Here is a 121346-nt window from a genome sequence, read left to right as displayed (position 1 = left end):
AATTAACAGCTCCGTACTGCGTAGTACTCAGTATATTCAAAAACTATTTTTCATGATGATAAAATTATACTCCGTACTCTGTAGTACTCAGTAGATTCAAAAACTAAAAGGGATTAAATTATCTATTTTTCATGATGATAAAAAAAAATTATTTATTCAAAAACTAAAAGGGATTAAATTATTTATTTTTCATTAGGACAAAATAAAATAAAATAAAATTACCCACAAACCGCGTTTCACTTTTTTAAGCAAATCACATTTAACTTTGTTGAAAAATACATAGTATGTTAAGAGTTAATTAATTTAGTCAAGGTGTGAATGTCCACACTCCAATTTCTTCATTGCATTTAATGTAGTAGCCAACTCTAATTGTCACCCTCTAAGGTTATAGCCCACAATGTAATAGTGGTTCTTACTACTATAAATAGCCATGTAATTTCACTTGTATGATGCACAAAATATTACCAAGAGTAATACATAAAAGTAGTAATACTTCTCTTATTACCTTCTTCTCTTAATCCTCTAATTTCTATATATTTCATAACACGTTATCAGCACCATCTTCAATCAGGTATACTTATACCGATTATCCAATTTTTACAAAGATTCAATTTCCTTCACACAATATATTTTGAGGAGTATGCTCTATAGTTGCCCATATGGGATCCTCTATACCAGAAACTCACAATATATTTCTCCACAAAATTACTCTACATAATTAGCCATGTTGATTAAAAATGAGGATATCAATACATACCTTGTTTATGATACTTAGTTTGGTAACTCTCATGCATGGTTATAGAAAGTAATATATAATTACTTTTGCATGTGGAAATATTTGTTGTATGCATGTTAATAGAGTAAATTTCATGGTCACACAAATCATGTTTATACTTACTTACTTGTGCATAATTACTAAAATGAAAAAAAAAATGATGCAGCCTTTATATTTATTTAATTTTTAGATTACACATTTTTATGTTTCTTTCAGTTTTCGAACCCTTGACCTCATGAATAGATTAGGGTTCTCGGACCACTACGGCTTGCATCCCAGTGTGATACTTATTTACGTTTGTAAATATTAATAGTTTGATTACGATTATTTTACCAGTCTACTAGAACATTGTATGATATTTTTACAGTAGTGTAAAGCTGAAACGGATAATTTACCCCCCTATAAAAGGCGGATTACACCACCTTATTTCACCATACAAACCTTATCCCCTCCTTAAACTTTACCCAAATTATCTCCTCTTCTTCTTCCTCCATTTACACCGGTCACACACCATATTCCCCGTCGACAACCGACAACCACCACACCCCTTTACCTTTGAAGAAGATTTAAGGAAATTAAAACTATATTTAGTTTTAATTATGGCCCTAGTAGTTTTATTAATGGCAATGATGATTTTCATCATTTTACATAAGTAACGCTCGGTTTTTCGACAAAGGGAATTCATGCATGTAATCTCCGTAGTACTTCAAGTTTTTTTTGTCTTCTAGGTAGAATATAAGTGCATTTTGTTATAATAAATGTTCCTTTTGTCTTATCATTAATGTATGTCATTAATATTATTATTATTATTATTGTTGTTGTTGTTGTCGGTGATGTAGTGATAGTAGTAGTATTTATTGTTATTGTTATTTTTATCATTGTTATTGTTATTATTGTTGTTGTCGTTGTTTAATTAACGTAATTATCATGTTTAATTTTAGCTTAACTTTATGTACATCATAATAATAACCCAAGGGGGAGAAGCAAATATGTTTTAAATGGATTATTATTATGATTACAATTTGATTACTTTAATTATCACTTGCTTAATTGGCTTAATAATAATTACCTATTTGATTGTAGTTAAAATGGGAGACTTGATGAAAAGACAATTTGACATATTAGACTTGTCCGGACATAATTATCTTGAATGGACAGTTGATGCCCAAATGAATTTGAAGGCTCAGGGATTGGAACATACAATCAAAGAAATTACCATCCCAGGAAACGAAAAAGATGCCCCTGCTCAAGTTAAAGTTCCAACTGATCAAGAGAAAGCAAAAGCTATAGTTCTCTTAAGGCATCATTTACATAACAGTTTGAAAACTGAGTATTGAATGGTGGAAAATCCCAGAGAACTATGGGATAGCCTGAAAGGAAGATATGACCACCATAAAAGGGTACTCCTTCCTTCAGCACAATTTGAGTGGACAAACCTGAGATTTCAGGACTTTAAATCTGTCAGTGATTATAATTCATCACTATATAAAATCGTATCAATATTGAGATATTGTGATCAACCAGTCACTGAAGTGCAAATGATAGAGAAAACACTCTCTACATTCCATGCTAACAACATTGTATTGCAACAGCAATACCGTGAAAGAGGCTTTGCAAAATATTCTGAGCTTATTTCTACATTATTGGTTGCTGAAAAGAATAATGATCTTCTGTTGAAGAATCACAACCTAAGACCAACTGGGTCTCAAGCATTCAATGAAACAAATGCTGTAGAAAGCTCAAATCCACCCGAGACAAATGTTGCTCATAGAGGTGGACGTGGAAAATATAATAACCGTGGCAGAGGTCGTGGAAATTTCCGCGGACGTGGCCGTGGACGTGGTTATGGTCGTGGTAGAGGCCAATTTTCCCCTAGAAACAACACTCAAAGGGGGCATCAACAAGGAAACAAAAATCAAGCCACCACAAAAGGAAAAGACACATGTTATAGATGTGGCATGACTGGACATTGGGGACGTACTTGTCGTACGGCCAAACATCTGGTAGAACTATACCAGGCTTCCATTAAAGGGAAAGAAAAACATGCCGAAACAAATTATGTTAATGAAGAAAATGTCCCTGGAATTAGCCTTGATGTGTCTGATTTCCACATAGACAATGGTGAAGCTGGTGGTGAATTTATCTTTGGAGAGAATAATCATGTTTAGATAACTCATCAATTACTATGATATGTATTATGTTTTCATTATGTACTTTTCTTGTATGTTTTTTTTTCATGTTCAAGTTATGTACTCTTAATTTTTCATCATTAATAAAGTAAGTCCAGTTTAATTATCTTAAACTAATCTTATACTTATTATTTTATGAAGATATGGATCTGCCTGAAGTTGGTTCCAAATTTCAATGCCTTTTGGACAGTGGAACAACACACACTATTCTGAAGGATAGAAAATATTTTTTAAAGTTAAAATTATTTCAAGCAAATGTTAATACCATTTCTGGGTCAGCCAAGCTAATAGAAGGTTCTGGAAAAGCTTGCATAATACTCCCAAATGGAACAAAATTAATCATTAATGACGCTTTATATTCGAGTAAATCTCGAAGAAATCTTATAAGTTTTAAAGATGTGCGTCAAAATGGTTTTCATTTAGAAACAATGATAGTGGATCAAAAGGAATATTTATGCCTCACGGCAGAAAAACATGGCAAGAAACATGTGTATGAGAAATTGCCAGCATATTCTTCAGGGTTATATCATATAGATATACGACCAGTTGAAATAAATTCGATATCTAACCAGAAGTTAGATAATAAGAATCTGCTAAATTTATGGCATGATCGTTTGGGTCATCCTGGTACAGGAATGATGCACAAGATTATAGCAAATTCAGTAGGACATTTAATTAGGAATGTTAAAATCCCTCGATCAGATGAATTAACATGCTCTGCATGTTCACTTGGCAAATTAATAATAAGGCCATCTATGAACAAAATTGCTACTGAATCTCCAACATTTTTAGAGAGGATTCAAGGAGACATTTGTGGACCAATTAATCCTGCATGTGGACCATTCCGATATTTTATGGTATTAATTGATGCCTCAACTCGATGGTCACATGTAAGTCTCTTATCCAGTAGAAATGTTGCTTTTGCAAAACTCCTTGCTCAAATTATTAAACTGAGAGCACAATTTCCGGACCATACAATAAAAAGAATAAGGCTTGACAATGCTGGGGAATTTACATCCCAAACATTTAATGATTATTGTATGTCGATTGGAATTGTTGTAGAACATCCAGTAGCTCATGTTCATACACAAAATGGACTTGCTGAGTCATTAATTAAGAGACTACAATTGATTGCAAGGCCATTATTGATGAGATCAAAATTGCCTTCATCTGCTTGGGGTCATGCCATAATACATGCGGCAACTCTAATTAGGTTGAGACCAACTGCTTATCATAAGTTCTCACCACTACAATTAGTTTTTGGTCGAGAACCTAATATCTCACATCTAAAAATTTTTGGTTGTGCGGTGTATGTTCCTATTGCTCCACCCCAACGAACAAAGATGGGTCCACAAAGAAGGCTGGGAATTTATGTTGGGTTTGAATCACCCTCCATAATTAAATATCTTGAACCAATGACCGGTGATTTATTTACGGCCAGATTTGCCGACTGTCATTTCAATGAGACAGTATTCCCAGCCTTAGGGGGAGAGAAAGTGGACCCACGAAAGAAAGAAATAGAAATCATTTGGAATGCAACACAATTGCCAATGTTTGATCCACGAACAAATATGTGTGAACAAGAAGTTCAGAAAATTATTCATTTACAAAGCATTGCAAATCAGCTGCCTGATGCATTTATAGATGCAAAGAAAGTGACAAAATCACATATACCAGTTGAAAATGCCCCTGCACGAATTGAAATTCCATCTGGTGATAAGATCATTGAAAATGAATCTCTAGCACGCCGAAAGCATGGAAGACCACTTGGTTCAAAAGACTCTAAACCAAGAAAATTAAAAAGACCTGATGAGATCAACAATATTCCCTTTACAGAAGGTCAAGAAAGACAAAGTACAGATGAGAATAGAGAAAAAGATGATAATCCGAAAGGGGATGAACAAGATGACCATGACATCGATAACAATGAAACTTCAATAAATTTTGTTTCTACCAGGAATTATTGGAATAGAAATGATGTTATCGTAAATGAAATATTTGCATATTCCATTGCAATTGAAATGGCATCTGACGAAAATGATAGTGAACCAAGAACAGTGGAAGAATGTCGTTGCAGGCATGATTGGCCAAAATGGAAAGAGGCAATGCAGACAGAGTTAAAGTCACTCGAAAAACGAGAAGTGTTTGGAAAAATAACCCTTACACCAGAAGGTGTAAAGCCGGTTGGATATAAGTGGGTATTTGTGAGAAAACGAAATGAGAAAAATGAAATTGTTAGATACAAGGCAAGACTTGTAGCCCAAGGTTTTTCTCAAATTCCAGGGATTGATTATGAGGAGACATATTCTCCCGTAGTTGATGCAACTACGTTAAGATTTCTGGTAAGCTTGACAGTCTCAGAAGGACTAAAGATGCGATTAATGGATGTAGTAACCGCATATTTATATGGGTCACTCGATACAGATATTTATATGAAAGTCCCAGATGGACTAAAATTACCAGAAAACCACAAGCCTAGACATTTACTTTCCATAAAATTAAAAAGGTCACTTTATGGATTGAAACAGTCTGGGAGGATGTGGTATAATCGTCTTAGTGAATACCTTATGAAAGAAGGGTTCAAGAATAATCAAATCAGTCCTTGTGTTTTCATTAAGAGATCACAATCAGGGTTTGCAATTGTTGCAGTTTATGTTGATGACTTGAATATCATTGGAACCCCAAATGAACTTGAAAGAACTGCAAAATACTTGATGAAAGAATTTGAGATGAAAGACCTTGGACAAACTAAATTTTGCCTTGGATTGCAAATTGAGCACTTAAATAATGGTATATTCGTCCATCAGTCTAACTACACCGAAAGAGTGTTAAAACGTTTTTTCATGGACAAAGCGACCCCAACAAACACCCCGATGATTGTTCGGTCTTTGACTATGAAATATGATCCATTTAGACCTCGAGAGGAAAACGAGGATGTCCTTGGTCCTGAAGTACCATATCTAAGTGCAATTGGGGCTCTAATGTATCTAGCTAACAATATTAGACCAGACATAGCTTTTTCTGTGAATTTGTTAGCCAGGTTTAGCAACGCACCAACGAAGAGACACTGGAAAGGAGTAAGACACTTACTACGATATCTACGAGGAACAAAAGATCTTGGTTTGTTTTATCAATCAAGGCAAGATGCCACCCTCATCAGATATGCAGATGCTGGATATCTATCAGACCCACAAAACGCCAAGTCACAAACTGGATATCTGTTCACCTATGGTGGAACTGCAATTTCTTGGAAATCAACAAAGCAAACCTTAACTGCGACATCATCAAATCATGCTGAGTTGATTGCCCTTTATGAAGCAGGACGTGAGTGTGTATGGCTAAGGTCAATGATCGGCAATATCCAAGAAGAATGTGGGATGAAAGAAGTAACTGAAAGTCCAACCATCATTTACGAAGATAATACTGCATGTATCGCACAAGTAACTGAAGGATATATTAAAGGTGATAGGACTAAACATATATCCCCAAAACTGTTCTTTACACATGATTTGCAGAAGGAAGGGAAGATAAATGTCCAACAGATCCAATCATCTGATAATCTTGCAGACTTGTTTACAAAGTCCCTACCTTCGAAGAGTGTTGAGCGGTTGGTCCACAAGATTGGGATGCGTTGTCTTCATAAACTATGTTAAAATCAGGGGGAGCATTATATGCACTGCACTCTTTTTCCCTTCGATCAGGTTTTTATCCCAATGGGTTTTTCCTGACAAGGTTTTAAATGAGGCAGTACACTAAAGCATATGGTAATATATTGTTGTACTCTTTTCCCTTAGCTATGGCTTTTATCCTAAAGGGTTTTACCTAGCAAGGTTTTAACGAGGCAACATATACCCTATTCTGTATGGACATTCAAGGGGGAGTGTTAAGAGTTAATTAATTTAGTCAAGGTGTGAATGTCCACACTCCAATTTCTTCATTGCATTTAATGTAGTAGCCAACTCTAATTGTCACCCTCTAAGGTTATAGCCCACAATGTAATAGTGGTTCTTACTACTATAAATAGCCATGTAATTTCACTTGTATGATGCACAAAATATTACCAAGAGTAATACATAAAAGTAGTAATACTTCTCTTATTACCTTCTTCTCTTAATCCTCTAATTTCTATATATTTCATAACATAGTATTTGTTCTCACTCCCATAAAAATTGAAATTGCGCTTGATTTTTTTTTAAGCTCCTCCTAATTTTACTCATTTATGGTTTTTTTTTCTTTCTTTCTCATGCTTTTAGTTAATAATTTTGTCTGAGTTTCACATCTTCTAATACACATGTTTGATGATTCTAGGTTGATAGCGGGCATCAATATATATATATTTTATTTTATTCTAATTTCTAATATTGTACCATTAGAGTATCTATAGATAGAAACGCTAATACTACCTCTTTTATATTAGCTTTCACTTATACGTATGTTGGCAGGTTCTAATGTAATATTCCATATTTTTATGTATTTTTATAAAGTATTTACGTATTTATAAAATATATTTTTAAAGGGTTAAATTATTTTAAGTATAAGGTTTTATAAAAGTAAAATATACTTTGGGTCAAACATTTACTAATTATTGGGCCTTGTTTAAAATATCATATGTAAACTAGTCCTACATACTGTTATTGGAATAAACCATTTCATTTAAATAAACCCAACCCTTTATTTGAACTCTTGTGGGTCAAATATTTTATAATTCAAGCTCATTTATTTATTAAGCCCGAACTTAAACCCTATTCTCTACTTTATAAATACCTCTTAAAACCCCAAAAATTTTCCATACAAAGAGGCTCAAGAATTATATTAGGGTAAGTATTATTTTCTTTTCTTTTTTCTTTTCTTTTATTTTTCTTTTCTTATTTTTCTTTCTTTTTTCTTATTCTTTTCTTTTTCTTTGTATTTTGATGGTGGGTGGTACGTGAGGGCTTGACCCCACCACCTTGCTGCCACATGTCCAACCGGCTGCCGCTACCACCTGCCGTCCATTGGAGCGCCGTCGACCAGCCACCACGTCCACCCCCGTGAGCCACTATCGTCTCTCTCCTCCTTGTTTTAATTATTATTCCTACAATTATATATTTTTGGGTATTGGTTTTGGTGTTTAAATTATTACTAGTATGTTTTATAATTGTGTTTTAATGATTAAAGAGCATAAATTTTAGATTATAAGGAGTTTTAATTTCATATTTTATAAAGTATTAAAAGTTAAGGTTTTAATTATTAAAGTGTTGATTTTTAGGGTTCTAACTAGCAATTGATTTGAGGGTTTTATATACTCATTGATTGGAAGTGTTAATAAACCTTAAAGATTGTATCTTTATAGAGTTTTAATGAGTTTTTATTTAAAATAAATTGCTGGAATTTTATTATAAGTACTACTTTTGGTGTTTTAATTAAAAGGGGTTGATTACCCATAAGTAGAGAAGGTTTTATTAGGTTTTAATATATTTTTCAGACTTATTTGAGGGGTTTAAACCTTAAAAAGTGTGCTGGAATTTTAATATAAGCACTATAATTATGTTTTTATTTTGGGGGTTTAATTGCCCACTTAAAGAAAGAGTTTTAAAGGTTTAAAACCAAAATTTTAGCTTGTTAGAGAGGTTTTAAAGTGTTTAAAAGTTAATGGAAATTTGTGTAATCAATGGATTAATTGAGTTTATATACATGGTATTGTAGAAGACTTTAAGTTGAGTAATTTCTAGCATTTTGGCTAGTTGGAAAGACGAATTGAAGTACGTACGCGTACTCGGAAATTTATTAAGCGTGTAGAAATATACTAAGATTTATTTAAGTGATTCCAAGTTGGTGTCATGCTAGGAATTGGTTGGAATGGTTGAATTGAAATGAGATTGGTAATATGAATTGGATTGATTGAATTGAGAATGGTTTTGGTAAATTATTTGTGAAGCATGATTGGTTGAAATAAATTATTTATTGAATTGGTGATTGGAAATAGTTAATTTGGCATGTTGTATATGAACCACACTTTTATTATTGGCATCATAATGAGCATGTTTAATTTGGTTTGGAATATTAAAAAGAAATTTTATTATGGTTCATATAATTTTTATTGATGCTATAAGCATGAGGAAGGAGCTATTTAAGTGTCTTTGTACACGATGAATAAATTATATTTTGGTGTCTTAGTGCACTTAAGGTGTTTCTAACACCGAGGGATATGAATTTTGACACATTATGCGTTTAAGGTGTCTTTAACACCGAGGTAGATTAAAAAGGGTTCAACATTAAATAGTATATGGTCATTAATTATTCAAGAATTAAATTGGTATGTTTAATTGTTTGAATAATTATAATGATTGATTGTGTTATGTTTTGAGAGTCATCACCAAGTCTAATAATATGTAAATCGACGTAAAGTGAAAGAGATTACGCACCAAAACTCTTGGAACGTATATACCTTGAGTATGAACATATGGGGGGAGTTATGCGACTTTATATTTGACCATAACTTCTACTGGGAGTACAGGACGCTGTATATTCCTTCTTATTATGCGCAGGAATTCCGCCACTCACGAGTGGTTCTTTTATACTGGCACGGTTAGCTCCCATGTTAGTACCCCTTTATTGGGGCAGGTTAGGGGGAAACCCATTTGATGCGTAATCAAGTTAAATAAATAAATTAGTTACTTGTTTGAGGGTCATGTTGTTTGTTGTATGCTTGTAAACAGTTGCAACAAGGTAAGTTGTGTGATGATAGGGTGAAAGCAAGTTAGTATGTTTTTATTTACGCATATGTACTCCACTTTTGTTGATTCGTACTTTTGTGTTTGTGTTTGGCTTTTCTTTGTATTGACCCTACTATGACCCATTTTATATGGCGAGTAGTGAGGTTGAAATAAAGAGAAGTACAGGTAGAAGGAGCATATCGAGCATGATGGGATTGAGCGAAGAGGGTTACATGTTTCTTTGTTTATTATTTAATGTGTTGTATTATTTATGTAATTGTGACACTAACATTAATTATTGTTTGATATTTTAGTTTGGTTTTTAAGGGCCTTTAAAGGTTCCAAGATAATGATTTAAAGTAAGTTGGTTTTAAAGTTGAGTTTGGTTTTATTAAATTTTATTTTATTTGAGTTTTTTTTTTTTTTTTTTTTTTTTTTTTTTTTTTTTTTTTTAAAAAAAAAGTTAGTCTCCGTTGTGTGACTTTGAAAATAGCCTTAGCCGTTATCAAGGTGGCGGTAACACTTTGGATATTTCCTAAAAATGAGTTTTACTTAGAATTAAAAGGTATTTTAAAGAAAGGGAATTTCTAGGGTGTTACATCTAAGTTGAACCTACCTCTTTTAATTTATATTTTCTTTTAGTTTTGCCAAATTATATATAGAAACCCTGATGGTATTAAAGGCTATATAGAAAAAAATTATTTCATTAAAAATTAGTAATTTTAAAGAAAAAATGTACTCCTTTTGTTTCATAATAATCGCAACAATAGATGTTATACAAAGTTTTAGAAGAATTATATGGTGGGGACCAAAAAAAAATTTATAATGTAAAGTATAGTTTGTGGAGAAATATTTGATCGTTAGTGGGAGATATAAATAACAAATAAAAAAATAAGTATAAGTGGGGTTGGTAGGAGAGAGAAATAATAAAATAACTAGTATAGCACCCGTGCGATGCACGGCTTACAAATCTTGATACTCATATTCATTTCACAAAATTTTAAAATAAAATGATTTAATGAGTAATAATGAATTTACTTGTAAATATGTCTTAATCATATTTTTTAACCCTCAAAATAATGATATACATAGTACAACTTGAAAACAACCTTTTTTTATTCTTAATTGTATGGAAAGATTTGAAAATAATTCAACTCAATGAACTAACAATCAAAACCCACATTAAGTCATATTTTTTCCCTCATTTCTACTTGCGCTACTGGCCACCTCATTTTATAATGAGGGCAGTCGTGACTGGTCACATCGTGTGGCCGGGTTACTCGAGTTACTCGGTCAGGGGTTACTTGATTTACTTCTGACCAAGTAACCCCTGACCGAGTAACTCGTAACCCCAATCCGAACCCCTCATGTAAACCCTTGACTGAGTAAAACCTGATCGAGTAATCCTTGATCGAGTAACCCCTGACCGAGTAACCTATCTACGAGTTAGGTTGGCAATCCCTGACGTGACCCGATAACCCGACCCCAAGTTACTGAGAGAAATCCAAACCCGAACAACCCGAATTCGATCCGATTTGACCAAAATTTCATATATCGTAATAATATTAAGTTTTAAACTATTTTTTATAGTTTCTAAACACAACCCGAGACTATGGTAACCAGAATTGCCACCTTTATCTCCGAGTAACCCCTAACCGAACACCTCAAGTAACCCATGACCGAGTAACCCCTAACCGAACCCCTCAAGTAACCCCTAAATTAAATCCTGACAGAGTAAATCGAGTAACCCATGAGTCCATAACCAAGTAACCCCTGACCGAATAACCCCTCGAGTAAAACCTGATTGAGTAACCCCTTAAGCAACCCATGAACGAGTAACTAACCCTTGACTGTACCCCTCTAGTATCCCCTAACCGAACCCCTCAAGTAAACCCTGACCAAGTAACTCGAATAACTCATGACCGAGTAACCCCTCGAGTAACCTCTGACCGAGTAACCCGGCCTCTTAATTAACCTATGATCGAGTATTTAACTAACCCTTGACCGAACCCCTCAAGTGACTTCTAACTGAACCCCTTAAGTAACTCTTGACCAAGTGATATGTCTATATTGTATAGTGATTTATCCCCATCCCTTGGTCATAATTAGTAGTGCTTTTGGCTCTTTAGAGCCACTTTTATTACTAATTTGTGTTTTCTAGTGTCTTCGTAGTTTTGGTTGAGTTTTGTAGGAAATTGCACACTTGGAGCATTTTCCCGAATTTATTGGAACAATTACGAGCATTGTAAGACCACGACCATCTTTTGTAGCCCAAGGTCGGTTAGAGTTATCAAACCGGTGATTAAGGGCTCGACATATAAGAAGCCGAGGCATTGGACCGAGTGATTAAAGCCCCAAGGTGGGAATTAGCGTTTAGGCCAAGTTGTTAGCCCAAAACAAGAGTCCAAGATGCCCAAGTAGCCTCGCCCGTCCGGATAGGAGCTCGCCCAAAGGCGCGCTCGGCCGGGCAGGGCGGAAAAAGGAATGGGCAGCTCTTCGCCCGAGCTCGCGCCCGACCGGGCGCGAGAGAAGCTTCGTGGAACAAAAAGCGGGCCCGACCGGGCGCGTGTCTTGGAGGAGTGTTTCTGAGGATTTTTTACTTAGTTTCTAATTACGATTTTTAGGAGTTTTGTATAAATATGTTTTAGTAGCTTTTAATACATTTACCTCTCTTTCATTAGTTTAATCTTCTCTTAAGCTTAAACTACTCTCTTGTTTTCTCTCTCTACAACTTTGTTCCTTAATTCAACTCTTTATTTCCGTTAACTTTGGTAACGATTTCTTCTCTATTATTTTCAGTAATTTAATTTCTTTAATTCATCATGTCTTGTTTATTTGTTTTGACTAGCTTAGATTTAATTATGTGTGAGTAGTTTTCTTTCTAGGGTTTGTGGGGTTCCATAAATAATATGAAGGGGTAATTTATTATTGTCGACTGTCAATGCTGGATTAATTTCCTATAGATTGATTTAATGCTATGCAATTAGATTAGGCCTGGTTTAATTGTATGAGTTATGCAATATTGATTCGAGATTTAAGAGATGAGAATTGATGTTTAGGCTTAGTTTCAATAGGCAGGTTAATTTATAAATGGTTAAGTCAAGATTCGAGAGATGCGATTTAATACCGGTAGATTAATTCTGTGATTGTAATACGTAGCGAAAATGTAATACCTCGTATTTTTATATGTATTTTATTTAAAATAAATATTTTGAGAAGTATTTAATTGAATTTAAATGTTTTATTTAAAGTATTTTATTTATTTATTTTAATAAATTAGAAATATTTTATAAAAGAAAAGTTTATTTAATTAATTATTTTAATTAAGTTGGGGTTTAATTTAGCAAAGTTTAATTTAGTAAAGTTTTATTAGGGATGGGATTAGGAAAATTAAAAAGGGAAAGTTTAGGGAGAAGGGTTGTAGAGAAGGGGTATAAATATCCCACATATGAGGCAAATCAAACTTTGCCCAGAGTGGAGAAAACCCAAGGTAAACTTCTTTCTCCTTTTCCTTTTTTTTTCTTTTTTTTTTTTCTTTTTCCTTTCTCCCCTTCCCCTTCTCTTTTTTCAGCCACCCCCACCACCACTTCCAGCCACCGGCAGCAGGTGGCTGCCGCCGCCAACAGCACCAGCCGCCGGTAGTAGGCGGCCACCGGCGCCGGCAGCCGGCGTGGTGGCTGCCACCTCCTTTCTCTCTTTTTTTTTTCGAATATAAAAAAAAATTATTAACTTTTGTTTTAAAAATCAATTTAATCCTAGATCTAAATATTAATTATGGGTTTTGTGATTTGATTTTTGATGTTTGATTAAAAGTATTATGTTAATTAATTTTCAGATTATGTTTTTAATTAAAAAAGCCCCAATTTTTGAAACCCTAGGTTCTTGATTTATAAATTATTGAAGGATTATGATATATAATGGTGTAAACCTTTGATTAAAGTGTTTTAAGACTAAATTACAGCAAGATTTTATTAAAATAAAGTGCTGGAAATTTTGGTAAAGCATTAGAAATCAAGTTTTTTAAGGAATTTTAATTACCCATTAATTGAGATTTAATTATGATGTTTTAAATATAATTTCAGCTTATTTTAAATAAATTATGAGGGGGTTTGTAATAGAATATATTGCTGGAAATTTGTGTAGAGTGGGTTTTAATATTCTTTTATGATTTTAAATTGTAGGAGACTTTGAAGTGAGTGATTTCTATTAATTGTGGCGATATTAAGATCATATTCAAGGTACGTTTGCATACTTAGCATAATTACATTGATGTAGTAGTATGCTAAAGGTGTTTAATTGATTTCAAGTAGTATCATGCTAGGTTTGGATTGGAAATTATGATTTGGATGTTATTGGTGATTGGATTGTGAAGCATGATTTATTTGTGATGGATTATTGAATGGAAAATAATAGCTTGGAATATTATTTATAAACCACATATTTATTTATGGCATGATAGAGAGCATGTTTAATTAAACTAAATGTTTAATTTGGTTTGAAATATTAAAAAGGAATTTTATTATGGTTCATATAATTTTTATTGATGCTTTATGCATGAGGAAAGGAGCTATATAAGTGTCTATGTACACGAGGAATAAATTGTATGTTGGTGCCTTAGTGCACTTAAGGTGTTTTTAACACCGAGGGATAGGATTTGTGGCGCTTTATGCGTTTAAGGTGTCATTGGCACCGAGGTAGAATTAAAAAGGGTTCACCATTAAATATTATATGATCACTAATTATTCAAGAATTAAATTGATGTATTTGATTGTTTGAATAATTATTGTTGATTGAATGATTAAGGTTCGAGAGTCATCACCAAGTTTAATAATCGGTAAATAACATAAAGTGAAAGAGATTACGCACCAAAACTCTTGGAACGTATACACCTTGAGTATGAACATATGAGGGGAGTTATGGGGTTTTATATTTAACCATAACTTCTAATGGAGTACAGGACGCTATATATTCCTTTTTATTATTATTACGCGCAGGAATTCCGCCACCTATGTGTGGTTTTTGATGCTGGCACGGTTAGCTCCCGTGTCAGTAACCTCAATTTATTGGGGGAGGCTAGGGGGAAACCCGTTCGATGCGTAATCAATGCTAAATAAATTAGTTAGTGTCTAGAAAGAATTTTTTTTATTGAGTGTTGTATGCTTGGAAAACATGTGCAACAAGGTAAGTCGTGTGTTGATAGGAATTTGTGTGCTAGTGTGTTAATTACGCTTATGTACTCAGCTTTGCTGATTGTGTGTTTGTGTGTTTGTTGGCCTTGTCTTTATCTTGGCCCTATGATGACCCATTTATAATGGAGAGTAGTGGAAATAGGCAGAGATAAGCTTTTCAGGTGTTGAAGCATATTCATGAATGGGCATGAGTGAAGAGCGTATCATGCTAGTTTCCATAAGTTTATGATGTGTTTATCGCTTTAATTATTTATGATAATATTATTGTGCGTGACTAACGAAAAGGTTTTGAATTTGGTTTGGTTTTAATAAGGGCCTATAATGGTTCCAAGTTGTAGGTTGATTTTATTTTACTTCGTTTGACTTTACTTTCGTTGATTTACTTTTTAAGTTGACTTGTTTTGAAAGGGTTTGAAATTTGTCTTCCGCTGTGTGTCTTTGATAGTTGCCTTAGCCGTTATCACGGTGGCGGTAATATCTTAGATATTCCTAATTAAAGTTTTAAACAGAGAAAAACGGGTATTTTAAAAGAAAGGAATTTCTAGGGTGTTACAGAAAAGCCCTTTATGATCTGGTTAATTGATGCATTGATGATTGATTATTATGTTTTACCCTAAAATATTATTTATTGGTGAACCTATACCCTAGGTCTTTATTAATTGATTTCTCCTTACTTTAATCTCCTTAGTTTAATTCTTTTTACAACAACAATTTGGTTACTTAATAATTTAGATTATTTTAATTAATTAGGAATAAATTGACTTGTTTCCCTGTGGTTCGACCCTACTTCCCTATCTACTTAGTTAGAGGACTTAGGTAATTCTCTTGATTAGGAGATACGACTTTATCCTGTCACCAAGTAACTCGAGTAACCCCTGCTACACGATGTGGCCAGCCACATATAAAAATTTGCCTTTTATAATAATTGGCTATCTTTGTCCTCTAACTTAATATGAAGTATATTTTTGGAAAAGTTTACCATTATAATAAAAATATGATCATTATATATTGTATTTCATATATCACAAATAATTTCGTATTCTTTTTCTCCTCAATGGCCTCTCCAAACACTTAAAGTTTGAAGTTTTTTTTTCTAAAATTTTAACCTTAGAATGATGTTTAGGCTTGTCAATTGTTTGATTATCTATTTTTTTTTTTAATTATATGTAATCAGTTAATATTTTATTTCATATATATAATAGTAAAGAAAAAAATAAAATACACAAGCATATAAGAGAAGAAAAAAAAATGAATATCATTCTTACATATCACCAATGACGATGTATACAAAATCTACAACATATTTTCTGTGCGACTAGTCACACTGTTTGACCGCTTGTAAAAAAAGGGGAGTATTTAACCCCTATGACACTCACAAACTAACCCCTATCATATTGATATAGTAACTTTTAAGCCCTGATCACTTCACCTTATATTTGCTGAACTAATATTAATTTTACGGAATTGAAATTATTTTTAATCCCGGTTAACTTCACCTTTTAAGCCCGGTTCACTTCACCTCAAAAACCTGAATGAGTAACCCCTTAAGTAACCCATGACTGAGTAACTAACCCCTGACCGTACCCCTCTAGTAAACTCTGACCAAGTAACTCGAATAACTCATGACCGAGTAACCCCTCGAGTAACCCCTGATTGAGTAACCTCTTAATTAACCCATGATCGAGTATTTAACTAACCCCTGACCGAACCCCTCAAGTAACTTCTAACCGAACCCCTTAAGTAACTCTTGACCAAGTAAGTCGAGTAACCCCTGCCACACGATGTGGCCAGACACATATAAAAATTGCCTTTTAATTGGCTATCTTTGAAGTATATTTTTGAAAAAGTTTACCATTATAATAAAAATATGATCATTATATATTGTACTTCGTATATCACAAATAATTTCGTATTCTTTTTCTCCTTAATAGCCTCTAAAAACACTTAAAGTTTGAAGTTTTTTTTTTCCCTAAAATTTTAACCTCGGAATGATGTTTAGGCTTGTTAATTGTTTGATTATCTGTTTTTTTTTTAATAATATGTAATCATTTAATATTTTTATTGCATATATATTAATAGTAAATAAAAAAATAAAATACACAAGCATATAAGAGAAGAAAAAAAAATTGAATATCATTCTTACATATCACCAGTGACGACGTATACAAAATCTACAACATATTTTCTGTGCGACTGCTGGTCACACTGTTTGACCTCTTGTAAAAAAGGGGAGTATTTAACCCTTATGACACTCACAAACTAACCCCTATCATATTGATATAGTAACTTTTAAGCCCTGTTCACTTCACCTTATGTTTGCTGAACTAAAATTATTTTACTGAATTGAAATTATTTTTGTTGATAATTTTTTTTTATTGTTTCTGTATTATATTTCTTCTTTAAAGTAATTGTTTTTGTTGAACTGAAATTAAATATACCAAATTGAACTTATTTATACTAAACTGAAATTATTTTTATCAAATATTATATCTTTAAGGTGTAGTGAACAGAGTCTTATTATATCTATTTAGTAACCCTTAAATAACAAAGTACAACACTGACAAAGTAACAACTATAACACTAAATGGGTAACCCCTATAACATTAACTGAGTAACCCTATGATGGTTGGCTACACACATATAAAACTAATACCAAAATCTATATTAAAAATGAAAATTATATTTTTTTTCTTATAGGGTGGTACATATACACTTACATGCCTCATAAATATTTTGTTTATATGCATTTATTTATTTCTATTATGTAAATACATGTATAATAGATAAATAAAACCATTCTTATGCACATTTGGTACTAATATAATTTATTAAATTTTCTAGCTTCATAAAATGATCAAGAATTCTTATAATTTGTGGCTATTCATAATCTATTACTTCGTATTAACTATCATTGTAGGAAAAAATATCACTTGTCAATCTTTTACCAAAACGTAAGAGATTTTTAATACATAAATTTAATATATAGAGTGGTAAAATATAGGATAAGTATATCTTTTCTATAAATTATATGTATCACTCTATATCTTTTATGAGAGACATCTTGATATTGGCTTGAATTTTGTCACCCTATAATATGAAATCAATACAGGTAACTGGTAAGTATATAGAAGTTACAAAAAGGAAGTTGTTGATGCTAATAAGATAAAATCAATATAAAACTTCACTACATGAATTTACATATTCATCAACCAAAACTAACTCAATTGATTTAGTTATGTTTGGTTTGTAGTAATCGGGTTTACGCCATAGTCTTACAATCCTAACCCTAATTTTCCAACTCTCTTTTAGTGGGGTAATATCTTTTATCATAGTGAATGCCATTGTTAATATAGATATTAAACACAAATACTACATATTGTAAATTATGTGCATATATATAATGGTATTTGAACATTAATTATGTTAAACATCATATATGGTAATTTTTTTAATTATATCTTCAGAAAATATATACTATACTTACAATATATTTTTTTACGTATTCTTAGCTTATTAGCATATTTTAAATACAATTATCTTATAATTAGCCTAAACTTAAGGAAACTGATTATAGCTAATATTATGCACAAAAATATTTACTTAGCTTATTAGCATATTACGTATTTATACTCGTAGTTTGTTATAGAGGAAGTCTTTATCAAGTGGGCCAATTGGCCTTCCTCAAAATATTAATTAATCACGCATGAAGCACACTCATTTTTTTTATGTAAATTTTTTTTCAAACATTAATCGAATAAAGAAAGAATATTTCAAAAATGTTACTTTCTTCCAACAATATATTTAACGCTTGGTTTATATTCTAAAGAATGAAAAGTTCATTTTAGATTGGCAAACATTTGAATAAGAAAATTATTTTTGAATACCATAATATATTCATGTGATTATAAGATAATTATATGATGTATTTATTTATATCGCGTAGTTTGTTTAGGAAACTGATTATAGCTAATATTATGCACAAAAATATTTACTTAACAAAACTAAGCAAGATACATAAATATGGAATATAATTATCTTATATTTTAATAGAGAAAATATATTTTCAAATATTTATATATTGAGTTTATAAAAATATATATATATAAATAAATTAATTAAAAAAAACTAAAACAGGGATACGTGGAAGTCATGGAGCTAGTGTACCCTGTTTTATTATAGTATACTAGTATAGTACTCGTGCGTTGCACGATGGTGATAAGTAATTTTTCCATATTTCTTTTATATATTTTGTTGTTGATATCATTTTAAAATAACTTGGCTTGCTTTAAAAAAAATGGTATATAAATATTTAAAAAAAGCATGTACATAGTCCTTTTTTTAAAATGTTTATTATTTATTGTTGCATTATAATATTTACTACAATGTTATATAAAATTTTCTAAAATGATGGTTAGACAAAATATATTTAATGTTTCATCATCTATTGAGCTTATATGTTAGAGTGGAAGCTTAAAAAATTGTATATTATTAGCTATCAATATCTAATATTGTTGTATATTGAAAAGATTCAAAAGTAGTATTAAGTATACAACAATATTGATGCCAAAGTCAACTTTGGTATTTTTAGTTTTAAACCTACTTAATCCTTAAATCTAGCAAGTAAAAGCAAAGGGCAAAAAAAATTTAAAAAATAAATAAATTGATGACATCATAAGTAAATTTGGAGGGAAAATTTTTAATGAGAGCTTGACACGTAGGACACTTTAAGGAATTGATGACATCAGCACGTTTTGTTTTAGTTATAGTTAATAGATATAGATAATGGACTTTTACCAAATAAAGAAGTATTGCAATTATTATCAAACGATGTAAAAATAAAGTGTTGCGATTATCATGAAACGAAGAGAGTAATAGAAAATCGGTAACAATAATTTCAGTTCAACAAAATAATTTCAGTTCAATAAAAAAAAATCTAAATTCAAAAAAAAAAATAATTTCAATTTAATAAAAAAAATTTCACTTCAGGAAAAGTAAGGTGAAGTGAATAGGGTCTTAAGTTAACTTTAATTATTTAGTACTCCATCGAATTTTTCACTAACATAAAAATGTTATTATAAGAAAGTTGATATAAATTATGCTATTAATATAAAGCCTTGTGGGTTTATTAACCTCATTGGTATAAAAGTTAGCATTATAGTGACACATTGATACAGAAATTATCACTAGCGACAAAATTGGTAAAGAACTTAACATGGTAAATTAGTATGAAAGTTAACAAATTACGACATTTAACCCTTTTTTGTGAATTTTAAATTTTATGTCAAAGTATAAAAATTGTGAGTGGGTCAGTGTTAGGAAATATAGGTGGTGTTATGTTTATTTAAGGCAAAATAAGTCAATGAAAAATATGAACGGGAAAAGCAATAAAGAAGATAAACAAAAAACACAAAGATTTACACGATTTTGTCAAATAAGACCTACACCCACAGGTGAGGGATTCGAGAGCTTCTTCGTTATAATAGAGATGGAACAAGAAAATAATACAAGGAGTCATAAATCTTAGTAGCTCAAAATGTGTGATCTAATAAATCAACTAAACGATTCTTTAAAAAACAACAAAACCATAATAAAGCCCCATAATACTCTCAGAGTATAGCTCAAATAATCGTCATAGAAGAAATATTATTTTTGAAAACTCTTAAACTCGACCAGGCATGGACGTGCCCCTTTTAGCACAAATGTGTCAAGTCGAGCACTTCATCTACGACGTTCTGGTTTCACCAACTCTTCATAAAATGGCTATAATTTTCTTGTTTCGTATCGGAATTGGGCATATAATCTATCGTGGGAAAGCTCTTGAAACAACCTATCACCTCCAACTTGAATTACTTCAAGATCACTTTCATTTTGAGATCATAGATATCTACACTCAGCTCAAAGTCAGCCCTACTAGATTCAATTATTTTAAGTCACAAAATAACAATCACAAATAATAAGTACATGGAAAAATATTGGTGTACATACACATGAGTTGGACATAAATATTTCGAGGAAATGTGAGTGTATTTTAGGTATTTGAGTGAATTAAAAAAAAAAAAAAGGATAATCTGGTCTTTTCATAGCGTCCAAAAATGGGAAAATATAATTAGGAACAACATTTTGGGACGCCGAAAAAGGAAAGAGGGAAGATCATCAACGATGGAGCGAGTACGAAACATGACACTTATATTCTCAAAATAATCAAACACGTCATTTTCAACTTTGTGAATTTTTCACTATAATATTAAGAAAATAGGAAGTTCAAGAATGTTATTAACCACACAATTACATATGTGATGCACAACACAAACACATTACTCATGTTTTAGATCAGGGGATACTAAACAAACTCTTGTACCACTTCATAGGAATACTGAATTCATTTCTTACCTTTATCATGGAAACTTGCTAACTCTGTCATTACTTAAAAAGCACAATGTTCTTCATCCATGCTTGATAAAAAACTCAACACAGAAGAAAAATGGTTCGATGCAATCAATCATCTAAGTGAGATATACATTGTTCCCATAAAGATAAGAAAATCATAAACCTTTACTCACAAATTAGTCTTGAAGACTTCCAAAAAAACTTTATAAATTGACATCGAAAAATCCTTGAGGTAAAAATATCTAGAAACACAATCCTTAAGAAAAGGTTGTAAGACTCTAATCTAATAAGCAATTAGAAATGAACTAAGGACTTGTTTGACATCGTTTTTATTTTCAGTTTCCAATCAAACAAAAACAGGAAACAAGAAAAAAGTGTTTCCAAAGTTTGACTAATTTTTTATTCATTATATGACATATATCATATGATTTTGAAAAACAAAAAACCACAGTGATGCAAAGTAAATGATCAGGATGACGTACTAAGTTAAGGCAATACTCTATAACATATATATAGACACTAAAAACGTAAATTGAGGCAAACGCATAACCATCGTTACATATTTAGTCATTTTCATGTTTTGCATCAAATAAAAAATAAAGAAATCTAAAATTGATGCCTCGATCTTATATATTCTGCTTACAATTAAAAAAAAAAGTTACATAGGCGAGAATAAAGCTATCAAGAGACATAAGTAATCCAATCTGCATAGTCAATAAATTGTCATTTAAACATTCATGTTGGGGAGAATGCACAAACATATACTAAAAACAATTTATTTTAGTAAAGGATAAGGTTTATAGTGGGTATGGAATTAATCTAATACGGAGTACTCACATAAAAAGTCACGGAACATGAAATCTTCTGCTAAAAAGCAAAAACCAAAGAATACATAAGCCAAGACTTTGAGTCCAAGACTAAGCTAATTCATTTTACATGTATTATCTTCCACATTGGACAACAAAGGTCTCCTACTAAGTATTGAAATTAAACTTGGAAAAACTCTTTAAAGTTCACATGGGGAAAATATTAACAAATATCCCTATCAGGAAACTATATCCCTCACATGACAATGTTAAATCCAAGTTCAAAACAAAGTCAAGCATGAAAAAACAGGAATATGCAAACATACATTCATGTTACCTTAGACAAAAAGCAATCCAATGATCATCACTTGCATTGCACGGGCATTAACTAAGTACTTTGAACTCTTGAGATGCACTGAGAATATAATCTTGTTCTTCCCAAGAATAAGATTCATGTTGCATCATGTGGAAATAAATTTCTATAGAATTTTTCCATATATATATATGGAAAAATTCTAAAGAAAAGTCGTCTTTAGTTTCTTTAAACAAATGTCAAGAATAAATTAAATGGAACCAAGTAAGAGCATGCATGGAAACAAGTAAGAGCACCTAGATACTAGGATTTAAAATAATATAATTTTAAAACTTGAAAACTCTCTCTTAGGTGGACATGAAAAGAGTAATCAAACCTTGACTTTATTTAAATTAATAATTCAAAATATTACACCACTAACGTAACATATCAAAACATTAATATGCTTGCCACCAAAAGAAATCCAAGAGTAATTAAAAATTAGTCATGCTTTAGTCCGCGAGAGTTATAGTGCCACTAAGAGCTTTTAGGATTCTCAAGCCTTAATGAGTATTGAGCTCGAGAAGAGCCTTAAGAAGTCTCGAGCTTGAGCCGAGCCTAATTTTTCGATCTCGACTCAGCTCGTTAATTAACGCCCCTAATTACCACCTCAAAAATTCATATTTTGAAGGAGGACCCCCAACAAATCAAGTTAGGGAAAGCAAGTTGCTCCATGAGATTTCGATAGTTCCCCAAAAAGCGTTTGTTTGAAATCCTTGAATTGGAGCCACAAGAAGAAATGAGAACCATCAAATCCTAAGAGGTTGCTACTTATTAAAGTCATTGGGATTTTCAATGTTCAGTGTGGCTATCCAAGTTTGAAGACCATTTAAGTACCCTCCACCCCTTATTAAAGTCTCAATAGGTTCTCTCCGTGATGACTCATATGTCATATATGAGGGAGAACGAAGAACAACTAATAATCAAGTCCAACAGTTCCAGATCTTCCAACTCTCTAAGCTAGTATAGAATATCCTTAGTTATTATATGTTTTAATGTGTGTTATTGTCTGTAATACCCCATGATTTTGTAAGTTATTTAGTCATTACTAGCTATTGTCAATAGCAATTTTACCCACACAAATTAAGAGCCTAGTCCAAATCACCTCAAAGCCCAACTTTACATCTTATTTCTAAACTTTGACATATATTTGGGCCATTACCATTATCTTAACTCTACTAAAACTAAGAAACAACAAACCCTTAAGCCCAAATCCTTATTTTAATCAAAGCTAATATTACTCCTTATTTTTCCACCATAAAACCTACGTATAAACCCTCTTTTTCACACATAACTAGTGTGTGTCCCGGGCGATGCCCCGCATTGCTAGTTTGTACTTCTTTAATTTGATAATTATGTTCAATTGTTGTATAGCTAGTGTGTGATTTGGGCGTTGTCTCGCATGTTACGGTTTTTTTTTTTACTTCATATGTATTTATTTTCTAATCTTGTGAAAAATAAATAAATTAAATAACCTATAATTTAAAAGGAATATATAATGTTAAATATGTGAAATTTAAAAAACTAATAAAAGTTAGTTGAGATGGTAAGTGTGTAGCATTTATTTGTTTAAGGTTGAGAGTTCGAATCTAGATAAAACCGTATTTTATTAATTTTGTTAAATGAAGTCGCAAGCTTACGTGTCGCTGACGTGGCATTATGACATGTTGTCATATACGTTGAAGAGTGCCACGTGGCACCGTTCCTTTAAATGAAACACCTTTTAATATATATATATATATATATATATATATATATATATATATATATATATATATATATATATATATATATATATATATATATAGATTGTTGCTGCGTGCCTTCTCATACTGCTTCACACAAAAACAAAAAAAATCGCTGCTGCTACCCCAGCCACCAAGCACCACCACCACCACCACCGGCGTCAGCCTGCTGCCGTGCCGCCCAGCACACCACCGGCGACCCTAGTTCGCCTCTTCTCTCCTCCTTTTTTTTCTTCTTCTTCTATTTATTTAAAGTTTAAATTTTTTTTTATAATCATGAATTTGACTATTGTTATTATTATGAGTTGATTGTGTTTATTTTATATAAAAGATTACAAATTTATGATCTTTATAATGTTTAAATTAGTGAAGTAATTTTCAGATTTATTTAATTGAGAAAATAACAGTTTAAACCTTGGTTTTCATGATTTTAGGTCTTAAAACGTGTTAGTCAAGTTTCTTAAGTATATAGTGTTTATATTATGTTAAAATTATATTTTTAATGATTAAAACTAATTTCAGATTATTAAATGTAGATTTGGGAATTTAAAGCATTCTAAATCATGTTTCTTAGAGTTTTCTATACACTACATGACCGTTATGATTAATTTATGTTAATGGCTTATTAAAGTATCAAGTTTAAAGTTTAAATCAATTTCCAGATTTTTGTGATCTGAATTTTATTGTTTTGGTATCAAAAATAATAGATTTTGATGTTTTTACATATATATTTAAGCTATTATTCCATTATTACAAGTATGGGTTGTTAAATTTGCAAAGGATGCGTGTAGACACCCAAATGTGTCTCCCCAAAACCAAACCCAGTGATGAGTACCTTTCATGTCATTTGATTATCGAACGAGGCGAAAGTGTGAAAAGTCTAGTGATGAGGATGTTTTTATTAAAATATCTCTTCTTTCTGTTTTTGAAAATATTTCTTTTCTTACCCTATTTGTGAAAAACGTGCAGTCCAGTTTAGTTTGATCCATGATATGGGTCCAATAATAGTGTAGTTGGATTGGATTTGAAAAGACCTTTTCAACGATATATTATAAGGCCAATTCCGATGAATAATGAGGAAGTTATGGCCAAAATACTAAACTGGGCTCAAACCGGATTTTACCTACGACCCAATGATCATGTGGAGGGTCCAAAGGTTTAATCTTATTCCTAAACTAATTAGGATTTATTAGAAGCTTCCATAAGTTTCTAAAAGATCTTAATTATCCTTTTTGAAAAGATAAGATCATAGAATTTGAAATTGAATAAAAACTTTCCTTTTTTAAAACTTTTCTTTTTTAAGTCCTAATTCTACTCGAATTTAAAGATGTTCAAAGACAGTCAGATATTATTTTTGTGACTCATAATTTTTATCCAAATCTTATATGGTTGGATAGATCTTGAAATTATCTTTACAATGATATATTATATTATTAATTCCGAGCTATAACGAAAAAGATATGAAAGGAATACGAAACTCCATCCAAAACTGACACCGTCCCACTATTTCAGCCATATATTTTTATCTACAAAATATTTTAATCTGATTTTAATTGGGTTGCAAAGTAGACTTCAAGAGCTTTCCAACGACATATTATATGTCTTATTTGGACTTCTAGATCAAAAGATATGATAAAAACAAAATCCACAAAAACTGTCTTGCAGCGCCGGACGACAGGCTTGTCGCGCGGCGACAGAGGCTATTGCAGCGACAGCGTCGTGTTTTATTCCTTTTCGAACTCCGATTCCTTTTTTATCATATTCCGGACTGTTTTCATTATAAATAGCGTCCTTAAACCCCCGTTTTTAATCAACAATCATCATCTTTTTCTTTCTCTCTAGAAGCTTTCTTCTCTCTCTATTCTTTTTCTAAACCTTCCCTCAAACACAATTCCTCATACATTAGATCTAGACACACCTAGCCAAGTTCGAAGTTGCTTTCGCCTTAGACGGGAAATGTTATAATTTCTGAGGGTTTGGTCCCAAATCTCTATTTCAATTATTTAATTTAATTCTTTAATTTTATTATTTTCCTTGAAGTTACTAACGTGTGTATTTTGTTATTAGAAAGAGATACGAGGCATCCAAGTAAGTACTTTAATTGTTTAATTGATCTTATGATATAGAAATCATGTTAAGATTGTTATTTTGGTTCCTAGTATCATGTTAGGATGCTTTCCTTAGTATGATATTTAGGGTGATTTGCTTATATCGATTATGATTTCTAGGATGCTTCCTATTTTCTTTCCTAATATCATGTTAGTATCATGTTAGGGCTAAAGTTTTGATTTTTATTGTTTAGTGACATGTTAGGGTTTGTTATTAATCTTGTTAGTATCATGCCTAGGATCTTGCTATTAATATTATGCTTTAACATGATTATTTTAATTATGATTGTTATTATGATTATGATTATAATTATGATGATTGTTATTATGTTGCTTGATGCTTATTATTGTTATTGCTTGATCACGACTTTTATGCATGTTTAAAGGGAATTTGTACTTGTAATCACGCTTAATAAGATAATTAATAATCTTGTTTAGGGCTAATATGATTATAATTCAAGTGATCGCCAATAATAGTTTTATTTGTGCATTAAATTCAACCAACATAGATAAACAGGTTTAGGGTTAACTTATTGATTGCATGTTAGTCAGAAAGCGCACATGAATACGAGCAGAATGAAGTAGAGGCCTATTTAGGGTAGGTTCAATCTCTTTTAGGTTGGATTTGTACCTTCATCCCCGAACACCGGTCTTGGTTACAGACCTAGTGGAGTTGACGATCTCATGGATCGTTAAGGGGTGTAACCTTCACCCTGTGAACGGTTTACAAGTTCCTAAAATTTGTTGGCGACTCTTTTACTCTAACTTCCTTCCCTTTGGACGCCACCATGCTTAAGTGTATGATCATAGCGGGGCTCAAGTGTAGGATGGCTTGAAATATTCCCTACAATGCGTATAAACTAAATTTTCAAATTTGGTTAGTAGATTAAACATGCTGTAATTTCATATATAAAGATGTATTTTAAGGTTTTTATGAAGGAAACTTAAAGAACTATATATAAGCTTTTGATTTTAATTAGAGGGAAGGTTTTAAAGTGTTGTTTAATTAGATTTTGAAGGTTTTAAAGTAAGTTAGTATTGCTGTAAATTTGATTGCTTGGGTATATATATTGATTGAGATCTTATTGTTTGGTTTAGGAGAGGACTTTATAGAAGGTGATTTGTAGGTAGTAAAGTGGCATACCAATTCGATTACTCAAGGAGTCAAGGTACGTATAGGATTACGAAAACCTTGACTTTAGAAGAATGTTTAAGGACTTGGAAGGACTTAGAATCATGCTAGGGAACTTGTGATGGAATGAAATTGTATGGTAGCAAGTTTCATTGATGATTAATGTGATTAAGTAATTTAGATTGATGTGTGACATGTAATCTTATGGAAGCTTGTAAGTATGTTGATTTATCTTGTAAGTATTATGTACTAACTTGCAAGATGAGCTTGGAAGCAAAGGTAAGTGAATATGTAAATTTCACAATATGGAAATTTTATTACTTGTTCATGATTTTCGAAATGGAATGAGTAAAAGGAGAATTAAAGTCTTATAAGACGAGGTTGAGGATTTGAGGTGTCTTATGCACTTAAGGTGTTTATACACTGAGGTAGTTAAAGGATTCAATACTAAATATTATTTGTCACTAATAAATCAAGAATTGAATTGGAAATTTGAATTGCTTGAATGATTAATGTTTGATTGGTTGTATTGTTTTGCATTTGAGTCATCACCAAGTTTAAACTTGTAAATCACGTAAAGTGCAAGATGGATGAGCAATAAAACTCTAGATTTGTGCACATCTAGAGTATTGACAATCAAGGGTTGGGGTTCCAGGGTATTAGCCGTGTACTTTCTAGAGGCCGTCTGATCTACGAGTCTCTTGTTTACAAATACTTTTTAAAACTATAAGGAGTTAGATGAGTTCTCATACTAGCTATGGCCAAGGAGTTGCGCCCGTTGCCATTGGATGTTTATTGATTTTTCCGAAAGGAGGCATGGGGTTTTTCTTTTTATTGATGTTCCAAATTGGAGCATGGGAGGACAACCTTGTCTATTGCTTAATCCAATGAATGAAATGAAATGAATTAATTACTACTAATTGGCGGAGTCTTAGTATTGTTAACAGTTGAGTCGTGTGTATGAGTTAATAATTAAATTGTGTGTGATGAATGATTATTAGTAGCATGTTAGGAATTCTTTATTATATTTCGTAGCTTGTATGTAGTCAGCGTTGCTGGTTGTGTGCCTTTGTGTGTCTTTTCTTGGTCATGGCCTTTGCCTTTCAATGACCCTGTGATGATTCAATTTTTACACTTGTAATATTGGGGGGCAGATTAACCGCAGGTATTTGCATAGTGGGACTTGCATCAAGTGATAGGGTTTTGAGTGGAGTGTTGGTTATCGTTCACAGTTTATTTCATTTCTTAAGTTTACATTTATTCAAACTCTGGTTTGATTCATTTACCACTTTTACTGGGTTTTGAATAAGGGTCTTGATGGTTCCAACTTGTAAGACTTAATTTGATTTTGTTTATTGGTTTTGAAACTTATTTATAACTGAGTTAGTTTTTCCGCTACTAAATTCTGAATTAGCCTTAACGTCTAAACACGTGACGGTAGCACGTCAGTAATTCTCTTGGATTTTAATAAAGATATTTACAGGTTTAAAGTGAGAATCATTGGGGTGTTACATTGTCGGATTATTTCTAATTGTTTTACTTATGAATTGACTAGTAGCCATTGTAATTGGAAACAATTTTGTAAGTTGTAGTGTAAAGACCTACTAAAATCTAACACTTTTTGTTAGAAAAAGGTAGCCCAGTTCATTATTACACCCTTCGTGTTTTAATATTAAATGTTGCACTCTTTTTTTGGCGAAAAACTACATTAAATATTATATCTTTCTCTTCTTATGGTCTCCACTCAACTCACTACTACAATACTTTTTTTATTTTTTATTTTTATTATTGTTTTCCTCTCTCACATTCGTTATTTTTATATAAACTATTAACCCCGCTATATTTCTTTTACAATTTCAGGGTATCTTGTGTGTGGCTGGGCGCACCATTTGGTCGCTTGTAAAAGAACAAAGTAACCCCTAAAATACTGATCAAGTAACCTTTAACACTGATTGAGTAGCCCATATAACACTGACGAAGTAATCTAGGGCTGAGCAAAACTACAAGAAAAATTGAAAACTCGATCTGTAATCCTTTCGAAAATTAGGATACCTGATCCGATAACCATAACAGTTCGGGTACCCGTTCCAATAATTTGTTATCGGGTATGTTTATTGGGTATCATTTTAAAATTAACGGTTATCCAATCCGATTCGACAAGCAATTTTTTGTTTTTTTTTCCTACTTAAATATACTTTTCCAAAATCTAAACTCTTACTTTACTATATAATCACTTTATAATAACAATGATTAGTAATATTATTAATAATTTGGTCAAGATCATGTGGTATTGTTGTTAATTAGTGTTAAATGATATCATAATAACTACATTATTAAGTAATTATTATTATTGGATATTTTATTAGGTACTCGATAACCAATATGAAAATCCGGGTACTCGAAATTCAGGTACCCAAACTTATTGATTCGGTTTGTGGATATCACTTTTAGTGATATTGGTTATCAGTTACCCGAACTATTAGTACTAACAGTACGGGTACCCGTCCCATGCTCACCCCTAAAGTAACCCCTATAACTCTAACAAAGTACTCCCTCTGTTTTCTTTTATGTGCCCCATTAGGGATTATAGTATTCATTAAACATACTTAGACCAATGTTTGTGAATTATACCTAAAAAAAAAATATAGTCTTGTTGGTACTTGTTGGAATCGTCTCAATGAGTAGATTATTAATATTCAATTGTTATAATTTATCGTTGATGATAATTAAAAATATTATTGGTTAAAATTTTGTATCGGCATGTGTGAAGATGTGAAATGTCATTATGGGGCACTTGAAAAAAAAACGGAGGGAGTAACCCTTGAACACTGACCGGGTAACCCCTATAATACTCACGAAGTAATCTTTTTAATGGTTGGGCATACGATGTGGGCCATGTGGCTAGTCACAAATAAGAATTTAGTGTTACAATTTCTTTAATACTCTATTAATTCGTATTTTATTTAAGTCAATCTATGAACCGATCAGAGTGTAACACTTAAAAAAATAAAAAAAATTAAAAAAAAAAGGAAAAAAAATATCTAACGTGCGGCTGCTCTTTAAACCCTCAGGGTTTAACTCCAACCCCTCTTTCTCAGTTCTCCCAAATTCCCCATTTTCCCTAAAACCCTAATTCCTCCATTTAGGGTTTCTCTACTTTCGCTCTCTTCGACCAAAAATGGCGACTTCTATGCTTCTCAGAAGGCAATTCTCGCCTTCTTCTGCATCATCTCGCCGTGCTATTGCCGCCTTCTCCACCCTCTTCCACTCGAGCCACCCACTGACGGCATCTCCAGCTTCAACGGTCAACAATGGTGGTTTTCTGGGCAGTATCATCGATTCAACCCCAGTTTCTAAACCTAGCTTTGAAGGTTCTAGGATTATGTACTCGCGATCCGGTCATCTGGAGTTTCGAGCGCCTTTTGCGTCGCAGGCGGCGGGTTTCGCAGTCGCTGATTACTCGGATGATGATAAGGTGAGAGCCGGTGGTTCGGCTGATGAAGGTCTAGAGATTTCTAAGCTTGGAATTCATCCTGAGGTTATTTCTTGTTTGGCTAAGAGAGGAATCACTAAGCTCTTTCCGATTCAGGTATTGTTTTTTTAGTTGCAATCTTTGTCATTTATTTGATTGATGTATGATCATTATGTTTGCCTGATTTATTGGTGTTTTAAATACTGGACATAAAATTTATGTTTATATTTTATGTTGAGAATCGATCAAGGATTCTATTGGGTGTATCTCATTGATCAGGGTTAGTTAGATTTAATAACATGCTGTACCCCTAGTTTGATAATCTAGCTAATAGTGTCCATACTGTCCAATTTGGCATACACACACGATTAGCGGAGACGAAGTGTGTTATAAAGGTCCGGCCTTTATCATTACTTGGGATACAATATATGCAGGTGTTTTATGAGAAGAATCTTAATAGGGTATTAGAATTTTAACTCTTATGTTTATGGACTCCCAGTTCAACATTTGTAGTTGTTAGGGTGCCTTGAATTTTTACTATTTTTAATTAAGCTAGGGTAGTAGGGTAGCTATTGCATCCCTTGAAACTTGGACAATTGGACTTAATATTTGCAATTTGTTTGTCCTAATTTGTCACGGTATAAACAAAATGTGAAATGAAGGACTTTTTCTTTGAGGTTACCTTATTTCCGGTTAATTTCTATATTTATTAGGTGGTGAATTCACGGGAGAGATTCTTGTTTGTTCTTATATTGTTATTTGTCAATGTTATTGTCAAGTTGTACTTTTCATGAGAAACAATGTTGTTTTATAAGTCTATTTCTCTATGGGACTAAGGGTGCTAATGGATGTTACCATGTTAAGTAATTATAAACTTCTTATTTTGAAGTCTAAGTGGGTTTAAAGCAAGGAGAGGCTGATTTTTAAAATTTTTGTTTCTATTGGTGCAGAAAGCTGTTCTTGAACCTGCAATGCAGGGTCGTGACATGATTGGCCGTGCCAGAACAGGGACAGGGAAGACCCTTGCTTTTGGGATTCCAATCTTGGATAAAATTACACGCCATAATGCGAAACATGGGTATGCTTACTTCTTTAGCGCCAGGAATATGAACTCTTTTTATCTAGTTCTACAGTGGACCATTTTTATGATATATTTATTGATGTATGTCTTATTTTGGTACTGATTAGTCCATTCCCATCGCTGCAAAATCTGATTATATGTTTTGCTTTTGTAGGGCCGGGAGAGAACCTTTGGCCTTGGTTTTGGCTCCCACTAGAGAACTTGCACGGCAGGTGGAGAAGGAGTTCCATGAGTCTTCAAGGCTAGAAACTCTGTGTGTATATGGGGGTACACCAATTGGTCGTCAAATGAGTGATCTTAGCCGTGGTGTTGATGTAGTTGCTGGTACACCTGGCCGGATTATTGATTTGTTAAAGAGAGGAGCATTAGATCTGTCTCGCGTTCAGTTTGTTGTATTGGATGAAGCTGATCAAATGCTTAACGTTGGATTTGAGGAAGATGTGGAGGTTATATTAGAGAAGCTGCCACAAAATCGCCAAACTTTGATGTTCTCTGCCACCATGCCAAATTGGATCCTGAAGTTGACTAGGAAGTATTTGAAGAATCCATTGACAGTTGATCTTGTAAGACTGAAATCAGTGATTTCACTATTTGCTTATGCTTTGATATAGAATTAGGTTATTTGTCTCAGATTGATGAAGAATCGATTTTGGAATGTGCAAGCTATTATAGTTTCTGTAGTATCCTACCACCCCAACAAGGTAAAAAAAAAGAGGGAGGGGGGTTGGGGGGAAGGGTTTTCTATTATAATAATGTATGGGAAGCAAAGAAGGCAAAACTAGCCTTTCTTCTGTGTTATCTACCACCCAGGGTTCAGTGTTGTCTGTTGTTTGGTTAGATGTCAGTAAACCTCTTTTTCTTAATCACTTTTGAGCCTTTTTCTGTTGCTTTTCTTTTGTAGGTCGGTGATTCAGATCAGAAGCTGGCAGATGGAATCTCTTTGCATTCTGTAGTAGTGGAACATCGCACGAAAGCAGGTGTCATTGGACCTCTTGTAACGGTAAATTTATGAAACTTCTTATCTCCTCTGTTCATGGTCACATAGTATTTCTATACACAGATTTTCCTGTTAATGTATTTACTGAGCTCTGCATTACTTGCAGGAACATGCAAATGGAGGGAAATGCATTGTTTTCACTCAAACAAAACGTGATGCCGACAATTTGTCTAATGCATTGGGAAGAAAAAATTACAAAGCTGAACCTTTACACGGGGATATTTCTCAAAATATGAGGGAAAGAACGCTTAAACGGTTTAGAGATGGGGACATCAACATTTTGGTTGCCACTGATGTGGCTGCTCGTGGGCTTGACATACCAAATGTTGACCTGGTAATTACATTTTAAATCCCTTACCTTTTATTGAAAATTTTGGTACTGCTGTTTTTGTACCTTTGAGTTTGTTATTGTGTATAGTTCATAATATTGTAGTTCTGTATTTGGAGAATTGTTTTTTCCTGGTTGCATTTACTTCGATATCTGTGAGAAATTGTTCTTGTGCTTTTGTTTGCTAATTTATTTTTCTCCATAAAATTGTTCTGTAATTCATAATTTTTTTTCACTTGTCTGCTTCCTCTGATTATCCTGTCTGCTGTTTTTATATACAGTACACTATTTTTTCTATGTTTTTGTACAAGGTTTTTAGGTACAAATTTATAGCTGTTTATTTCATAGTCTAATGATCTTAAACTTGCATGTTAGTTGTAATTTTTGTGATATGTACTTGGCCAAATTGTAATCAGATCTGACCATTTTTAGTTCTTAGAACCCTTTCTCGTTTCCCCAAATTCCTAATTGTTTTAGTGTACATATATATATATATATATATATATATATATATATATATATGGCTTGTTGCTTGTTCCTAGACTGGTTCTTCCTAAAAGTAATATTAACAAAAAAAAATTCACAGCATGCTTTTCATAATATAAACTCTTGGTTTTGACGCGTTTATCAAATAACAGTGCTGAGGCTATTATTACAAAGAATCTTTGTCTTGTGCTTAACTGCTTATTCAATGCCTTCCTTGATTCATCTGAATTTTTAGTTAACAAGGGAGAAGGCTGAAGAGTGATGAAGAACTTGTCTCGATTTGTTTTGGGAAATTAAATAGATTAATTGCTGGTTAGGCTTTGTTGTGTCAACCTTTCATACGTGATTAGCTGTGTTCTAATTTCTGTATTATGGGAAATCAGCAAGTGGTGCTGTGAGTGGAAAATAGCACAAATACACCGAGGGACAAGTGAGGAGTTTTTGTTTGTATGGAATCTTTTTCCCCCTTGTCATCCACTGAACTTAATCTCTGTGTGCGACTGTGTGCTACCTCTTTTTTATATAAAGTATTGTGCCAATATTTGCATTTTGCTGTAACCAATCATGTTAATCCAAAAGTATGTGAATCTGTTCAGTCTTGTGAAGTAAATATTGATGGTTAGCTTGATTGTGTTTTCTATGTTGCTTGCAAGTTCAGTTCTTGAAAAAAGTTATGTTCTTGGCCGTCAGTTTCATTCAATGTTGGAAGTATATGTATTATATACCAATTATTTGGTTGAAATATATCCGGAACATTTTCCTAATCTCTCATATGTATTTTTTTGTTACAGATTATACATTATGAACTCCCTAACAATTCCGAGAGTTTCGTTCATCGGTCCGGTCGAACAGGTCGTGCTGGCAAAAAAGGAATTGCTATTCTCATGTATACAATGGATCAATCAAGGGCTGTTAAGGGTATCGAGCGTGATGTTGGATGCAAATTTAAAGAGGTTAATTTCTTTCTAGTGTTATTTGCTATGTCTTCTAGTATATATTTCATGATTTTTTGCTTAGTATATAAATAAATGGCTTATCGAATTCTCTGCTGTTTAAGTAATTATTTTTTGGGGTTGTTGTATAGTCATTGCATATTTGTAAATTTTGCAGTAATTACACGTTAAGGCTGTGTACAATTCCATCCTACTCTTGCTAGTGTGGGATCTTTTTAGAGGAGTTGGTGTAATGTTGACATTATTATTGTTGGTTGTTGACTTGGGGTTCCATGTCTGTTTATTTCCCCTCACCTCTGTTTCAATTACCTTTTTTTGGAGGTGCCTGATTGGCTCATGAGTTGATAACTTGATATATATAGGTTTTTTTTTTCTTTTCCATCTGCTCCTACCTTGGGTAGTTTTGTGTTAATTATGGGCTGGAAAACACGCTAAGAACATGCTTACAAGCTATGGCCGCAGTAGTTTACGTCAAACTTGCAAGGATATTGCTTCCTGCTTCCATGAAAATGAGATAAACTCTTAAAAGTTTTGTACAGATGCAAATTGTATGCAGTCAAGATGATTTTCCTTGTAGGCATGCTAGTTGATTGAGTGATCTTTCTGTTAGTTTTTGCCCGCAATATACTGTTGCATCCAGGCTAAATTACTGACTTGTTTTCTTTATCAGCTTTCTACAGTTGCGACTGATGGTGCAGAGTTGGATATGAACATGGGTGGTGGAGGTCGTTATGGATCCGGGGATCGATTTGGGAACTCTGGCTTCAGTCGTTCTGGAGGATATGGAAGTAGTTCTCGTTCTGGTGGTTATGGCGGAGATTCCTATTCTGGACGTTCTGGTGGTTATGGACGTTCTGGCGGATCCAGGGAATCTGGATCAGGTGGTTTTGGTTCTTATGGAAGTTCTAGGTCAGGTGGTGGTGGATATGGTGGTTCAGGCAGCTCTGATAGTTTTGGTAGGTCTGGTTTTAGTAAACCCAGTGGCGGTGGATTCGGTGACATGGGGAGAAGAGATAAATCCGGAGGTTTTGGCAGTTTCGGTTCAGGACGTTCTAATCAGAGCAGTGGAGGGTTTGGTAACGCTAATTCTAGTCGATTTGGCAGCTTTGGTGATGATAAATTTTAAGACGGCAGCCTGTTTTGGCGGGGCGAACAATTTTTGAGCAGGTAATTGTTCTCAGGTTGGTGTTTTACCTCTATGCATAATGTTAGTATTTTTGCTGCTTGTTTTATTTTAAATCTTTTAAGAGCTGGCTATTCATCTATCATCACTATGTGAAAAGACTGCATTTCTCCTTCCATTTCCTCTCTCATCCCTTAGTAAGGGAAAAAGACTGCATTTCTCCTTCCATTTCCTCTCTCATCCTTTAGTAAGGGAAAAAGAGGAATTCAAGTCTCTCATAATCTATAACTATTACTAAGACAAGTTCAATCATTGATGGATTTCCGCCTAAACTACTTGTGACTTGCAAGTATCTTTTTCCCCCTATTTTGTCCTTGGTTTCAAGACTTGCAACTTTACCTTAAAAAAATGAAATTGATACAACACTTTTCGCAAATAAAGAGCCGTGACCACCTCTTTCTATAATTGAAAAAAAACCTAATAAATTTGTACAATGCTCGGGACTAACCTTATTCATTACAGAGGAAGGGAAAAAGGTTGACTTGTACCCTGTTAGATTTTGTACTTGTTACACAGCTGTTCATATTTTTCGACATGTTATTGCATTCACCGTTATCCTTCTTTCTAGATGTTTTCCTACTGCTACATCCTGTGGCATCTGCGAGTCCAAGTCTAATAATAATTTGTACCTCTGCCAGGGATCCCAAACCTCTATGGTTGCTGGAGTGGATTTGGGTTTACCTGGATTAGACTTGGAGCTCATTTTTCTACAGGCGTGCAGGTGGGTGAGCAAATCTGCTGCCTACCTGAAGCCAGTAGGATGGCTCTCACCTCCAGTTTTAGCCTTTCAAATCCCTGTTTGTGGTTCAACCGGGTCACATTCCATATATGTTCCCACTTCCCAGTTGTTCTTCATGCTACTTTATGTTTTTAAAAGGTCAATGCATCATTCAGGTAATGCCGGGTGATGTTTTTGCTTATTTCCACGTTAGAAGCTAATAAGTATGCTTGTAGTATTTTGATAAATTTTGTTGATTTAATTAAAATCTTAAATTGCTGTTGTATGTTGGAGTTGTGTTGAATCATGCATATTTTCATAAGATCAATTAGACCAACTTCAGGTTCTTAGTTTAATTCTTTTGCAGCTGCAGGCAAGGATATTTGATTGCTATATGGAAACGAACATGAGTAGCAATTTCTGGAACAATTATGGAGTGTGCATCAGTTAAATTAATTCAGATCATTGTTTCTTCTGAAATCAAAGTCATGATGATAATCATACAAGTGTTCTTGGTTAAAAATATAGTTTTTTCTTTATGAACGTAATACCTTGTTTGTAGACTTGTAGTATATAACCAGTTAGAGTAGGCACTACCTAATTATTTATGCTTAAGACTATTCTGGGATCTCGGCTCTGTCCTTATATAAGTAAATAAGGTATTTTGAAGAGCTTGTATGTCATTCAAATATGCGTTTCTTTGTTTTTTGTTTTGAAGTTTTGGTGATGTACAGTACGTTGTCCTCCGAGGAACCTTATAAACGATCTTACCTCGCTTAGGCGCTTACCCACAAATAAAGAGTTGAACTCTAGATTTTTTGTGGACTTTTTTTTTCCGAAATTGTTTCTCGTAGAGTCGTAGTATCATTTCTTGGAAGGTACTTTGTATAATTTTTTAGGTCGATTGATATGTTAAGCTTAACTTTTTATTTGAAGTTATAACTCCGTAAGGGTTCCTAAGAGTTAATCCTTTCATCTTTTGGTTGAGCCAATTAGTGATTTTGTTGTTATTTGTGGCCTTGTTGAGTGGCTAATTTGCACATAACACCTGATTAATGGGACTATAGAACTTAGATATATTTGAGTGGAGGATTAAATCTTAGCTTATATGAGCAGATAGTAAGATAAGACATCTAATCATAGAGATTAGTTTAGATAAAATAATGGTAGATATCATATGATTGTTATATTTTAATTTTTTTTGGTTTTCAACCTCCAAAGATCCTTTTATACCACTTGAACAAGTAATAGCACAACTATTTGAAGTACAATTTAAGGTATGCTTAGACATAATTAGAGCTACTCAACTAGTAAGTTCTAAAAAGTTGGATAAAGGACATATAAATTCATACGCTTAATGTAAAGCAAATAAATTCAAATGATTACAATTTAGATACATACACACATTTGGCTATTAACATGTTGTAAGCTCACTTTATATAAAGTAGAAGCGAATTTAAGATTGCATGTATTAAACTAGTAGAGCACCATTAATTCAATGCATGTCTCATTTTATAATTTATTTTCGTTTTTAATTATGACTTTCTAGTAATAAAATGGCAGAGCACATGTCACCCATATCTTTTATCAGACTCATCTATGATACTCTTTTCATCTCATAATATAGTTTTTGTTTTTCTATTTTAGAGATGCAAAATGTTGTTCTTGGTTCTATTTTTGGATAGTATGTAAAATTTATTTTACTCTTTTTTAATTTTATTCATTGTACTTCCTAATTTATCCTAGAATTTTGCACGTGTTTTGTACTTTTTTCTACTTTCTTTCTCTAACTTATGTCTATGATTGTACTTTTCACTTTTATTAATATAATTTATCCACTTTCTCCTTCTATTTATTAAATACTGAGAAAAAACACAAACAACAATTATATGTCTATATTATGGAACAGAGAGAGTATAAGATTTTTCCGTTACCTTAGATTATTATAATCTTGAAAGATTATTTACAAATAGAAAATTATGAAATGTTTTTGGAGGAGAGAGAAAGCTAGGAGAGAAATAGACAAGATGAAGGGGGCAGTTGGGATTTAGAATAAGTGTGAAAGTTACTAAACATGAGACCAACAATCAAATTTAATGCCTTTTTTTTTTTTTTTTGAAGGGAAATTTAATGCCTTTTTATGTATGCTAGTAACACTTTTTGTATATACTTGTATTTAGTTTTATCATATTATATGAATCACTCACTATTTATATTTGCATTTTTATGAAATGATGAGGCTTATCATAACCCCTTCCCTCCTCCTCGTCACGTCCTTTTTATTTCCCTTCTCCCAATAACTTCAGAATTCCACGCCTTCAAATTTTTTTTATTTATTTATTTTTTTATTTAAATAAAAAAAAATTTCCTTTAATATTTTGTCTTTTTCTTGGCCTTTTATTGCAGTCAACTTGGATTATTGTCTCTATATTCTTTAACCATTTTATTAAATTTTTTACCCTTTTATTCAAAACTCCCAAAACATACCCTTCCTCTTAATTCTAACCTTCTCTTTCTACTATTCATGTGATCCATCTCTTTCACTTACTCTTGCACAATTTTCCATTTTCATTCTAAATATTACTATTTTCATAAATATTTGCACCTTATTTATTACTTATTCTCTCTTTATAAGAGCAAACAACAACCACCACTACTAATACTAACGTTTTTTTTTATTTTTTATTTTTAGTTACAATATATTGTTGCATTGCATTATATTTTCTACACAAAGTGAGTGAGCGAGAAGAAGAATTATGATGGGTTTTAATGAAGTTGCTAACCAAGATCTTAGCTTAGGAGATCCTTTCAAAGGCGGTCGTAAGCTTCGACCACTCGTTCCGAGGCCTTTTCTCTCATCTCCTACTCCTAATCACAATGTTAACACCACTTGTTTAACGGGTTTTCATCCTAACCCTACAAATTTTCATAATAACCCTTCTAATCACCACCTTCTCTCCTTAAACACCACCACCACTCGCCACCAACACCACTTTGGTAAGCATTTCATATTATTTCGTACATAATATTTAGCCATATTGATACTGTAATTTTTAACTAATAACGTTACAAGTTTAATTTGTACGTAATATTTAGTCATGCTGATACTATAACTTTTAAATATTCTGTAACGTTACAACTTACAAGTATAAAATTTTTAATATAATTTGTTTCGCGTGATCAGAAGAAGGTAAGGAGGCTGTGGGAACACATCAAGTCATGGTGAGTTCAAGATGGAACCCAACGCCGGAGCAGCTGAGGGGGTTGGAGGAGTTGTATAGGCGTGGCACTCGAACGCCTTCGGCCGAGCAAATTCAACACATTACTGCACAACTTCGCCGTTATGGTAAGATAGAGGGCAAGAATGTATTCTACTGGTTTCAAAATCATAAGGCCCGGGAACGCCAAAAACGACGTCGTCAACTTCAACTTCCTCTTCAACCACCTTCTGGTATAATATAGTGTACCTTGCTAATTAGGGCTTGTTCAATTTTTTTTTTTTTTTTTTTTTTTGACAGCTGGCTTGTTCATTTTTTTGTTCTATAACTTTTAAGTCATTTATTTCTTAATTTATATTTGATTTCCTAATAATGATTTTGTTGATTTTATTTTTTTTATTTATTTATTTTTAAAAAAAGGAAATAAGATAGGTTTTGAAGGTGAGCACAAGAGTTGCAAATGGGCACAATCATCTACAAACAAGGTGTGAATCCCAATTTTCATCTTTTCTTTTTCTTTAACTACTTTTTTAATTTTTTGAAAATATTTCCTTATTCAATGAGTAATCCCCTTTTTGAATCTTCCCCACAAAAGATGAATATACTCTTGTAAAATTTTTGCTATAGTCAAACTTCTAAGTTCTAACTCACTATATTAGTTAGTAGATTCACAATTAAATTAATCAAAATTAGAATGTACTTGGTACAAGGTTTTTAAGCTTTTACTCATTACCACTCGTAGAAAACAATTTATAATAATAGGTGATTAAGTTTAATGTTTAATTTATTCAAATTTCGTAATTGAAGTGATGGTAACATAATAAAAAAATCTATCCATTATGATTACTATGTCATAATAATGTGCATGGTACATATTTTTAGTCATGTCCTAGGATAGATGATAATCCATCATTATTTGATGATTAGATAATCATTATGATTCATATAATTTAATTAAAAACTTGTACGACCTTATATTGTATGATTAAGAAATAATGAAAAAAACATAAAAAAAAATAAAAATAAAAAGTAAAAAAAAAAAAATAATAAAAAAAAAAAATTGTGGAATGATAGAGAAAAAGCAAAATTTGTTGGGAAATGAAAAGAATCAAAAAGCTGCCTTCCTTCTTTCTGTCGGGGGACCTTTGCATGCCTTTTCCTTTTTTTCTTTCAATTCCTTCTGATTGTGTTTTTGTGTTTTCTGTTTTCAACTCCCATCTTTTTTTTTTTTTTAAATTTCAATTTCAATTTTCACCCACATATTAAAATTAAAATTAAATCAAAACCCTACCTTTTTCATAATTTTTCACCTACTTAATTGACTCAATTACCCTCACTTTTTAAGCATGTGAAGGGAAAAAGGCTATCCTAGGGTTAAATTCAGTGTTTTTTCTTATTTGTAAGTTTGTAATTTTGTCAACAACAATAACTCGTACAACATGTTCACAGTATTTATTGACTTGTTTTGGTGTGTGCTTTCACATCTTATAACACTTCACACAGACGGAGTATATCTTATCTCGCTAGCTACCTCTTCTTATAACATATTTATACAGTTAGTATAACTCATCTCGCACACATACAATATCTGTATAATAATTTTATAGACAAAAAGTATCACTTGCACACATACAATAAGTAGTGTTACATTATTATTTAATGACTTGTTTGGTAAGAGTATTATTTTCGACATTTATCTTGTTTGTGACGAGTGCCTTGTTTACAATATTAATTTGCGATACTCCCTCCATGTGTTAATAAGTGTTACACTTCGATTTTTTTCACCATGTTCACATGATTGTTTTGACTTGATTAATTTACTAATATTTAAAAACAAATCTTATTATGTAATACATAGTTGGATTCGTTATAATATATATATATACACACGGAGTACTTTGATAATATCAATTTTTCTATAGTTTTACAAGCATATAATTTAATAAATTAATGGTCAAAGTCATGTCTAAACATGCGTGTTTGATAAAACTGTAACACTTATTAAAACACAAAGGGAGTATCAACTTTTATGTGATTTGCAATGAAAAAATTTACGGAGTACAAATTAAACTTGTTAAAGTAAATTAATTATATTTGGCTCATTTCATATTTATAGAATAGTATAATTGTATATGATCATTACTGAATAATTATTATTTGCATGGTGAGCAGGAAGAATCTGATCCACCAATACAAATATCAGAAGAAGCAGCAGCCCTAACAAAATCAGATACCACGACAAATCCTATTTCATCTGATGGTTGGATCCAATTCCATGAATTCCAACATAATCATACTACCAATAATAATTCTAATAATTTCAATATTATTTCAAGTGAAAAAAATTTAGTATTTGCAGGAGAAAGGAATTCCACGTGGCAAACTACTACACCTACTCATAATAATAATAATAATAATAATAATAATAATAATAATAATATGATGGTCCAACCCTCGTCTTGTTCTTGTTGTTTCCCTTCTTCTGTTCTGTTTTCTCTCTCCTCTAAACATAATTATTTACAATCCTTCATTACTTCTAAAGATCTTAATATTGGTGAAAGACCGCCAGCGTCTCCTACCCTTCAACTCTTCCCGGTTGTAAGAGACGACAACAATGACAACAACGACGATGGTGATGGGGATGAGGATGAGAATGTCGAGAATAATTCGTGTCTTACAACGACTAATAACAATGATCATGAGAAAGGTGGTAGTAGTAGTAATAGTAGCATTCATCATATGCCTAAGTTGTTGGTGTGTAACAACAACAATCCTTTTCCTTATTATCAATTTCTTTAAATGAGACTGTTTTTATTTAGAGTAAATGTATTTAAGTTTCTATTTTTAGTAGTTCACTTATTACGAAGTATTAAATTGTGGGAAAGTCACGTGATTGACTTCATTTTGGAGTGACAATTTTCAGATGCCTTTTTGTAGTAACTGATGTTTTATAGTAGTATCATAAATATTGAGTATGACTGATTTATAACTACTTTTAGTATTAATCTATTTTTAGTTTTCAAAGTATGATAGTGTAATGTTGATTGATTGATGTTAAGATATCACGGAAAGACACAATCTTATAATGTTGGTAACTTGGTAGGGAAATGGAGAATTTCTTTATAATGCACTTGGACAATGTTACATTTTTGTACTTTGGCTGTACGTATTTTTTTTTTTTTTAAAATGTTGAGGTATAAATTTTAAAATGTAATATTGATTGGTAATTTGGTATAGTATATAATTAAATACAATAATGGACTGTTGCCTTAATAAATTTATGGGTTTATGTGGTTTTAAGGGGGATTGAAATGGACAACATACAAAGTAAGGAGTACTCAACTTTTAGGGTATGTATCATAAAAAATACACGTAAGTGTACTTACGCGTGCACGTGGTATATCCAGTATTATTTTTTATATGTACATTTAAATATTTAGAACAGATGTGCAAAAAAATTCAAGATTATCCTACTTCCTCCGTGATCTTTATATAAAGTGAAAAGTTTTGAAGTTTTACATTATTCATCCACTTCACTTTGACTAATATTAGTAATTTATGCATAAAAAAGAAATACTTCTTAGAGTCTTGTATTTATTGAAACCGTCTTAGTAAAAAAATAATTATTAATTAATATTCATTTGTTATAATGTTTCTACTAAGCATGTATGTCAATGTCAATGGGATTAGAGGTTGGTGAACATGTGTGATGATGTACTATACCTAGGTCAATGAGTCTAGTTGACCCCCGTTTTATACTTCGTATAAAAGAAATCCATTGAAAATAGAGTGAAAATTACAAGGAATCACACTTGATAGGGAAGAAAATCAAACCTCTTTTAGTGGCTTGAAAAGAATGCACCGACATCCAACCGTTAGACTAACTTTAATTGATTCTTGCCTAACTATAATAATCCTAAATTACACGTGAACAATGTTATTCCGTATGTTATAAGATGGTCACGTAAATATGTAGTATAAAGTATGGATAAAATAAGCTAAGAATTGAAATCTAGAAAAAAACAAAGGAAGGGAGAAATGGAGAGAAGATGAAAGAGATGGGTCTGGTCGCCTAAGTTGACGGGTCATATTTAATAGGGTTTACATTCTAAGGACCCCTAATAAGTTACCTATACTACTCGTAGCTTTATTTAGGAGAGAGAAAATAAAAAAAAGAGAATGTAAGAAAAGAGAGAAAATCCATGAATAATGTGGCCTGCGTTATTTTTAATTTTCCAAGACAAAAAAAAAATCAAAATTGAGGGGTGTATTTGTATTTGTAATTGTCATGTGTATGACTTGTTATCAAGTGATGTTGACGTATGATTACAAAAGGAAACTCCAGAGTTTGAGATTTTTGTTATTTGCAATTGCATGCATGTCTCAACTTTCATGCCCGCGCAAAAGTCATCTAAATCATCTAAGCTAAGCTTCTACGTTCTACTTTTACTTGCTTGTTTCTTCTTTATAGGTTTTCATCATTTTATTTGCATGTCAATGTATGGAGACTTTTTTTTTTTTTTTTTTAATTTATAGTATCTTTGTTTCGTAATAATCGCAATAGTAGGTCTTGTACAAAGTTTTATGAAATTTATAGGATAGACAATATAAGGTGAATTTAATAATATATAGAGTATAATTATTAATTGATGGATATATATATATATATATATATATATGAAATTGTTAGGAGGAGAGACAATAGAAAAACACAAACTCTTATATGTGGTTGACCACACGGTGTGACCAGCCATAATAGCTAGGGGTTACTTCGTTAGTGTTACTGGGTTACTTGGTCAGTGTTATAGGGGTTACTCGGTCAATGTTACAAAGGTTACTTCGCAGTGTTACAAAGATTACTTCATCAGTATTATAGAAGTTACTTTGTTCTTTTACAATTGGCCACCCTATGTGGCCAGCCACACACAAGACTAGCTAATAATAAAATAATAATGGATTCTTATAGTTTAATTCAGTTTTTTGGTTGTAATTTCGTTTTGTTAATTGCTTTAGAGAAGGGAATAAGGTAGCTTATCGCTTAGCCAACTTGGGAGTGGTGCTTGAAGAAAGGATTGTTTATTATTTTGATTTGCCTCCGATCGAAATAAAGAATCTTTATTTGGAGGATGCCATTGGGGTGACCACTTCCATGTTAGTGAAAAATATTGCGATAATTATGAAACGGAGGAAGTACAATAGTATATACATTATTATTCTTACATTGTTTTACGACATTTTTAGGCATGTGGGTTGTATTGACGTGCTTTGATAGTGTACAACTGTACATAGTACATATTTGTAAGTGGATTAGGCTTAGGCTAGACACAATCCATTTTGGTCCTCAAAGAGGCCATGCTTACTAAATGGATAGGGTCCGGTTTATGCACGATGTCATAGGCTACAATCTGCTTATATATGCATTATTTATTTTTTTATTAAAAATAGTGGGCCATTTTTAATCTTATGTTCGACTCATATACCTTTTGACATGGGTGGAACATAGGGGGACCGATTATAGCTTGCTTGGTACCACCCCTAATTAATGTCCGATATATTTTTATAAAATTTAAGATAGCAATAATGTTTTATACGAATTATATTAATTTTTGAAAATAGGTTAATTTCAAATCAAAGTGTTTCTCATACAAATTTTTACCTAGACTCTAGTCTAGGATGAAATCCCTGCACCCCTTGTAAATGACGTCGCATTTCTGTTGTTTTTAATTTCTTTCACCTTCAAACTACAGGAGAACCTAACTTGATCTCCATCTTACATCTCTGTTGATCTCACTGTCATTTTCTACTTCTCCGTCGATCACAAAATAATTTTCGGTAGACTCGAAACATTTGCATGCTTTAAATATATTTATGAATTGCAGAGATTTTTGTGTATTGATTTGATCAAAAATTGATTGTCGTAACTTATAATCAATTAGTTCAACAAGCAAATAACGAGCTTAATCAAACAGCCAAGCCATATCAAGAAACTAACACAAGAATTATAAAAATAATTTGATCCAATATTTCCTAATTTTTTTGTGGGATGAAGATTTGGAATTATATATGTCGGTTCACTGTTGTGGTGGAGGCGATGACAAGGCAACTAAAGTTGTCGATTACTTATTGTTCCAATTTTTAATTTACAAATATGAAAGTAATAGAGAAGGAGAGAGAAAAAGATGAAGAATGAAGCTTAGAGGATTGTAGAGTATTAAGAAGGAGAGAGAAAATTATGAAGACTAAAGCTCAAGAAAAGATAGCAGAAACACCGTATTGTATAATGAATTTGTTCATGAATGAAAGACAAACATAAATGAACATATAATATTTTGTAATTGAACATCTTTTAAATTATTTTCATAGATGATAAAAAATTTATAAAAGTTATATTTTTTGTATTATTAGAGGAATTTGAGGATAACTGTAGAGGTTTATGTGAAAAATAAACATATATTAAAAATTAGTGGAGTATATAAAGTATATGAATATTTATACATATGAAAATGAACATCAAATAATATATAAATGATTTTTTTTTTTTCATTTTCATGTAAAACTATAGAAAATAACAAATTGTTTTTGAAATTCCTTATTAAATCTGTAGAAAATATATAAAGACTGAAGATGGCAAAAGTGTGGACATTTATCAGATATCTAATGATCGTCTATTAATATGCGAATAATGATCATATACTAATATATAAATGAACATTTATCAAAATGAAAACGAACATTCAACAAAAAGAGTTTTTCGTAGTTCATCAAGTAAACACTATAGGTTGTGCAATATGAGTTTATTCTCCTGTTGCTATTGATTTACCTGTATAGTCAATATATCCATAACTCAATAACTTGATGTACATGTATAAATATGACAACGAACATGCATCCATTTCTAGATGAACATATTTCAATACAAGAATGAACATTTATTAAAATATCAGTATGAAATTCAAACGAAAATTAACAAATATCTTGACCGTGCATTTAAATTATGGGATTGAACAATTGCAATAATATCTATATAAACATCTACTAAAAATTTGAAATATACATCTATTAATATCCTGGATATCACTACAAGAAAACAGCTTAATAGCGACGGACTGCTTCCGACGGACCCATTATTCCGTCAGAAAAAACGAAATTTCCGACGAATTTTTTTTCCGTCGGATATTTCCGACGAATTCAATAATTCCGTCGTAAATCCGTCGGAAATTTCCGACGGAAAATAAATCCGTCGGAATATATGGACTTTTCTGACGGAAATTCCGTCGGCAAGTACAATTTCCGACGGACTAAAAATCCGTCGGAACTTTCCGACGGAATTTTCCGGCGGAATCTAATTAAAAAAAAAGGAAAAAGTTTTCTAAAAACCCTAATACCCTACACCTTTCTTCCGCCTCCACTTTTCTTTTTCCCCCTTCTCCTTCTCTTTCCACTTCTCCTTCTCTCTCCTCTTCTCTTTCCTCTATGTTCTCTGCCTCTCCCCCCTCTTCTCACTTCTCCTCTTCGTCTTCTCCCCCCTCTTCTCTCTCCTCTTCGTCTTCTCCTTCCCCCTTCTCTCTCCTCTTCTTTCCCCTCTTTACCTCCCACGGACAACACCAACAACAACACCAACATAGACCCCGAAAATCAACTAAAATTTACTCCTTTTTCGCCTTTTATCTCTCCTCATGATGAAAACAAAGGTTTTCGGGTCAAATTCGACCATGAAAACTCTAGATCTAGAGTTTTCATGGTCGAATTTGGCCTTGCAAACCCAATTTCAAGGTTTTGTGAGGTCGAATTAAGGTATGTGTATTTTTTTTGATTTTTTTGTTGTTGGTGGCTGTTGGAGTTCGAATATAAGGGGTTGGGTTGGGATTTTTTTTCCTTTAATTTTTGGGTTGTGATGGTGGTTTTTTGGGTTTCGATGGCGACAGTGGTGGATTTAGGTGGGTGGTAGGGTGGTTGGCTGTGGTTTTTTGGGTTTCGACGGCGGCAGTGGTGGATTAAGGTGGGTGTTAGGTTATGGTTGTAGATCTGGGTTCATTGGGGTTGTAGATTTGTATTTGGGTGGGTTAGGGTTAGGTGGGTAGGGGTTCTAGTGGAGGTTTGGTGGTTGTATATGGTTGGGTTGGTGGTTGCTGGTGCTGTCCTTGGTTGGGCTGGTTAGGGGGCTCGTGTTGGTTGGTGGTATGGGGTGGTTACGGAAGCGGTGGGGGCTGGTGGTGGTATGGGGTGGTGCGGCTTTTTTTTTGTTTTTTTAAAAGGATTTTCCGACGGAATTTCTGTCGGTAATTTCCGACGGAATCATTTTTCGTCGGAAATTTCCGACGGACTTTCCCAGACCCAGAAAACCTCTTCCGACGCTAGAATCCGCCGGAAAAGTGTTTCCGACGGAAATTCCGTCGGAAAAGGCCGATTTTCCGACGACCACTATTCCGACGACACTTTCCGACGGAAACATGATTTCCGACGGAAAACAGGGTGTTTCCGACGGAATTTTTCCGCCGTAATTAAGCTGTTTTCTTGTAGTGTATGTATCTACATGAGAATGAGCAAAAGAGTTTGATAAGAACATCAAATTTATTTATAAGTAGTTTAAATATAGTAAATATGAATATTATTAGACGCTATATATATATATATATATATATATATATATATATATATATATATATATATATATATATATATATATATATATATAGGAAAAATAACACATGAAAAAGTATTTTAAAAAAAATAACAATATATACATAAAATAAAAGAGTATAGAAACTGACATGATCAACATAATATGTAAATGAACATCTACTCATATATAAATGAGCATATATTGGAATGATAATGAACATGGCATAAAATTAATGAGCATTAAAAAATATATATGGCTAAATATATAAAGCTCTACTCAATGTTTTTAGTATCATACTGCTTGCATAAAATATACTTTTATGTTAGGTGTGACATACAAACGATACAAGCAAGCTAAGTAGTAAGTACTACATATACTTAATTACTTACTACTCCATACTATACATAAAAAAGAGTACGTATTTGTAACAATCAATACACATTATTTACAAAACGTGAATGAATGTCTATCAAAATTGAAATAATAAACTTATCAAAATAAAAATGAATATTTATCAATACGAAAATGAACATTTATTAATACGAAAACGAACATACACCATGTATATATCAATATCGCAATAAATATATATTAAATAAAGTGATCATTTATCAATATGAAAATGAACATTTATCAATATGAAAATGAACATTAATAAATTTAAAAATAAAAATAAAATAAAAATAAAACTACTTTAATAATTTTTCTTTCATGATTTGGGAAAGAAAAAGAAAGCAGCTATGCTTATAATAACTGTCAATTAGAAAGAAAAAGTAGAATTAGAGACTAAAAAATTTAAGAGGGACAAAAATTGATGGGAAATTCAATCAATGAAATTTTTGTTGATTGAATTTTCCATGGAAATGATCAGTAGAAGAACAAATCACACACTTTTAAGTCACATACACGATTAATCGATTATCTATCTCCGCCATCGTCGCCGACGGCGACTTTAGCGTTGGAGGTTTTGGAATGCAGAACCATGGAGGTAGTTTGGGGAGTGTTTAATTGTTAGATCATTAGTTGCTAGAAATCTCATTGTCGACGAGCGATCTCAATGGTTTTATGAATTGAAGCTTGTCATTTTGATGGGTTTAGATACTGGGTTAATAGGAGCCTAAGCGCATTGTTTTAGAGGGAGTGTAGGTAGAGCTACATACACTAGAGTATAGGGATATATAATTATGTTTCTCATGTCATGTCGAGACAAGAGTGGGCTTAGTCCATCTTGGAGCCCAAATTCCACTTAGCCATGCTGATCCAACCAAGGACCAATCGTATTATATACTACTCCCTCTGTTTTTTTATTTACATCACTTTTCTTTTTGGAGTGTTTTTTTTAAATGCATCACTTCTATTTTTGGTAACTTTATACTATATTTTATCATTTCACTCTCTTACTTTAAACTCCACTCAACTTATTTTATCATTTCTCTCTCTTCCATGGTCTCCACTAAAATAATATAAATATCTATCCTCTCTCACATACTTTCTCTTTTATGGTCCCCATTTTACTTTTACTATAATAATTTATTCACCCACTCACAATATTATATTACTCTCTTAAAACTTTGTGCAATCCAAAGTGATATAAATAAAAAAAAAACGGAGGAAGTAGTATTTACAAGTAAGAAAATGTAACCAATAGGTGTACCTATGACCATAACGCATGCAGCTGTTATTTTGGATTCATGGATGGAAAATTAGAAACTAGCAGATGGCTTAATGTAACAGACAAGAAACCACAAAATAATTGCCTTTCTGTTCGGATATAATTTATCTCTAACTTTAACATGTAATATTTACGTTTAACATACTAGCGCACCAAAAAAAAAAAATAGCACTTTTTATTTCTGTAAAAGTGGCATTTAACACGTAATAATGACGGATTGATTGTTGTGGAAGCCAAAAAAATAATCTCAATGGAAACAACGCGTACCGGAATAAATGAGATGTGTATTGTACAAGTATTACATACTCTCCCGTCCCTTAATTAGATTCCTACATTTATGTCTCACATAATAGAGAGAAGTATGAATTAATTAAGGGACGAAGGGAGTAAAATAAAATGAAAAAAGATCAGCCAACAAGCGGGCTATTAGATGGGCCAATTGAAACTTGCTGCATATTGGTGTGATAGTCATTGTATGTTAGTTTACGAAACTAGAGTTGTCAGTTGGTACTTGTACAGTTGTATGAGTTGATACTTACCACGTCTTAGACTCATTTATCAGTGTATTCATGTTTAGTTTTCTATGTAAAGTTGTAAACCCATGATGTAATAATCAAATTAATAACCCTCGATAATATTTAATCTCTTCTTATCATTTATGATCGTGGTATCAAGTACGGGTTAAGATCTAATTTCCATAAGAATTTTTTCATTCTCTTGTCAATAGGTTTAAATTATATGTATACCCATAAATTAAAGGATTTTTACTAGTTGGATGGTGTAGTCGTGTAGTAGACCAAAAAAAAAAAAAAAAAAAAAAAAGAAAAAAAAAATCACCATTTAGTACAAATATAGTTTTACCTTGATTTAATTTTGCCAGTATAATATTGTTGGTAATATTTATTATCCATTTTTTTTAATTAAAAGTGGCATCTAACACACAATACTGACCATAGTTTGAGTTACCAAAATAAGCTTAATGAATACGATTTGCAATCTTAGAAAAACTAAAATAATTATGTACGGTAGTTAATTTTTTATCAAAAAGATAAGAATTTAATATATATATAAAAAAATACTTTTAATTTACAGGTCAACATACACTGCATGATAACCTCGTCCTAGCCACCCCATTCCAAAAAAAATATTGCCTTTGATATAACATCCATCCTTAATTATGAAGTTACAAGTAACATACACTTGTTTTTTTATCATCTTGTAGACAAAAGTGAAAGTACATCAGACATTAAAAGAAAGATTGAATACATAAAACCTCATTATGAAATTATGAGCAAATTTTAAGCAACTTCTACATTGATGAACTTGCTTAATTAGTGTTCTGTAATTCAGTCTTTGAGAGCATTAGAAAAAATCATAATTATTGTAATCTTGACTAACATTGTTTAATGAATACAATATAGCCTAATACTCCATGTATGACATAATGATATGAAATGAAAATTATAAATTTTCTGTCGTTCTTCATACTTAATGTAATTATTGTTGGACTCTATTAATTAACTTGTCTTTTCTCAATCAAATCTTTTTCAATCCAATAAATAACTACTAACAAATTGTTACATTATCAAATCGTCCTAATTTAATATGCATGCTTAATCCTAAGAAGATCGATTCAATAATGTGAGTACACATGTTTTAATTCGTTGTACACTAGTTATTGTTACATGACTTACATCTAAATAATCCTCTCTTACAAATGATTTTTTTTAATTTATTAAAAAAACACACACTAATCATAATCCATAAACTTTGTGAAGTTTACTTCGAGATCATGGTCGCCCATATAAATATATGCCTAGTTGCCTACTATTGAGACATAACAAAACATATAATTTGGAGTAATTCCTTCAGTGTATGAAGGACAAGATCGAAGCCTCTTGACTCTTGAGACTTGATAGACATTAAAAGTTTCAAGATGTGTGCCCAATCAAATAAATATTATATAAAGGTGGCGCACATAGAATTGAAAGAGGATTATTGAAAGCTAAGGGTTCGTTTGACATCGCCGTGGTTTTCTGTTTTTTGGTTTTGTTGGATTTCAAACTCATATGATATATGTCATATAATAAAACAAAAATTAGACAAACTTATTAAAATCATGATAAATTTGAAAACTGACAACAGAAAAGTGGAAACACCTTTTTTTTATTTTCTGTTTTTTTTTTTTTTTTTTTTTTTTTTTAAAAAAAACAAAAAACAAAAAACAAAAAATAATGCCAAACAAGCCCATAATATGTGTTTTAAGGTAAACTTTTATGAACCTCAATATCTAATCTAAGCTATGATACCATGTTAAAGGCCAAATCAACTAAAATTTCAAATTGATGGTAAGAGCTAGTTATAAGGTATATGGGTGGTGTAAATGGGAAAAAATCACAAAATAATCACCTTTCTGTACAAATATAATTTACTTATGATTTTTGCCATAAGCTAATGTTTATGTTGTAACATGTAAGTACAAAGTCTTAGGCCCTGTTTAGTTCACCTTAAAAAATGATATTCAGTAAAAATAATTTCAATTCAATAAAAATATTTTTTTTTTGAGGGATTCAATAAAAATAAGTTTAGTTCAATAAAAATAATTTCAATTCAGTAAAATTAATTTCAATTCGGTAAAAAATATAAGGAAAAATTGATTCTAATAATCCCACCTTTGACCGGTTCACTATTAATAATCCTAACTTTGAATTATTATCTAATAATCCCACCTTTATAGCGCATCTTCTTTTATTGGTCCCTAACCTATTGGTAACCTATTTTAATAGGTTAAGATGTTATATATTACTTTGTGATTGGTTGAATTTCTTAAAAAAATAAAAATAAAATTAAAAAAACTACAAAAATAAAAATAGAAAACCAGTCCACAAACATACCCCACGCCACCACCCCAAATCCTCCCAGCAGCCCCTCATCCCCACCCACACCGCCGGAACCCCATCCCCATCACCACTCAGCGAAAATCGGCCCCCCTTTCCCTTAATAAAATTAGATTCATACTAAAATTTTGAATCGAAAAACTGTAAAGTTCCATTTTAGTTGTTACAATTTGGTTTATTTTATTTTATTTTATTTTTATTTTTATTTTTTTTATTGTTGTTCTTCATTTGATTTTCACCTAGATTCAAACTCTTAAATCTACCCAATTTCAATTATTTCATTGTACTACTATATATATATTTCATTGCTTCAAAAAAAAAAAAAAAAAGTATATATATTTCATATAGGCATATCACCCGAAAATATGAAAATTAGTAGAAGAATCTTTGAATTTCAACTCAAATTACGATTTCAATTGAGTTTTTTGAGCTCCATTAATGGCGGTTTCAACGATTGTGTTAACCGAATCCATGTTCAATCTACTCTCATTCATCTAAAGCTATTCGACGTCGGGGAAGGGAAGGTGGATGGTTTTCGAGGTGGGAAAAAGGATAGAGGGTGGTTTTCGTGAGGGGGGTGGAAATCAGGTGGTTTTTAAGGGAAAGGGGCCTGCCAGAGGAGTGGGTGTTGCGGTGGTCGCGAGGGTTTGGGGCTGTTGGGATGAATTGTTTTTTTTTTTTTTCAATTTTATTTAGGTTTTCTTTTTAAAATTTTTTTTTTGACTAATTACTTAGTGACATGTGCTAGTTAAATAAAAAGAAAAAAAAGTTTACCTAATGTACAAGTTATAGGTCATAAGGGACCAATAGAAGAAGATGAACTATAAAGGCGGGATTATTAAATAATAATTAAAAGGTGGGATCATTAATAGCAAATCGGGCAAAGGTGAGATTATTAGAATCAATTTTTTCAAAATATAATAGGGAATCATTTAAGTTCAGTAAAAAAAATTTCAGTTCAACATAAATAAGGTGAAGTGAACACGGCCTTACTGTAATTAAAAATGACATTTAAGAGGCACTAATAGTGAGAGCTTAAAAACAATCTCGATGGATCCGATTCGCAATATTAGGTAGATGAGAAATGGATCAAATATTTCTAACCTTGGAAAGGAAGTTGAGCAGCTTGAATCATGTTAGGAATACAAAAGAAAGTCCAAAGGCAACAAGGACTAATAGTCTCAAAATAAACAAGAGGCACTCTCAACTCCTTAGCAACATCAACCATGCACCCATAAAACGCTTCTGCTATAACACATGTAACCGGTTTCTTTAGTCCAGCTTCGGCCGAGCCGAAAGCCAGCACCTCCCTGAGCCGGCTACCCTCAGCTTGAGCCTGACCCTCTAAAGCCATGGTCAAGCCAGGAAGTTCGCGGGGATTCTCATCAGGTCCAAGTCCGTCAGGGACTGTCTCGAATCGAAAGCGAGGCTCATAGTCATGTTCTAGGCGGGCAGCCGTGTTAGAGTGCAGGACTAGGCCGCGGTGGGTGTAGTTTGTGGTGAGGAAGGTGACGGAGACGGTGGCGGGGCTTAAGGAGAGGATGAGATCGGCTAGTTTGAGCATACAATTGATTGGACCTTGGATTGGTAAAGGGAAGATTACTACATGAGGATGATGTTGAGTATGCTTTGTTAGATGATCATCTTCCATTTCTAGGAAATGTAGTTGTTGTCTAATTTGGTTTTAGTTTGTTTCTAAACTCTATATATATCGCCAAGTATATCGTTGAAATTCATTCTAGCCCACTTATGAGTGTTCTATATTGGAGAAAGAGGAGAGATAATTCCAATTTATAAGATAGAAGAGTTACCGCTACTATTGCCAATTGTTTTTAGTATGGAAACTCCTAAACCTTGTTTGTGGAACAAACTCTCCTATTCCACATTTCGGGTTGCTCAGACCCATTTTATATTGTTTTGAAATTTAAGGTATATAATGAAAAAAATTGCTACTAATAAAAGGAGAATTACTCAACCTGTAGTAGTTTTAGTTATTAATGATTATAATAGCACTTGGTATGATAATAATGATTTTTTTGGGGGGGTTAATTAGGATGATACTATCGAGACAAGATTTGATACCAACAAACAATGTTATAGTACTATTGTAGTCATTATTGATAGCTAAAGTTATTAGGGTATACTGTACTTGTTTTGTGTTTTTAAGTGATATACTTTGACCAATATTGTACGTAGTTTTAGACAATTTAATTGACTTAAAAATAAAAGAAGAGATAAATGAGAATTTGGAGTATTACAAAATTATAAAAGAAAGATAATGAGGTTAAATGAAAATCATTGTAAGTTATAAATGTGAGGAAATAAATAAAGACATAGTGGATTTGATTTGGGACCATGAGAGAAGAGAGATATAATAATATTAAAATTTAACTTTTTGCCAACAATGAAAATAGAACACTTTAAAAAAAACTCGGCCACATTTAATAAGTAAAATTGAAAAAAAAAACACGGGGGAAGTTAGGAAGAGAGGTCATGAGATTAGTAAACACGAGAGAATAAACTAATTTTTTTTTAACCAATCAACTTTATGTTACTTTCTTAATACGAGTAAGAAGTAATTCATAAGTTATTAGATCAATGTGCAGAGGAACACAAGTGGATGCTAAAATAAGTATGAAATTATGCTAAGAAATCGCATCCATTGACTAAATTATCTTAAAGGGGAGGATCATATTCCATAAATGACAAGTTGATATAAATTAATGATTATTAGTTTATCACTCAATTATTGAACAAGTAAACCAAATATCGAAATTAGGAAATTTTGTCGGTAGTGTGTAGACTGATATCTACATACTTTGGCCTTTTTCCATTCCCCAGCTAAAATATACTAGAGGTATCCAATATTTGCAAATTTGCAATCATCATCATGTGTATTTTCTTGATTATATATATATATATATATATATATATATATATATATATATATATATATATATATATTACCTCCATTAAATGTTATGTGCAATTTTGAGGTATTATTTATGAGATATAAAATATTTTAAAATTGTACATAACATTTAACAGAGGTAGTATTTAATAATTTCATATTAGTGCAATGCACGAGGTGATGTGATGGAGTAGTGGTATCCCTTTCATCTCATGTCCTTGATATTTAGGGATTAAATTTTATGAGACTTATTTAAGGAATTTCCTTAATATATCTCCCTCCCCTCCCCTCCCCTCCCCTCCCCTCTTCAAATAAGCCCCTTCTTGATTTATGTGTTGAATTATTCTCTCTCACATGTGAGTTTATTGGACTTTAAGAGTGAGTGGTTGAATGCACCCCCATACCTGTTGTGAAAGATTCCACTTGAAAGTAGGGGGATGAATGAGATTTGAACCTAATTGTGAGCGACTTTTTTGTCACGTTGGCTCTAATGCCATGTAAAAACAAATATAGTAATGAAAAATTTAAGAATGAAAATAATAGTACCTCCATTTCGTATATTTGCAACGATTTGACATAAAGTAAAGAGGAAAAATGTCTAATTGTTGCAAATAATATGAAACGGAGGTAGTTAAATAAGTAATTAGGTGTAAAAGTTAAAAAAGCTAACCTTGGAAAGGCAGGTCACAAGCTCGAACCATGTTAGGAACACAAAGATAAGTCCAAAGACCACAAGGACTAATAGTTTCAATATAAACAAGAGGCACCCTCAACTCTTTGGCTACACCTACCATGCACCCATAAAACCCATCCGCTATAACACACGTAACCGGTGTCTTCAACTCCGGCTCGGCCGAGCCGTAACCCAACACCGTCCTCAGCTTGCTCCCTTCCTCTCGTGCCTGTCTCTCTAACGCAATGGTCGATTCAACAAGCCTGAGTGCCCCTTCGGCATCATCATCATGTTCCACCACCCCATCCGAAACCGTCTCGAACCGGAAGTTAGGGTAGGATTGGACTAGACGGGCAGCCGCGCTAGAGTGGCGAACAAGGCGGTTGTGGATGGAGGTGGTGGTGAGGAAGGTGACCGAGACGGTGGCTCGGCTTAAGGAGAGGATGAGGTCGGCTAGTTTAAGCATACAATTAACGGGGCCTTGGATTGGTAATGGAAAGATCACTACACGTGGTGTGGTAGTCTTTTTTGTTACAAAATCTTCCATTTTTAATGAAACTATGAAAGTGTATGAATAAATGTATGGTATAGAGGTGTTTGATTAGGCTATTATATCTCTTTAGATTATAATAATTATAATGTTTGCCTAAAATTAGCTAAATATTTGGTTAATGGAATGAGTTGAATATATTAGGTTCAAAGGATTCTAGTCTTTTACGGAGTAATATTTTAACTAGTTTGTGGCTTTGGATTTTATTTAAATGCAAAATGAAAAAATTATATTGATTTTAGGTTAAAATAAAATTTTAAAAAAGAAAAATGAAAATATATGGGTATACAAACAGAGATGAAGTAGTATACTTGTAAATGTTACTCTGTCTAATTGCTAATCTGGTTTTCAATCTAGAAAATTAGCATCTAAGGAATCAACAATCATTAGTATGTGCTTAATTTTTTATAAAAGTATTATATTGAGGGAGTTGTGACACATGACGTTAGCATGTTGTGACATTATGTTTTAATAATATTATAGATTTTGATGGTTTATTACTTTAGGTTTATAAAAAAAGTGTTCCTAACAAATACCTAGTAGTAGAATATGTTATCAATCGGCATCTTTTTGACTAAATATAATTATAGATTTAAAGCCTTACAGGCAAATCATATTAATTATGTGACATGTTTATAAAAAGATTAATATTTGGATGATTGTATTTTTTACCAAATTTTGTAGAAATTGTTCTTATCTAACTAGAAAGTAATTTTAGAATATCCCCACCACAAATCTAAAAACAAATGGGAATCTTAAGGTCCCCCCAACTAAATTGACAAAACATAAAATATGATAAATATATGGCAACTTGATCTTGTTTGTCAAATAAATAATTGATTAAATTTTAGCGTAGTTAAAATAAAATCGACCAGCCAGAATTTTTTGACTAACTAATTAATACTCCATATAATACAACTAGTTTGACTTACTAGTTGCATTAGATGCTTTCACTATTTTTTATAATAAAATTTTGCTAATTAATTTTCTAATAAATTTTGCTTAAACTCGGGTTTTCTTAGAATGGAGAGATGCTACACATAAACCTGTTTTATGTGGGGTAGATATAAACACCCAATAAGAATGTGCCATGTCACTACTAGCCAGAAAAAAAAAGAGAGGGAAAATTGAGGGGGAAAACTATTTGGCTGTAGGCGCCTAAATACACTATTAGGTGGGAGAAAAGGTTTAGCGCCAAACTTCATTTAATGGTTCATAATCCCAACAACATCTTTTCAATTAAAGATTCAACAGGCTGTCGGCAAATACTATGCATTATTTATGGCAATTGTTGGTAAAAAAACCAAACTTTTATTTTATAATTCATTTGACAGTAGAAGTTACAAAAGCATATAGCCCCAATATCAATTTATATGTTATTGTTACTAGAAAATGTTTTATCTGATATCATATGTAAAGGCATCACCAAGAGGTACAAATTTACTAGTTTATACATAACAACCAATAACATTCTCAATGTCTCATTGTCCATATATATATATATATATATATATATATATATATATATATATATATATATATACCATACATTATTGATAAGAGTATAGGTCATAAAGGGTTAAGGGTCGGTCGCGATCATGAAGGAAAAAATTCTAAACCGGATGGGAATAACAACAACCGATATTTGCAAACTATAATTTATGTTTTGAATACTATTTAAATATAAGTTGTTATCAAAGTAAATTCAAGCCTAAGGTTGTTTTAACTAGTTTTACAAAAATAAATATTTACAAAGTAAGAATAACTCATCAAATGCTAAATGTTAGTTTTCAAACATCCAATGTTAATGACAAGACTTGAGTTATATATGAAAATTAAATAAAAGTAGTGAATGATTAAAATCAAGTAATGGAGGGTTAAAATTTTTTATTTGGAATACAACAAATAGTTATATATGAAAATTAAATAAAAGTTTTGAAATATATTAATAATAAAACTTAAAATTTTGGAATTTTTGTTTATATATTGTAAGTAGATTTCTAACTACTCATGATTTTATTAATTATTTTTTTTCTACATTTTCGTTAGCATTACTAGTATGGTCACATTCTTTAATAATATTAATTTTAAATATAAGATTTCACGTGAGAAAAATATTTTTAAACGGAGGATTTATAATATGAACTCATGATCAATTATTTTATAGAAAGATTATATTATGCAAAAATAAATATTAAAAAATTAAGTAGTAACTCTTTCAAGTTAAATTGGAGGGATTAAATGAGTTAGTGAATGGTTAAAATCAAATAGTGGAGGGTTAGAATAAATAACATTTCGAATACATAAATTTGTTATCGGTTACTAATAAATATAGCGTTATGTGAAACAAAAGTTTCAAATATTATACTTATACTACCCCTGTTACAAATAAGTTGCACTTTTAGAATTCTTAATTTCTCAACAATTAATGATATCCAAAAGTTGCTTCTAATTTACGTTTTATTATCCTTTTTACCATGTAAGAAGATCTACAAGTAATCTACATTTTATTATCCTTTACTCATCAACTTATAAGGAGATTAGTAACTATATTCAATAAACGATTGATCCAATATTATTTGCAATACTAGTATGATCATATATATTCCTTAACTAGATTAGAACCCGTGCGATGCATGGTATATAAAACCTATATACTAATAGAATTAGTAATTTTCAAATTTTAGATTTTCATCAAAATTATGATATAGTATTTTTCATCAACGTCACTTAATACATATTTTAATGTAGGAGATAATTTACTAATATGCTATTTAAAATTATTTCAAAATTTATATGTTTTAGTTGTAATGTAGAAGTTTTCAATATTTAAATTAAAAAAATGTTAAATATGAAAGCTCATATAAATATTAAAAAAAAAAAAAAAAAAAAAAGAAAAAAGATGGCGTCCTCCTTGCATTTAGTATGCGGGGAATTTTTTTTATTAAGAGAGCAACATGTAGGCAGTGATGATGTCAGCATACTCTGTTTTAGTAATAATTAATAAAATAGATATTGGATAACATGTTATTCCAAGACACAAAAACTATTAAACTTGTAGTGTACATATACTAACTCTCGATCACTTGTTATTTTTAAAAGTGAAATGATGCTCATTTATAATAAATTAATAATACAACTATGAACTATTTCTCTATCTACATGTGTTTACCAAAAAGTGAATTACGTTACTTAATATTAATATTGGACAATAATTGATTATTAAAATGCTTAATGATTATTAATATTGTAATATACAAATACTAATACTCGATACATTGATTAAGCAAATAGTGAGATTATGCAAAAATAATCATTTACAAAATATAATAGTGAAGGGTTAAAATGAAATAGTGGATGGTTATAATAAAATAAATTTGGATGACAAATAACAGTTATCGATTACTAAACAATATATAATTTTGTGAAAAAGGATTTAAAAATGCAAATAAGTAAAAGTTTTAAAATATGCTAATAATAATACTCAAATTTTTTTGAAGCTTTCTTTACATCATCTTGTAAAGACATTTTCAACTAGCATTACTAGTTTTGTTTTCATTATAACGCACACCATTTATTAATCTTGTAATATAAAATAAAATAGAAACTCTCGATCAATTGTTGTTGTTTAGAAGGGAAACTATGCTTCTTAATATTGAGATAATTTACAACTAAATCTCGATAACAAGTGTTTATCAAAAAAATGAAATTATGTTCTATAATATTTATATTAGATAATTGATTATTATAAAGGACAAATAGCACATCAGGATCAATAGTTATTTTTTAAAAAGTTAAATTTTGTTCCTTAATATTAATACTACTACAAATATTTTTTTAAAATTTACAATTTTTAATAAATAAATTAGAAACTTACAATCGTTACAACCCGTTTTATTTTTAGATACCAGATTTTTTTTTTCTTTGTTTTAATAATTTTAATTTGAACTATCAATTATAATTTATTGACTCCAAACATTTCATGGATAGGAAAGCTTCATGTTTGGTGCTAAAAATGAATATTAATTTTTTATTAACATGTCATCGTCATAAATCAAGGAGTTTAATCCATTGTGAAAAATCCTATGCCTAACATCTGTTACTGGTTAATAATCTATCTAGAAAATATTTGATACTTTGATGCTTTAAATCTGGGAAAAATCTTCTTCACAAAAAATTTAGAAAAATTGATGAACATTGGAAATAACGAATTTCAATTCACATAATACAGTACAATTCGATTGAACAAATGGTTGGAGTGAAAATGTAACATTATTTGTCTTCAAATTAATTTAATAATTTTAAAAAATCAATACAAAAAAGCTAATATAAATTAAAAACATCCCTTTTTTTCAGTTTTAATTGTTAAATTCATATAAATCAACAAAATTTTACATACCAGATTTGTAACACAAGATAAATAAAATATAATTGAAAATTATTGTATAACAAAATATTGTATATTCATATGAATTTCTCAAAAACAAACAAATTTTCAAGCAAATAATGAAGAACAATTTTTACAGAAAATCTACAAGAACACAAATCTACAAGAACATAAGAAGAGAGAGAAGAAAGCGAAAGAAGAACTGCTTAAAATCGAAATTCAAACCTCAAAATTTTTTTAGCCAAATATAATAAGCAGAAAATTAGTCGTGAAACATGATTCTAAATATTATTAAAAAAAATGAAATTAAACTATAGAAAAAATCTGGAAAAAAAAGTGAATTTAAGAACATGAAGAAAATTAGAAGAGAGAAAACTGGACCAAAAAATATTCAGCCAAAAAAATGAGAGGAGAGAGAATTGGGTAGTTGGAAAAGTGGGTACATTAATTATGCCTAGAAAATACAAATCAGATTTTGAAATTTGATTTGAAATTTGGTTTAAATTTTGAATGAAAATTTAAAATATAATATTTTTGGGCCCCAAAACAGACACCTACCAAGCAATGACATGTCAGCGGTTTATACATGGTCCACATAAACCAGGTTTATGTGTAGCCTTTGCCCTTAGAATGTGTTTGTATGCATGGGTGCGTTTCCACAAAGTCTTGTACTTTTAGCGGATTTCTCTCACTTAATTGCATGAATAGCCTGTACACATCTTACAAAAAATTGAGTTGGACAACTTTTCCAAATTACCTTACTCCCTCTGTTCCTTATTGATAGTCTCTTATGGCTAATTTTTAGTCCCAAATTGATAGCCTCATTTGCTTTTTTCAAGTATCATTAATATCAAATTTTTATAAAAATTCCCTCCAATTTGCAACAATATTTGTGCAAATTTAAATTTCTCATGTAAATTTTGCTTTTCCATATATATATATATATATATATATATTATATATATATATATATATTTTTGGTGTTCCACCCGGTTCACCCTTTGGGCTAATCCGGATTCGAGGATCAGTTCTGGGTGGTTAGATTCCAGTCCCCTCCCGATTGTTGTTGCGAGGGATCGAACACGAGTCCTCCTTACCAAGTATAGTCTCAATTACCACTACACCAACAACCAGTTTTACTTTATCTCCCTACTTTTTTGCATACACAATATAAATTTACCTTTTTAATATACTTTTATTACTTTTATTTATATTTATTAATCCCCATGAAAATTGCCCATAAAAAACAGAGGGAGTATTAAACTCCAATTGATTATTTACTTTATTTTCAAAACACCAAAAGTAGTTGATTTTGTGGTCAAACTAAACCATCAATAATTATTAAGGAACGGAGTTAGTAAGATTCATTTCTTGAGATGAATTACTTGCATACTACAAGTTCTTTTTTTTGACGAGTGCTACAAGTTCAACTCTTTCGTATGGATTTTAAGGGTTTTTTTTTTTTTTTTTTTTTTTAATCTTACTACATATAAAAGAGAGTATACTACATGCAATTAATAAAGATGCTTCTGTATTATATGAGATAAATAGATGCAGTATACAGCTGCATCTTTTATTCATTTGATTTTGCTTCAAATTTATTCACTAAAAAGAAAGATCATTGTGTAAATTTAAAATAAAAAGGGTTCACAATCAAAGTTTTTTAATGAGCAATTAAACAAACTATGAAGACCCATTTCAAGTGATAATTAATCATCAAGTCGAACTTCTTCATGATCAATTGTTATAGACATCGGTTTGTTGTTTATAACAATGTGATCAGTATCATCAGTCTTTGGGAGAACCCAACTCGAAGTGTCAAATTCGTCTCCCTTCAAACAAAGATAATCATACACTTCCTTCAGTTCTTCTTCCATATGTTCGAGTTTTGTCTTGCAAGTGTTATACTGATGTTTCAGCTCCTGCACATCGTTTTCAGACGATTTCAACAACATCTTGGTGGCTTGCAGCTCATTGTTGGTTGCAGATAGTTGCTCTTGTACCTTTCTTAACTCTTCTTCTGCATCTCTACTTTCGTTTTCATTGGTAAAAACTTGATTCTCAAGCTGTATTACTTTTCGAGTTGAGGATTCTAGTTCACTTCTAGTTGAGTCTAACTCGGTTTTCATACAATAAATTTCATCTTGTATCCTACGTATATCATTAACCATGTCCTCATTTTCTTTCTTACAGGAGTAAATCTGAATCTCGAGTTGTTCTACCTTTTCATTTGAGGATTTCAGTTCATTCTTAGTAGACTGTAACTCTGACTTAAATTCTGTAATCTGAACCTGAACATGCTGATACTTTGTTTCAACAGCTTCATTTCCCTTTTTACAACTGCTAATTTCTTCCTCGAGCTCTGCTACCTTCTTCTTCGAAATCTCTAATTGATTTGTTGCAGACTGCAACTCAGAAGTCGTTGAAGAAAGCTGATCCTGTACTTTTCGCAATCCCACTTCTATGTTTTGGCTTTGATTGTTATAAACGGAAAGTTGATCTTGGAGCTCGTTGAATTCTTTCTTAGACACTTCTAACTCGGCCTTGTTAGATTTACATTCAGACTCAGTAAAAGAGAGTTGATCACATACCTTATGCAATTTCATTTCCATGTCTTTCTGAACTTTTTCACATGTCGAAAGCTGTTCTCTGAGTTCCTCTGCTTCCCTCTTCGAGGCATCCAAACTAGCGTTTGTGAAAGATGTCTCGATCTTAATACAAGAAATCTGTCTCTCAAGCTCGGTTATCCTTTCCTCGATTGCAGTAGATTGTTCAGCTCCCATGTTTAACTATTGGATAATATTTTGGTGATAGAGATATGAAATAGATGTGCAGGTAGAACAAAGCGAAATGATTTTATTTATACATCGATGAGCTCTTAATTAACAATAATTAATCGTAGTACCAATTATAAAGAACAGTTTACCCCCATAATAATCTATACCTCGCTTGTGCGTGCATTGATTCATTTATGTTTCTCATATAGAATATTCTTGACAAAAGCAAAGAATAAGTTTGTAGCTTCTGACAGAAAAAATAGTAGCAGGCAATGAAGAGAATAACTTGCGCTTCAGGTAGGATGCTAGAATAATACACATAATCCATCCGTAATTAGTTGACACATTATCCCAACCTCTAATAATCGACATCTTAACAATATGCCATGATATTACATAATACAGTTTCAAACAATAGTTGTGAGTCTTGCAACACTTGTAATATTACAGCATAATTTGAGTAACAATGTGTAAAAAGCTAAATCACATATAGTTACTATTTTTAGGAGAGGACAACTTTTTCAATAAATCCTAAAATTATGAATAGCAGGCTGATTACAGGTACATTGTTCACAGAGGGAATGGTTTTCAATATACTAGAATTTGGGAAACTGATTACCCGGGTATGTGATGTTACCTGATACTTGGGGTAAAAAAGAATACGTAGTAGATGGTCATACAGGATAAGAGTTATTTCACCTCAACAAGCCAAGTAATCCAATCAGTTGTAAAGATCAGCATGATACAGGTTGCTAATTGCAAAATTTTCTCAGAAAATTGGGGGCACCAAATATACCCCAGCACAAAGAAAAAAAAATAATACAAAATCAGGAATTAGAAACAAATCTACAAGTCTATAACAGCATCTCGGCAATCTGGACAGCATTAAGTGCTGCTCCCTTGCGTATTTGGTCACCACATACAAAAATGTCCAACCTGCAAAAATCACCACTCTTAGTCTCTTACTAAATTAAAAATGACATGTTACAAGGCCAAGGGTAGATTAATAAGAGAGGCTCGTACCCATTATCTCCATCTAGAGAGACATCACGCCTTATCCTGCCAACAGCAACAGCGTCCTTGTTGGAAACTTCCAAGGGAGTGGGAAAGTGATTTGATGCACGATCATCTATTACCACCACACCAGGAGCGCTCTCTAAAATCTCTCTTGCTGTGTCCTAAAAAATATTCAGTGAAGGAGAGTAGATCAATTAGAGGTTTTATATTAAATAAAATAAAAAGACAAATAAAGATCATTGACTCATTGTAGATGTCCAAAATAAGAATAAAAGGAGTATACACTTTTTATTTCATAAATAAATTATTAATTTGTACAAAGTTGTGTTGAGTCGTTTATCATCTACAAAAATGCACCTCATGCCCTGACTAAGTCAGGGAGGTAGTCAGAACTCTAGCATCCAAAGGTGCTGAATTAGATATTTTATGTCACAGTACAATGGTGAAAAAGAAGTCCTAGAGGGAGACCAGGGACAATAGTACTGCTACACATAAGCTATTAGCACATCATCTTTGTAAGAGAACAAGTAACCAACAACTAAGGGCATTTTTCCAGTGAGAGAATGATGAGCATGCCCCCAAACATACTATAGTTTCATAATTCCAGATATAGGAACACAATGGTAAACTAGTAGTAAAGCCTTGTGGGGCCTGTAAACTTAACCAATGCAAATGGAACATGGTGCTATTATAATGTAGAGTGCTCTTACATTAGTGTTTTTTTAAAGGTATATGTTTATCTTGCTTCTACATTATAGGGTTAATTGGCATACCTTCCCTCTCCCTAAGCAAATCCAAGGCCAAATCGGCTGACAGTGCAAAGTCAAACTACTTTAAAGCTCAAGTCATCCAAAAGGTTTCTACTCTAAGATGTCTGCTGTGAAACTGACTGACTGTGAGAATAAGAATAACTGACATCAATACTCATTGATTGAAATTCTTATTCTACCTTGGCAGATTACTTAAGATCATTGTCAGTAATAAGAATAACTAGTTTAAGTAATCCCTCCTCGAGCTCCTTTAAGCTACCTTGACAGATTACTTAAACCCCCAACCAAAACATATTCCTTCAAAACAATTCCCTCACAGGCCCATGTCAGTAATCATTATTGATTGTAGTACTTCTGAACCAACAAGCAACAATCCTCACTCAAACATAAGTTCTTTGCCAAGTATTTCCATTGCAAAGGCACAACAACAAATCAGTTCTGACATGCACATTTGTAATTACAAGAAGATTTTTTCACAAATCTCATGGAAACAGAAAAGAGTGGATAGGTGACAATCAGATCATAAAAAAATGAAGTATGTACCTCGTCAAGGGGAGTCTCAAATTGAAGGTTTACACTCTCGGCATGTGCACGCATAACAGGGACTCTAATACATGTAGCAGTAACCCTGACAGTAATATCATCCTACAGAATAAAAAGAGCAAGGTTATAAAAATGTTTCATGGCAAAAAAATACTCAAAAACATCCGAGTACAATGAAGAGCAATAAACCAAAACCACAACAAAAACCGACACTAAGGTACGATAATTAATCAATAGATAGCCCTTCATATGCTTACCCAAATTTTCCTGGTTTCCTTTACTAATTTCATTTCCTCTTCATTGTATCCATTTGAAAGAATTGGTGCATTGTGGGAGAACAAATTAAAAGCATACTGCATAAAAGAAAATGATAAGCACAACAAATGGTGAAAAGAGAAGAGAGTTAAAAGCATAATCAAGAAAGCCACATAAATATATACCTGCTGACTAAAGATGTTGCAAGTTGGAGGCTTGCCTTCCAAAACCTTCACATAGAACAATGTAATATTGGATAAATTCATGGGTCAAAAGAAATTGCTTTCAATTCTAATGGATATACTAGAGATGGAAAATTAATAAACATTGAAATATGAATTACGATAAACCTCACGAGTTTGCAGCTCAAGCTCTTCCATCGCAGCAGCACCAGCACCACTAGCAGCCTGGTAAGTACTAACAACCATGCGAGTAACCTGCAAAACACACAACATAGATTGATTAATAAGATTTGACGGAAGTAAAGCAGAGAGGAAAAAAAGCGAGTTCAGATGTGCATTATTAGAAACTCAAGTAGGAAACTAGTTATATAGGTATCTTATTAATCAAGGTTCAAAGGCTCAAATTTTTCAACAACCAAGTATAGTTGCTGCCTGTCATACAAATTGCTACATTATTACTGCTAAACACTAGCCCTTTAGTTATATCCCAAGTATCAAACTTTTCCCAACTCTAAATTGCAAAAACGGTTTTATTGCCATTAGCATACCACTTGCTTAGGCCCCTACAAATTAGCAACCCCTTTTCCAAATGAACATTGCAAAAAAAGTTCTATTACTATTAGCATATCGTTGCTAAGATCACGACACTTATCGATCCAATAACATCCAAACAATCGAATAAATTGCAAACCTTTAATGACAATGTGACAGCTCTGCTCTAACTTTATAACAACCAATACTATACCATCAAATCAGATTACAAACAACAGCGTATAAACATCAATATATATCATAATTCCAATTTGTTCAAGCAGCATTATATCCTAAAATCCAACTTCAAAACAAAATTTTATCTTTACTTTTCTTTGTCCCCAATTGCTGTAAAATTTCTTAAACTTCTGCCCATTTACAACCAATAATCAATCAATCAATCCAAAACAAACCCAATTCAACATTTACCAAGAACTGCAAACCCTTTTAAGATCATCAACTATAAATCACAAAATTACAAGAAATCAATCAGATTAAAAAAAATAGTGATAGAAGAATCCTAAACCTTGGCACGGCGATGAAGAGGAGTAGCAGCCATTAAACAAATAATAGTAGAACAATTAGGATTAGCAATCAAAGCACCCTTTCCAGAACCAAGCTTAATATGAGCCATAGCTTGAGGGTTAACTTCAGGAATAACAAGAGGAACATCATCAACCATTCGAAAAGCAGAGCTATTATCAACAACAATGGTACCCTTTTCAACAGCCAAAGGTCCAAACTGCTTACTAATGGAACCACCAGCACTGAACAGAGCAATGTCAACCCCATCAAAGCTATCTTCATCGAGCTCTTCGATGATGTAAGTTCGGCCTTCGAAGGTCATCTCCTTGCCGGCGGAGCGTTTGCTGGCGAGGAGTTTGAGGGAGCGGTAAGGGAAGTCGCGGTCGGAGAGGACGGAGAGGAATTCTTGGCCGACGGCGCCGGTGACGCCGACGACGGCGAGGGAGGGGCCTTCGTCGCGGAGGGACATGCGGATGGCGGAGGAGGAAGGGGTGGTGGTGCGGGGGAGAGGGAGGAGGGTGCGGCGGACGGAGGTGGTTGAGGTAGTGGTGGTGGTCCCGGAGAGGAAGGGAGTGTGGACTTTGCCGGCGGCGAGGTTCATGGCGGCGGACATTGTGAGAATGGCGGCGGAAGGTGGTGGGGGTTTAGGAGAGAGAAAGTGGAAGTGGAGGAAGTGTTTAGGGCTTTTGAAAGGGAAAATGATATGAAATGAAATGGGATTTTGTTGGATTTTAAAATTTTTTTTTTGAAACAAAAAAAAAAATAAAAAAATTATAGAGGATTTTATTTGTTTTTCTTATTTGGGAAAGGACAATTGCTTGAGGTTTTGGAGGATGGGAGTTTGAATGTTGACTTGAAAACAAATGTGGTATTTTAGAATGAAGATGGGACAAGTTAAATTCTTACCATTGAAGTTGCAAACAAGTTATCAGATTCGATTTTTAGTCTATTCAAGTAAATTTTGATCAAAAGTACTTGCATATGGTTGTAAACTTGTAAAGTTTGGGTTAGCTCGAACTTGAACGAGCTTGTGTGATTCTTGCTCAATATTGGCCTTGCTTGATGGCAATTGTTGGCTACTTGGCTTAGCTATATTACTTGCAAACTAATTTGATTGGTTTATGTTTGATGTTTTACTCATTATTATTTATTTAAAAACATGTTTGATAAAGTTAATTATTGAATATATTAGCAGCTTAGGTATCAAAATGTCTAAAGTCAAAAGCTACTCTAAGTAACTTTTTCATTTTGGCTTATAAAAGTCGTCTTTTCAACTAGCTTAAAAAACCATTTACCAAAATAAAGAAATGGATATTTGACCAAATGAAAAGCAAAAACCAAGTCCAAGGAGGCAAGGATATAACTTGTTCTTGGTTTATGAACGTCATTTGCATTTAATTTTAAGCTTGTGCTTGACCAAGCTTACATTGATCTTGATTAAATAAATGATCTTTGATTCGTGCGAATTTGTGAAAGCCAAATGGGCGTGGAAATGGAAAAAAAAAATACCGATAGGAAGGCATAAACATAAATAAAGTTAATAAAAAAAAAATAAAAAAAATAAAAAAAAAAATAAAGAAAGAAAAGCTAGAAGGTGAATTCATTTGCTAAGTACACTAGTACATCCAGTCCTAATTGATAGGCAGCATTGTTTGTTTCCACCCTGACCAATCTGATATGAACTCTTTCTACGCAGCTCTCATCCACCGACTAGGCGACTAAGACAGTAATTTACCTGCCTCAACCTTAATAATACAACAGTGTATGCAAAATACAAAAATACATAACAGAATACACCAACCGGGGTGCTTGAGAAGAAAACAAAGAAATGACTAAAACTTGAGAAATATTAGTTACACACTTGATACACAATGGCCAAAAAAACATTCACCTTACAACAGCTGGAGACTTGAAAGGCAACCAGTGGAATACTTGATGATTGCAAATAGCTAGTGATTCTATTTCTAAACAAGACTCCAACACAGCTGCCCTCGTCAAGAAAGGAGAATGATGGCCACAACTATACATCTAATAAAACTTTAAAGTTAGCTACTACTTGGGAAGATTCCTATCTTCTTCGCGAGATCAGAAGCATTGTACTCTTTACTTAGCATGACATATGCTTTCTTGGTTCCATCAGGTCTGCAAAACAACATAAATGTATAAATTAAGAATAAGCTGAAAACTCTAGATCTTAGGGAATCCAATAAAAAAGAAAATGACTGATAATGCATTTGTTCAAAAAGTCATTATTATTTCGTCAAAAAAAAAGTCATTATTATGGCATCATAATGCGATTCGCAAGTAAATATACCCTATGAAAACCATGTATAGAATGCCTAATTAGTCTGGGGATGATTTAGACGACAGGATAATGGGTGGTAAAAGATCTTAAAAGTTTACCTTATCAAAGTGTTTATTTTGCGAACTTTCACACCAAAAAAGTTGCAGACAGCATCTCTAATCATCTTTTTGTCAGCACGAACATCAACAGTGAACATCAGTGAGTTCTCATCAGCAATGTTCTTTATGGCAGCCTCAGTAATGATAGGGACTTGAAGGATCTGATACACATCAAGTACTCTCCGAGGATACTTCACTTTTTCATTCTTCTTTGAGGTTTTGGGTTGAGAAGCAGCTGCTTCCTCTGTGGTTGGTGCAACTGCTTCGGTGGCCTGGGCAACCATCAGATTCCTGCCAAAGCCAGGCTTCTTCATCGGAGAAACTGCGTCTGGAAGTAATATTTAGTTAGATTAGCTCATAGTTATACAATTAAATGTCAAAAAAAAAAAAAGTTGCTATTTTACACAACAGACATCCCAAATTCCCAATAAGAGCTGCTTGAACAGACTGATTGAGTGATTGACATCACCACTGAAATCTAATTTGACACGCTTCAAGTCTGTCATGTTATTAATATGCAAAAGCATGACAATCAAAATAACACGGTAGTATATTGGACTACACAGCTCAATTATATTAGATGAGGGAGAAAAAAGATGGCATAACATACTCCCTCTTCCCGAACTAGGAAAGTTTAAAGTGAGTGGGTGTAAGAAAAGATAGATAAAATAAGAGATATGGTATAAAAGGTGGGTGGGTGTTAAAAAAAAAAAAAAAAGGTCAAGTAAGAAAGACAGTAAAAGGTGTAAATATTGTGGGGGTAAGGGAAGTAAGGTGGTAATATGAGGTTGCCCAAATAAGTAAAACTTGAACCTTTTGAAATACCCCAAAAACTGAGAGTAAGTTGAACTTTTTGAAACACCCCAAAACAGAAAGTCGAACTTTCAGGAAAGGAAGTAGTACATCAGTAAATTGATGTCACTCAATGTCCTAATTAAAACAATGATGACGCACCAGAAATTCCTTGAATGTAATTTAAGGACAACTCAATTCCTAATTGCACCATCTAGATCAGCATCATCTTTACAAGCATCAAAATCATAGTATATGAGGGGTATTAGGCATTCTCACTGATCACTAGAGCAATCTGACGACAGATTAGAATGCATACCAGAGCATGAGCACCATGGGATTGCCTGCTTCTAAGCACTAGAAGAAAGACCAACACATAGCTCAGACACACCCTAGTATGTTAGAAGCACTATAAGGTAATATTTCCACAGAAGATCAACCTGAAGCATACTCTGTAGACACTGAGGATGTCGAGAAGATTAGGCATGAGAGCTACAGAAGACCTTTAGTGTTCAAATTGAATGCAGGAATATTTTTATTAACCTCAAGAAATGACATGAGATCTCAAACAAGAAATAATGAAGAAATTAAACATAGCACAATCATTTGAGAGAGTATTGTGCACACCTTTACTCACACACACACACTCACTCAAAGCTATGAGGAGAAAAACAGAAGAAATTTACTATTATATGGCATGCTTTGACTAATTAGAAGCAAAAGGGTACAGCTTAACCATAAGCTGATACACTTACTGAATCCCTACTACATTCCAATAAATTGGTATAACTCTTAAGAACCGTAAACTTAAAGCTGCTAAGAGATTGAAAGAGTGCAGCACTGTTTTTACAAACTAATCATGGCGGTGAAGAACAGTATATAAGTTATCATGATTACAAACTAGTCTTTTTTACTAGACATGTCTTTGACCTAAGCATATGATTCATCCTAGTTTGAGTAATACCAATGCTATTCTGATGTCATGCCAAGAATATCTAGGATCTCTATGAGGAAGACGCCAACGTTTTCAATACTACTAAGCCTCATTAACAACATGATGCCAAAAGGGGGAAAAATATATTGACAGAAAAAAAAACTTGTCCTAAATTCCTCCAAACCCATAATACCACCAATTGCCGAGGATAAGTCGGCAGAGATTCAACGTCACAGAATAAGTAAAAATAAGCCATAGAATCATCATGGTAGACAAGTAAAACAACAGATTTGTCAATTACATTGCTGGTGAATGTAACACACGAGCTGATAAGCCAATTACATTATAACAATGAAGTTGATCTGCCCATCACAGCTAGCAAAAAATTTTACTAGCAAAAGACACAATTAGTTTCTATAGAATTCTTTCCGTGACTCATGTGACCAAAATACAAACATCAAAGGAGCAAAGTTTCAGTCTCACTCTTTACCTAGTTTCTAACCCAGGTCCCACAAAGTAAACCGTGAATAAAATGTATCTTGCACTCTAATCAAGCGATACACCGAAATGGTACATGTTCTCACCAAAAGCTTCAAAGTAGCTATGGCCATTAAAAGGTCAATAATAAAGAAAACTAAGTCCAAAAGCCCAAAAAGAGTATATTATACAGTCACAACATTGAGGTGCCATTTTCCATTCACATTAAAATAGTACCCCATCCAAAAAGATCTCTACAGTTGAAATTTAGACCCAAAAGCTTCAAAACCTATAAACTAACTTTAGCATCTACAGGTACGGCTTCTTACTTTTGAAATGACAAATCAAGGGGTTCAATATAGTGAACAATCTTGACTAGGCTACATTCTCATGTATGCAAATCCTTCCTATAGTATCTAAAGTAATGCATCCTTTACACAACCAAGAATTCCTTAAAACGTTTAGTTAACCACTTATACTAACTGTCCATAGTGGCCCTACCATGCGGAACTATATTCCATTACATTCGGAAACACAGTAAGTCATACTGAGGTAACTGTTTAGGCAAGCTCATAACCTTCCAAGTTTCAGTGCAACAATTCATCACAATTCCCACTAATGTACTGATTTATTCTCTTCTGCCAAAAAGACTGTCTGGGTGATCAAATATGTGGAAGAAATTCCACCCTTCAGTTATATTATCCCACAAATAACTGATTTCCTCAATAGAAGGTACACTTAAAATGTGTGCTTTTCCTCAACCAACTGTTTTCAAATTGAACATGAATACCTTCAGACAAACATAGAAAAACCCAAACACAATTCTTCTTCACCTTAACACCTTAAATGTGCGGATACCAACTAGGTTAATTAATTAAAGTCTCGGGTATCATTTCCCGTCTACTGCCTACACCATTGCCTTACCACTAGCTTTTTCTAAAAATTAAAATTTCTAAGTTACAACTCAACAATTTAAGAGAAATATGTACCAATTTGGAGAATAAACATCAACAATAATCCTAAAAAATATGTAATTTTTCCATCCATAACAATTCAACATGAAATAAATAACTAACACCACCAATCAATGAAATTATGAATCATTCAAAATTAAACAAAGTCAAAGTTAGCAGGGAACATACCAAGAACATTGAAACCCTTCTGGGTACAAGAAGCAGCAGTGGTAAGGTGAGTTGGGTGAAGAAATGCTGGTTTTTTGGAGGAAATGCAGGAAATTTGTGGGGGTTTTCTGGGAATTTGGAAAGTGAAAGAAGTAGCAGAGACATTAGAGGAACGGTTAGAAAGGGTGAATGTTGAGGAGAGAGAATGCAGGTTTGGTGCGGTGGTAGCCATTGCTGATAGCTTCAACTCAAGAAGACGATTACAGAGAGAGAAGCGGGTGGTAATCGGATAAGCCTTAGTTGCGCACTTGCGCCCCTTTTCACTTTGAAACATCTTCCCCTATCTATCTTTAAGGGAAGTTTATAACGGAAACAGGAGGCTAGAGTAATTGGCTAATTTTTCTGACTTTTAGATGTGAGGTCAAGGGTCGAATCTCATCTTTCATATTCTAAAAAAAGAAAGGCGAGTCTATAAGGGACTAATTAGATATAACTAGTTTTGTCGAAAACGACATATTCTAAAATTTCTAACTCATTCTAATTATATATATTATAATCTCTCCGCTTTAATTCACACCTGGGTTTACAAACCACCAATTGTATATTTTCTCACCAAATTGCCCAAAGTCTCTTATATAGCGTGTAATACCCTTCATAATTGCTTTAAAGGAATTTAATATACTACTCATACAACCAAGATGCATCTTCCTTTGTGGGAGCTCATATTCTAAGATACTTCTTGGTTAAGTGTGTTGTGTTGGTCTATGAGGACAATTGTTGGCCCTTGATGCACATTTCGTGACAATAGGCCCCATCCTAATTTGTTTTGGTCGAGGTGTTACATAGTGTCATTGTGAGACCTATCGACACATTTTTTCGATTATTTTTTTTATCTACCATATGTTCTTCGGTTTTTTAATTGTAAATCTAATTATACAATTAAAACACAAAATTAGGTATGTAATTAACGAAATAAGGAAGGACTAATTATAAGATGGTGTTCTTCATTTAGTGTTTTTATATGAAATTGAGGGTCTGTAATATATTTAATGATTAATTTATGAAATTGGAATTAATTTGCATCAATTCTTATATTATGTCTTCAATTATACCAAAATAATACTATAGTTATGAAGAATTAGGGTTAATGCATGCGTATTTTGGGGTTTTCTTTAATTTAATTGTTTTTTAAAATTATGATTTATAATCGTAAATTGAGCATATATATTAGTTCAATATAGAGTTATCAATGTAAATAATGCTTAATTTAAAAAATTATATCAATTTGAAAAGTTACCCAAATTTAAGATAAACCCTATAGAAAGAACAACAAATTATAATTGATCCATGTTTAGTGACTTGATTATTTTCGTGTGAGCTCGAATTATGTTAAATACTACCTCCGATTTTTATTAGTTGCAATTTTGGGGTATTATTTATGAGATATAAAATATTCCAAAGTTGCAACTAAAAAAAAATCAGAGGTAGTACCAAATGGTTTCCCTAATTCACTTTTAACGTTTGTTGAAAAAAATGCAATTAAACATGAAAATCGAGAAGAAGAACACACAATGACGTCATGCGTGAGGGCTTAGGCAATTTGGTGGGAATTTTTAATGTTTTGAAAAGAGTAGGTAGTAAAATAATTTTAAAAATAGGAAAAATCCATTTTAATAATCTCAACTATGGGCGAATTATCTTTCAAAAAAAAAAAAAAAAAAAAAACTATGGGCGAATTACTCCTACTAATCCCAATTTTAATAATCTCAACTATGGGCGAATTACTTCTACTAATCCCAACTAAGGATTATTATCTAATAATCTCAACTTTGCAATCAATTTACCTCTAATAGTCCCAATAACCGACAATCTGATAAAAGGATGTATTTTTTTTAAAGCCACTTTGCCTCTCCCACCGTGAAACTCCTAGACCCAACCCCAGGCCACCAGAATCCGGCCGGCCACCTCCCCTAACTCCCTGAAAATGGTCAGCCGGCTCTCCCTACTCCCTAAACCACCCAGCTGACCTACTCCTACCCCTTAAACCATTCCCCTCCCTTGCCGGAAAACTGGGAAAAAAAAAAAAAAAAAAAAAAAAAAAAAAAAACTCGCTAGTAATGAAAAACAATATCTCGTACATAACAAATTTCTCGCTAGTAATGAATAGCTAAACATCCACTAATGTTGATTTTGATTTCTCTTCCATATATTCAGCCAATCAATTTATAATCCCAACATTTATTGAGTATCAATAAAACAATAATTCTATCACAGCCAATTTTTAATTTATGGTTTTGACATTAAAAGTCGTACTTTATACGTATTCTAAAAATCAATAAACCAACAGCAAGGCAATGAAATAATTCTTTCGAATTAATTAACAGGCAAGGGGAGGAGGCTACCCCAATTAATTTCCTTGATAAACAAATTTCGTTTATCACAGAGTAAAACCACTAAAACCGCTACTTGAAGTAGCGGTTGTAAGGCAATAGCGTGTTTATCCATTTTCTCTGCAAAATTACATTATTAGATCAAGGAGATAAACTTGTATTTTCTCCAAGAGGAGTTTAAAAAAATTAAACAAGCAAATCTAGTTCAATAGTACAATTATTAAAATAAACTTAGCAAAAACAATTGTTCTAATATCAACACTTCAACACCTAATTGATAACTTTTCGGCCAATTCGTGAGAAAATTAGATTACAATGTAGAAAGAAAAAAATTCAGATCAGTACAACTTCTACAACAATACAAGTTATACAACAATGCCTTGTCTTGGGCAGCAGCACAAAGATGGAGAAATTCTACTCATCCACCATAATACACAATAAAATTAAAATAAAGCTTCTTAGGGCGAAATGCTCAAACGAAAGCTACAGAATCATCCTTGTTCGAGACCGAGCAACTACCATCACACTGTCCTATTGGGGGTAAGAACAGGGTTATAACTTTAAAGTGTAAATGACAACCCTAGCATGTTATTTTCTTTACTTAATACTTTTCAGTGACGATCATCCTATACACAGTTCAGCTCCAGATCCAGAGACAGACTGGATGGCCAGATGCTCTGAGACACATGTTCTTCTTAAGTAGTCGGCAACCTCTGCATTTTCATGATGTTATGTGATGCCCAGATTCCATTTTCTTCTGATGTCAACCGGCAGGTTCAAAATTGTGTTCTCTTCACACAGACCCAATATATGCAACTGAATCGTACACGACATAAAGAAGGTCCTAACTAAATTTACAGCAAAAGCTTCTGTACTTGTAGTTCAGATCTTCACCCAATACTCCTGCGAATCCTCTATCAACATCTTGACTCCAGCTTGGGTTGCAATCCTCTATGCATTCCAAATATCATTGTCTACTGGAACGTCAATGAAAAATAATTGTTAGTGTGCATTAAATTATGTTTGCCACAGAATACAAACATGGGCATGATAGGTCATCTTTGTTTTAAATTTTTGCCTTACAGGTTGAAATATGAAAGGAAAGAAGATTGCATGAGATCAGCATTAGATGGCAGCATTTTTCATTACTACTGTAAGATAGCGGAGAGGTAAGTGAATGAATCCATTTAGCAGATACAAGTCGAAAATATTTACAGGTTGTTTCCCCTTCACACATAATGCATGGGATAATCAGCAAGATGAGAAGTTGAGAACGATGATTGTGGTGAAAAGGTAGAGAGGGGTACAGGGGTGGAGAAAGAAATGAAGTGAGGAGTCATGGGACAATGGAAGAGGAGAAAGAATGAATAAGATGGAGACTACTTTTCATATTTCAATAAATTTCTACAGAAACAAACTTCATAGCTAACTCCAAGCAATCCTTGGGACTATCTAAACATACAAAACGACTGAAATAAGAATAAGACAAGACATCAGAAGCTACCGAATTGTCACGTGGCAAGATACTATTTGCAAGATTCTGATCAATAGATATTGGAAGCTCTTGCATCTGGCCAAGTTTTCCTGAAATCTCTTTCATGCTGCAGTAGATCAAAGTTTGCAATTATAAAACCAGACGAAAACATGGCAATTTTACTTTAATGATTAAGAAAAAAAGAATACATACTCATTCAGGATGGCATTGATATTGTTAATGTTGTCTCTTGTACGACAAAAGAGATCGATGTTATCCTGCAACTGAACACAAAGATTTGTTTAAAACAAAAAAAAAATCTACCAACCAAATCAAAAGAGGACAATATTGAGGAGCTATATTCACTATTAAAAGAACCCAAAAGCGGTGTTCAGTTCACATGGGATGACCAACGTACGATACCAGTGTACCACATTATTTATTATGTTATTCAGATTCAAATGGCAACCCCCCAGACCAAAAAAAAAAAAAAAACACCTCAGGTATTTCATGAACATTATACAATATTACAAAGTGGCAACCAATGAACCAAATGGAAACGGCAAGTACAGGTAACAGTGTCTTTGAGGACTTTGACAACTGAAAGAGGAATAATATAATTTAATATCATTGCAGTTTGGCTAAATACACAAAAAGCAAGACTTGAGAGGAATATGAAGTTGGCAATTTTGCGCTATATAGTAATTAGTTAATTACCACCCACAGTTGAATAAATCAGTGGAACCCAAACCTTACAGGATCAAAATATTCGTACTCCCTCATTAGAATTAGTGCATGTTTCTTTTTGCACGAAAATCAAGAATAGTTGTTAAATACAAATAAAAATTTAAGTTATTTGGGTGGGGGGGGGGGGGGGGGGGGAGGTAAGAGAAATTGTGTTGAGAATATGGGTGGAGAAACAAAGCAATTTTAGGAAATTGCAAATTCTTTTGAGATATTAAAAAATAGGAAACCATAAAGCTTCAAAAAGGATGCAGAGGGTAGACATTTATAATTTGCAGCTGAGGCACTTATTAGGGTCATTTCTGGGGAAGAGTAGTAAATTTTGGAGATTTTCAGTTGTAATTATAAGACTCATGGCCAAATCTCTCCATATTATTTGTATGTACTATTATTCAGTTGCCTCTAACAAGGCTCTCAGCTAGGATGCTGGAGGAAGGAGGAAACCTACATTCTTAGTCATAGCAGAATGGCTGGCTGTTACTTACGAATATATCCAACAATCAAGGCTCAGATTATTCCTCACTTGGCATACAACACATAGAAGAACAAACTAGACAGGTAGTTTAACCCATTTGTTCAATGAGAAAGTGGAGTCCACATAAATTTGAGAATCCCTCCCTTCTATGTTATTAGTCAAGCATCATGGAAAGAAAAATCAAGAGAGAGAAAGCATAATTTGATACACTGTCTTTCACCACCTTTTGAGAATCCCTCCCTTCTATGTTACTTTCTCCCGGTCAACTGTTAGATTTGTGAAAGTTTCAAATACTTTGGTAAATGAGTAAAAAGTCTTAACAAGTATTTTGGGACAAGTTGAAATAGGAAACTCGACACCTTATACAGGGAGTATATTCTTTTAATGCCGAAGTTGAGAACATATATAGGACAGAGGAGTAGTACTTAATATTTCCAAAGCAAACTAGATAGATGCAGATAAATCTGTTTGTAAAATTTGAGTTCACAAAAAATAAAATAAAATAAAAACTTCCACATTTCCATTCCAGTCAGAAGAAGCTCACCTTCAGCAATGATATATTACTGTTAATATGATTTAGGGCTTGAATATTCTGCTCCAATAGATGCTTAGCTTTGCCGGTCAACACTGTTATCAATTAAAATCCAAAAAGAGATTAATAGGAGCAAAATGCCAATTGCATATAGTAAACAAGTGTGTACTTGGCCAACTGCCAAGACCTTTATTAAATTACAACTTAAACCAAATACAGGATATATATTGTCTAGATGAAAGTGTCAATTAATTTTGAGTTTTATTTTTACAGCTCCAAAAGTGAAAGTTCATCAAAGAGATGATGCCTCAAACTGGCTTCTGGAAATGATCTACATGGAGATCGGTTCTAGACTCCATTTCACAACAGCAAACTTAGAATTTTGCTATGTTTTGAGCAGAAACAGTCCTTAAGATATGGAAACTATTTTGCGAAAAAAATCCCGCACATGAGAATATGATACATATTCGCATCAACATTTCAGAAAATTCCCTCAGATATGGACAACATTTTCCAAGGTCCAAGGAGAAAACCACTAATGGAAAGAAATGTCAACAGCATATGAAGTATGTCAAGAAGCAAAGTTATGATGATAAAGTTGATGGAAAATTGTCCTCATACATCAATGCAAACGGACATAGACGAACTTTCTCTAACATAATAGACAGAGATTTTCTTTCAATTAATATGCTTCGTAAAAAATAACTGTTACACACCAGATGTCCAAATTTATAATTGTTGAAAGACAGACCTTGGCATTTTACACGCTGATTATGATCCATCTGATTCGGCTGAAGAGAATATGGAGTCATGTTCATGTTAGATATTGAAGGTGATGGTAAATTAGTCTTTGAAGATGATTCCACGAATTTATCCTGGGAAATTACGAAGGATATCATTAGATAACCAATCATCAACACAAAATATCAAACTAGCAACTGAATTACATCGGTGGCCTTACAAGTTCACCAAGCATGATTTATACAGTACTAGCATACTGTCTCCTAAGAGGCAGATAAAATGCATCAAAGAAAATTCTACTCAGTAGTGCAATACTTGATAAGCAAGTCATTCTTGCTTTTCATTGGTTTTTACAAGCTTTGGAAAAATAATCACCAACAGCATAGAGAAGTAAACCAAAAATAAGAGAAAGGAGGAAGTAACAAACACATTCACATTAAAGCATGAAGTGCACTTAATAAGTTTATATATTGGAAAACCCATACAGACCTTAACCCGCATGTCCACAACACTTATCAGCCTACTTCAAACAAGAGAATAAACCATGATCGAAATGCATACAGCTTCATACAAAGATCGTCAACTTACCTTTCTGTAATTTCCCTTCCTTCCCAAGTGTGATTCTTCTTGTTTTCTTCGCTTTCTCTGTGGAAATGCAAAGAATTTATTTGTCAGAACCAAATGCATATCTAGTTAAATAGTCTATATAAATAATATAATCTACTAAATCCTACTATGCATAATTATTTAGCATTCCATCAGCTGAAAGCACAATAAAATAACGATCTTCATAATGACAACTTGACAAGTAGATGTATTTCCCACAGGGGTACAATTTTGAGGAATCCTAATTAGTGACCTAAGTTTTTGCTTCTTATATATGGTAGCCAGGTTTATGGAGAGGAGGGGATAAGAAAGAAAGAAGAATCTAGAGATTAGGGAAACTAAGGGAGATATCACATGCACAATGAAGGAGAATGAATTAAGGGTGTGCCAGTTGAAACTGGTTACACAGTATGGGCCTATGGCGACAGGGGCTCAAACAAATCCCATTAAAAAGTACAAAGAGCTTTAGGTGGTATAAATCATTGTTTGAAACTAAAGCAACGCAGTGGCTGGGATCTTAAAGCTGGATTTACTTTTAAACTAATTCGTCCACCAACTTAGATATAGAGGTTTCCATCAATCTTTGGTATCATACAAACCTATGGGCACTCTTGTGAGTAGGTACCCATTTTTTGGTTAAAACTGCCTTCTAGAACAGTTTGCACAAGTCACTACCTCAAACAAAGACGCACGCCTTCAGCACTAAAGTGTCCCAATAAGATAATTGTCAGAAGAAATGAAAATATATTTCTCACATAAGGTTATAACACTAGTGAAACAAATAAGCACAGAGTTGAGGACCTCTGGAAAGAAGCATGAGCTGCTCCACTTTACCAGAGAAGCTGAAAGACCTTAATGGCATTTAGCAAAAATGTTCTAAGTCAGAACAAATTATATTTTTTATTGGGAGATCAGGCTAATAAAAATACCCAAAACTTTACACCTGATCTAACATCATCATTAAACATAATCCCTACCCACTGAGTTGTGAAATAGGAAAGATGGTTGGAAATAGTGTTATACTTGATAATGACATCAAATTGGAGACATATCTGATGAGATACTTGCCTTTCACAAACTAAATCAAAGGTGATACTGAAATCTCATTCTTCGAATATATGGTGTGGAATTTCGCATCACACATAATAAACATCCATATCCACCCAGAACAGTGGATTACCTTAATTGTGGTACCCTTCAATTATTCCCCAATATCTTCTCATTTGGGGCAAGGGATATCTCTGATATGATCTTCTGCAATTCACCACGGCCCTATGGAGTCTTGCATCAATAATTACAACAAATAAGGCCAGAAACGAAATTTTGTTATACAACTATGGCACTAGAAGCCTTAATCTGCTAGGCTCTGCGAAGGAGCAAAAAAGTGGAGCCACTGACTTATGTCCCTTATGTGCAGGTAAGGGAAAGTTTCCAATTCCATTACAATATCATTTAATTTTTTATATAAGTTTCTTCAGCACTTCAGCAGACTTCTTAAGGGGATATTCCTGATATGTAATGGCAGTACTTTTAGTAGAGAAATGCGTTGTGAAATACTAGTGGAAACTGGAAAGAGCTGGTGATAGCTATTGTACAACAACCTATCATAGTGAAGAAGGGATCATGGCAATATCACAAGGAAAAAGAAGAGCAGGTTGGTCTACTTGGTTGTCCAAGTGAGAAACCTTCAGCCCTTGCATCTTTACTTTACATGTTGCAAAGATCTTCACTTGAAGCTATATATGAAGCTAAGTCTATACAAAGGTTGTCTTGTGCCCTATACTTCCCCTATTATCCACTCCAAAATAAACCATATGTAAATGGAAAGAAAAAAACGAACATCGACTACCAATCCTGTAATCCCAACTCAGATATTTAAGTGACAACCTATATCATATTCCCATTGAAGTTCATATTAGACAATCATCGCTAAAAGTAGATAAAGCTCGTAGATTTCATTATTATGTAAACTTACAAGGATGGGAGAGAATAGTAGATTAAGTAAAAATTGAACAGCTTACCGTCATCCACCGACATCTGAGAGCAACATCACGTACAGTTTTGTCTCGTAAAAGAGCGGCAATTTTGATGTACTTCAAGATACTAGGCTCATCCTTATACCTGACAATCACATATTAAAAGTAGGGCAGTAGGGTTAATACTAAATTTTTGCCAACTTAAAAATAATGGGAAGTATAAGGGCATAGAATAGCAATGATAGGCTCATAACATAATTGACTATATTGAGGGGATAGCTTTGGAGATCACATTGCGAGGCCGTATGTAAGTAATGGAACGTACAACAGTACAAAGATAAGGAAGGGGAATCAGGAAAGATATTAAAAAAGAAAATTAACTAATGTAGTTAGTTAAGGAATGGAATCTTATTCCCTTTCAAGATGTTTGGTTCCTCACCAAAATGAAAATTTTTCATTTTCGGAATTTTCTACCCTTATAGTTATCATGGCCAATGTGAATGCTTCAATCCCCTAACAACCCCATCCCCACCTCATCTCACACTACCCACAATGCCGCCATCCCTAGTTCTCACTTTACACCTGAGACACATTTCCTCTAGCACCCAAAAAAAATTCTCTTGTAGATTGTAATGCTTAGGGAAGAGCAAGGGAATAGGGAAAACCTCCTATGATGAGTACACAGCTACATGCAGCATAATCAGCAAAAGGCATTACAACATCTCAACCAAATACATAGATTTAAATTTAGTAATGAGAGTTCTCTTTCCTTTTCTTAAAGACCCCCCCGACGAAATGGTCCCTATACCTAATATTCAAGTTTCCCTAACAAGCTCAATCTGACAAAAAATAGACGTATCAAAACAATAAGGCTAACCAAAAGAACATTTAAGAAGTAATAAAAATTTATAGATTTGTTAAAGACAATCAAGATGTTGACAAGCTTCACAGATGAAGTTAGGTATGCATGTCTTCACTAGCAATCATCTACTTATATACTTCACAGCAAATGATTACTGTAGCAGGCAACAGAAAATGTTCTTTTCAACTAGCTAGAAGACATTATAGTTGACAATTTACTTCACATTTCTAAAATTTGGGAATATTAACATAGCACATATGTTTAAGTTGAGTCATAATCCACAAAGATACTTCGTATATATGTGAAGTGTAGGTTTAACTACTAAACATAACCTAAAGAATAGAGTACTAACTTGACAAGGCCATCTTCCAATTTGTACTGCTCTTCCTCTGTCCACTCAACAGCAAGGCCAGCATCGTGCTTTAGCCCAGGCACCGAATCCAAAAGAAGAGTACCAGATGAACTGCCAACAGGAGTTGTGGTGGGACTGCTACTACTAATGATGCTAGAATTGTCACAAAACATTAGATTTCCATTACTACTATTCATCCCATAATAGTTACCAATTGGGATCATCTCCGACGTGCTATTTACTGCCCCCGACTGAAACGATATAGCATGTCGATGCAAACTAGCAGCTAGGGCGTCTTCCTGATGAAAGCTTGTATTAGACTCAGCTGCCATCTCTACTGGCTCCAATCACAAAATTCAGAAAGAACTACGCCCACAAAAGAATCGTACTTTCAAATGTCACATGCTCACATTGCGTGAACTCTACACCTAGAAATCAGAATCAAATAATAAAAAGCACTTTTAAGTCTATAACAACACATAAATAATCAAGGAAACTCAAAGAAAAAACACATAAAATTCAGCTCAAAACTTCAAATAACCTCATCTAGAATCACTAAAGGAGCAAACTTTAACTAAACAAAAAATTAATTACCTTAATCTAATTAGTAATTAGATAGCAAAAACAGCTAAAAATAAATCAAAGTGCAAAAATTACCAGAAACCCACAAAAATTAGGAAAGAAGAAGAGATAATAATCAAAACCCAGTAAAAAATAACAAATTCCCAGAAAACCCCAGAAGCAGCTCTAAGTAGAAATCAAAGGGAAGCAAGAAAATTCAAAAAAAAATCTTAAAGAAAGTACTAATCAAATAAACAAGAAAACCCTAATAAAGAATCAAAAGTAGAGAAAGAAGATACCTCTAGAAAAATTGAAAAGGGGAAAAATAGTAAGAGCCCTAATTGAAGGGGGTTTATGAGATTTCTTCTTTATCTTCCTGGAAAAATTAAAATACCCACAAAACAAAACAAAAAACCCAAGCACCACCAACGCTACTACTTTAAAGTGTGTTACTTTATTGTGAATTGCGGAGAGAGATTGGAGAAAGAAGGGTATCTGCCAATGGGAAGACGAAGAAGGGGGGGCAAAAAGGTGGGTGGGGGAAGAGAGAGAAAGAGAGAGTGAATGTATGCGTTGGTGTGTGAGAAAATTATGAATTTATTTTTCCAGGTTTTGTTGTAGTGTGTGTTGTTGCAGATCTTGGAATTCAGCAACAGTGAGAATCCCAATAAGGCAGCATTTGATGCCAATTATTGTGGAGCCTCACACCCCTCGCCTTTTCCTCTCTCCTCCCCCCTTTACTTGATACGATTGAACCGGCATCTTTCACAATTATATGATACGATTGAACCGCCATGTATTGCAGATTTACTAAGTTAAATCATACTTGACACTCTTTAAACGAGCGATTTCTCTAAATAATGCTAAAAGATGTCAAAATTCCTAATATACGAAGTATTATCCATGTTAACAATTAGTGGATAAACTGAATTAACTAATCTTCATGGACCTCAACTACTAGATTAAGTTTTTGGTTGACTTAATCCTTTAACATGGTAATAAAAAGCTAGTGTGATGTCGTGACACAAAGGTTTCAAGTTCAAATCTCATCCACACCTCCTTTCAATTGGAATATTAACAAATCATGCACAAAGAATTGATGGTTTATGGCTAACTGATTGAGTTAGTCGTTTAGCCTTTCATTAAAATTCACATCAATTAGTGTGTTATTGATAAACCTATTAAAAATTTACACAAAATTATGTTAGTGTAGACAATATGTAATATCTTTATAAAGTAGTATTTGATCCTATTAAGCATTACTCCCTATATAAGAAAATTTCTCCCAGAAAATAAAGTATTTATAAAATTAATTCATGACCTTAACATCTTAAGTGATATCTCTTATCAGTTACTATTAGACTTAGTAGTTAGTACTGCCCAATAATCAGATATCTTACTCATAGGATTTTAAATTTGTGTTGGTTTGTGTTTTTATATTCTTTTTTGTTAGTAGTGTTGTGTGCTTTCTTTTTAATTTTGCAATGTGTTATTTACATGCTTTTTTCTAATATGTCCTTTCCACCCTTCTTTCCCAACCATTCTGCAACTTGCAAGGAAAAGAAGAAACAATGCTCAAAAAGAAATGAAAAGGAACAAAGAAAGTGCGCCAAAGAGGTGTGCATAACTTCTAGTATTATACACACATGCACACTACAATTTTTTTATTTAGTTGTACAAAGTAGCAGAAATCCATTACTTTCTTTTTTCATATAACTTCATAATTATATCTAGCCTTAAGGCTATAAAATAAGGATTTATTGTACTTGCATGAGTTTTTGTTTTATATAGTAAGATGAAGTTACTCAAAGGGGAATAAATATCTCAAACTATTCTTGGTAAGACTCAGGGCATCTTCTGATTAATTGAACTGAACTTATTGGAGTTGAAAATGAACTTATTGGAGCTGAACTGAACTGAACTGAATTTAATATTTTATAAGAGAAGAAAATTAAGATAAGAACTGAACTGAACTTATTGGAGCCGAACTGAACTGATTTGATCTGAAATGAACTGAAAATAAGCTGAAGAGAACAGGTCCTCAATCTTATGTTTCCACATGAAAGTTACAAGTATAAGTTTGATCAACTACCCTAACTTTTTTCCTTCTTTTAATTATTGCATTGGTATTTAAAAGTGAAGAGTAATAAAGCAGTGTAATAATAATTTTGCGCATAAAGTGTTATGGTGCACTAAATTTATTTATTTATTTTTTTTTTTTTTGATCAAATCTTATATTGCGAGCTAATATCTAAATGGAAGCAAACAAGTTCACCATGCAAGTTATTAGCTCATATTGCATAAAAGCTCTTATATGACTATCACAAGATTTGTACAGTGATTGTTAAGCATTGGTGGGATTGAAGATAATGACGTATGAGTAGTTCATGCAGCTTCAAACCTAACTTTCAAAAGTGTAGCTAGAATATAAATTCTAAACATCAATTTGTACATTTTATATGTGTCACAACCACATTGATTCAATGACAAAAACACTAGGATTATAATTAATTCTACAACTTGTTTGAACTCGATCAATAATGGATTGCACATTAGAATATATGACTCATGTATATATAATAGATTTCCAAATTTAATGGTGTTTTATCACTCATTTTGTCACTATCTTGAAGAAACATAATTAGCAATTAATTCTAAATCAAGACAAAGAGAAATTGCATTCATAATCTCATGTACTATCATGATTTTTAATTCTGTCACTATTAAAAAATGACAAGTTTTTCTTCAAATCTATTTTCACATATAAGAAAATACAAAAAGAAAGTTTTACTATTATAAGTTATAACATGTTAATAACACCAATAACATGTGATTTTGTCATAAATTTACAAAATTGTACTCCATGCCCCTTCTAAAAATGTGTTTAATGTTCACATGTACTCTCAAGGGCTTTTTTTTTTTTTTTTTTTTTTTTTGGGGGGGGGGGGGGGGGGGGGAGGGACTTATAGATAATTTCAACCTTTTCTTACTTTTAGAATTTGCGAAAAAAAAAAAATAAGAATTTTGAAAATCCAATTTAGTTATATATTCTATAATTATCTATGCATCATAAATAATTCTCACTCACTCCCCATCCTAGACTTGAGTGCAGTAATGATTAATTTCGCACTATTGTATCAATCATATCAAAACAATGTACTCTAAAAGGAGGGAAAAAAAAGATTTCTATCTCGGATAACTCCATAATTTTCACAAGCACAATTATTTGCAGAGGAAAAAGAAAGAGGATCAGAACATCACTTTTTATAAAACAAGAATTGACATCTATGAGAATGCTTCACATACTAGTATATAACATTCAACCCATTTTCGCCGGTTTTTAATCCTGTCACTTATAGGCTTATAGCCCAATGTCAATCAGACATCCTGCCAGCTGCAGATCCTTTGAACGGACAAAGCTATATGCTAAAGATTCTATCAGCAAGCAAACAGGATTTCAGGACAGAAGCACAACAGCAAATTTACAAAAGCATATCAGAGATTTTACAGTGATATTGCTCCTACCACAGAGAAGAGTCCTATAATTTGCAGATGAAGTAAAAGCAAAACCAAGAGCATGTCTACTGCACCTATAAAGGTCAAGAAGCTGGCAACAGCCGACTGCGAGCACGGGCTCTCTCAAGTGCCTTTTGTCTCTTGGCTTCCATTAGTGATTTTTGATCTTCTGTAATCTCAGTAGGGTTGGGGCTGCCAGCTCCTACAACTGATGATTGATCTGAATTCTTCATTGATTTGTCACCCAGGGTAGCAGCTCTTTCAAGAGCCTTCAGTCTCTTGGCTTCCATAAGTGATTTTTGTTCTTCTGTGATCTCAATAGGATTGGAATTTCCACCATCACCTAATGGTTGATCTCTTTGTTCGATTGAACTGTCACTTGGTGGCAGATCAGCACTTATAGTGTTAGATTTCCTAGATAGGGATGTTTCCTGTTGCAAAACAAGCATCAGTAAGAAAAAATCTTAGGTACCCCAGCCAAAATAAAAAAGAAAAAGGTTGACGCAGGTCTAATAATGATCAATTTATCAGTTTATTGGCTTCAATGAATCCCTCGATTAATTTTCTTGAGCTCAATAATTATTCCATTTCACTGCTTGCATTTGACCTAATTTTGACAAATTAATCATGCCAAATAGCCAGTTCCTTTCTAGACTGTCAATCACAAGTCTAAAAGAAGTTACACTTTTCCTTTTCCAAGTTCCGAAGAAAAATGGTATCATTGAAATTATGCTTTTCAGAAAACAAACAAAAAAACATAACAAATTAAATTAAACCAAGAGTCTGAGACCCTGGTAGTGGCTTGGAACTTACTTCAGCAGTCTTGTCATATATTTCATTGAGCATGTCTACATGCATGTCATCATCATCATTCCCATTGAAAAGCATGTCATGCATCTCATCAGCATTAGTCCCATTAAAAGTCCGGTCATGCATCTCATCAGCATCATTTCCATTGAAAGGTAAGTCCTCTTGGTTATGAGTAGACTCACCCTCATTTAGGACATCTGAAAGAATCGAATGGAAACAAGCATGTGAAGAACTGAAATTCATCTAGAAATTTTTAGGTGCAGATGTACATAAATATCACTGATTGATTAAAAAAAAAAAAAAAAAACTACTACTTCAAACGTTATATAAAGCTGCCTTAGAGTTGATTTCTCTTGGAGCCTTAAAACCTGTAACTCAAGTGCTACTTCAGCACTGATAAAGTTTCCTTTTGAGACGCACCTCAATGTTTAAGCTTCAACTAAAACAGATATACAGCTCAGAGAACATACATAAATATGTGATCAAAGTCCATCTTATGGCAAAAGGGTGCTCAGCTCATTGTTAAGAAAATAAATTTCTTCATATTCCCTAACATCGCATATCAAAAGATTTCTTGTGAAGAAAACTAAAAACAGATGCATGATGTTACAGAAAAATGCTTTTGAAATTAACCAAACCTCATCTGGCTGGCTAACAAGAGTAACCTCAACCCTTCAGCTATGTTTGGATAAAAGAATTTGAATGGAGGGGAAGGGAGAGTGAAGTATTAATTTTCTAATGCAAGTAATTTAGAATTCATGTTTGCTTTCCAAAGAAGGAAAGACTTGGAAGGAAACGCAAGCCTACTTCTCACATCCCCCCTCTCCACCCTTTACCATCCCCCCACCATCGCTATGAATGCTATCAAGACACACACTTATCTCATCATGTCAATCAGACAATCAATCATACTTGTATTAAAAGGAAAAAAAGTTCAAAGAGCTTCCTATCATCATGTAAACATACCAGCTTCCATGTTATGATTTCAAGAGAGCCAAGTAGAATAAGGCCCTAGCATGATGACCTTTCAAGTCACAATTAAAAAGGCCAATAAGTTTACTCAGGCAACCAGTTTCTTCACTATCTTTGGATGGGCAGGACATGAACCTGCCAGTTAACAAAACTACTGCTCAGTGCTCACACTAATATCCCTTCCCACCATTTTTATTAAAATTTTAGGGATTGTAGGTACATCAGAATGAAAACAAAGGCCACAATTTTAGAGAGAGGCTGCCAATTAATTTCATGCTTCAATCCCTTAAGCAATCCCCAATATCAATTAATTAACAACCATGTCAGGCAAAATTTTGAAAATGCAGTCCAGGCACGGCCCATGGCTTACCAAGGTGGCTTCTATTCAAAAAAAAAAAAAAAAAAAAAAAAGGTGGCTTTGTGTAGGGCTGGGTCTTCCCGGTTACTAACCTGAGTCACTGCTCACTCTAACCATGTTAAGGTTCATCCTTTATTCAGAATTTCATTCTAAGTCATATTGGTCATCATTGTCTGTAGGTAGAAAAGACAATAATAAGAAAAGATGAACCTAAGAGCTCTCTCAAATTCAATGCCAGGTCGATGGGACAGACAGATTGAAAAGCATAAAGACGAACCTAAGATGGACCAAAAAATAATGTTCAGCCTTAGTTCATCATAATTAAAGGTCTAATTAATATTGGATTCCCTTCTCACAAAATAGAAAAGCAGAAACCAGACTATAGAATTATATCATGTCATTTATTCATTCAAGACCATTGCGAAACCACCTTAATATGACTGACAGTAACATATAAAGAAAATAAACCCTCCTCTTTTCTCTTTTTTAATTTACTCACTTTGACTATTGATACTATTTACAAAGTAACTTTAGATTTGTCTTGATACGTAAATATTAGATATAAACTTTTTACAATTTTTGCACAAGCATAATAATAGATATTAATTCTTAGACTGTTACCTCGGTAAGCTTAAAAAGGTGAAGTGTGTAGATTAACACAATAATGGAGGCCTGGAGGGAGTGCAAAATAAGAAATTGTTCTTTTGTGGAATATAGTAATCTCATTGAGCCTCTTGTTTGTTTACTTTAACATGTTAACATTTTCAACCAATAAAACAATAATCATAATTCTCCTTGTAAGCATCAAGGAATAAGATTAACAGTAGCTCCATCTTCAAAACAGTGACCATTTAACACATAGGACAAGTATAATACTCTGAATATGTGCATAGCAAATTAGGATACCTTCTTTACTGTACGAGATCTCATTTTCAGTAACTGACTCATTCAGTTTCGTGGGATCCCCTCCATTAGCAACTCTTTCTTTTAACTCAGCAATGCATGTCTAAGAACATCAAATCAAAGAGATCAGTATCAAAAAGTAGACTAGGAAAAGTAGAATTTACTCTATCACCCTGAGATTTTGCCATTTACGCAATGATAACATAGTTTAAATCCCAAAGTAGATTAAAATGATGACAGGCTGACACCCAAGGGGCAAAAGATTCTAGTGAGTGCAAAACAGAGAAGCAAGAGAGATTGCCAGGGTGTTATCACTTTATCACTTATGCATGCTCCCAATATAAATTCAGGAAAAATAATTGACTCAGCTTTTTCTTATTTGAAAACAATGGTCCAAACTCATAAAATCCTTTGAAATGTTTATTACAAAGAGAAAAATCACACAATTATATAGAAATTCAAATAGTCAAGGCCATTTACCACTTCAAATCAGGCAGCTTGGTGACAAGGAACACCAACGAAACTAAAATACTTCGTATATTTTAAGCAGCACTGTAATTTTTGACCAAAAGTATAAATCTGGGAATTTGATTTGAGGAAACTTACGATCAAATTTTTTAAAGTAAGAATAATAATATTAAGAAAAAAAAATACACTTGCCGAAAGAAAAGTCAAACTACATAGAGAGATAATAGCAAGCACTTAAGAATGCTAGGAGAATTAATCATCAGAAAAGAAATTTTACCTTCACACGTTTTGAAGATCCAGCTTCCTCTACCTTGTGTATGAACTGATCAAATGGAAAGTATGGAAGTAGTTGTGCATGCCATTCGGCATACATACGAAGTAGATTCCTCAGATCATTAACCTGTAGTAGATATAATTAACAATGATCACAAATTCACAATACATCAAACGGATAAAAATCATGTTCATCCATTATTATGTAACCCATTAGATTTTCAATGACCTTATTACCAAGCATAGCTATTCTAAAGATTGTAAAGTTCATTTGAGCAAAAGCAAAAAAAGGTTCATATAAGCTTTCATCCTTCAATCGAGTCAAGTGACTTTCTATAAAGTTGAGAGTGTACATTAAATTTGATATTTGAAATTAAGTTAAAAGCTAGCTTACTCAGGTGCTTTGGGATTGGACACGGGTACACGTCAAACTTGGCTATTTTGCTAAAAAAATGCCATGTTTTCTGCTCAAAATTAAGTGTCGAAGTGTACATACCCATGGAATGTCAAAGATCTAACATGGATGCTGAATATGAAATGAAAACCGAGTACAATAGATCACAGGGGAGCTTATTGTTAACTATACGCGGAACAACTAGATGAAACAATGACAAAAAATACTTCGCATTTCTTATAACCAATGTCCCTTCAACACAAGTAGGTACAAGTATCAGGTTGATCCTATATAGGTGTCATTTCCAAACACAAGGACTTTAAAATGACAGGTGTGGGACATAACTTTCATGAAACGCATAATAGTGATCCTAAAGTCTAAAAGACTATTAAATGCCTTCTGAAGTTACAAATCACATAAAACACACAAGCAGCAAGACTGCATGCATGTGCTCAGCACATTTACTTAACTTAAATTCAACTATTAACAAACCATCAAAAACAAAAAACTCTTACGTTTATCAGATATTGACTGGTTCTTGAGCGCTAGTAATAATGTGCTCGACCACAACTCAGTGTCACTTGAGTTATTAATTGAGTGTAAAAAAAAAAAAAAAAATTTGGACAACCTAATACTTGATTATAGCTGTTGGACCTAAGTGGGACTAAGGAAAGCAATGAACTTTGATCAATTTTGACTTGGTGAAAAAAAGATGCATCAGCAATTCAGCATAGATCAGCATCAACATTAACTCAATGACTCTACCGAAACTATTGCAATCATACATGCACACCCTCACCTCCTACAGCAAAAACAATGTTTTCGAACTGATACATAACTACAAAGAAATAGGCATATCTACATATTAAATCATATTGTTTTCCAAGAAGCATCATACGGTTTGCTTCTTGTGGGACACATTAAGATAACCTAGTACTAAAGCCTTCTTTCCACTAATCATTGACATCTTTGAAATGTCATTTATTGAAGCTCTGATCACTTTGTTTCGCCTGTGAAAGCCGTGCACACGACCATATATGAACTAATTTCGAATCACACCAATCAAATAGTAGATTTTACAACCTGTTCACTACCCAGTATCCACAATTCCAGATCCCAATCCACAATGCAGCTCGAACCTCTTCACACGATCTTTCACCATAACAACCACCATTCTAAAATAGGGCGTTTTCATTTCAATTAGCTAAAGAAAGTGCAACTAATCATCAAATGAACAAATGCACCATTTTCCCAAATTCATTCTCAATTCAATCAAACAATCAACAGAAGACAAAAGGAATCAAATCTTTACCTCATGACCACGGCCTCTGTACTTGAAATTACGAGGAAAATAGCGGAGAATGTACCCAAGACCTTGCTCAGATAGCAGTAACTCCGGGGTAAGCTTAGGCCGAGTTCGAGGCGCTTTCTTCGGCTTCGAAGCGGAAGCAGTAGGCTTCGATTGGAAGCCACTACTGTTGCCATTACCACCATTGCCAAACTTTGAGAAATTGTTGGAGGATTTTGGGTAAGAAGAAGTTGAATTGACATTAGGGTTAGGGTTAGGGTTAGAAGGACAGTCGCGAGACCAGTGGCCAGGTCGGCCGCACTTGTAGCATCCCGTCGGAACTGCGCCACCGTTTCCGGCGTCGCTCATAATCGTAGGTTGATGTTGAAATTGCAGAGGATCTGACTTTGAGATTGGGGATTTGAGTGAGGAAGAGGAAGAATTTCCCTTCAATTTCTATATAAAGGTTCCTCGTTTTGGCGGGTAAAATGGGAGGGAAATTTTTATTTTCGTTTCGAGTCAAATACACAATATAGAATTGTCATGGTCTGATCTGATTGGATTATCTAATTCGACTAAATTTTTTAAACTTAGTCGTAGTCGTAGATCAATGTGTAAGAAAAAACAATATATTATTAATTATTAAGTGCGATTTTATAAGACGTCTCAACGTGTATTTTTTAAATATATGATTTTTATGAATATGAAATTAAAGTCGGTAATAAGCAAACAAAAAAAAATTGATGTGATCTGATTTGATGAAATTTTCTAATATGATCTAGTTTGATTTTTAACAAGAACAAGTAAACATTTTTTTTTTTTTTTTTTTTGCTTATTCCATTCACAAAATCACAACCAAATCCTGAGTAATTTACTAGTGTTAACAAAATAATAATAGTAATAATAATAACAATAATAATAATAATAATAATAATAATAATAATAATAAATCTCCAAATTTTCAATCCTTTTCTTCTTCCATCACTTAGATTTTTCTCTAAGAACAAGAATTGCAATCCTATGATGGCTAACCCAGTGACAAAGTCCATTTGCAATCAAACATTGCCTAATCGATTACCTAATTGTATTTCTTATTTGGATTATCTATTTGTATCATTTGACATATGCAACAGTTTTATATGCATAACACTTCAATCAACGTAAGTGTATAATATTGCTCTAATCATAACTGAATCTAATTTTATACTAGTACCATTTTGGAGCGGATTGATATTAATGGTCAGATTATTAAAAAATAATCAAAGTATGGATTATTTTGGGCGGATTAGACAAAGGTCGGATTATTCCGGGCAATTGTTTTATTTTATTTTTCTAGATTTTTTTTATTATTTTTTATTTTTTGAGATATCGCAAACTATTGGATGCGTCCACCCGCACCCAATAGTGCACCCAATAGTTTGTGTGTCCCGTACTTCTTTTTCTCTTTCTCTTTCCTTCTTCTCTTCTCTTTCTCTCTTCTCTGCTTCTCATTGTTTCTAGATCTAAATTAAAATCAGATTTTCACATCTCTAATATCAACTATTGAATCGAAATGGTGGTGGTTGCGGTTTAGTGGTGGGTGTGAGTAGGGCTGCGTAAATTGGAGATTAATTAGAATTAATTGATTGTTGTTGATTGTAAATTGCAGGGGCTGCTGTTGTGGTGGCTGGATTTTGAGGTTATTGGATTTACAAGAGGAGTATATAAGCCAACAAAAGGAGTATATTAGCCAACAAAAGATAATTATAAGCCAACAAGAGGAGTATATCAGCCAACAAAAGATATATATAAGCCAACAAGAGGAGTATATCAGCCAACAAAAGATACATATAAGTCAATAGAAGGAACATATCAGTCAGCAACTGAAGCGTATCAGCCAACAAATAAAGTGTATCAACCAACAAAAGCAACAGATAAGCCAACAAAATAAACATATCATCTAACAAAATGAAACATATAAGTTAATAATTAAAATATACATATCAGCTAACAAAGTAAATATATCAGCCAACTAAAGAAACATATAAGTCAAATTATGTCTGATATCAACCAACAAAAGAAAAAAAAAACATATCAGCCAACAAAATAAATATATTAGCCAACCCAAAAACCATATCAGCCAACAAATGAAACATATTATCCAACACATAAAATATATCAACCAACGAGTAAAATATATCAGCCAAGCCTCCCACACCAAACAGTTTGTGCGTCCGTACGCACACAATACCTTCTCTTGAGATATATGCCTAACACTTCAATTAACATTAATTTCAAATGAATTTTTTTCTTTTCTTTTTTATTTTTTTAATTTTTTATTTATTTATAAAGTATATTGGTTCACTGTTGGTAGAAATTAGATTAATGGCAAGGAAACTCACTAGTTGGTTTATTAGAAATGATCTAAAGTATTCAATATACAGTACAAATATTCATGTCAGATGATGATAAACTCATAAATCCCCAACAAAACAACATTAATAAATCGCTAGGAAGACACTTCTTAGCACTTCACTAATTCTCAATCAAAGAACCTGATAAGATTTACAAATCTTCACCTAAATCCTAATGGTTCTGTTACACACCAATAATTTTTGGTATAGACAGTATATATAATTATATATCTATATTAACTTCGGAATTGAGTTTACATAGGAATACATGTAGCTTAGCTACGACTCCAACTTGCAAGGACAGAAAAGGCAGCCACATATAGAGTACAGAACGAGGAAACAAGGCAAAACAGGTTCTTGATCTGGAGAAGCAGAATCATGGTGTAGATGCATACTCCCATATCTTAATTGTTCCTTCATCACCTGCTGAGGCAAGCAACGGTTTTTCCTGCATGACAATAGTGCATCAATCCATGTCAAGAATATCAATAGTTGGGCATGTAAATTATACTTTATTGCCCGCCCATCATCTGGGGTGTCATAATTCCAAAGAAAATTATTAACAAAAGAGGATGCAATAACAGAGCCAATCAACTATGATGATGTTGCACCATCTGAAACCTGCACTCTTATCCCCCTTTCATGACCGATCATGGGAAGGTCCCACAAACTATAGAAATTAAGCATACAGGATCACAAAGATGGTAATAGGGATGGCCCAATGTCCAAGGTAAGGCTACACTCTTGCATCCAAATTAGATATTGGCACTCTCATGATGTATGCCAGTTATAGCTCAAATGTGCTTTCAGCGGACCTTCAGAAAACATTTTCCTAACATATCTAATCAGATAGGGGTGGATTGCCCAATCTGCTATTGTATAATTTGTAAACCTTTGCATACAATATTGGAAGCATGTGTGTTTTTAAAGCTACAAAGAAACAAGAACGAAGGAGACGTCATGTCGAGGCATACAGTACAAATTTACTGATTTGTTAACACCCCCCACCCCACCCACCCCCCCCCCCCCCCCCCCCAAAAAAAAAAAAAAATTCCTACCTTCCCAAACATCAAAGAGCAATACACAAGCTTCCAAAAGAAAAACACACTCCACAATCACACCGTGGCTAGGACTGAAGGCCACAGCCAACATGTGGAAAGCAAAAAAGGACACGAGGTTTATGTGGTTCGGTCAATGAAACCTAATCCAAAGGTGGAGATCATGGGAGCTTTTCTTAACCTCTAATGGAGAAATAACAAGAGGATTACAAGGAGTCTTTTTAATGTGGTTCAATTTGATGATCACCCAATGGTTCCTTTTATAACATGATGAAAACCTAATAACAGCATAAATGATTCCACAAGAATCAACCTTATAGCTGTCTTGAGCAAGCCATGGAAATTGAAAAATGGGACAAAACTACACACTTAAGCAAGCCATGAAAAGTGGCTGGGGCATTACAGCCATACTAACCCAAACAGCAACAAAGTGCAACGAACCCAGAGGCTCAGCCACGTAGCATAATTACATATGCGAGGAAGGGCAAGAAAGGACACAGAGCGCTGTTAAGAGAAGAGGAGGTAGTGGAGCAGCAACAATTTCAGTGAGCAGCAATAACAACAAATGACTGCTGTAGGGGGGTAGGCGTATCATTGGCAGCTTTTGTCTGATTGTAATTTTGGCTGTTTTATGTATTTATAAAAAGGGGAAGATGGGTAGGTCTTGTTGGATGTATTGGCATTGTGAGACTAGTGGCCTAAAGTCACCCTTTTGAGTGTAGTGGCCTTAAGCCACCACCATTGTAAGAAAGTTCTGATCTTTGAATGCATGAAGTAGTCTCCTTGCTTCCCTTAACTTGATTTTTTTTATTAATTTCATTCAATCTTTTTGCTTGATTCTGTAGTTTGTTACACAAAGTACACAACCTATACCTAACATCTGTTCCCACCTCAACAGTCAAACCACCCCCCCCACCCCCCCCCCCCCCCCCCAAAGGAAACCCAACCCCACTTAATCAGTTTGCCAGATTTGCACTAACATGTTGGCCATTTATAGGGAAAAAAAAAAAAAAAAAAAAAGGTTTTTACCGCAGGACTCCATTGTACAGAATTCACATCCATTTCATGAGCCTTTTCTTTCTTTGATAGTAGTTTGTACATGGGGCCATCTACCTGAGAAGTACAAGAACAGAGCAAATCACCACCTCAGATGTGTAGAAAACAGGTTAACTTAAAGCATAATCCACCCAGTTAAAAAGATAGCTTGCAATGTGTGCAATTTTTATGCTAGGCTTCAAAAATATAGATAAATTTAATCACCAAAACATCACCTCATAAATGCAAAAATATATTTCATCTTCATGTTCAATTGAGAAAATGCCCAACAGAACAAGTGAACGTCAATTCACCATCTCAAACTTACAGAAAAAGTTCATAAATTAAATTCACAGTTCAATCCAGCTTCTTCTGGAAGTAGCAAAGCATATTGCAATCCTTCTGAAACAAATTATTATAAAAAAAAAAGGTGCCACAAAAACCACCTAATTAAAGCACACAGACCCTCGTCATCTCTGTGTTCAGTAAATTTTCATTTAATGCAACTGAAGTACTTTTAAAAATAAGGACGAAAGTAAGTTTTCCATCCATCGAAAAATATCCCTATATCAATACGAGGTCAATAAAGTTTATGTTCTCATGCTTTCTTCTCACTTCCATTTTTAGGCCACTCTAATTGATGTCACCACACACGATTGGTTACTGTTTTGTTTCCTTTTTTACGCCTTCTCATTTCTCGTCCTCTTCCTCCTAATTAACCTTTGGAAAACAATGTGATTCCCTTTCTGGGAAAAATATTAAAATGGAAAAAAAAACAAAAAAAAAAAAAACTGCAAACAAAATTTCTCAAATTCTAACTCATTTACAATATTAGCTAAATTTGAGATCTTTCTCTTAGTAACAGTAAAATTCATACAGAATAAATGAAAATTTAAACACCTTGGCGATTGATAAAAGAAATCTAACCAATTTTTACTGTCTACACCAGCCACTTTCTATCATCAGAATACTTGTCATTGACAATATTGGCTTGTGAATCAATTAAAGCTACCCCCATAAATGTAGTTGCAGGAGAGCAGTTGTTACAATGTTTGAATTCATCAATTAAAATGCCTGTCTAACATCTCAATTTAAATTACCCATAACCCAACCAGTCAATGTAAAATAATTTTACAGGCAGATAGCAAGCTACTTGAAATGACAGTCTTCTTGCTTTCTTGTGTGTATCTAAAGAAAATACACTAGAAGGGCATTGCTGGAACTAAATCTACCAAAACAACAGTCCAAAGCCTCCAGCATCAAAGGAACTTTGCTTTAATGTATTAACTTCTAACACTGATGAAAGGTGGTATGAGAGACATTAATTCAAGTTCATGTTGTAGCCTCATTTGTATTGATAACTTGTTTCTATACCCCTAGAGTCACAAATTAGTCACTAAAGTGTAAAGAGAAAGCAGGAGATATAGCATACCAGCCCATCATTATTCTCAATAAACAAGCGTATAGCATTATCTGCAGCCCCAGTGGCAATTACACCATTCCTACAAAGCCATAAGTCCTTGATTAAAATTAAATAATAGTGATGAAACAAAGGGGAAATAACAAATAAGTGACAAAAATCTAAGGCAAACATCAAGAGTAAGAGATGAATATAGAATACATATACTAGGCATGAATAAGCATCTTCCTAAGCATGGTGATTAAGCTTAATAGAGCCTCGTTGCATTTCTGTTCAAGAAACTCGGATCAATATGTTTGCATTCTTGTATTCTTAGTTACACATCATTCTGTAGTCTGGACAGCATCAGTCTATCAATGATACAGGAATTTCGAAAATTGCTGGTTGCTAAGTAATAAACAAGAGTCTCTATTCTATGTTTTAATACAAAGCATTCAGAAAAATAAACAAATAAAACCAAACCAGCCAAACAAGTCATCAAATCAATCCTGTAAAAAATTTACTGCACACTTGCAGAGTTAGTGTCTAGTATATTAAATCAACATCATAATATAGTTCTATTATGCCTTCTAGAGTTTCTACCAGAAGAACACATGCACGTGTACAGGAATCCTTCAAAAAACCTAAAGAACAAACAGTATAATATGATGTTGCATTATATTTATCACAAACATTATTAAAAAGTTGCTTTTGTAAATTCGATAAACTGGATGCAACTGATCTATGCAAAAGAAAAAAGGATTACACATGCTTAAACTTTGAAGATCTACGAGCCTGCATTAATAATTTGCTTCAGTGTCACTTGCAAATATCAATATTTTAAACCTTTTTTGCCCATTGCCCCATTATATAAAACCCAGCAAATAAAAAGAAGTGTTCAAGGACACTTAAACTGTTTGTTTGGATAGCAAAGTGGAAGAGAAAGGGAAGGGAGAGATGAAGAAGGAAGCGGGAGGAATGGAAGGGGAGGGAGAAGGTAAGGCTACATTTTCCCTCCAAATCTTTCCATGATTGGAAGGATTTGGTTTATTAAAGAGGGAGGGAAAATGAATCTTTCCATTTCTCTTCCCTTCCCTCCTATCAAAAGGAACCCAAAGAAGGGAGGATAATCCCTTCTTTTCTCTTCTCTTCCTTTCCCTCCAATCCTCTCAATCCAAACAATGTGTAAATCATATACACCCATACAAGAATTAGCAAGACCACATAATAACAAAGGTTCAAGCAAAACAGAATACAACCTTGACCAATGAACTGAAAAAATCGTGCGATCGTGATAGCCTGAGATAGTGCAAAGGTGTTTCCTGCAGTAATGTAACAAATTAACACAAAATGTCAAGATCTATATACCGAAAAAATGCTGCTGAACAAGGGCAGAAATAGCAATAACTAATAAGTGAACACACTATTCACACATTGCCCTTCAACTATTCATTGTACTTTTGCACAAGGAAAAATAAACATGTGGGCCCTTTTTAGATTTTTCTTGATTTATACTCTTAAAATAATCAAAATTTAATTATTTAGTAAAGTAAAAGGTGTGGGTTGGGATGTGTTGCGATAATAAAAGGACAAAGGATGCAAAATCTAACATTACATGTAGCCTCCACTTGTTAGAACTTTAATCGGCTAATTTAATGGTACATTAGAGCAAATCGAACATGATGACGTCATCTAAACCATGATATTCAACAGTTTGTTAATACCAAAAACTCGATAGTAAATGAGCTAAAATCATTCTAACTAACTAGATATAGGCCTTCCTGAGTTCAGCATGGTATTGACCTTGATAGAAACACACACAAGCATCCATCTTAGTATCTCAAAGAAAGATAAATAAACATCAATTACGATTTTCTTACCAAGGTGCAAAGCCATCACCAGATTCTGCATGCAGGCTGTCAGTTCCCCACACTTTAATAGTAAGATCATCACTGGAGAAGGAGTTTAAATAGCACATTAGCACAGCTATATTAATGCTTGAGAAAAAATTGGTCAAGAGAAAGGGTCACAGCGTACCTACAGGTTACCATTTTGTCACCACTAGCATTGAAAGACAAAGCCCATACTGTTGACGTATGCCCACTGAAAATGCACAATAGAAGTTTAAATAAGCTGAGAAGAATTGACTAGCATAGGGGGAAGGGGCACTTTAATGCAGATTAACTGTTCTTCTTATCTTGAAGAGGAAGACAGCTAGTTAGTTACGAGGTTTAAGAGGGAAGGGAAGTGAGAAAGGCTATAATTAAAAGAGAGGGAAGGAGCAGAAGTGGAAGCAAAAAGTTGAGGAGAGTTGTTTTTCTCTATTTTGTTTAGCTTTGAATTTGAAAGTGTCCAGCCACTACAAGGACTGGGATTGTTAACACCACTGTTAATGACTAATTAGCATTAACATTACAACCATCTATCAAATTTTCCCCAAATTCTCACCCTCTTCCTCATTCCTATAAATTTGATTTTCCGTTCTATAACAAAACATGTTTCCTTGAGGATACCCGTAATACCAACAGAAATATAAAACATGCAAACATTAACGAAGCTTCCTATACAGCTTCCAGATAAACAAAGGCGTCATGAGAAGGCGGAAGGACAAAGGGAAATGACTAAATTTTCATATCAAGCAGCAGTAGAGCCATCACAAAATTTAGAACATAAAAATTTGCTAAACGACCAAATAAGAAAACACACCATGTCAATAAGTGCACAAGAAAGGTAGTATTAGCTTGTATCTAATGATTAATAAGGAAACACACTTTTTCTCACAATTTAAAGATTTGATATGGCAACCACACAATGCTCTTATCTATGATTCATATTCACCAACTTGCCTAGTCAAATCAGACAGAAATTAAATACCACTAGAGATCTGCTATAGAAAGAGCTGAGTAGTCACTATAACATTGACAACAAAACGTCCTTAACAGTATCAGTGTGCAAGAGTTGACAACATATGCCAAGACAAAAGCAGACACAACTCACAGGACAAGGTATAGGCATTGAACACATACTGAAAAGTCAGTACATTGCCACACGAGCTTTAGATGATTCAGTATAGACCAGAGCAAGAGAGAAGGATGGAAAATGCAAAACCTAACTCACGAATCTACTATATCTGATTAAACTCATCTGATTCCTCACAAAACCCCTGAAACTGTTGTATCACAATTCTCAGGAAGAAACAACCTTAAATAACCCTAGGAGCTCTCAAGATTCAATTTTCCCGAGTTATAGCATATCAATTTTGCATATAAATCCTAACTAAATCAAGCCCAATAATCCCTGGTCAACTCAGAGAATCCACTGGAATAATATGCTCAATATATGAGCAGACTGCATTTGAACCACAGACACCACAGAATCAACTTTAAGGCATTACACCACAATATCTTCATCTTGTTTTCCCTTCCAGAGCCCAGAAAGAAAACTTGCAGCAGATCCAAAACAGTACCCGGTATTCCCGATATACAGCAAATTGACGCCTCCGGATACTGAATGCCGTCCCACAAAGAAGAAAGACATGTGAATAATACATGCTATTGGAATCACAAAATTAGCCACTTTTGGTCTTTTCCTTCAGAGTGTATCACTAGTGTTGAATTTGATCACCCAAAGCAAAGGTCCACACAAAAGCTCTCACATGAAATGTAAATGGCAGGAGTATGCTTTCCAAAAATTTGTGAATAATTAATTCAATGCATAACGACATGAAATGATGGCAAAAATTATGCTCATGCTTAAATCAACATGTAATTGAACATACTACATTCTGTTGCTGAAGTATGCTTTCCAAAAATTTGCGAATAATTTGTTGAGGAACACAAATTTTAACACAGAAGATAACACTAAAAATGACACAAAGTCATATACCTGCTGGCCTCATTTAGTGTTTGAACACAATGCCAATCATCATCCCCATCTTCGGCCCATATCTATCATAATGAAAGTAGACTATTATCATATGAATCAAATCCTAAGATTAATGCCTAAACTAAAATCATTACTTTGTATAAGATATAAAACCATTGTTGATACGCATAAAAAGGCTTGCACATAATAAAGAAAGAGTTTGTACCTTGATACTATTATCATAGCTACAAGAAAACAAGACATCCACAGTAGGGTGCCACTGGACCATTTTGACATCCTGCGTATGACCTTGCAAAACTGACACACACTCAAATTCATTTCCGGGCTCAACCTCCCATATCCAAACAGATTTGTCTCGCCCACATGTAGCAATTAAAGACCCGGCTGCATTCCAAGATACACTTTTCACTTCATTTTCATGACCCTGAACAAATTACATGCCAGCATAACTCTATTATATACAGGCAGAACTGAAAGTAGGTATCAGTAAAATAAAATAAATATATATGTAAATAAAAGAAATGAAAAAATGGAATATAAAATTATGCAATTGAGCATTCAATCAAGTATAAATTTAACTGTTTCAATAATTTACACTCTGGAATACAAGAACAGGAGTTTTTAGTCGATCAAAAATCAGTAACCACAAGTCCAAAAAACAAGTCAAACATAATACAGTGTAAAAGTGAAATCAATGAATGCTCTAGAAAGTTAGCATTTCCTTATTCATATCTAAACATCATCAACCATTACAATCCCACCTACATGTCATAGCTTATAAAATCTGAAGTTGAAATCTCACCCATTACAGCTCTGTTTTATTCAAGTAACTTTTCCAACTTATCTTATCTGATTATTAAAAATTACTCCGTATTTATCTAAAAAGCAATGAATACCTCCAAAGTTGAGATGCATTCAAAATCACCACCAACATTTTCCCAAATGGCAGTAGTAGCATCAAAACTAGCAGTAGCCAACATATTCCCTGAAGGTGACCAAGAACATGATCTGATAGTTCTCGTGTGTGTTTCCTCCAATACTGCCTGCATAATAACACAGCCCACATTGTTAACGATTAAGGGTCGTCTAACATGAATTGCCAGAAAGAAACATCCGCTGATATTGGAACAAAAAATCTATTACCTTGCAGTGGAAGGAAGCAGAGGAAGGAGATTGTTCCCAGATACGAACAGTCTTATCGCCGCTACAGGAAGCGAGAAGATTGGTGTTTGTGGGGTTCCATGCGAGGCCCCACACTCGATCTGTATGACCTTCAAGGGTTTGGACATGTCTCAGCTCACCCGTTTCGTCAATTGAATTCATCTTCTATTTCAACTTGTGACCTTCAAGGGTTTTAATTTTCCAGTTTTGATTGATGATGATGGCGACGTAATTCCTATAGAAAATGTTCTCCTTTATAAATATAACCTTGGATCTGTTATCACATAAATGCACTCTAAACTTAATGTAGGACAGCTTAGTTTTATTCAAGTTTCATTCTTGTAAAATTACTCCTATTTTAACATATAATTCATGACAATATATATATACTGTGCAACACCAAAACAAAACGACAAATTGTATATCATCTAACACTCCAACCCGTTAAAAAGTTCACATTTTACAAACTGTGGTAATAATCCGCATTTATTTCTAAACCCCATTAACAAGCTACGCCAATAATCTGCATTTAATAAGTCGTAAAATCTCTAAAAACCCTAAATTACTAATTTAAAACCTTAAACCCAGGAAGTAAAATCATCTTTGAAAATCAAATTCAGAAAGTTTAATATCAAACCCAAGCAAGTAAAATCAAATTAAAAATCAATTGTCAATGGGTTTAAAAGTTTAATATCAAATTCAAAAGAATTAATAAATATCATGAGCTTCCAACCTCCAAAATTAGCATTACTTGTGAATAAAAGCAGACAAATTAAATAATTATTCATACGATAAAGCTTATACTACGAGCATAATATAAAAAGAAAAAATATAATAATTTTTGTAAAGATGGAAGAGTTAGAGCTTACTTTGAAACTGTGAATTAGGGATTTGAGGAAAGTGAGCGAATGAGAGACTCTAAAGTTGGTCAGTCTCCGATCGCCGGAGTTCTGATCGTTTGCCGTCTGGGTGGATGTCGTCAGCCGTTTGCTCAGTATATAGAAAAAAAAGTGTAAGGTTGGGCTATAAGGTAATTTGGTTTGGGCTTCTAAAAAAGTGTAAGGTTGGGCTATAAGGTAATTTGGTTAAATCAGATCACATCGAAAAAAATAAGTTCAAATCAAATTTTATAGGTAGTTTTTTTATCGCTAAATATCTTTAATTTCGTAATGAAAAAAATTTATTAAATTAAATATTAATTTAATACACCTTATTACGAATCTAATAAGACCCCACTCGATATATATATTTATTCCTTATAAATTATCGTACATTTAAGGTTAAATTTTGATCAAAGTAGGTTAGTAATTTTTAATAACTATCTATAAAATTAATACTATATTATATTTTTTGACTTTCATATGTTATAAGCACATCAATTGAATGTTGAATACTTGAAAATCAACAGAAAAAAAGTAGAATAAATCACACTAAGAATAATAACATGTGTCGTTCTTGGCAAACAAGTATTATTGAAGTATTCATAGAGTACTAATCTATTGAAATTCTAATAATTATAAATTATTCAATGAAATAAAAAAAGCATCATTTGATGATTTGATATTCACATTTCATTGTTTAAACTTGTAACTTCTATTACATAATTAAAAATAATCGAGAAAAAATTATATAATCTTGTTGTAATAAATGTATATAGTACATAATATTTCTTTCCTTAAAAAAAAAGTCCATAAAAAATTACTTTTAATTTTTTTGCTAAAGTTTATAGTTATCAAAATGTTTTATTTTGAAAAGATTCAATAAAATCTTCTATTATACTTTGTAGGAAATTAATACTTTATATGTTTAAAAATATTTGCTTTTTTTTTAAGTAATTTTTAAAAATAATTTTAAAAAAAAAACAAACTAAGGACACGCCAGAAGATGACACGTGTCATTGCTGGTGTATCTTATAGTATATAATATATAGTTATTGATTGATTATTGATTAGATAATCAAATCAGATTAAGCCAAATTAGATAAGTTCATATCATATCATACCAGATCTAATAAATTCAGATCAGACCAGATCAGATAAACAAAAATAAGGTGAACTAAACAAGTCCTAATAGTTACTCTCCTTCCTAGGGATGGTAACCAATCCGGATCCGACCCTACTCCGCCCGATTTGAGGAAAAAAATTCACTCCGAGTTCGAGAAAAAATTACTCTGAGTCCGACTTTGTTAATCTGACTCTAAATCCTACAAAAAAAATCAAACTATGACAAATGTCCAACTCCGACGGATTATCCGACTCCAAAGGATTGTGGATTTGGGTGTGGGTCGTGGTGGCAGTGGCTGTGGGTGTGGGTTGCAAAGGCCCAAATAACCCAATTTCTCAAAGTATATTGAATAACCGAAAAAAAAATTCAGAGCCGAGTCGGAGTCAGAGGCCAAATATATCGGAGTTGGAGTTGGATTTAGAGTCAGATTTAACCTCCGACTTCCTATAGGGTCGGAGTCAAATATAGCATAACCCACTCCCAGTCCGACCTGTTGCCATCCCTACTCCTTCCCCCTCCTCATTTTAAAAACTATTTTACTATATTTCAAAATATTTACTTGATATACAATTATTTATGGATAACTTTGTAATTATAGCTAGGGATAAAAATTACATTGTATTAATGGAGGATGAAATTCGAACTAGCAAGTGCAACAGAGAAATCGAGCTCACAAACAACGTTAATGGAGGAAGACGAAAACTCATAACCTTTGAGGTTAATCATGCCTTTCATTTTTCTATTTTTTTAGGGTTTTTGTTTAATTTGGCGACAAAGCCACTGCAAATAAAGTGGTGGAGATGGTGAGTCACGAGGAGGAAGCTTCAATTCAATGGATCCATGTAATTTTCATGGAGGAACAAGTTTGAATGGAGGCAAAAACTACGGACAATGTTAAAAATAACTTTAGTAATGACTAATGAGTTAAGTGCGCTTCCTTGTTCCTTGCATTTCAGTTGAACTATTGGATAAACATGATATGTTTATCAAAATAATCAATTAAGTCGCCTCGAAAATTGATAAGAGTGATTTTGTACATTGAAACAAAAGTTGTTTTCTCTCTAGTACAGGGGCGATCATATGTTTTGACCTTTCTTTTATAAGTTTAAAGCTTGGAGGTAAACATGGGCACGGGCCGTGCCCGTGCCGCCGCGGGCCGTGCCTGGCCGTGCCGGGGTGGGGGCCGTGTCGTGTCGTGCCGTGCCTGAAATTGGCACACCCTAGCCCACGGCACGGCACGGCCCACGTGCCTAGCGGGCCGTGCCGGGCCGCGGGCCAAACCGTGCCTCCTTAATTTTTTTTATTTTTTTTTTAAAAAAAAAAATAAATGTTAAAAAAAAACGAATTAAAAACAAAAATGCATATAATAAAAAAAAATACTAGTGCGATAATCCGAAAACACAAAAAATTGAAGAATAACTTATTTTATTATATGACGGTAGTCGGTACGAATGTACGATAATTCAATAATACAAAATTACAAATAAGTAATGATAATTAAAAATCGTACAATAGTGTATGAATATTGAATAACTTCATTTATTATACGGAATACGAAGTTCGATAATACAAAAAGAATACAATAGTGTATAATGTAAATATGTAATCATGTAATTATTATTGGTCGTCTTCGTCTTCGCCTTCGTCTTCATCTTCGTCTTCGTCTCCTAGAGGTTCAAGTTCATCCGCCAATTGAGTGGATTGAGAAGTATGAAAACTAAAAGAAGTCGACGTTCCTTCATCGTCGTCGTTTTGTGCATAAGTACGATCTTGAGAACGAGTTTCGGCATCCAACCAATCCTTGAAGCAAACACACATTTCAAGTGTTTCGGGTTTTAGTCTTGTTCTTCTATCGTCTAGAACTCTTCCCGACGCACTAAAAGCTCTTTCGGAAGCAACGGAGGAGACTTGGATAGCAAAAATATCACGAGCCATTGCCGACAAAATTGGATGTTTCACGGCTTGTGATTTCCACCAATCGAGGATGTCGAGGCCAAAGTTCTCTTCATCGTCCATGCCTTTCATGAAGTCGTAACTTAAGTACATTTGCAACTCCGAAACATCGCTTTGTGTTCTCCTAGATGATGATGATTCTGTACCTGAATACTTAGACATCAAGTTAGCAGCTTGTGCAAATAAACCTTTGGCCCGTTTACTTACATTTTTGGATGTTTGAGAAGGGGCAAATCGAGACACGGTTCCATATTTACTTTCATAAACATTATATAAATTAAAAAACTCATCCGTCACCTTATTCTTAAAAGTTTCAACATCATCTTCAAAATTCATGTTACTATAATAAATATCAATTAATAAAAAGGTGCCATCATATTTTTGTCTAGGATCTAAAATAGAAGCAAAAATATAAATCATAGGAATATCGGTGTAATATTTACGCCATTTATCCTCCATGGATGGAAGATATCCACGATAAACATGTTGTGATCGGTGTTCCGCAAAAAGTTGTGCAAGTAAACATGCATTGCTAAGAAAAGAATGAGCACAAGGATTATATACAGAAGAAAAACAATGTGTCATACCATATAGTAATTGTAAAAACTGCATATATTTTTTCACAATTAGCCCAATCATCTTCAAGTAAAGCATTTTGTGGAAATTTCATATTATAAAAAAGTGTTAAATGAACCTTGTACTCGATTGCCCGACTCAACATTTCATAGGTGGAGTTCCACCTAGTTGGACAATCCGGTGCTATTTTTATGGTTTTTATCCGTTGTTGCCTGCAAAAAGCTTTCCATTCTTGATATCTCATGTTAGAGCTATTAATAGTGCAAATAGCATTCCTTATTTTGTGATAAAATGGACCAATTGCTTGTGTTCCATCCTTCACACACAAGTTAAGAACATGACAAATGCATCTAACATGAAGTGCATCTCCATCTAATATAACATCGTTCAATTGGGATTTGACCAAATTCGCACTATATGTCATAGAAGTTGCATTATCGAAAGTCATAGACATGATTTTATCCCTAAGACTATATGCATCAATAGCTTCCATTAAATGATGTGAAATGTTAAGACCGGTATGAGGGTATTCAAGCATTTTGAAATGAATGATGCGTTTTTGTAACATCCACTCATTATCTAACCAATGACAAGTAACACATAAATAGTGAAGTCCGTACCCACCATCCCATGCATCGGCGGTTAAAGAAACTCTACTAGGAAGATTAGCTAATTCATTTACTAATTTCAATTTGTACTCTAGATAAGTCTTCATGGCAGCAGATCGAACGGTTTTTCGGGAGATTTTTTTGTGTTTTGGTTGTAGTGCTCGGTTAATATAGTTGTTGAAGGCATCATTTTCGGCGAAAAGAAAAGATTGTTCTGCATGTACAATCATTCTCCCAAGTTCATCCCTATCTCTCTCGTAATTGTAAATGAAACCTTGTGGATGGAATTGAGAAATTTTAGGTTGGGTTGGATCACTAGATGGTCCACCACATTTTTTTGTATGTCTAGTAAGGTGTCCCGTCCCTCCCTTGGTATCGGCCGAGAAAATTTTACCACAAGTCCGACACTTGCATTTTTTTCCATCTTTACTTAATTGATAATGTGCCCAACATTCACTCTTTCTTTTGGTTTGAGCAAAATCCTCTTCGGTACACCACTCTAATATGTTAGGATTTTGGGTGGATGGTTCACTTGACCCGGAGGCTTGTGTTTGGCTACCTTGGGAAGGAGGAGGAGGAGGAGGAAAAGGAAATTCATATTGTTGAAATTGGGTTTGTTGAAATTGGGTTTGTTGAAATTGGGTCCAAGGAGCCATATCATCCATTTGTTCTTGCCCTCCCGTGTTTTGGGGATGAAAGAAAGGGGTGGAAGTGTTTGGAAAGGGCATGTTAGAAGAGGGAAAGGGAATGTTAGGGGGGGGCATAGACATTGAAGTGTTTGGGTTTGGTGATTCCCTACGTTTTGACTTGGCTTTTCTAGAGGAGGAGGAAACGTTCTGGTTTGATGCCATGATTAATTAATAATAATAACACAACTAACAATAACAAAGTAACAATTAACAACAATGAGATCAATGAGAATTAATTAGTAAGTAGTTTTTATATAAATTAAATTTTCAAAAATAATTATAATAATAGTAGATTACTTGGATCAATGAGATCCCAGGTAGGAGAGGTTAGGATCGACGTTGTCCAGAGCCCAAATCCCGCCTTAGACAGATTTCAACAATCCAAATAACCCACAATTAAAATAGAAAGTAGTTTTTATATAATTAAGTAGTTCCAAGAATACAATAATAATAATAATAATAATAATAATAATAATAATAATAATAATAATAATAATAATAATAACAATAATAATAACAATAACAATAACAAATTAAAATAAAGTTGAGTTAGATCTTACAATGACGCTTCAATGCTTTCCCAAATTTATAATTTCTCGAACTTATAATTTCCCGAATTTTTAATTTCCCGAATGTAAATATAACAATTTTTTTTTTTTTTTTTTGGTAGTAGACTAATAAAAGTAATAATAGTAAAAATGTAAAATTTATAAGAGAGTAGGAATTTTTTTTTTCTTTTCACAAAAGAGAGAAAGATTGTATGATTTGTAGGAATTTGAGAATTGAGAATTTGGGAGTAAGAAAATTAGAGAATACGAGAGAAGAGATGAGTTGATGAATTGTGAAAATTTTGGAGGAAAATATGAGGTATTTATAGGGGATTTGGGTGGGAAATTGGGTGGAAAAGTAGCCGTTTATAGCTGTTGGAAAACGGCCATAAACGGCTACTTTCCAACGGCCATAAGGCACGGGCCGTGCCGTGCCGGGCCGTGCCACGTGCCGTGCCGGCGGGTCGTGCCACCGTGCCGGCCCTCGTGTCGGCCACCATGCCGCCCGCCGTGCCACGTGCCGTGCCCGTGCCAGCCCCAGTTTTTTTGTTCACGGCACGGCCCACGGCCCACAGGTGGGCCGCCTTGCCGTGCCGTGCCGGTGACCGTGCCCGTGCCGGGCCGTGCCGGAGTCGTGCCGGGCCCGTGCCGCCCGCGTGCCGGCACGGCCCGTGCCCACCTTTACTTGGAGGAATATTAACAATTATGAAAATGTTACATGTAATTTTGGTATGTCAAATTTGTTTGGCAAAAGCTAACAAATGCTCTCGGGACGTTGGATAAGATAGATAAAAGTAGAAAAATCAGATTAAAATTAGCATTAATAACATCGATCGACGCGTGGTATTAGCATGCATTTCCAAATTAATACCACTTTAGAAAATATTTTCAATGCTTACCGAATGCCTCGGGACGTTCGTTATCGAGATATAATTTGTTTTATAAGTCGAAGTCTCATAGGACCTCTGTAGTATTTGACCTAGCTAAATTTGAAAAGGTATTTAACAATTAGGAAGATGTTAAAGTTAAGTGCAAGAAAAATGTAAATACCAAAGTGTGAGAAATTATAATGACTATGTAAGCCTGTAAGGGAGAAGTGAGTAACCGAGCATATTGTACATGTGATGTACTACATGGCATAAACACTAGTAGACTACTAAGTATGAAGTACTTTTTTTTTGGTAAGGTAAGAAAAAAAGAAAGAATTAGGACCCCTCCTCACGAGGGGCGATCCTAAAGTATCTGAGGTGAGGATGGGGTACAAAGCTGAAGAGGTACAAAAAGAAATATCCAAATTGTCGGTGACAAGATGGCCAACATTTGCAATCCAATCTGCTGCTCTGTTTGCTTCTCTGTAGACATGCCAAATTTTCCAATGGGAAAATCTGCGAAATAGGATCTTGATATCTACTATAATGTGATCAATCTGCCACGAGGTCGATCAAATACCGTTCATTGAGTTGACAGCGAGGAGGTTGTCCCCTTCAATTTGAAGATCTTGTATTCCTTGTTGGAGGGTGAGGATAATTCCCTTGTGAAGACCAAAAGCTTCAACTACAAAGACATTGGTGGTTCCAAGGTTGAAAGCTTGTGCTGCAATGGGTTTACCGTCACTATCTCTGATGATGACTCCTGCTGCTGCTGAATTATTTTTTACCGAACCGTCGAAGTTGAGTTTGAAGGAGTTGAGAGGAGGAGCTTCCCATGCAACTAATTGTGGGTTAGGGTGGTTTGGGTGAGGAAGATGATGGGTTTGGGATCTCTGCATTAGAGACCCCGAGCTTAAAGAGGTATCTATGAGAATGCGATAATTCCATTCTTTGAACGCAAATTGCGCTTGGTGGAAGGTTCTAGGGATGTCAAAAGTCTCATTCTTAAAAATAATAGAGTTCCGTTCTTTCCAGATACTCCATAAAAGGAAGATAACCTTTCGGAGGGACTAAGTATGAAGTCCTTGTATCGGTTACTTTGTATGAAATATTCACTTATACAGGCCTTTAGTGTGCAATTGTTTACTGGCTAATTTTATTGAAACTGTAATTCATAGGGAACAAATTTCTATTCCACATACTCTTATTATCATTGCACATAAAAAAAAAAAAAAAATTTTAAAAAAAAGGCAAAACGGGCCTCAACAGCATGAGCTTTTGACAAGGTACACATAGCAACATAAACTTTGACTAGTAGTTGTAAAGGAACAGCACAAACTTCTTCATAAGGTGCACAAAATATCATAAAATGAAACCCAAATGTAGTTGGATCAATTGTAGTTGCATTTAGAAATCTATTTGCATCAAATAAATTTATATCAGCGATAACATTACAGATTTGCATACAATAGAATGTAGTACCTGACTCCTTATTCCTGAAAGAGATAGGCCAAACCGCCAAACCTTTCAGGAAGAGACTAATGTTTATCTAGCATGAATTTCCATGTACATAAATGAAAGCAGAAGATCCTGCTAACAACATATTACACAAGAAGATCTGACAAAGGAATAATTGACAAACAGCTTACGATGTACACATGTATCCCTCTTTCTTACTCATGTTTCTTTCCCCAGTGCCTTCTGGAAGGAAGCTTACTGAGAACACGAGCATCAACCTTCTTGTAATGGTGAGTCATTTGGTTGATGAGATTTTCCACAAAGCCATCAATCTGATCATCATATTTTTCATACAGAACTGGTAGTGTGTGTGCAGCAACAAAACCTGATGCCAAGGAAGATAAAGCCAGGACTATTCAATGAGTAGTGAGATAACAGAAGCAAAACAATATTATAGCAGCTTTTGTCATGTAAGGCAATACAAATTCTACATAATAACTAGAACAGTTTCTAACAACTAATTAGAGTAAGAGCAAATGAGGATCCTTGGAACATTAAGATTTAAACATAAGAACACTATGACGTGAACTAACAGGTAATATACATAATGTACAGGGGAAAAAGAAAAAAAAAAAAAAAGAAGTTAATGAGTGTTGTAAAGGAGTGGGATAGTGGAGGGTAAGGCAGAAAGTGGCAAATAGAGTTTTAAATTGACATGATATACAAGAAAATTCATGCATGTCACCAACATCTAGTTGCTCAAAAACCAGTGGAGTTGTATAGGCAGATTTTGAATTCAGGCATCAAATGACCAGTAGACATGCTGTTTATTTGGTAATATAAGCCATGTGGAATTTTGACAGTTAATTAAAATGATCCCTCATGTTAAACCAAGAAAATCATCGAGTATCACAATAGAGAAGATAAGTGAACAAATGACTCAAACATGCTGATGTGGACTTTACGAATTATCCAAGACAGGTGAGCAGAATGCAAATAAGGATATAAAGTCAACTTAGGTTACACTGGAATAGAATTAAGATTGAGAAATAGACGGATATAGAATTGCACCACTTACTGTGAGAAGCCTGAGAACAAGAAAGAAATATTTAGAAGATATTGACTAGTATACTGTGGGTAAGTGCAAATATTAGTGTTAATAAAAAAAAAGTTCCTAATGTCCATAATATCATGTCAATAAAGAACCACAAATGTTCAGAGCATCCAAAAAGCAGGGACTAATGGACATCTAATGTAGTCTTTTATGACCCGATTGACAAACAATCAAAACATTGCAATAAACTGAAGCCAGTGATAACTTATATTACATTAAGAGTCAAAAACTCTTACCAATATAGATAACAGTTAGGAAATTGCACCAGCTCCCTATCATAGCAGCAGCCACCAATCCTGATACAACCTAAAATGACCAAAGTCAAACATTGCATTTCTTTTACAAAACTTAATTCTGGTTGAGTAAGAAAAAGGAATGAACAGAGGAGGTAATAAGAAAGGAAAATTGAGCATGTGCAATGGGATAAGTCCATCAATCCTTGACGAGTCGAAAAGAATGTACAGTGCATGAATATACAGAAAGAAAAGCAAAGAAATTGTACACTGCTTTAAACTAGATTTCAGCACAACACTGAAACAATGTACACATTTTAAACAGAACAAGAAAGAAAAAAAATTTAACCAGATAGCGATTGTGTACTAATGCGAGTCTTCTTAATTTTTGGAATCCTAGCTCAGTAGAATTAATGGTGACATTCCCTATATATAGGGGTTGTACCATAGTAGGCTACTCATGCTGTATCCCCAGCTTAAAAAAGAGCCTCATGTGAGGACGGAAAATTAGTAAGAGTTCTCATTGATTATGAGTGAGACTGTAGAGAGCTTGAGAGTTCTCAAACGAGTGTTATTTTAGTAGCTATTGTTTGTTGTTGGTAATAATATTAGTAGGGTAAAAAAAAACTTTCAACAAAATATAAACCTTTTTGTTGGTATTGCCATCATAATACCGGTGTTGTTGTATAAGAGACCATGAAGTAGGAATGAAAAAATTGAATAGACCATTTTAACAAAGAGCCAATGTAATAAGTTCAGATGAACTAACAGACTAACAGAAGTGAGACCTCACTGAGTCACATCACTACTAAAGGACCCACTAAATAGAAAAGGAACACATAAACAAAGCAAGATTCAACATAAAAGCTGCAATTCAAATGAGCCTCAAAAAGTTTTAGATTCTTTCAGAATTACTTTCTACATCCTCATATATAAACAGGCAAGCCTTTCAGAGGTCTGTCCAAACCAGAAGTGTGAGAAACTTGGGACAGAAGCTGAGACAGTGAAGAGGACTTCACAGTAGATCATCAGAAGATTAGATAAAGGAAAGAAGGAGCAGATATATTACACACCAGAGCAAATTGCTTTAGATTCCCACTGCAAGCAATATTTTGAAGATACATTAAAACCCGGTTGACTTCTTTACCAAATACCCTGCCAATATCAGCAAACCACTCATCTGGCACTTGAATTCGTGGGACTTCAGATGGTGATCTGTAATAAAGAGTTACAGATTGTTTCAGACCTAATGGAAAACTCAACTAATAATAGTGCCAAAGAAAAATAAAACTTGACTACAATAACCTGTTCAAGAAACCAGAGGCATTTGACCAAAGAAACTGAGCAAGCATGCCCAAAGCCACAGCAAAGCAAGCAAGGGACAGAAAATTGTAATTCAGCCATTCAAACATCACCCAGGTAGCAGTAGCACCAGCTAAAACACTGCCAGAGATTTTCTTGTTCCTCCATAGCAAGACATCAGCAGCTGCTCTTACAAACAAGATAAAATGTTGGACATACTCAATCAATCCCTGACGTTGAAGGGATATAACAAACAACAGCTCAAGTAAGAAGACAAGAACAGGAAAAAAAAACAAGAAGAGCCTTACATTTTCCACCTCCCAAAACTTTATGCACAGGCTCCTGACGCCCAAAAAGACGATTAAACTTAGAAGCAACAGGATTGGATACTTCCTCCTCAAGAAAGGAGCCAGAGTTCTGTTTTTGAACACTATCAGAAAATGATTCCATTATATTGTTGAGAAGATTCTCAGGTGAAATATTCTCAGGCATTTTCCCTGCACATCAATATAACCAAGAATATATCAGACAATGTTCCTTTCACTTCATTAACAAAGAAAATTTAGTTTAGGAGTAAAATGTGATTTCAACTCATTTCAGACAGCTAATACAAACAAATCTAGTAAATCCTAAATCTGTATAAAATCCAAATTTCCAATCAATCTATTCAGTATGCCTCATCCTACACACCTTTCCAAAAAAATACAATTTACTAAGCTTTACCAAATGGCCATTGTAATGGTCTCCAAAGTCCCATAAAATGATTGCCAGAACTTTGATTAAGCTTTTCTTTTTCTTTTGGCCATGCTAATGTCTATTCAAAGTATAGCTCGCATATTGCAAAGACAAAGTGAGAATATTTTAGCAGCTTAATTTTCAATGACAAAGCCAATCCATCCCCAGCTTGAATGACCAAAGCTCAGACTAAATCATTGACATCTAACCAATAGTCTCACTACTCCGCCACTTGTTTTTCACAAACTAAGCATCAAAATACAAACGAATAAAATGAATTGTACTTCAAAGTAAATAGATTAGGCAACTAGATAACCATTTGAAATGACAAGCATAACCATTTTGCATTGTAAACCATTATTGATGCAGTCATCTAGTGCACTACAACAAGCTAGGCACCGTGAAAAGGTGAAAGTGTGCTTAAACTCGAGAAGATTAACACTCACACAATCACTCCTAGAAGACACGAAATTTTCAGCAATTTTGTCAAAGCAACCTTATCCCCCCAACAAAAGTTCAGGACTGCAGTTTAGATAAATCTCTCAATCAATAACATCAGTTTTAAGGTGCTAAATGCTACTAGTAGATATCATCATATCAAATACTCATAGAAAGGATTCATATATCAAAAATCATAATGATGACTACTTTTACATTAAAATAAAAATAGTAGCCACTTTTAATACAAGAAGGTGGCTATCTATCTAATGTATAAGAAAGCAAAAGAAAAAGCCACCCTAGAAAGGCACCTGTAAAAGAAGTCACTCAAAGTCTCAAACCCAAATACAAAGGCTAGTTTGAAAAATTGAAAAGTACGACTATGTGGGATAGCATAAATAAATATAATTATAAAAATAATAGTAAATTTTACTTTTTCTTTTGTGATCTGTTGTATTTTAATTAGAAAACTTGTTCTCAATAACTGTAGAGTATCAAAGACAATGATAATGATTTTTAGCAAAATACTTCAAAATCCATTATTGAATTGGAACAAACGAAGCAGTAAAAACCACATACCCTACATCAAATCATAAGAAATTCAACAACAAATACCCATTTCACAAGGTGGGTAAAACCGTAAAACCCAGAATTGACCAAGACTAACTGAAGGAAAAATAAAAAAAGAAAAAAAGCATTTTTTTTTTTTTAAGAACCCCATTTCACAAACTGATAAACATTATAAAAAAAAATTACAATCAAGCCAATAAAATTGAACATAGAAGCATGCAAATTCAGGGTAGTACTACAAGTGCATAGAATATAAACAAAATCTGAGATAAACCCAGTAAAGCAAATGAAGAAATCAATAAAAATACAGGAAATTAAAGAAAGAGAGAAAATGAGGAACGAACCAATGAAATTAAGAAGAAGGGGTAGATGGGGAAGAGTTGGAGGTTAGTTGGTTTTGGTGAAAGTGCGGTTAAAGTTTGAGTTTCTTCTTCTCTGGGAAAATTCTGAAAATTGTGGTTTGTATAATTGAATGATGACAGTGTTGTCAATAAAAAAATTAAAGAGATTGTTGGTTTCATGGAAAAGTATCTCATGTTTTTTAATCTCACGTTTTTAATCTCATGTTTTGGCGTCTTGATTTGGACCAATTATTCTTATTATGCAGCTATCTATAATAACCACGTGTGTGCCTCTTCTCCTCTTGGGAATTGTTTTTTTTTTTTGTGCCTCAGCTGTTGGTCGTCAATTATATCTGTTTCGACTTAGAGCAACCTTAACCATGAATAAATAAAATTGTTTGGGTTACTATTAAATAAAATAATATAAAAAAAATTAGGTGATGGTGAATAGTGGGATGAACAAGTATAAATGGTTTGGTTTTCCAAACCATTCATGGAAATTGTTTGTCCATCCATGAGATTATAATATTATTATTTATGTATGTATTTTAATTTTTAATAAAAGATAAATTGAGGTGTGATAGGTGAATAGTAACATGAACACTTTTTTTTTTATTCATGGTTAAGAGGGGGATTTTGGAAATTATTTGTTTGGTTTATATATATGAGAGAGAAAATATCTTTTTAATGAATATTAACATGAACAATTTTTTTTTTTTTGTTCATAAATAAGGATGCTCTTAGGCCCACAAAAAAAACACTCGTTCGTTTAATTTAATAAAGGGTAATGTTACATATAAGCATTAAATACACTTTTAAAAATTATATAAAATTAGAAATTCATGACAAAAACACACGTAAATCAGTGTAATTAAGGTTTATATTTTTATGATTTTCTAACTTTTTACGATTTTCTAGTGTAACTTTAATGCTTATATGTAACCTTAAAGGCTATGTATATCATTTTCTTTTAATAAAAATAAGTAATCATAAGAATGAAAAATATAATAATAAAAAAAAAATTTAAATAATTTCAGTTCAATAAAATTTTATTGTAATAGACAAAGTAAAAAAATTCTAAGAAAATTATAATAAAACCAATATTTGAAAAATTTAATAGAATCAATACTATCAATCAATCACCAATACTAATATACTAAGGGGCCGTTTGGTTCGCACGAGGGAATCGGAATGGAATGAACAAAGGGAAAGGAGAAGAATGGAATGAAAATACCCTTTTTTTGCTTTGTTGTTTGTTTTTAAAACAAGGGAATCAATCCCACCACCACACCACCACCACCACACCACCACACAATTCATATAGTTTTCATCATTCCCAGCCACGAAACCCTCGCCGACCCTCCCCCTCCCCTCACCGCCCTTCGCAAACTCTCCCCCACCACTCGCTGGGCCCAAAATGACGAATCTCACCCTCGAAAAACCTCCCTTAGGGTTTTCGGAGGTTTTTCGAGGTAGGGGAGGGGTTTTTGGGCGGCGAGGGGAGGGGGTTTTGGGCGGCGCGCGTTTATCGGTGGGGCGGCGAGGGGAGGGGAAGGGGCGGCTAGGGTTTCGCGGGTGGTGGGAGAGAGATCGGGGCTAGGGTTTTGCGGGGCTAGGGGTGGTTTTTGCGTGGGAGGGGAGGGCGGCGAGGCTTGGTGGAGCGGCGGCGGTGGTTGGGGTAGGGGCGGCGGTGGTCGGGCTGGTTTTCCGGTGGTGTTGGTAGGTGTGAAGGTGGTGATGTGGTGGTGTGAAGATGGGTAGGGAAAGGGAATGGGAAAGTCTAGAGGGGGTGGGGAATGGAGTTGGAAGGATTTGGGGTAATGGGGAGGGTAATGGGAATGATTAAAAGTGCTAAACAAACATCAACGAAGGGAATGGGGCCAGTTGATTCCCATTCCCTTTCCTGATTACCCCCAATCAAACGGCCCCTAAAATAATCCCCATCCCTATCCCCAAAGTACACGTGTTGCATTTGTATTAAAAAAGTTTTTTGGTCCACCAAAAAACTTTTTTTTTCCTCTTTTTTTGTTCATGAAAATTAATAACATGGCTAATATTAAAAAAAGAAAAAAAAATATGCAACCTAAAAAATAGAGCAACAATAACAACTTAAATAAATAAAATATTTTTTTTGTGTATTCCCTTTTTTTTTTTGAGAAACGCGCCGCAAAGATAAAATTAATCAAGGGACAAAGTGTCCGAGAGTACATAAGGAGCAACATTTGCGGGACAATAATTTACCCAAACTTGCTCGACGCCAAAAGGCACCACTCTTGCAAGATGGTGTGAGCAACAAAATTTCCCCCCTTTTGACATGAGACCACTCAAAAGAAGCAAAACTACTACTCAAAGACAAAATATCTTCTTGGACATTATCAAATCGGTATAGAAAATTGTAGCATTGGAAAGACGGGTAATTAGAATTAGGTAGTCCGACTCTAGAATCACATCCCTCATGTCGTATCCCTGAGTTAGTCTGATAGCCATTGAGAGAGCCCTTCCTTCAGCCACCTCTATAGGCCAGAACGCCTTCACCCTCCTTACGACAGACCATAAAACACCACCACTGCTGTCTCGAGCAACCACACCCATGCCAACCCACCCCTATAAGTACTCTACATTACCGTATTCAATCTATAATAATTTGATAACATAAATAGATATTTCTCAAACTTATAGTAATTTATAAAAATAATTTTTTTTCTTGTGAATATCCGAGCATTGTTCGGGCAAAGAACTAGTTATTTTAAAAATAGAAAAAACTTAAGGAAAATCTAGAGCGCCACATCAACCTTTTTGTTTTCATTTTTTTTATAAATATTTTTCTTCAGTTTCATTTAGACGACGCTTCATCAGTTTACATATACATCCCTCCGTTCAACAACTTCAGTTTCTCTCTTCGTCATTTAAATTAAGGTTTGAGTTTCATCTTTCTTATGTTCTTCCTACTCCAATTCTAAATTGTAGGTTTTAATTGTAATCCTCTTCACCAGTTTTGAATTTTAGAAGCACTAATTCCTGATTTTGTTGTTTATTAGTTTATTTTTGGTAAGATTTTCGTTGGTAAATGTATTCTCAATTCATTACTTTTCAAAAAAAAAAAAAATATCTCCTTAAAGATTTTATAATTTAACCTCAAATTTAATTTTGATTGTAGCTTCTTAATTTTTCTGATTTTGTTTTTTTGTTTTTATTCAAAAAATATGAGAGAGAGGAAAATTTGGCCTGATGGCTGATTGGCATTGTGTGATGCAGCAATTTAGAACAATGTATTGCAAATATTTTTTTTTTTTTAAATGTTTCTTACAATTGTATATGTCTTTTATCCAAGTTTGTGTTTCTCCTGTCAAAAAAAAGGGTTTGTGTTTCTTAAAAAAAAAAAAGTACGAGTACCAAATTTACTGTCTATTACTTTGTGACTATTGTAT

General features: G+C 33.4%; 10 protein-coding genes across 17 annotated transcripts; 2 read left to right on the top strand and 8 right to left on the bottom strand.

Moving 5' to 3' along the window:
- Positions 1-30487: 30487 nt before the first annotated feature.
- On the top strand, positions 30488-37313 carry LOC145589370 (DEAD-box ATP-dependent RNA helicase 53, mitochondrial-like). 4 transcript variants are annotated; one of them, XR_014101664.1, is made up of 9 exons: positions 30488-30967; positions 31801-31928; positions 32086-32494; positions 32833-32931; positions 33035-33262; positions 34534-34695; positions 35366-35862; positions 36517-36772; positions 36964-37313. XR_014101664.1 is itself a non-coding variant. In XM_081645909.1 (8 exons), exons 1-7 carry the CDS (start codon positions 30557-30559, stop codon positions 35819-35821), a joined length of 1893 nt encoding a protein of 630 aa, XP_081502035.1. In that variant the 5' UTR covers positions 30488-30556; the 3' UTR covers positions 35822-35862; positions 36964-37313. The 4 variants fall into 4 exon arrangements, 1 of the variants encoding a protein (XP_081502035.1); XR_014101663.1 differs by lacking the exon at positions 36517-36772 and having other exon boundaries at positions 35366-35876; XR_014101665.1 differs by lacking the exon at positions 36517-36772 and having other exon boundaries at positions 35366-35876; positions 36948-37313.
- Positions 37314-39210: 1897 nt separating this feature from the next.
- Positions 39211-43060, top strand: LOC145587372 (uncharacterized). Its single transcript, XM_081644104.1, has 4 exons — positions 39211-39593; positions 39781-40047; positions 40235-40299; positions 41987-43060. The coding sequence occupies exons 1-4, from the start codon at positions 39353-39355 to the stop codon at positions 42611-42613; spliced, it is 1200 nt and encodes a 399-aa protein (XP_081500230.1). The 5' UTR covers positions 39211-39352; the 3' UTR covers positions 42614-43060.
- An 11045-nt stretch (positions 43061-54105) lies between these two features.
- On the bottom strand, positions 54106-54657 carry LOC145590218 (7-deoxyloganetic acid glucosyltransferase-like). Its single transcript, XM_081646968.1, has one exon. The coding sequence runs from the start codon at positions 54655-54657 to the stop codon at positions 54106-54108; it is 552 nt and encodes a 183-aa protein (XP_081503094.1).
- A 1925-nt stretch (positions 54658-56582) lies between these two features.
- LOC145590217 (7-deoxyloganetic acid glucosyltransferase-like) lies at positions 56583-57137 on the bottom strand. Its single transcript, XM_081646965.1, has one exon. The coding sequence runs from the start codon at positions 57135-57137 to the stop codon at positions 56583-56585; it is 555 nt and encodes a 184-aa protein (XP_081503091.1).
- A 7532-nt stretch (positions 57138-64669) lies between these two features.
- Positions 64670-68895, bottom strand: LOC145587371 (uncharacterized). Its single transcript, XM_081644103.1, has 7 exons — positions 68129-68895; positions 67240-67326; positions 67075-67119; positions 66892-66987; positions 66635-66736; positions 65328-65482; positions 64670-65240 (listed from the first exon to the last, which is right to left on the bottom strand). Exons 1-7 carry the CDS (start codon positions 68738-68740, stop codon positions 65159-65161), a joined length of 1179 nt encoding a protein of 392 aa, XP_081500229.1. The 5' UTR covers positions 68741-68895; the 3' UTR covers positions 64670-65158.
- An 805-nt stretch (positions 68896-69700) lies between these two features.
- Positions 69701-74170, bottom strand: LOC145589369 (large ribosomal subunit protein uL23c-like). 2 transcript variants are annotated; one of them, XM_081645907.1, is made up of 3 exons: positions 73876-74170; positions 70531-70858; positions 69701-70269 (listed from the first exon to the last, which is right to left on the bottom strand). In XM_081645907.1, exons 1-3 carry the CDS (start codon positions 74084-74086, stop codon positions 70173-70175), a joined length of 636 nt encoding a protein of 211 aa, XP_081502033.1. In that variant the 5' UTR covers positions 74087-74170; the 3' UTR covers positions 69701-70172. The 2 variants fall into 2 exon arrangements, with proteins under 2 accessions (XP_081502033.1, XP_081502034.1); XM_081645908.1 differs by having other exon boundaries at positions 70531-70852.
- A 2318-nt stretch (positions 74171-76488) lies between these two features.
- Positions 76489-85142, bottom strand: LOC145589368 (uncharacterized). 3 transcript variants are annotated; one of them, XM_081645905.1, is made up of 9 exons: positions 84867-85142; positions 84007-84428; positions 82838-82937; positions 80799-80855; positions 80221-80344; positions 79482-79564; positions 77932-78002; positions 77749-77845; positions 76489-77218 (listed from the first exon to the last, which is right to left on the bottom strand). In XM_081645905.1, the coding sequence occupies exons 2-9, from the start codon at positions 84336-84338 to the stop codon at positions 77162-77164; spliced, it is 921 nt and encodes a 306-aa protein (XP_081502031.1). In that variant the 5' UTR covers positions 84339-84428; positions 84867-85142; the 3' UTR covers positions 76489-77161. The 3 variants fall into 3 exon arrangements, with proteins under 3 accessions (XP_081502031.1, XP_081502029.1, XP_081502032.1); XM_081645903.1 differs by having other exon boundaries at positions 84007-84434; positions 84867-85141; XM_081645906.1 differs by having other exon boundaries at positions 76489-77221; positions 84007-84434; positions 84867-85137.
- Positions 85143-87896: 2754 nt separating this feature from the next.
- On the bottom strand, positions 87897-94017 carry LOC145587370 (uncharacterized). Its single transcript, XM_081644102.1, has 5 exons — positions 93574-94017; positions 91872-91994; positions 91130-91229; positions 88897-89090; positions 87897-88514 (listed from the first exon to the last, which is right to left on the bottom strand). Exons 1-5 carry the CDS (start codon positions 93916-93918, stop codon positions 88167-88169), a joined length of 1110 nt encoding a protein of 369 aa, XP_081500228.1. The 5' UTR covers positions 93919-94017; the 3' UTR covers positions 87897-88166.
- Positions 94018-95997: 1980 nt separating this feature from the next.
- On the bottom strand, positions 95998-105497 carry LOC145587368 (protein CIA1-like). Of its 2 annotated transcripts, none has more exons than XM_081644101.1 (11): positions 105350-105497; positions 104463-104715; positions 104216-104362; positions 103525-103743; positions 103320-103381; positions 101472-101537; positions 101315-101386; positions 100694-100756; positions 99468-99537; positions 98030-98113; positions 95998-96390 (listed from the first exon to the last, which is right to left on the bottom strand). In XM_081644101.1, the coding sequence occupies exons 2-11, from the start codon at positions 104640-104642 to the stop codon at positions 96319-96321; spliced, it is 1035 nt and encodes a 344-aa protein (XP_081500227.1). In that variant the 5' UTR covers positions 104643-104715; positions 105350-105497; the 3' UTR covers positions 95998-96318. The 2 variants fall into 2 exon arrangements, with proteins under 2 accessions (XP_081500227.1, XP_081500226.1); XM_081644100.1 differs by having other exon boundaries at positions 104463-104754; positions 105350-105491.
- Positions 105498-113122: 7625 nt separating this feature from the next.
- On the bottom strand, positions 113123-118061 carry LOC145589367 (reticulon-like protein B8). The gene is made up of 6 exons (XM_081645902.1): positions 117922-118061; positions 116143-116331; positions 115838-116018; positions 115606-115747; positions 114536-114605; positions 113123-113570 (listed from the first exon to the last, which is right to left on the bottom strand). Exons 2-6 carry the CDS (start codon positions 116324-116326, stop codon positions 113401-113403), a joined length of 747 nt encoding a protein of 248 aa, XP_081502028.1. The 5' UTR covers positions 116327-116331; positions 117922-118061; the 3' UTR covers positions 113123-113400.
- Positions 118062-121346: the final 3285 nt, after the last annotated feature.

The sequence above is a fragment of the Chenopodium album genome, chromosome 17, assembly GCF_948465745.1.
Source record: "Chenopodium album chromosome 17, dcCheAlbu1.1, whole genome shotgun sequence".
Taxonomy (NCBI): domain Eukaryota; kingdom Viridiplantae; phylum Streptophyta; class Magnoliopsida; order Caryophyllales; family Amaranthaceae; genus Chenopodium; species Chenopodium album.
This window is presented reverse-complemented; position numbering and strand designations above follow the sequence as displayed.

Coding starts and splice junctions, on each gene's coding strand:
- LOC145587371 (XM_081644103.1), bottom strand. CDS start 68,740: ATGTCCGCCGCCATGAACCTCGCCGCCGGCAAAGTCCACACTCCCTTC. Junction 67,120..67,239: donor TTGAGCTGCAAACTCGTGAG/GTTTATCGTAAT, acceptor TTCTATGTGAAG/GTTTTGGAAGGCAAGCCTCC. Junction 66,988..67,074: donor GCAACATCTTTAGTCAGCAG/GTATATATTTAT, acceptor TCTTTTATGCAG/TATGCTTTTAATTTGTTCTC.
- LOC145589370 (XM_081645909.1), top strand. CDS start 30,557: ATGGCGACTTCTATGCTTCTCAGAAGGCAATTCTCGCCTTCTTCTGCA. Junction 32,932..33,034: donor TCATTGGACCTCTTGTAACG/GTAAATTTATGA, acceptor CATTACTTGCAG/GAACATGCAAATGGAGGGAA. Junction 34,696..35,365: donor TTGGATGCAAATTTAAAGAG/GTTAATTTCTTT, acceptor TTTCTTTATCAG/CTTTCTACAGTTGCGACTGA.
- LOC145590217 (XM_081646965.1), bottom strand. CDS start 57,137: ATGGAAGATTTTGTAACAAAAAAGACTACCACACCACGTGTAGTGATC.
- LOC145587368 (XM_081644101.1), bottom strand. CDS start 104,642: ATGAATTCAATTGACGAAACGGGTGAGCTGAGACATGTCCAAACCCTT. Junction 103,382..103,524: donor GCTATGATAATAGTATCAAG/GTACAAACTCTT, acceptor TCATTATGATAG/ATATGGGCCGAAGATGGGGA. Junction 99,538..100,693: donor TTTTCAGTTCATTGGTCAAG/GTTGTATTCTGT, acceptor ATGGCTTTGTAG/GAATGGTGTAATTGCCACTG.
- LOC145590218 (XM_081646968.1), bottom strand. CDS start 54,657: ATGGAAGATGATCATCTAACAAAGCATACTCAACATCATCCTCATGTA.
- LOC145587372 (XM_081644104.1), top strand. CDS start 39,353: ATGATGGGTTTTAATGAAGTTGCTAACCAAGATCTTAGCTTAGGAGAT. Junction 39,594..39,780: donor TCGCCACCAACACCACTTTG/GTAAGCATTTCA, acceptor TCGCGTGATCAG/AAGAAGGTAAGGAGGCTGTG. Junction 40,300..41,986: donor CACAATCATCTACAAACAAG/GTGTGAATCCCA, acceptor CATGGTGAGCAG/GAAGAATCTGATCCACCAAT.
- LOC145589368 (XM_081645905.1), bottom strand. CDS start 84,338: ATGGCAGCTGAGTCTAATACAAGCTTTCATCAGGAAGACGCCCTAGCT. Junction 82,938..84,006: donor TTGGAAGATGGCCTTGTCAA/GTTAGTACTCTA, acceptor TGTGATTGTCAG/GTATAAGGATGAGCCTAGTA. Junction 78,003..79,481: donor GTAATATATCATTGCTGAAG/GTGAGCTTCTTC, acceptor CTTTGTGTTCAG/TTGCAGGATAACATCGATCT.
- LOC145587370 (XM_081644102.1), bottom strand. CDS start 93,918: ATGAGCGACGCCGGAAACGGTGGCGCAGTTCCGACGGGATGCTACAAG. Junction 89,091..91,129: donor GATCTCGTACAGTAAAGAAG/GTATCCTAATTT, acceptor CGATTCTTTCAG/ATGTCCTAAATGAGGGTGAG. Junction 88,515..88,896: donor TATATGACAAGACTGCTGAA/GTAAGTTCCAAG, acceptor GTTTTGCAACAG/GAAACATCCCTATCTAGGAA.
- LOC145589369 (XM_081645907.1), bottom strand. CDS start 74,086: ATGGCTACCACCGCACCAAACCTGCATTCTCTCTCCTCAACATTCACC. Junction 70,859..73,875: donor GAAGGGTTTCAATGTTCTTG/GTATGTTCCCTG, acceptor TATTACTTCCAG/ACGCAGTTTCTCCGATGAAG. Junction 70,270..70,530: donor AAAATAAACACTTTGATAAG/GTAAACTTTTAA, acceptor GTTGTTTTGCAG/ACCTGATGGAACCAAGAAAG.
- LOC145589367 (XM_081645902.1), bottom strand. CDS start 116,326: ATGCCTGAGAATATTTCACCTGAGAATCTTCTCAACAATATAATGGAA. Junction 116,019..116,142: donor AGTTTTGGGAGGTGGAAAAT/GTAAGGCTCTTC, acceptor TTGTAAGAGCAG/CTGCTGATGTCTTGCTATGG. Junction 114,606..115,605: donor ATCTAAAGCAATTTGCTCTG/GTGTGTAATATA, acceptor TGGTCATTTTAG/GTTGTATCAGGATTGGTGGC.